Source organism: Canis lupus, chromosome 13, assembly GCF_048164855.1.
Source record: "Canis lupus baileyi chromosome 13, mCanLup2.hap1, whole genome shotgun sequence".
Taxonomy (NCBI): Eukaryota; Metazoa; Chordata; class Mammalia; order Carnivora; family Canidae; genus Canis; species Canis lupus.
This window is the reverse complement of record NC_132850.1, coordinates 65,479,019-65,588,690: the sequence shown is the minus strand read 5'-3', so window position 1 is coordinate 65,588,690 and position 109,672 is coordinate 65,479,019. Positions and strand designations below refer to the sequence as shown.

At 42.2% G+C, this 109,672-nt stretch overlaps 1 protein-coding gene and 2 long non-coding RNA genes across 6 annotated transcripts; 1 reads left to right on the top strand and 2 right to left on the bottom strand.

Moving 5' to 3' along the window:
- Nucleotides 1-32,124: 32,124 nt before the first annotated feature.
- BTC (betacellulin) lies at nucleotides 32,125-75,490 on the bottom strand. 3 transcript variants are annotated; one of them, XM_072773855.1, is made up of 9 exons: nucleotides 75,377-75,457; nucleotides 59,788-60,014; nucleotides 59,422-59,533; nucleotides 57,122-57,277; nucleotides 51,781-51,879; nucleotides 43,105-43,228; nucleotides 37,790-37,936; nucleotides 35,600-35,710; nucleotides 32,125-34,199 (listed from the first exon to the last, which is right to left on the bottom strand). In XM_072773855.1, exons 4-8 carry the CDS (start codon nucleotides 57,186-57,188, stop codon nucleotides 35,602-35,604), a joined length of 546 nt encoding a protein of 181 aa, XP_072629956.1. In that variant the 5' UTR covers nucleotides 57,189-57,277; nucleotides 59,422-59,533; nucleotides 59,788-60,014; nucleotides 75,377-75,457; the 3' UTR covers nucleotides 32,125-34,199; nucleotides 35,600-35,601. The 3 variants fall into 3 exon arrangements, with proteins under 3 accessions (XP_072629956.1, XP_072629957.1, XP_072629959.1); XM_072773856.1 differs by lacking the exon at nucleotides 59,788-60,014 and having other exon boundaries at nucleotides 75,377-75,490; XM_072773858.1 differs by lacking the exons at nucleotides 57,122-57,277; nucleotides 59,422-59,533; nucleotides 59,788-60,014 and having other exon boundaries at nucleotides 75,377-75,485.
- An 889-nt stretch (nucleotides 75,491-76,379) lies between these two features.
- Nucleotides 76,380-79,989, top strand: LOC140602280 (uncharacterized). Its single transcript, XR_012005256.1, has 3 exons — nucleotides 76,380-77,546; nucleotides 78,189-78,245; nucleotides 79,797-79,989. It is a non-coding gene; the product is annotated as an uncharacterized lncRNA (long non-coding RNA).
- Nucleotides 79,990-88,095: 8,106 nt separating this feature from the next.
- Nucleotides 88,096-100,816, bottom strand: LOC140602279 (uncharacterized). 2 transcript variants are annotated; one of them, XR_012005254.1, is made up of 4 exons: nucleotides 100,630-100,816; nucleotides 99,935-100,136; nucleotides 88,725-88,991; nucleotides 88,096-88,360 (listed from the first exon to the last, which is right to left on the bottom strand). It is a non-coding gene; the product is annotated as an uncharacterized lncRNA (long non-coding RNA). The 2 variants fall into 2 exon arrangements; XR_012005255.1 differs by lacking the exon at nucleotides 99,935-100,136.
- Between the last annotated feature and the right edge of the window lie 8,856 nt (nucleotides 100,817-109,672).

Genomic DNA, 109,672 nt, shown 5'->3' with positions numbered 1-109,672 from the left:
CTAACCCGAACCCTAACCCCGAACCCGAACCCGAACCCTAACCCGAACCCGAACCCTAACCCGAACCCGAACCCTAACCCTTAACCCGAACCCTAACCCGAACCCGACCCACCCTAACCCTAACCCCCTAACCCGAACCCGAACCCGAACCCGAACCCGAACCTACCCCGAACCCGAACCGTCCGAACCCGAACCGAACCAACCCGAACCGAACCCGAACCCGAATCCTAACCCTAACCCGAACCCGAACCCTAACCCGATCCCGAACCCTAACCCGAACCCGAACCCGAACCCTAACCCGAACCCGAACCCTAACCCGAACCCGAACCCGAACCCGAACCCGAACCCTAACCCGAACCCGAACCCGAACCCTAACCCGACCCGAACCCTAACCCGAACCCGAACCCTAACCCGAACCCGAACCCGAACCCTAACCCGAACCGAACCCCGAACCCCTAACCCGAACCCGAACCCTAACCCGAACCCTAACCCGAACCCGAACCCTAACCCTAACCCGAACCCTAACCCTAACCCCTAACCCGAACCCGATCCCGAACCCGAACCCGAACCCTAACCCGAACCCGAACCCCTAACCCGAACCCGAACCCTAACCCCTAACCCGAACCCTAACCCTAACCCGAACCCTAACCCCTAACCCGAACCCTAACCCTAACCCCTAACCCCCTAACCCTAACCCGAACCTAACCCTAACCCCTAACCTAACCCTAACCCCTAACCCTAACCTTAACCCTAACCCTAACCCTAACCCTAACCCTAACCCCTAACCCTAACCCCTAACCCTAACCCTAACCCTAACCCCTACCCTAACCCTAACCCTGCACTAACCCTATGCCCACCCCTACCATTAACCAATACCTCTATCCATATCCCTACCTTTGCCCATCCTGCTAACTCTAACCCTACAGCAACCCTATCATCTCCCTATCCCTAGTACAACACCTACCCCTAACCTTACCCCTATACTTACCCTACCCCTACCCTTAAACCTACCAGCTCCCATACCCATAGCTTTAACTCTACAACAATTTCTACCCATAACCCTGCACTTCCCTTCCCCTACCCATAATCCTAGCCATACCCCTACCCCTAAAACTACCCCTACACTTTAAACTATTCCTACTCTTACCACTACCACTGCCATACCCCTACCTGTACCCCTAAACAGTAACCCTATGACTACACTTACCACAACAGCTACCCCTAATCCTACTCCTACTCCTACCCCGAAACCTAACCCTACTCCGACACCTAACGGTATTCCAAACCCTACCTTAACTCTATACCTAACTTACCCTTACCCTACACCACACCTATGCCTACCTTATCCCTATGTCTACCCTTAACCCATAACCCTACCCTACCACTTCCATACCCATCACTCTAACTCTACAACTACTTCTACCCATAACCCTATACTATCCTCCCCTACCCCTAAACATAGCCATACCCCTACCACTAAAACTACCCCTATGCCTAACCCTAATCCTACCCCTACCACTAACCATTACCCCTACATGTATCCCTAAAACTACCCCATGCCTAACCCTAATCCTACCCCTACCACTACCATTACCCCTACATGTATCCCTACGACTACCTTTACCCTAACACCTAAACCTAACCCTTCTCCTACACCAACCCCTAATCCTAATCTTAACCCTACCCCTAACGTACTCCAAACACTACCCCTAATTCTATACCTAACTATAACCGTAGCCCTACACCTACCCTTAATCTTACTCCTACCCTTATCCCTACTAAAACCATACCATTAAACCTACCCCTACACCTAACCATATGCCTACCCCTACAACTACTCCTACCCTTACCCCTAAACATACCCCTATCCCTACCCGTATCCCACACACTAACCCTCTTCCAACCCCCACCCATAACCCTTCACAAAACCTTCCTTAACAATAACCCTATCCATAACATTACCCCTGCAACTTCCCCTACCCCTACCCCACCACCTACCCCTACTCCTACCCCAATCCATGACACTACCCACATACATTTCTCTACCCCCACCCATACCACTACAGTAATCACTATCCCTACCCCTAACCTTACTGCTACCACTACTTTATCCCTTAACCCTAACCCTACTCAGCTCATAGCTCTACCACTACAACTAATGCTAACCCTAACCCTACAACTACTCATATCCCAAATACTATCCATACCCACCACCCTATCCTTACTCCTACTTCTACATATAACCCCACCCCTATCTTAACCCTAACCCTACACCTACCCCTACACCTAACTCAACTCTCCCTAACACCTACGACTACGCCGAACCCTATCCCTAAACATACCTCTACCCCTACCCCTAAAGCTAATCCTACCCCTGCCCCTACCCTTACCCTTACTACTACACTATCCCTTACTCCTACCCTTACCTCTACTCCTACCTCAAACCAAACTGCTAGCCGTACCCCTAACCCTAACCCTACCCCAACCCTACCCCTAACCCTACCTATACCTGTACACCTACTGCTCCCCCGATCCCTACCCCTAAGCCTACACCTACACCCAACCCTACACCTACCTCTACACGTACTCCTAAAACTGCTCTTACCCCACCCTTACCCCTCCCCCTAACTCTGTAGGAGTTAGTCATATATAGTGGTTATGTGGGAAATATCCTTGTTTGTAGGAACTGCACACTAATATATTTGGGGATAATGGGATATCAGTTTGGAAACTCTCTCTAAATGAGAAGGGAAAGAAAAGAGAAGTTCTTCCAACCCTAAATGGTTTGGAGGAGGGGAGATCTTTTTACTTTTCTCCACAAGTATTTTCCTTGCAACTTTTCTATAAGTTTGTGATGATTTCAAAATATAAATTGTGTATTTTCAAATAATGATCAAGGAAATAAATACCCTAAATTTCATTTTTCACTCTTTTCCCTTTCCTCTAAGCAGCATTGCTGTGAAGAAGCATTCTGTCACTGTAGTTCTTTATAATGAACACCGTGAGAGCATCCAAATTCTACTCAGAGGCCCAAAACATTTTGTTATTTAACTATTCCCACCAATGAAAAGAATGTATACTCAAAAAATAGTAAATATTACTACATCATAACCCTTTGTATTTTCCAAGGCAATTTCACATACCTTACACCACTGGGTTCTCATCATATTGGTAGGACACTTGGACGAACTGAGAGAACAGGCCCCTGACCAGGAACGATGTTGCTGTGATTCCAGCTCCACAAATTCTGACTATGTGACCTGAGAGTATTAACTAAACTCTCTGAGCCTCTGCTTCATTATCAGAACCTCCTAAATAGCAAATTGTTACAAAAATTATGTTTTCTAGTTTGAAGACTTAATGAGGTATAAATCACTAAATCAAGGTATAAATCATAATCAAGGATCATTCATTTATTCAGCTGACAATTATGGTATACTTGATAAGTACCAGGCACTGTTCTAGGTGCAGGATCTGTGACCTAGAGATTTGATCTTGTTATTTGGTCTTGCTATTATGCAGTTCATGGTCTAGTGGGAGCAGAGAGAGAAAGAGGTCACAATTAAATGTGATGGCATAAAGTAATTGAGGGTAAGGTAGAGTGACTTTAGATAAAGGTAGTCACAAGAGGCTTCAAGAAGAGTTAAAACTTCAGTAATGTAAGCATCCATCCTAAGATCTGGGCCAGCAGGGCTTCCGTTGTTGTCCATCAAAGCCTGCCCTCAGAGGGGAAAGATTGCTTTGTGGAAACACAGCAGTGCCTACCAAGGGGAACAGACAGTAGAGAAGACAATCTACTTGGCTGAATCCACCTGTTCAAATGTTAATCTCATGTGAAAACACCCTCACAGACACACTCAGAAACAATATTTAATCTAGGCACCCCATGGCCCACTCAAGTTAACATACAAACTTAGCCGTTTTATGCCTCGATGCCTGTTCTTGTGGCGCATTCACGGAGGAGCCATATGAGAGTGAACAAAAGTACTCCAGTTTAAGTATCCCACAGTCTAACTCAAACAGAAGAGATTCTGTGAAAGCATACCCGTAGACTTCTTGGGAGTACTTTTTAAAGCTGGTTTAGTGCTAGGATAGGTTGGGGGCAAGTGGGATGTATTACTGGAATTTTTCTTTTTTAGGAGAACATTACTTCTGAAACTAGTTCTTTCCTGAAACTAGTTCTTTCCTCAATAATTATACTTCCTCTTAAAGATTATATTACAGCAATTATTCCCAAGTGTGATTAAGGAGCTAAGAAAAGAGAAAATAAAATCCTCGTGGCAACATGTAGGTAGGCTGCATTACATTTGAATTGCCATGACCCACGTAAGAAGCAAGAAGGGAAAGAAAAGAGAAGTTCTTCCAACCCTAAAGCCTCTCTCATAACAAATGTGGACTGTTGGTTCTATTGCCATCTATTTTTTCACATCAGGAAAAGTTTTATCACTTGATTAATGCTTCAATATTATTTAATTGAAAAGTTTTTGGGACTCAAAAATGCAAAACTCCCAAATTAGAAAGCCTTGTTTGCATTTATGTGCCTATTGGTGCTGTAAAGGATTTCTCAAGTCGACATTCACATTCCAAGCTAGGATTGCTTTCAAAGAATTCTGAAATGTTTTCTATATTTGGTAGAACTGTATCAGAAACCAAAATATGCACATTTAATTTTAAAAGAACATACCATGCTTTACATGTAATTATAGGTCCCAATTCCCTTTACATTTTTCTTCCCCAGGAAAAGAAAAATGCTTTCTAATTATAGCTCACACGGGCCATTTGGCCTCAGACCAAAAAACTTACAAAGTCCTATGATTTCTTAGGAAAAATGAGGTATCAGTCACAGATGGCCTGGTTCAGAGGGCTAGGTGTGCCAGAAATCCCCATGACAAGAGGGAGCTGGAGCCAAGATTCTTATCCTCTTCTTTCCTATCTAAATCACCATTCCTAAGAAGCACTCAAGCACACAGAGCAGGTATTGAATAAATATTCCAGAATTAACAAAATGTACAAAGCCTGCTAAGTGTCTCCCAATATCACCTCCTTCTTCCTTTTCATTCCTGTTAGCTGAGCAAATGACTGCCCATCTACAGACTACTTCTCCCATCTAGGTGGGGTCAGGTACCCAAGGGCTGGCAAATGGAGTATGAATGGAAGTTGTTCCTCAAAAGAGATTGCATACCCTCTCCTATTCTTTCCTTCTTCCTTTGAATTGAACAACTTTGACTATGAAGATAAAGACAAATTCTGATGGGATTGTAAAGCCACAGCATAAGGGATCTTGGCTCCTTGAATGAGATGATGGAATAAAGTCACCTGTTTCCATGGTGTTACAGGAAAGAAAAAATAAACCTCTATTTTGTTTGAGCTACTGTATTTTCATTTATTTATTTATTTATAAGATTTTAAAAATTTATTTATTCATTCATGAAAGAGAGAGAGAGAGAGAGAGAGACAGACAGACAGACAGGCAGGCAGAGACACCGGCAGAAGGAGAAGAAGGCTCCATGCCGGGAGCCTTCTGTGGGACTCGATCTCGGGTCTCCAGGATCACGCCCTGGGCCAAAGGCAGGCGCTAAACTGCTGAGCCACCCCGAGATCCCCAAGCTACTATATTTTTAAAAAATATTTTATTTATTTGACAGAAATCACAAGCAGGGAGAGTGGCAGGCAGAGACAGAGGGAGAAGCAGGCTCCCTGGTGAGCAAGGATCCTAATATGGGACTGGATCCCAGGACCCTGGGATCATAACCTTGAGCCGAAGGCAGATGCTTAACCAACTGAGACACCCAGGGGGCCCGAGCCACTGTATTTTTGAGTTCTTTCATGACATCAGTTCAATTTGTGCCTCTACTGATACGCAAAGCAATGAATTTGACATATATTCAACAATCCCCATTCTTTGTGCCACTGTGCTATGCTCCATGGGGAATAAAAAAGATGAAAAAAGTATAGTTCTTGCCATCAAAGAGCTTAAAAACTGTAGAAAAAGATTTGAACAAAAGGAACTACAAAGCAAGGGAGGACATAGTAATGCTTCTGGAAGGAAGAAAGCAGTGTCCTGCCAACCTCTCAAAGTGCCAGCCAACAGCATTTCTTGAGCACCCAACAAGTGGAATGATAAGCCATCCTCCCCCAAATAAGAACAGTGAAGTTCATTTTCACCCATCTTTCCTGCCTATTTCATAGCCTTTCTTTCCCTCACTGAGTACCTAGAGGCTTCATGCCAATATAAGCCTCACCTGAACAATCCATCAGTTTTGGATAGTAGCATCAGTTTTGGATGTCCATATTTCCATCAAAACATGTGTGCCCAGTGTCCTTGTTTGTTAGATTCTCACTACCCAGGAGACTTTTGTTTTTTAAGTAGGCTCCACACCCGACGTGGACGCCAATGTGGGGCTTAAACTCACAACCAATAGATGGAGATCTGAGCTGAAATCAAGAATCAGACACTTAACTGAGCCACCCAGGTGCCCCATGGATGACTTTTTTAAAAAGTTAATATGGGCCCAAGTAAACTGGGTTGCTTCTTCTCTAATAATAATATTTAACATTTTAAAAAACACTTCCTGTATTATAGCTCCTACTCTACGCTCTTTTTATTTTATTTTATTTTATTTATTCATGAGAGAGACAGACCCACAGAGAGAGGCAGAGATTTAGGCAGAGGGAGAAGCAGGCTCCATGCAGGGAGCCCGATGCAGGACTTGATCCTGGGACCCTGGGATCACACCCTGAGCCACAGGCAGGTGCTCAACTGCTGAGCCACCCAGGCGTCCCTCTACATTTGTTATATGTAACTTACTTAAGATGCACTGCCACCCCCTGACAAAAATTACATTAGTAAGGAAACAGGCTCAGAGAGTTTCAGCAATTTTCCTAAACTTACACAGAAAATAAGTGTTAAGTATTTGAACCCAGATAGTCTGATTCCTGAACTTCTATACCCTGGTCTTAGCCATCATATTACACAACTTTTAGCATTTTATACATCATCTTTGGAAAATAAGCACCTTTGAATGCTAATAGGAGTTAGAGTTGCCTTGGCAGGACCATCAGGAAGGAGAATTTGATGTAAAAAAGATCCCCACATCTTGCCCTTTTGGATAAGAATTTATCGATTATGTGTAAAAACCAAACCTGCCGTCCTTTTCATAAGGTTAAATGAATACCCTTAAGGAGACAAAAGACCATTTCCCTCACCTCAAGGACTTACTGCACGAAAGATACCTGCAGTGTGTCTGTCTGTTCTATGATGGCCTGATGATTCTTTAAGGAAAGGGTGGGCTCTATAATTAGGAGGAGAATACACTTGGATACTATTCTATAGGATGGTAGTGTTTCCCAAAGTGAAAGGTATTTTGATCACCTTGCAGGAGCAAGAGTGTTGAGGTGACCCCTTGTTCCTATGGAAGGATGCAATTGGCTTGTTACATCTTACAGGTAGTCAGGGATCTGGAGTCAGAGTGAGGGATAAGCAGACACTGTTCCTGGTCACTGTGATGAGGAGGGTTGTTTGGGTGGGGAAGTTATCCACAAGGTAGAGTAAGGAAGGGGAGCTTGTGGATAGGCCATTCCATTTAAGATGTCAAAGCAGCATGTAACATAAAACTTCCATTTCATACCTTAGACCACAAGAAGGGAGGGGGGTCCTGGGGGTAGTAAGATGTGTTCAGGCTGCCCACATGCATGCCCATAATCTCACTGAATCTCCTAGAAGGGAGAAAGTTACTTCCTTCTCAGGTCTCATTCAGTCCTCCAAGTCTATCAAGGAGGAAGTCTAGAGCTAGTGCCAGTGTGCACTTATTGCCTCTCTAACACTTGCTAATCTTCCTTTCTTTCTTTTCCTTTTTAAAATTTTCTTTTTCTTTCTTTCTTTCTTTCTTTCTTTCTTTCTTTCTTTCTTTCTTTCTTTCTTTCTTTCTTTCTTTCTTTCTTTCTTTCTTTCTTCTTCTTTCTTTCATGACAAGTACCCTCTAGAAGCCTATAAATGTTACCTTATCTAGAAAAAGGATCTTTGTGGATGTGATTAAGTTAATGGTTTGGAGATGAGACGATCCTGGATTATCTGAGTGGGCCTTAAATGCCTTATAAGAGAGACAGAAGGAAATTATGCACCCAGGGAACTCAGCACGGTGAAGATGGAGGGAAAGATGGAGTCATGTGGCCACAAGCCCAGGAGTACTGGCTGCCTACAGAGTGGAAAGAGGCAAAGAAAGGATTTTTCTCTAGAGTCCCCAAAAGGGAGCATGACCCTGCTAACACATTGATCTTAACCCAGTGCAACAGAGTTTGGACTTCAGGCCTCAACAATGGTGAAAGAACACATTAGTATTATTTTAAGCTGTCCACTTTGTCACGGCAGTTGTAGGAAGTGAACACATATGCCAGCTTGTCATCTGCACCTCAATTCATATAAACAATGGCAGAGTTTATATTCTAAGACCATGCATCCTTAACAGCACTCAACTTTATGAAAGACCTTTCGTGAATGTTATAACTCAAAATAATTTGTAATGTGCACAGTGGACGTATTTAAATACACTTGATATAGTAAAGAACAGGGACTTTGAAATTAAAAAAAAAAAAAGATTCCAGGATTTGTGGGTCCCTAATTCCTCAGGACTGTTCCTGTGGCATCTCCCAAGATAAGTAATTGGGATTAAAGGCTATTTGACTATTGCAGACCCAATGGCCTCTCTCTTGAATACCAAAATTAGGAGATCAAGCACATAGCTGGAGAAAAATGAATGTACTTTTTAAAAAGATTTTATTTATTTGTGAGAGACACAGAAAGTGAGGCAGAGACACAGGTAGAAGGAGAAGCTCCCTGAGGGGAGCTCCCTGAGAGGAGCCCTAGCAGGATTCGATCCCAGGACCCCGGGGTCACAGCCTTGAGCCAAAAGCAGGCACTCAACCGCTGAGCCATCCAGGCCTCCCGATGTACTTTGTAGTGAATAGCTTTTTTGGGGTCCAGCTTTACCATTAATAAGTATTTTTTTTATTTTTTAAATTTATTTATGATAGTCACAGAGAGAGAGAGAGGCAGAGACACAGGCAGAGAGAGAAGCAGACTCCATGCACCGGGAGCCTGATGTGGGATTTGATCCTGGGTCTCCAGGATCGCGCCCTGGGCCAAAGGCAGGCGCCAAACCACTGCACCACCCAGGGATCCCCCCATTAATAAGTATTTTTATAAAGACTCTGTCCTAGCTATAAAATGAATTTAGATGATCCCAGTTAGAACAGCTCAGACTTTGACTATAACTCTGAATAGGTGTTTGCTTTCTGCAAGCTGCTGTTCTCTGGGTAATCTTGAGGATTGGAAGGTCTAATGTTTTCCTTGAAATACTTATAAGTGAAATAATTGAACATGAGAGGCAGAATGGCTCTGGGCAGAACATTCTGGATGAGCAATCTGTGAAGTTGGGTGCACTTGGCTATGTGAGCTCAGGACTGGCTAACCCTCTCTATAAACAAGGGGCTGGTGCCCTAACTTTAAAGATACCTTCCAAAAAAATAAAATAAAATAAAAAAAGATACCTTCCTTTCTAAAAGTCTGTCTCAAGTGTATCCAAAAATTGTCAAAATCAGATTGCATCACCTCTGGCTGGTGGTGATGGATGATTTTTACCTTATACTTTTTTGTACATCTTGAAATTTTCAACAATAAGAGATATTTCCTCCTTTAAAACCAGAAAATAATAGGAATCAAGGGATGTCTGGAGTTGCATTCAATTTGTGTCTATATTCTAAAATAGAAGCCTGGGCTCTGGTTTTCTTGCTTCAGTGCTTATTTGTCATCAAAGTCACCTCCTTTGCATTGACTGAGCCCCAGACCTGGTCTAATAGTCACTTGAAGATGAGCCTGGTTGCACAAAAGCAGTTCCCCTCTTGACTCTGTATGACTCCTCTCCAGATTCCTTGGCGCTGCAAAAGGGCATCTTACAGTCTGGCTTATTAAGGTTTCTTTCATGGGGAAATGGAGCAAGCCAGCACTGAAACACACTCTCTAATAAAACCGGCCATTTATACAGCAACATCTTTTTACCTGAGACTAATTCTTAGTCTCCCTTTGTTAAGAGATGATCCAAGGAAACCTGTTTTGACTTGAGATGAATTCTAAATAACTGCAAACCTTTATTATTCTTATCAAGCCCTTGCATGTGGTCTCCTATTCAGACAGAGACTAATCCATGAGGTTTGAGATTTGGCAGCTTACCTATGGAGGAGGTAATTTACCTTTCTAAAGACTTTCAGGTTTATCATCAGGAGCACCTTTTAAGTTCACCTCTGAATATAATGAAGTTCAGGCTTCCCCAGCTGATAATTCAAAATCCACATATTCAGGTTTGTATCCTTTCTATTCTTTCTCTCTCACCAAGGTAGTCATGAAAAACAAACCCTCAAACATCTTCAAAAGCTGTCACAGATCACTGTTGTACCATAAACTACTCTTAAAAGTCTTGTTGCCATGGGGATAGATTCCTATCATATCTTTCTCTTCAACTAAAGCCTGACTGGAATATTTTTAGCAGTGAACAGTAAAGTCTGTTTATTAAAAGTTGTTATTAATTTGTGCAAACAAATTTCTGTAGGTTTAAAGCAACTGTAAATCACACATATCCACACTGGCTAGAAAAAAATTTTTTAACCTGAGTTTCTAGATCATTTTCATTATGTGAGTGATTTCTTTCCAAAATTAATTACTAAAGGAAGTAGGGCAATGTGACAAGAGAAACTGCCAAGCAACATGAGAAAAAAGAAACAAACAAAAAAACGCTAAGCATTTTTCTTGGGATCAGAGAAATCCTGATCATGTAACAATGTTTTTTCACCCTGCCCTGAGAAAAACCAATTCCCTGACTCAGATGCTTCAGGAGAGAACTGGGTTTCTGAGCCAGTAAATCGTGACTGCCTCTGGCACTTGGTTCCCACAGCTGTGGATGTGGCCTCAGACCAGCTTGGTGGTTTCCAGGCTGCACTTGGAGGAGTTGAAAGGGCTCTGAGTATGCACCTTAGGGGGAGCCTGGGATCCATACCCTGAGCCCTTATCTGGTAGGTACACCAACTCACATAAAACTTTGCTAGAAAGAAGTTGGATTATGTGTTTTAAGAAGAATTGAAAAATGGGACTGGCTTATCGCAGCTATATCAGTAGCTATAATAGTAAAGTGTGTTGTTTTTACATTTTACAGTGACTGGACCTAGCAAGTCTTTTTTTTAAATATTTATTTATTTATTTATCCATGATAGACATAGAGAGAGAGAGGCAGAGACACAGGAGGAGGGAGAAGCAGGCTCCATGCCGGGAGCCCGACACGGGACTCGATCCTGGGACTCCAGGATCGTGCCCTGGGCCAAAGGCAGGCACTAAACCACTGAGCCACCCAGGGATCCCCTGGACCTAGCAAGTCTTTACATCAACAGCCATCACTTCTAGTCCTCACAACGGTGCTGCAGGACAGGCGGTATTATTTCCTTTTTCAGATGAAATCGATGACCTCAAGCACATGCAGTTCCTTCCCTTTTTCTCTGTTCAGAGTAGACAAGCTATAAGTGAGTAAATTGCAAGAAACCCACTTCCGTGATCAACACCTCTACTTCCCTCACATGATTTTAATATTTTTCTCAATTCTGGACTCCTTATCTATCTTTTCAAATAACTTAGGATACATTTTCCCAGGACTTGTTCAGAGAACCATTCCCTGGATTAATGTCTCTCCCTAAGTATGAATCAGTGACCTGAAACAGACTCAGCATACACAGATTCTCCTATTTATTCAACACCCATTCATTCCAAAAAGATGTCTATTCGGCCTTCTATATGGCAGGCACAGAGACAGGCTCCGTCCCCACCGGGTTTCGATCTATGTCCCCAGAGTACTACCTGCAGTCTTTTGAACTTCATATCAGGAGCCTTAATGCTGATTTCTGAAAGCAAAACAAGCAAGTCCACAGTTCTCCTTCATACTTCCCCAGCAGACCCTTGGGTTCTCTCCACAGAGTTGAACTGTTGTGATACTTACCGAGTCATTGATTGTGTAGGTCAGTCACAAAGCAGCATTGCCATCCAAAACAAAAAGGAGCAAAAAGGATTTTGGAAGTAATTGGGTCTCACAAATTGTGGGGAGGGAATATTGAAACTGTGACAATGTTTCTTAGTGTACCTTTTCTCAGAGCCACATCTCTCCTGTTCTTGACTAAGGGACAGGAGAGTCTAGGTAGGGAGAAATAGGCAGGGGACTACAGATTCAGGCTCACGAAGATCCTAAAGATGCTGAGATGTAAGGAAACCAGAAATAAAGAAACAAACCAGACCACCCTGCCCTAGGTATGGGTAGAGAGGGTCTTTTTAGGACAGTTCTCTGTGCCCTACAAAGAATAACCAGACTCTAAAAAGAAGTAAACCATTAAAGATGTTATCACTAGTCCTTACTCAAACCAAGACATCCCAAGAATGAGAAGGCCACAAGCTCCCTGATCAGTTCTTTTTTTTTTTTAAGATTTTATTCATGAGACACACACACACACACACACACACACACACACATACACACACACACACAGAGAGAGAGAGAGAGAGAGAGGCAGAGTCACAGGCAGAGGGAGAAACAGGCTTCCCATGGGGACTCGATCCCGGGACCCCAGGATCATGACCTGAGCCAAAGGCAGATGCTTCACCACTGAGCCACCCAAGCATCCCTCCCTGATCAGTTTTAAATAAAAAACTGACAATGGAGGCCCCATGTGGGCAACCCAGCCTGGGCCCCTCCCACTCCTGAGAGCTTTCTCTGTATCCTTACTTAATAAACTCCCATCGCTTTACTCACTCTTCTTTGTCCACCAGATTCATTCTTTGACTCCGTGAGACACGAAGACCCCTGGCTTTCCACTTCATTCCTTCTGCTGCACTTCTCTTACCCAAGCTCCCTGGGAAATTACTTCATTGGCTTAATCCCATCTCACTCTCCTTATCCTGCCTCATACCCTTTGGATTCTTCACCTCAAAAGACCAATGAACCAAGAGATGCAGGGAGGGAGAGAAGACCCAGGTGAGGGGGGAAACAAAGGCCAACGAAATATAGATTAAAATTACATTTGCTTTTTTAAAAAATTAATTAATTAATTAACTAATTTATGACAGTCACAGAGAGAGAGAGAGAGAGAGGCAGAGACATAAGCAGAGGGAGAAGCAGGCTCCATGCACCGGGAGCCCAATGTGGGATTCGATCCTGGGTCTCCAGGATCGCGCCCTGGGCCAAAGGCAGGCGCTAAACTGCTGCGCCACCCAGAGATCCCTACATTTACTTTTTAAAAAAAAGATTTTGTTTATTTATTCATGAGACACAGAGAGAGAGAGAGAGAGAGAAAGAGAGAGGCAGAGACAAAGACAAAGGGAGAAGCAGGCTCCCTGCAGGAAGCCCAATGTGGGACCCCATCCCAGGACCCAGGATCATGTCCTGAGCCAAAGGCAGATGCTCAACCACTGAGCCACCCAGATGTCCCTAAAATTACATTTCCTAACAAACTTGCAGTCCATAAACAAATACTTGAAACCGACAGAGTGGGACATTCCTCAAAGAACTCACAGCTGCCTGAATATTAATGCTTTGCTAGAGGCCAAAAGCAACATTAGTTTGCTGATAGCCAGACCTCAGGATCCTGTAGGTCTTCTTTCTTTCTTTATTTTTTTTATAATATGGATTTTAAAAAAAATTTTTTTTTTTTTTTTACTTATGATAGTCACACAGAGAGAGAGAGGCAGAGACACAGGCAGAGAGAGAAACAGGCTCCATGCACCGGAAGCCTGACGTGGGATTCGATCCTGGGTCTCCAGGATCACGCCCTGGGCCAAAGGCAGGCGCCAAACCGCTGCGCCACCCAGGGATCCCCTGTAGGTCTTCTTTAATGTGTGAAAATTCTTTTGGAAACTTCTTTTATCTCTAGTGTCCCCACCCCACACACCAACTTAAAAGTTTATAACCAAGGCTCCTCATAATCCTGGTGCAACTCTTCATGCCCAGGGGTCTTGTCCCCATACTTTAATAAAAACACCTTTTTGCATGGAAAATGTCTCAAGGATTCTCTCTTGACCACTGGCTCCTGGCCCCCAGTACATCACAGGTACATCTCTGAGTTAATTGCATCAGCACATCAGGAAAGTACAGAAGGTTTTTGCCTATCTTCTTGTATGACACATTCTGGAGAGGGACATTCCCATCTGTTTGATCTGGATTTTTCTCTTCCTGGGAGATAGCTAGCTAGCTAGGTAGATGATAGAGTGATAGATCTACTGATAGATCAATCCCAGGAACATAAATAGATGTTTATTTATTTATTTATTTATTTATTTATTTATTTATTTATTTAATTTTTTTTATTTATTTATGATAGTCACACAGAGAGAGAGAGAGAGGCAGAGACACAGGCAGAGGAAGAAGCAGGCTCCATGCACCGGGAGCCCGACGTGGGATTCGATCCCGGGTCTCCAGGATCGCGCCCCGGGCCAAAGGCAGGCACTAAACCACTGCGCCACCCAGGGATCCCTAAATAGATGTTTATATAAACATATATATATAAACATAAATCTATGTTTCTGTTTAATATATTTATTATTAAATGTATTAATGATAATATAATAATTATATATAAACATAAGTATATATTTATATTTAAATGTGAAAAATAAATATTCTATATCTAATCTATAGATCCCCCTATAGAGATAGAGACAAAATGGTTAAAAATAGATGTGTGTAGAAAGAAAGAGAAATAGATATAGACCTATAAATATAGAGAGGATCTCCTTTCCAATTCTATCCAACAATCTCTCCTCATAGGCACAGGCACACGCACACACACATACTCAAGAGCCTTCTGGTATGTGGCCATGACAGGAAATAACACCCCTTGAGATGCCATCTCTTCTCCAACTTAAAGGTACCAGCCATTTCTCCAAAGAAGACCTATACAGAGTGAGCAAGAATATGAAAAAATGTTCCACCTCACTTTTCATCAGGGAGATGCAAATCAAAACCACAATGAGATCCCACCTCAAACCAGTGAGAATGGGGAACATTAACAAGACAGGAAACAACACATGTTGGAGAGGATGTGGAGAAAGGGAGAACCTCCTGCAGTGTTGGTGGGAATGTGAACTGGTGCAGCCACTCTGGAAAACTGTGTGGAGTTTCCTCAAAAAGCTAAAAATAGAGCTACCCTGTGACCCAGCAAAAGCACTACTGAGTATTTACCCCAAAGACACAGATGTAGTGAAATGACTGGACACTTGCACCCCAATGTTCACAGCAGCAATGTTAAAAGCCAAACTGTGGAAGGAGCCTTGATGTCCTTCAACAGATGAATGGATAAAGAAGATGTGGTCTATATATACAATGGATTATTATTTAGCCATCTGCAAGGATGAATACCTACCATTTTCATTGATGTGGAACTGGAGGGTATTATGCTGAATAAAATAAGCCACTTGGAGAAAGAATTATCATATGGTTTCACTCATATGTGGAATGTAAGAAACAGTGAAGAGGATCATAAGGGAAGGGAGGGAAACTGAGTGGAGAAAATTTAGAGAAGAAGATAAACTATGAGAGACTCCTAACTAGGGAAAACAAGCAAAGGATTGCGGAAGGGGAGGTGGGTGGGAGGATAGTGTAACTGGGGGACGGGCATTAAGGAGGGAATGTGATGTGATAAGCACTGGGTGTTATACTATATGTTGGCAAATTGAATTTAAATAAAAAGTTTTTAAAAATTAAAATAAAAAAAGATTTTTTTAATTAAAAAATTTAAATAAAAAAAAGGTACTGGACAGCTCAGCCATCCTCAGCACTTCATTTATGAAATGGCCTTCAGTAGATCATAAAAAAGTTATGAATGTGAATAGAAAATGACCTGAACCTCTTTCCCAGTTCAAATAAATAAGTATTCTGAAAACCAAATCAAAGTTCCAGAATGGAAAAATGCAAAAAAAGAGGGAGAGGGATAAAGGGAAATGAATTCACTTTTTGTGATATTTATTAGTGATGGTCCAATAATGATGAATCCATGATTGTGGTACATTTAAAAACAAAGAGTTAATGAACGTTATGGAAACCAATCCCCTCAACTAACAGATAAAGAAACTGAGAAGACAAGAGAAGTAATGTGCACTGCTCAGGGTCCCAAGGGTGGCAAGGGGCAAAGCCAAGACTCAATTCTCATCCAGAGTTCATTAAACAACCATAAAACGCTAACCTCACAGCATCAGGCTCATCTAGAATTAGTGTCACTTTAGCTTAATAAAACATTCACCCAAAGTCGTCTTTCTTCTGCCAGCTAGTTACATTTCATGAAGCACCCTAAAAGGGATTTGAATTAGGTCTCCATGTGCGTCATCAGAATACTGCCTGATTAATTAATTAAACAAAGGTATTCCCCAGAAACACCTCAGCCGTGAGACCTTGCCTACCCTTTCACTTTCCAAGTCTTAATCCTTCTATATCTAATTGCCTATATTGATGTAGAAGCCAACCTTACTCAGATTAAGTTTGTCCAAGCCAAGAACTAAGTGCCAGCTTTAATATTTTTAAAACTAAATTTAAAAAAAGTTAAACAGAGAACTTCAAATGGCAAACACTGATATTTACATCATCTACTCTTATAACTAACAGAAGGGGTAATCCTGAAACCTAGATGCAGTCGTACCTTTATATGAAAATATAAAAGCAGAAAGAGTAATCCAAAATTGTCTATTTCACAAAAGCCTATCTAAACTAGTTATGTTCAATGGTGTCTGTCTTGATGGAACAATGTCTAGGAAGACCTTTTTCAGACCTAGCTTCACCACCAATAAGCATGTGAACTTGGACAATCCAATCCTCCGGAACTCTCAGTTTCTTTCCTGTGTCTCAGAAGAGAGGACCAGAGCTGATGATCCCTCAGTTTCCTCTCAGACCTAAAATGCTGCCCTGGGGTCCTAAACACCCTATACTGAGCAAGAAAAGACGTGGGATCTTATATATACTCAAATGCTAAAAGACAAAACTAACTCTGAGCATAGATCTTGAGTATTTTAGGGTTCTTTCCTATGGCAATAGAAAATCCTCAAACCTATATCCCTTTTATCACAAGCAGTGGGTATATAAGTCCAAGCCACTAGAAATAATTAATGTGTGTATCAGAACAGCTATCTGCCCTCATACTCACTGCTTTTCAAAGCAAAGCCCTCAAAGAACTCCATTATTATTTTCTGAAGGTACCTGTTAACATGCAGAATCCTAACTTGCCCCTTCCTTTAACTTAAAAAAAAATTAAAATGTTGGCTGGTCATTTTAACAAGCTCTCCAGGTTATTCTTTTGCACACTAACGTTTGAGAACCACTGGCTAGGCACCAAAGAGAATTGATTTACCTTCAAATAGCAAAAATTGAAATCATATATCCTTTTCTATTTTCAGATCATAATAAATAAAGAAATGAAAAAGAGAAGAGAGAGGGAAGGAGGCAAAGATAGAGATGGGGACAGAAACAGAATGTGCCAATCAAAAATGAGATTTACATAAAGTTTGTCTTTCAAAAACTTATGAACAGACAAAAGACTCCATAATGATGGAAATATGTTAAAGGGACACAGGTGTCAACTGAAAGAGCTCCTGTGGCCAGAGCGGAGACAATATAAGCAACAAAATAAGTAGTGCTGGATTATAACCCAAAGTGTAAAATAAATATCCACGAATCTATACTAATATTAAAAATTGTAAAAGAAAGAAAGAGGGGCACCTGGGTGGCTCAGTCAGTTAAGCTTCTGCCTTGGGCTCAGATCATGATCCAGGCCCCAAGGCAGGCTCCCTGTTCAGCAGGGAACCTGCTTCTCCCTCTCCCTCTGCCCCTCCTGCTCATGCTTTTTCTCTCCTCTCTCTCTCTTTCTCTCAAATAAATAAAGAACATCTTTGAAAAAGAAAGAAAGAAAGAAAGAAAGAAAGAAAGAAAGAAAAAAAGAAAGAAAGAAAGAAGAAAGAAAGAAAGAAAGAAAGAAAGAAAGAAAGAAAGAAAGAAGAAAGAAATCTCCCATGTAGAAGAATTTCAAACAATTTGTGCAGACATTCCACTCTCAAGTTGATGGGCATAGTTTCCCACTCTTATGTGTGGAATACACATAGTAACTTCCTTCTACAAAATATATTATGAAAAAGTTAAAATAAGAATAATAAAAATAAAATAAAGAATCACTTTACTATGGAAAAAGCTGACAAACACTATGTCAGCAAGATGATCAGATCGATACCAAGACTGATAAATCATGTTGATAGTATCTATCCTTTATATGATATAATAAAAATGGCAGTATATCTCTGTATATACTCCACAAAAACAGTTCAATCATGAGATAAACGACAGACATGTCCCAACTGAGGGAAATTTTACAAAATACTCTACTTCTCAAAGTGTTCCGGTTCATCAACAACAAAGAAAGGCTGAAAAACTGTCACAATCCAGAGGAGCCTAAGAAAATATGAGGACAAATGTAATGTGATATGAGGGATGGTAACTTGGCAAAAACTAAGGAAATTTGAATAAAGTATGGTCTTTGGTTAATATGAATATTTTAATATTGCTTCATTATCTGTAATATTTGTACCATACTAATATAAGATATCAATAATAGGAGAAATTGAGTGCAAGTGCATGAGAATTCTCTGTACTATCCTCTCAATTTCCCTATAAATCTTTGTTTGGTTCTAAGAAATATGGTTTATTTTGAAAAGTGATTTAAATGAATCAGGCTCCAAGTGTGAAGACATTTTAAGAATAGTTTAATTAATTTTTGCCTTATTCTTAAAGAGTTCCTTCAATGGGAACAAAGTAAGAATTTCATATCAGGATACAGTCAACAAAACTAAAAGACAACCTATAGAATGGGAGAAGATATTTGCAAATGACATATCAGATAAAGGGCTAGTTTCCAAGATCTATAAAGAACTTATTAAACTCAACACGAAAGAAACAAACAATCCAATCATGAAATGGGCAAAAGACATGAAGAGAAATCTCACAGAGGAAGACATAGACATGGCCAACACGCATATGAGAAAATGCTCTGCATCACTTGCCATCAGGGAAATACAAATCAAAACCACAATGAGATACCACCTCACACCAGTGAGAATGGGGCAAATTAACAAGGCAGGAAACCACAAATGTTGGAGAGGATGCGGAGAAAAGGGAACCCTCTTACACTGTTGGTGGGAATGTGAACTGGTGCAGGAATGTGAACTGGTGCAGCCACTCTGGAAAACTGTGTGGAGGTTCCTCAAAGAGTTAAAAATAGACCTGCCCTACGACCCAGCAATTGCACTGTTGGGGATTTACCCCAAAGATACAGATGCAGTGAAATGCCGGGACACCTGCACCCCGATGTTTATAGCAGCAATGGCCACAATAGCCAAACTGTGGAAGGAGCCTCGGTGTCCATTGAAAGATGAGTGGATAAAGAAGATGTGGTTTATGTATACAATGGAATATTACTCAGCTATTAGAAATGACAAATACCCACCATTTGCTTCAACGTGGGTGGAACTGGAGGGTATTATGCTGAGTGAAGTAAGTCAATCGGAGAAGGACAAACATTATATGGTCTCATTCATTTGGGGAATATAAATAATAGTGAAAGGGAATATAAGGGAAGGGAGAATAAATGTGTGGGAAATATCAGTATGGGAGACAGAACGTAAAGACTGCTAACTCTGGGAAACGAACTAGGGGTGGTAGAAGGGGAGAAGGGCGGGGGGTGGGAGTGAATGGGTGACGGGCACTGGGAGTTATTCTGTATGTTAGTAAATTGAACACCAATAAAAAATAAATAAAAAAAAGAATTTTATATCAGAAGGAAAGAAAAACACTTATGAACACATATAATGCCACCTCAACCTGAAAAGCAGGAAAGGATAATAAATGGCAAAAATCAGATAAAAATGCTTCTTTTATATTAGACACCATATTGCAAGTGCATTTAAAATTAGCAATGCATAACATTTATTTCCTTGACATTTGTCTTCCAAAGAGTTCACAGTGTTTGAGTGTCAATTAAAAAATGATTCATGTGAAATTTTTATTAAACCAAATTTACTGTGAAATTACTGCCCAGATAATACTTTATTTCAATTTTATTGAGTTCCTTCCTAATCACTGAGCCTTTTAGTTAGAGCTTTCAAGTATAGCAAATGCCTTAGAAGACCAATTTTTAAGTTGCTATTACAATACCCTAATGGAATCACGTATCGTTTTCCTTCACTCAAATATGGCACACAGTAGGCACCTGATAAAATACTGAATGAATGAATGGATAAAATTGCTTTTTATCATTTCATTCAGGAATTTCATTCTTCTCTTTGTCCATTTCATGTTCTAACGTTTATCAACATCAACTCAAGAAGGTTAGGGATGCATTAATTTATTAAGTATTTGGTGCATACCTACTATGTGCAAGGTGCTAGGAATACCAAGTTAACCAGACATAGATGAAGTCCCTATCTCCCTCCAGGCCATGCTGGTGGGAGAGACAGATACTAACCAAAAAGTGACAGAAAGACAACTAAACAAGATTATAGTAGCCAATATAAAGGTAAATATACAGCTTACTACAAGTACATATATAAGAAGGCTTAGTCTACCTGGGGCCTCAGAGAAGATGACCAGAAGAAGCAACATTTATATTAAGACCTAGAGAAAGGAGAAGGTAATTGGTGGAAGGAGAATCTTATGAGGAAAAGAAAGGTTTCTGCCTCTGAATTGTAGGGCTCTGGGCAAGTCCCTTGAGCTTAGGCTCTGAACCTACTTCTTTCTCTGCAAAATGGTGACAGTAATAATGCCTGTGCCATAGAGTTCTAATGAGCAAAGAGTTGGACTTTATTTGTAAAGTAACTAGGACATTAGTAAGTACTTAATAAATATTTCTAACAGCCTGGAGCCATGCTTCCTGAGTTTGACTACTTAACTAGCTGTGTGACCTTGGACAAGATGTTTTCTTCCTATCCTTTAGTTGGCCCATCAAGATAACAGTAAGTATCTGCCCATAGGGTTGTTGGAGGATCCCATGAGTTCTTTTATGTGAAGCATGACACAATTCTTGGCACATAATATGTGCTACATGAATGTTAACTTATATTAGGAATAAAGAAATTCTACAACAGTCCAATGAGGCGTTTAGAAATTATTTTATAGCTTTTAAGGGAATTGAGATTCAAAAAGAAGCTAAGTGCCTGTCCGTGTTTACTCAGCTAACCAGTTCCATGATCTGAAACCCAAACACACAATTTCTGATTCTAACCTCACTCCATGAGGCCTCCTCAAGCCCAAGGAAAAATTGCCTTCTTGGGATCTCAGGGAAGAATCCTTAACATAATAATATGACCATTGGTAGTAACGTCTCTCAGTTCTTTTCAAATCCATAAAGATGCATTTCCAGATGAGTGACTGAGCTGTGAAGAAAGAGATGAGAAACCCTCATCCCTCTGAATTGCTTGTGTCAGAATATTTTAACCATAGTGCTACGTAAATTATCCTTATTAATAGGAAATATGTCTCAGATTGGAATCTGAGCAATCAGATGGGCAGAGAAACAATGCTTTGACTCGCTTTTCATCTTTTAAAGACAAACGAGAGCTTTTCTATGTACAAAGTCAGTTGTCAAGATAGCCTTAGGGAATAAGAGTTTGCAGGTTGAATCTGTGCTCCAGGTCTTCCTGATCCCAAATCCCTGGGCCTGTCCCCCAACACACGCTGCCGCTAGAGGTCATTTGCAATTGCTCTCTTAGGAGCTCCGGGGAAGGGGAAGGTGGAAGGAGCTAGATAGGACAGGACGGTGATGAGCACTAGAAGGCTCAGGAACAGGGTTGCGGATGGCCTTCGGATTCACTGACTGTATCTCTGAAGGGGAACCGTGTGGTTCGTGTTTTCATAGGCCCAGCAATTTCTGAGCCGGGAGGAAAAGTCACCAAGGCCAAACAAACCCTTAATATTCAGTCTCATCTGTGTACTCTCTTTTGGCTTGGTTTCCATGGCAACTCCTATTTATTGGGCGGTTCTGTGTGTACTCCCGAAGGCCGGTGATTGCTTCTGCTCAGCCCGGGGTGGGGAAAGGCCATCTGGAGAGAGGTCATTGAGGGAAAGGTATCTTGTTTTATTTTGTGGGAACTCTCAGGCTAATTCTTTAAAAATGATGGAATTAATTCCTTAAACTTTGTGGTAGGCATTATCTGAAAGAGGAACTACAGCAAAATCAATTATAAGAAGAAGAGGAAGAGGGAGTGGAGGAGACAGAGAAGGAGGGAGCGAAGACGACAGGGATGGGGGAGGGAAGGAGGAAGGGAAGAAACACCAGTGTGGCCGTGGATGTCCTCTGATCACACCATCTTGGGTCTAGCCAGTGTCCCTGCTTGCCTTCCTACTCCCTGGGCACTTTGTGTACACCCACACCTCTCTCATCTTTGTGCATTCTGATTTCTGCTCCTGCCGCTGGAGCGAAGCAGAAGAGAGAGGCTGGATGACTTAACAGGGAAGCCATGTGCCAACACCACTGCCACAGCCTGGACATCAGATCCACAGATTTAGAAACGCCACCTTCCTGCTTCCCGCGCTTCCAATTCTCTGCTTCTCTGTCTGAGGGCTTTATCCACGGGAGGGGAGGATTTCTGTACCTGCAAGCAGCATAGCTTGCATTAAATCCCCTAAAACACAGACGATTTAATGCCATTCCCAGAGGAATGGAGACTCCAGCTGGACACAAACCCTGGTGGAACGCTTCCAAGGGGCATTCTACATCATTCCCCAAATGCACCCAAGTGGGAATTAGCTCCACGTCCACAGCAGTAATCCCCTCACTGACATGACCTTCTGGAGCTTCTCTTGCTTCCTGCCTCATTTGCCCTACCTCTTCTCTTGTGTATCCTAGAGCTAGTTCCAAAATAAACAGGTGTTCCCAAGCACTCATGTCACTGTCTGCTTCTAGGTGAGTCGGACCTTTCTTGGCATCAATATAGCTGAGAAGTGATATTAGTAATCAAATCAATATGAGTCATTATTAGTATCAATAATTAAAGCAAAAGGAGGTTAATATTTCTGAAGGTTGCTGCAGCCCCAATATGCCTCTTCCTGGTTCCATCAGAGAAATAGAACCTCCCGGGTTTCCACGAGGAGAAGTTTTACTTCAGGGAGTTGGAGGCCCCTATACAACCATTGGAAGAGCCGGGGAATCAAAAGTCAGGGAAGCTACCGTCAGAAGCATGTGATTCTCGGGAACACATCTGAAAGCCACTGCACACCTTACGTCTGCCATCTGGCCAGACATCGGTTTACAACCATCACTAAAGAAAAAAAGCTTCTCTTTTCAGCTTTTAAATTTTGTGCAGGGTGGGAAGAGTCTCATCTAGAACTGTAAAAGGAAAGGGACCCTAGGAAATAGGATCCAGATTTCCACCCCACAATGCGGAGGAGAGTGTAGAAAAGGAGGCCGTAACGCTAAGATCATAGCAGATAATCCAGCACACAAAGGTCGAAGGCAAGGCCGTCTGGTGAGGTCAGAAGCCTGACCTTGGGCAGAGCTGGTTAAACACTGACAAATCCGGGATACTTTCTTCTTTCCCAGACTCCACGAGGACCACCGTGTATCACATCACTTGATAGAACCATGCAGAGAGGTTCCAGTTCAACCAGTTCAATTGGAGACATCTGCAACAATAAGCCTGTACCAAGCTTCTCTACCCAGTCTCCTCCACTTGCCAGACGCCCCTAGCTAGGCTTCAGCCTAGTATTTACAAAAAACATCTTAGCCGTTACAGGACTTCTTTTAAGCCTGCCATCGTTTTCACCACCTTACCACCTCCCTGACTGCTAATGCCTGGATCCAGCTCTTCTCCCTAGGTTCTCTATTTACGTTAAATCACCGTGTTGAGTACACACTTGGGCATAGACCTTCAGTCATCTACTAAGAGCTCACTCTTTACAAACTTTATCCTGAATGGACCACCTGCTCGTGGGTTGAAAATACAACTTTCTATATTATGTAGAGAAGAGATCCGTTGCTGTGACTGGGTGAAATCTGACTTTTTTGCACCTTCATCCTTGTGGCAGATGCTACCACCCACTCCTCCTTATTTCCTTCATCTTCCCTTTTCTTTACAATGCACTTTCTTTGTTCTCCCCCCATCTCAGGTCACCTGCCTCAGAACTCAGTCTCCAAGGCCAACAGAACCCCCAGCAGGGGTCCAGGAGGATGACCCTAGACAAGAGTGGCCACTTGCCAGAACAATCCAAGGACCCGCATGAGGCGGAAGTCTCCTTCCTCATCCCCTGTGCACCACTTAGTGAGAGAAACAGGAGGAGATGGAGGGCCTCAGGGAGCCAGAGGTTTGTATTCTGAGGGATTCAGGAAATTTCTGGTTGGAGCTCTTTATATTACTCAACTGGGCTAAATTTAAAACAGATTGGACATTTAATTAGTTTGTTTTTTCTCACTTACTAGCATATAAGCATTCAGGAGAGTAAAACTAATTAGTAATGAACCAAATTAATTTATTGGATTTTTTTTCTGCACAACCAATTTGGAGCGTGAGTTGCATTTCTCTACTAAAACACTCATATTTCCATTTCTTTTCGAAGATTTCACAGCACCTCTGAGAGCTAAGACTGCCATTCCATATTCATTGCTGCAGAAATACCAATCACTTGTGATTCTACATCTTGGCAAAATCTATATTCTCAACCTGTGTGTATAATTTATATATTGCATCCACTAGCAAGACACCATAGCTGAGATGTTCTGTAAGCGACCTGAAACTCAGTGAATGCACACGGGAACCTGTCTTCTTTCCCTAACTTCAGCACCCATCTTACCTTTCCCCTGCTGTCACGATAGGGACATTTCTACATCCCAGTCTCCCTTGCTCACAGAATCAAAGGCACCTCTCTCTCCTCCCTTTCCCATCTATCCCCAACTGCATTTAATGCCAAATCTAATGCCAAGTGGATCTAGGTTTTACCCCTCATCTCTCCATTCCCACTGTTATATTATTATTGCACATGCACATCGACATGCAAGCTTTTCTTCATGACCTCAGCATCTGTGCTCTGTGTCCATCCCCAACACTCTTGGAAGATGCTTCCTGAAGCTGTCATTTCATAATGTCTTTCTCCGGCCTGACATTCATTTTTTTTCTTGACCTGGACTTACCTTGAACTCCAGGTCTACATCCCCAGTTGCTTTCTGGCTCCTATACAAAGATGTTCCCAGAGTCCATAATCTGTATTTTTAAACCAAAGTCACCCTCTCTACTACCTCCCCCCAAGCCTCCACCCCTGCCAGCTCCTCCTCTTCGATACATATCTCAACTAATCACACCAAGAGATGCCTGGTCGTCGGTGTGGAGCTTTCAGTCCGCTCTGCCTCTTCCTTCTCACACATCCCCAAATTTGACAGATCACAAGATCATGTTGATTCTCTTAATGAAATGCCCTGAGTATATCACAGCCTTAATATTTCTACTTCCCAATTCCAGCTCCTGTCATTTCTTCTGTCCTTTTGTTCTCAACTTCCCCATTTACCCTTCACAATGCCTGCAGAATCATCTCCCTAAATGATATATCTTACCGCGTCACTTGCTTGCCCAAAGCGTTTTGTCCTCCCCGTCCAGTACAGTCCAAGAATTCTTAGCTCGACTTGGCAGTTCCAGTATTGCTTCATCCCGTCCCTCCCTGACAGCCTCCTCTTGGAGCGTATTCCCCTCAACGCCCCATGCTCCATTCTCCCACTTCAGGGCTGTCAGACTTAGCAAATAAATGCAGGATGCCCACCTAGACAGCATGTCTGGGAATATTTATACAAAACTGTCATTTTTTTGTTTGTCTGAAATTCAGATTTGACTGGGTATCTTTCATTTATCTCACAACATTGTCTGACACAGCCTTCTCGAAATGGGCCCCACACTCACCAACCTGTGTGATCTCATTCATAATGATGGTTCTCTTCAAGTGGACTTCTTTGCTCTGCTCTTACTCATTGCTCTCCCATCCTTCCTATAGATCTCTTACCTGTGGAGGACATCCAGCTCCTCTCCCTCCTGGGGCATAGACCTCATTTGAAGCCCTGCAGTGAGGTAAATCCAAGACCTCACTTTCCCTTTTCCTAAGCTACTCTTTATTTCTTTCTTTAAGATTTATTTATTTATTTGAGAGAGAAAATGTGTCTGTGTGCATGGGCACAGGACAGAGGGAGAGGGGCTGAGGGAGAGGGAGAGAAAACCTTAGGTGGATACCATGCTCAGCACAGAGACTGACTTGGGGCTCAGATCTCACCACCCTGAGATCACGATAAGGTGCTCTTTTTTAAAGAGAGAACGCTTTGCAACAAAACTCAAGGGAGGGAGGCAGGTGGAGGCAGAAATGCTTGTCTGGCATAATAATGCCAAGTTCATTCTCAAAAATAGCATAAGAATGTCATAATAAAAGGGACTCATTTCTTTGTGAGGGGCATGGTAGAGAATTAATTCTAGTTGAAAGGTCTGCTTATTTAGATACTTGATAGGGGAATAGCGGAAATCCTCCCTATTTCTGCACCTTGCCTGAGGAAGGGGTAGGAAAGAAGCCAGAAGACCCCAAGAGGAAGCCTATTCTTTCTTGTGAAAATTCACAGGCATTCTATCGCTAAACTCTTGAGACCCCAACAGGACAAGGAGACTGAGATTTAATCAAGGAGGAATAGGGTCCAGGGAGGGGAGAAGAGAGCAGAACTGAAGGACAATGCTGGGAGTGGAAGTAGAGAGGAAGGCATTAGGACATTACCTGTTCTTAGCTTGGAAAGTCTGGGGACAGTTGCTGAAATCTCTTCAGCGATGGAATGAGTACACAATATATACACATTCACTTTCAGGCAAAGTAGGCAAATGTCCCCCATCTCCTGGTTGCAGGCTGGCCAGCCACCTCTTCAAGGTGGGTTACTGAAGTTACTCAGAGCATCTCCACACAGAAAAGGGTTAGTTTGGTCTCAGCTTGAATCTTCCTACAGGACTGTCTTCTCACCCATACTTGCCTGTCACATTCCATTCATTCTTCCAGGCAGAAAGATAAGTCACCTTTGTTGAGTGTTCCCTAACCACTCCAATCCCCAGTACGAATTAGCAAGGTATTCTTTGTACATGTAAAACTCTCATCTTCTCTGCTAGAGAACACAATCTGTCGGGACATGGACGAAGTCCAACCCCTTCATCCTTTTATCCTGAGCACCTGGCGCTATATTATGCATATGGTAAATGTTGAATATTCATTGGATGAATGAATGAATTTATTCTGATTTTTCTTATAGTTATTTGTGTGTATGTTTTTTCTCCTACTTGAAAAATACACTGTCTCTTGTTCACCACTCTACTTTCCTTGGACTTAGGACACTTTCGTGTGTATGTCCGTTGTCAGCTTTTGGTAGTGTTTAATCAATTGAATTAGAATCTGAAGATAGTTACAAAAATGAAGAGTTTGATTTTAAACTTATAACTGATGTCACATGACATGATGATATTACCGTGAACAAAATACAGGTGCTGTTGTACAATATTCAATGTACTGAAAAAGCTCATGACACTGATATCTCCTCTATAGTTCCTACAAAATACTGTCTTTTAATTATCATGAAGGTAAACATCTTCCTAGTCCATGCCTGAATGATCACAAATTCTGGATTGGTGGGGTTTAAATTAATGAAGTTCCCTTGAATTCAAGAGACTTAAGCAATGTGGAATTAATTTTGGTTATCAAAAAAAATCCCTTAAATTACATGAATTTGCACAACTTTTACTAATTATAAAAGCTGTAGGAACAGCCAAATACTTTCCAGGTTGTTTACCTCTTCATATCTCCTGTGGTTTGAAAAATTATTTTGGCTCCACCAAACTGAATTATCTTGGCTCTTCCAAGAGCACGATATGCATATGTTAAGTTAGTGTGCATGCCACATTGCTCAATCAATATGTGTTTTACTCAAAGTCCTTTTCTCCTATTTTCAGATATTTTAACTTAAGAAAAAAATAGCTAAGCCTGGTAAACTTGGCTGAAAGGTTGAGTTTTTAAAAACAAAAAACTAACCAGCTGGTTGTTACAGAATCTTCTCATTTGTTTTCCTGTTCAGTTGTTCACTTTTTAAAATGTCTCAGAGATTTGTCAACTGCATAGTCTTAGTAATCATTTATTTAGCCAATTGGCAGAGTCCAGAACAATAAATTTTTGTCTCTTTCCATTTGCAAGGCAGATAATTTCAGTGTACTTTTCTTTCAAGATCTGAGATACCAAAGTTAAGAGGCAGATGACAAGGATTTACCAGTAAGGTGATTTGGCACTTCAGCTTTCTGAGCCTTGGGTTTATGGTCAAAGAAGTGGGTATAATAATTATCACCACGCAAGCACATTATGAACAGCAGTCCTGACAAATAATTTCCAGTCCCTGACTCAAGCTATTTTTAACACTTCCATTGATGTCCAGAGTGCAAGTAGTAAAGTCCAACCACATCTCCAAAATTAATGAACTTATCTCAGCATCATTTAAAAATTATTAGACCTTGAAGTATTTTCCACAGCACTGTAATGTTTCTTCTTTAATTTTTCTCATTGGGTGCTTTCTAGGAGGGAGAGGAGTAGAATATAGGGAGAGAAATGAAACAGTTTCCTAGGGCCAGTCACTGAGCTGGAATTCTTCACCTAACCATGGCTCATGGCTCCTTCAGATAAGAGTAGAAAGATATACCTTTCCAGAGGGATCACGAGTCCTGAAAAATAGAGAAGCCTTCACTGTATCAGGGCAGTGTCTTAACTTCAGAAAAGCATCCCTTGTTTTCCATAACAGTATTCTGAAAACATCATCACCATTGTCAGTATTATTATTGATCTTACTAATAATAACTAACGTTAAGTGAACCCTGACCTGGAGAGTGTTTAATATATTCCAGGTGGCTGAGCTAAGCATGTTGCTTGCATTATTTCATCTAATCCTCTCAGAGCACCCGACTTATTGTCTATTTTCACCATGTTAATGAGAACATTAGTAGGGTTAAGCAACCTGTCCAGGGCCTCACTGTAAGTGAGATACCTAGGAGTGAAGCCCAGTTCTGTCTAAACAAAGATTCTGTGCTCATAACCTTTGCATCTTAACAGCTGAGAAGCAAGTTTCCCCCATCCCTATGCCACTGAGAGAATAATCAGGAACACGGGTTTGGTTAAGAGTTCAGGTGATGGGCAGTGAGGGGGGCTCTTGACGGGATGAGCACCGGGTGTTATACTATATGTTGGCAAATCGAACTCCAATAAAGAAATATACAACAAAAAATTAAGTGAATGAGATATTTCACACACACACATACACACACACACAAAAGAGTTCAGTTACTTTGACGTGCAGTCAGAGCTAGGAGGCAGAAGGGTGGAGGTCTAGTACCTTCAAGAGTAAAATAAACAAAAGCTTACTAACAAAAAAACATTGTATACGTGGTTTTTTTTTTAAAGTATTGCTAGTTCTGGTTCATTAAGTAAACGGATGTTTTTAAGTGTTATGAAAGAATATGCTAAAACAGGTTTATTAAAATTAGTTTGCACATTGCAGTATTTCAAAAATTGTTTTAAAAGGTAAGCCAAATAAAGGTTCTTTCTCACTTATGACTAAAACCCAGCATATGAGAAACTGTTATCCAGCTTGGTTCGTAGAGTTTTGGAGTATTTTATTATTCTGCACACATCTTACAAGAATAATTACACTTGCCAGAACAAGCAATATTAAAGAGCTCTGTATTTGTGAAGAATTTTGTTTGACTTCTTTTAAAAATAAACCGAAGAAGAAGAAAAAAGAAAACTTCTCTCAAGGTACCTCTTTCACACATTTACTTTTTTTGTAACTTAAACTTGAGTAAACAAAGTAAAAATGGAGGAAAAAGTCTTAAAAACATGTTTGATTACAATTGCTCTTATAATACGAGTACTGACTATAATTGTTGGCTAAACATACCTAGAGATCCACGTTCTGAAATTTTCAATAGCAGAAACATTCCTCATAATTTATCTTCTAAAAATAATTGCTGATACAGTTTTTGAAGTTATACTGTTTATTTAGTTTCCGAATAAAGAATTTCAGATGACATCAAACACCAATAGCTGAAAGGTCCTGGGGAAGAATTAGTTTACAGAAGTGCCAACTAGATGTTATTATAAGATACACATTCCCAGGAGCCAGTAACTCTAGCAAACAGGCAAGAATAAAGTATTTGCACATTATGTTCTGGCATTAACACTCAGCTGCCAAAGATGATCACATGGGGACAGGTTCCTTTTCAGAAAAATTCTTTGAGGCATAGAGGATTCTTTGAAGAAGAACAGATGCCCAGATGTAGCACCCCATTCATTAACCGTGGCAAAAAAAAAAAAAAAAAGCATAAACCAAGATTTTTACACTAAAGAAACATGGTCATATTTTTAAAAAAATATTTTATTATTTATCCATTTATCCATGACACACACACACACACACACACATACACACACACAGAGGCAGAGGCACAGGCAGAGGGAGAAGTAGGCTCCATGCAGGAAGCCCGACGTGACTCGATCCCAGGTCTCCAGGATCAGGTCCTGGGCCGAAGGCAGCGCTAAACCGCTGAGCCACCCGGGCTGTCCTGGTCATATTTTTTTGCTCTTGATAGTCACTATGAAAATAGGTAAATTATTTGGAGATCAAGGGAAATCTGCTAATCTTTCCATATAATGGGTTCTTTTCTAAGTGCTCATTTTGAGTTTTATGCTCCAAGTCAGTGGCACAGATTAAAGGTCTAATGATAATGTCCTCTGGATAACATAATTTCTTGGGTAAGCCTTGCTTTAAATTCCATGCTGTGAAAGATTATACCCACTGGAATATAAGCTCCATTAGGTCACAGAATTTTTTTAATCATTTTTCTTCACTGATATAACCCCAGTACCTAAGATACTTGGCACTTAGCAGGTATTTACTAAATATTTTTAATGAATTAATAATAGCAATGCCCCAATATGTTTAGGCTCTTGTAACAAAATATATGCAGAACATACTAAAATGAAGGTCTCACCAAGACATCAACTTGGTCTTAAAGCACTGAAAAATGTCCTGGACTTCCTTCACAAAATTTTGCACAAACCAGACCTTTGTCCAAATAGCAAGTTATATGACTCAGAACATTTTACTCCATTGTCTAACTTGCCTACTCTGTAGGCAATGATACGAAATATAAAATGTCCACAATCTCATGATCACCAGTCTTGGTCAGGACCTTGGCTCCAGGTTCCAGCAACCCAAATAGAACTAGTTTAAGTCAGATGGAGTATTTATAATAATGCTAATATATCTCATAGAGCCCACAGACAGGAACAAAATGAGGCTAAGCTTTGAGAATACACGTACTAGGGACTCAGGCTGTTAGGAAGTTCAAGTCTTGTCTCCGTTCCTCTCTGACCAGCTTCTTTTGCTCTTCTGGGCCATGTGGAACAAAAATATGGCCACAATACCTTCAAAATGCACATTTTTATGTCCCAAGAACCCAGAAAGACTAACTTCTGTTCAGATTCACAGTCCCCCTGGGAATGACTCCAATTCCCCCAACTTTATGAAGTGCTCACCTTAGACCAACCAAATGCAGCTATTGGTGGGGTTCAACAGTATGGCCAGACTGTGGGGCAGACAATATCTCATACGTGTCCACCACACTTCCAAATTCATTAGTTTCTAAGAAAAAACTATAATCAAAATGGACTATTTCAAATGTACTAATGGTAGTCTCTATAAAATATAACGTTTTTTAAAGCAATAACCTGCAAATTTATTTCTCTTAAGAATTCATGGTACTGGGGGATCCCTGGGTGGCTCAGCGGTTTAGCGCCTGCCTTTGGCCCAGGGCACGATCCTGGAGTCCCGGGATCGAGTCCCGCATTGGGCTCCTGGCATGGAGCCTGCTTCTCCCTCTGCCTGTGTCTCTGCCTCTCTCTCCTCTTTCTATGCCTATCATGAATAAAAAAAAAAAAAAGAATTCATGGTACTGATAAAAAATTTCCAAATAAATATGCTTGCTTTGTTTTAAAAATAAATTTATTTTATTATATGATAATGTTGACAGTTTACATAAACAACATCATTTAGATCATGCAAGGCAATTATAAAATACATTTTTAAAAGACATGAAAATCTTTGAAGTTCTTTCTTGATATCAGACCCATCAAATTTTAAGAGACATGATTTACATTTTAGGATCAAAACAAAATCCCCAAGCCTGAATTGGCTTGAGAGATTCCATTGGTCAACCAACATCAGTTCAGGGAAGACGAAACATTTATAGCATTGTGTTTTGTTTTTAAATGCTGTAACAAGCATTTGTTTCAAGCACTTTGGTATCAAAGGGCACTGAGAAAAAGCAAGGGCATAAATGAGCCCAGAAGAAGACTTTTGAAAATAAAGCATATGCAGCATGACTCCACTGGATATAATCCTGTTTCAAGGATGGCTATTAAGTCAGAAGGAAAAATGGGTTTGGGAGATGATTAGTTGTTTGGCTTAGCTCTTAATATATTTGAGCTATTTCTGCGAACACAGCCTCATTCTTACTCAAAACAGGATGTATGATAGAAGGTGACGTCCAACCTTCCCTTTGGTGTGAATTCTCCCCTTCACTTCATGTGTGAAGTCTACACTGCAAAGTAAAATCTGCTAGGATTCTGGAAAGAAAAACTGCTTGGCTAACATCACACAATAAAAGTTCAGCAATTTGGGGACATCGCCCATCAGTTTTTGTAAATTAGTCATTGTAGAAAGTTTCATATTCTGTGGAATATTGGCTAACTGTAGATTTAGCTCTTTCAGTTTTAAAAGGGTCTTTATTAAATATGCAATGGAGTTGAAGGAACATTTGGCAGGCTGGTCCCAAGTGATAGATGCTTATGGTCATGATTTCCTTGCAACAACATCCACTTCAGAGCAATCACAGGTAATGCTTTTTGGAAGAACAGAAATAAGGATATGGTCACAAACAGTGTGACTGGGCTCTGCTGTCACTGACCATTGCCCTGGAACAAACAACCGGTCCCAGTGGTATCATTAGTGAGTACAAACACGTGGACCCTAAAGACTGTCAGGCATGTATCCCATCTTTATTCATTACCCTAGCTAGGGGGCAAATCTGTTTGATTTACTAATGTAGGAATTTATTCATGCCATGGAAACTTTATAAAGGAGCAAAGAAGCATAATAGAAGTCAATGCTCCAGAAAATGTGATGGTAACAGTAACGCAGAGTGAGGACTCTCCATTCTAAGTTTCTGCAGGAAAATAGCCCCAGAATCTCAGAGTCATGGCAAAATATAGTTTAGTATAAAGTCTTGGGTTATATTAGTGAGTTAGGTTGCACCCAATCTGATCAACAAAAGTGATAGCTGAGAACACAAACTGAAATTGGGTAAATCTTGGTTCCAATCTTGGCCCCACCAATTGATAACTCTGTAAACCTGGGCTATGTTATTTAATTTCTTTGTGTCTGTTCCCATATATGGGAAATGAGGATCACAATAGATACCTCATAGGTTCTTTTTTTTAAAGATTTTATTTATTTATTTATTCATGAGAGACACAGAGAGTGAGAGAGAAAGAGGCAGAGGGAGAAGCAGGCTCCATGCAGAGAGCCCCATGTGGGACTCGATCCCGGGGTCTCCAGGATCACGCCCTGGACTGAAGGTGGAGCTAAACCGCTGGCCACTGGGGCTGCCCACCTCATAGGTTCTTAAAAGAATTAAAGGAAATGATATACTTTAAGCTCTCAGTCCATGGAAAGTGCTGGATAAAAAGTAGCTTTACTAGTAATTCCATTCCTAAAACCTAAACTCCTCATCTTCCTTTTTTGTTTGACTGGTGACAGAAGTTTTAGTGGAAGTTTATTAAAATTTCTGAACTGAGTGGTTTTTCCCAATTACTAAACAATAATAAAGTTAAGTATCATTACAAAAATAGTAAAAAATGCAAACTAACATTACAAACAAAAAGTAAATACATTATTTAAAATTCATTTCTCCTGGCTATTTTCCTGAGACACATTCTGTCCATTTTCAAACAAGCCAGGCATCTTGCAGCTTGCCACTAGCCTGGAGGTAACTTCATAGTCTGTAGGAATAAGGAAAGAGACAGCAAACTAGTAAAAAGAAATGTACTATGCAAATTAAAAATAATAATAATAAAACCTAGAGCCAACATTTTTGTTTTCAATTCATTCATGATTAGTATCATCCTGTAGTAAGTTAGAAAAATATAATTTCTCGATAAATATGTACTGCACAGCATGCATCCGCTGGATGTTTCTGGGAAAGGAGACCCTTTGTTCTGCTGGCAGAGCTACGGAAAGTCCCGCTCTCTCTTGCTGGGTGTGAACAGGGAAGCCTGTGGCTGGGGTTGCTACTGCTACGACTAAGAGGAACTCGCCAAGGATGAAGCCGAGTCCTTGATACCTGAGCAGAAATAGACAACGAATGTTTCCCTGTGTGGGAGTCTGGCTCACCCAAGGGTAGTGACCACCTTCCTTCTGGAGGCCAGTTCATGCCCATCAAAACATTCCCTGCATTTTAAATCGGTCTGATTGGGTTTGACGCTGTCACAGCCAAACTACCGTAGCCAGCTGATCTACTCGCCATGCTCCGTTTGCCCCCTCGGAGCCTTTCTGTGCAGAGTGCCTTGCTCTGCACTCCAGGTGGCTGATACATCTGAAGGGCTCCCTTGCCCCCCTACCCCAGGTTCTGGTTGGGTTTGGCTAACAGGAGGCATCTGCCGAAGATCTGAAGGCAGGAGATGAGCTAGTTTGGAGTACTTTTTCCTGCATTTCCTCCTCCTCCTTGTTTTGTTTCCAGCAGTAGCTACTTCCATCCATCGATACAGCTCCTACAGTCTGGCCCCTCTTGCGGCCAGCCTCTCAGTGCCCAAGTAATCTTCTTGGCCCTTTTAGGCATGGAAGGGGAAGAGCCTCCTGCCAGTGTAGGCTCCAGGAGTCTCCAAGTTCCTGTGGGTTCCTCAACTCTGCCCTCCCAGACTCTCGTCAAAATCTCCTTGTTGGATATTGCTGGGATCCTAATTGATGTGACATTTAAAGAGTTTGGCATAGGGTAAATGCTCAGCAAATGTGGTTATTATTAAAACATGGTTATTGCTATTTTTTTTCAATGTGAGATGTGGAAACTAAAATATCTCCTCTTTGTATCCAAAAGCGAGGAAGAAAAAGCATAAAAGAATCGCCACAACCATGTAGCATTAGAAAGCAGGTTGACCTCAGCACACTAGAAAAAGTATATAAAAGTCCTCTTTCCACATGCCTCTCAATGGGCAACACACAAAAGAGAGATATGAGAAAGTCTTTTATTTGGCTTTGGATTGCATGAAAAAAATCGATTTACTTTTAGATGTTTCTAAGCATAATCAAAATCTACTCATTGATTTCCTAGACAAAGTTAAGGCCCATTTCATCAGGTTAACTATCACCTGAATAGTATCCCTTCTACCAAATTCATCACACTTACCATTAAGCAATACTAGTCTCTTGAATATCTTCATTTATTGGAGTTATATCTTTACCCAGAGTTTCCATTTCTTCTTCTTTCTTCCTTCTTTTACGACGCCTCCTCAGTGGACTTGGAAAATAAAGTGTCAGACATTAGTACAGACCTGTTAGCTCATGTGAACACAAAGTCAATCATCAAGAGGGCCTATGATCTTATTTCTAGATGGCTAAAAATACGTAGGTTCCTTTTTTTTTCTTAAAATCTTAGGTTCTCTCTTAACTTACCTTTTTATAGGTTCAAAGGATAGCTACAGTAGGCCAAAGTGTGAATCGAGTAGAGCTACCTAACTAGGAAGACTACGGCACCTAGTTGTTGACGAAGCTTGGTTAGCACAAGAAGAATTTTCAGGACAAGTTATTTTACAAAACTGATTAATAAGCATTATTTAGTGTGTGAATAAGAAAGAGTACAAATTGGAAACAGACGTAAGAAAACCAAGAGAATGAAGGTAGCCTCTGGATATGTTAATTAAGGTCAGAAAAGTTAAAAAATGTTAGATACTCTGGACTGCAGTACAGTTTCTTAAAGCGTAATTCAAAGTTGACATAATAAAATAGGCCATTTCTCAGCTCTGCCCCAAAACTCATGTTACAAAAACTCCTTTTGTCATAAGGCAAATAAAAAAAATTAATATCTTTTCCTTTTATAGCTACAAGGAATCTTACAAGATTATCTGATTTAATCATCCTGTTTTACAGAAAATAAAGTGCAAGTTTAAAGATGTTGAGAAGTTTGTCCAGGGTCCAGGGTCTCAAAGATATTTAAAGGCAGAGCTGGGGTAAAAAATTAAAGATTCTAGACTTCTGGTAGCTACACTAAAGTTTTTTTGTTTTTTTTTTTTTTGTTTGTTTTTTTTGTTTTTTTTTTTTGTTTTTTTTGTGAAGAAAGGGGTCATGAAGACATCCTAGTTGGGTGTGTACAGTAGCCCAAAAGTAAATGCAGTGGGTTAGGAGGCTAGACTAGGTTCTCAAGACAAGAACATAGCACTTTAAAAATGTCCTTCTGGGACACCTGGGTGGCTCAGTGGTTGAACATCTGCCTCCGATCAGGCCTGATCCTGGGATATGGGATCGAGTCCCACATCGGCTCCAGTCCTGCATCGGGTTCCCCGCAGGGAGCCTGCTTCTCCCTCTGTCTGTGTCTCTGCCTCTCTCTCTGTGTCTTCCATGAATAAATAAATACATTTAAAAAAATGTCCTTTTACCATATTCTGCTGGAGTCCTGGTCTGATACAAATTTTGTTAGCTTTACAAAAGAAACTAACTTAAGCATTGTACCAAAACACTCTGCTGCAGAGAAAAAAAAAATCAAGATGTTTCTTGATTCCCAAAGTTGTGGTACATAATGAAAAGGAAAAACAGTGTAATCATCTTTTGTAAATAAAATCCATTATTTTACTGTGGCCTGGCCGGGGGGGGGGGTGGGGGGGTGGTGAGGGGGATGTTTTTGGGTGTTTGTGTCTACCTTCCTAAGTTACTATGTCTAGGTAAAATTTAAGATAACAAAGTCTTATTTAGTACTAACAAACCCACATAAAATATGACTGACTTTAAGACTCCATAATTGGATTTTTTTAAAGATATAATTGACATAGAACATTGTATTAGTTTCAGGCATACAACATAATGATTTGATATATGTATATGCTGCAAAATGATCATCAGGGTAAGTTTAGTTGACACTGGCAGCATACATAGTTACAAAATTGTTCTTTCTTGTGAAGAGGACCTTTCAGATCTTCTCCCTTAGCAACTTTCAAACATACAATACAGTATTGTTGACTACAGTTGCCACGCCGTACATGATTGACTTATTGCTGGGATTTACTTATCTTACAATTGGAAGTCTGTATCTTTGATCGCCTTTGCCTTTTTTGCCCACCATTCTTCTGGGTTTTGTTTTGTTTTTTTTAAATCAAGAGATTTATACACATTTTATTTTCAAGTATAATAATTATGCTCAGTAAAATGACAAAAACTATGCATCATGTGTTTTATTATAAGTAGATACTTCCATATAAGTGATGGTAAACCTCAAAAAGTGATGTATTTTAATCATAGCAAAAAGGGAGGAAGGAAGAGAAGAAAAAAGAAACAGCAAAATACAATTTCTAAGATTTACTTGAAATTAAATTTAAGAAATACTTACTGACAGCATGTGCAGACACCGACCACCAAAATGATAAAAATGACCATAACTGCTATCAAACAGATCACCAAAATCTGCCCTCTATCTCCTCTGAGGTAAAACAAGTCAACTCTCTCACATCTTGCCCCCGTATAGCCTTCATCACAGCTGGAAAAATAAAACAACAAGGTAAACAATGCAAGACTTTTTTTTAAAAGATTATTTATTTATTTATTCATAGAGACACACAGAACAAGAGAGAGAGAGAAAGAGAGAGAGAGAGAGGCAGAGACACAGGCAGAGCGAGAAGCAGGCTCCATGCAGGGAGCCGGACAGGGGACTCGATCCTGGGTCTCCAGGACCAGGCCCCGGGCTGCAGGCGGCGCTAAACCACTGTACCACCCAGGCTGCCCAACAATGCAAGACTTTTAAGAATCTACCATTTCTTGTTTGAAGAAACAAGCACTGTTGTCATTACTGCAATTAATAAAGGATGCAGTTCCTTTAAACACAAAAACAAAACTTTCTCAAATAAAGCAGTACAACACTGTGTTCATGAATAAATTCACTTTCTTTGCTTTGCTGAAAACCTGTCATCACTTGAACATTAGCAATATGGCTAATATAAATACACAGCGATGATGGCAATTTATTAAAACTTATTTTACAATTTTAGATTTTGAGCTTGAAAGAGAGGGGATGGTAAAGATTCCTCTGCAGCATTCCCAAGCACTGAAATATCACCATGACATGGAGTTCAAGATCCCCAGGACTTCCCATTCATCGTAGGGCACTCAACATGCCCAAGTTCTCTGGCTAAAAATTATTTAAAAATTATACTGTTTTATATGATCCAACATGGTAATGTATGTGAAAGTTCGTAGACCAATGCCTAACACCTAGAAAGCTCCATAATTGTGATTTAACAGGATTCCTTTCTCTCTTTCTTTTAACTTCCACCCACCAGTTCTACTCTCAGTGGCCACAGATTAGGTGATACTCTTCTATTTACCACCTCTCCAACCACATCTCCCCAAAACACAATTGGTCTTGTCCTCTCCAGCTCCTTAATCTGATGCTCAGAGGGCCATTTTCAGATGGGTATACCATGCCCTCTACTGCCCTTGTAAAGAGACCCCTTTCTCCATGGCCCCCATGAAGTGCAGCTCCTGGAAATCAACAAATCTCCAAGAGGGACTTTCACTTTCCTTAATCTCTCACCTCTTTATCAGTACAGCCTTAGGATTTACCCCACGACAGCAGATTCCCTTTGACCAAGCCAAGTCTTGTCTGAGCAATGTTCAACAAGTTAAAGGCTCAGTGATTTGGGGACTATCCATAGTATTCTCTGAATCATGGTAGATGCTTAAAAGTCACATAAGAAGTTGTCTGAAGACATTTCAAAATTGAAAACGTATGTTGTAATATCAGTACCTTTGCTTAACAAATATTTGCCCTTTTGACCCCTTAGACTCATTCAGAACAAAATAGTTACTGGTTATATAATTACTTAAATCTCAAAAAGATGAAATTATGCTCCTTAAAAAGATTTCTATGTAACCTTGGTTATTTATATTTTGTTGTTTTATTTTGTTCTGCTTTTATTTTTTAAAGAAAGGATCTATTGCCAGGCCATTCTATGGGTTATATTCGACAGAAGCAAGGCAGTTACTTCCCACAAAGTCTAGCTTGCCCAAGGAAGAAGATCCCTTAAAGCCAACATTATAGCTGAAATAAAGCCTGAAACAACAATAACAAAAACTATCTCAGTCACAATCATCAATTGAAAGGCGATACTCAATGCAAGAAAAAGAGAAAAGATATCTAATGGCATATATTGCAAAAGGACCCTAAGGATATAAATAGGGAAAATTGCTTCCTGCAAGATAGCTAAGCATCTTGGTTGCAAGGTCAAAATCACAGGAAGAGAACTTAGAAATATCTTGAAATATCAAAAGTCTCTTGCACATAGGATGGAACTGGGAGGGGTGGTGGAGCAGAATCACCTTTAATTGCATATGTGGGAGGGAGATTTTTAACGAGTTTTTTTTTTTTTAAGGCCATAATTAAAATCTTACAAATATAGTCTTTTTCAATTAGCTTGTTTTCCTAACGAATTTACTAAATATGGCGTTTTTAAACAATAACGCTGCCCATAAAATACACAGCAATTACCTGTTGCTCTTTTAGAATGTTTTTCTAATTATAGGTTCTGGGTTCTGTGGCTTAAGCATGCTTTAATTGAATTTCTCAGCAAGCAGTATTTCTCGCAAGTTGAAACGTAATGGAGCTGTGCTGGAAGGTCGAACCTTTACATAGCCAGTTATAGTGGCTCTCATGCTATTTCCCTTCTCAGCAAACCAAATATATCAGCTAATGGTCATTTCCATGAGAGAGGCAGAGGTCAAGAGTGCCAGATCCTAGTAGATGTTTATTAAATGCTGAATAACTGAGTAAATGAGTTTTTATTTAATAAGCATCTTATAAAATATAAAATAATCTTTAAAGATGCCCATGACCCTTGAGGACTGTGATAAATCAAATTTGGGATCACTGTTCTGAAATAATCACCAGACACCATTATAACTATTAACTATTTGTAACTATTTGTAAGATTTATAACTATTAACTCAATTGATCCTCACAACAACCTTTGAGGTAGGTACCATTATTAACCCATTCTACGGTTGGAAAAACTGAAGTATAGAGAAATTAAGTGAGTGTGGATGGAATTCAAGCACAGGAAGTTTGGCTCTCAGGGTTATGACCTAAGCTCACGTAACACTGCTTAAATGAACTGTGTTGCATAAATAATAAAAGGTATGTATCCAGAAACAAATCATCCCCACTCCAAGAAAATACTGAGAAGACTAAGGGGATTTGAGTTATTGGAAACACACCTTTTTTTTTTTTTCAATTATAAAAGCAGACAACTATTTTTACATAACCACAACTCCTGGTAATTCTAAGCAGAAAGGAGATACTTCTAATTTTCGAAGGTAGCAGAGTCACCAATGGCAAGGCAGTTTTGCTTGAATCTGTGCTATGCCAAGTCACCTAAAACGTCAGGCCCAGGTCAAATATGTCCCACTCATCTCAGCAGTACACTTAATGGAACACCTACTCTGTGCTGGGTACTATAATAGGTATTTTTGCTTAACATATTGCTTTATTTCCAACACTTGAAAGGGAGATAGTATTATCCCCTTTTACAGATGATAAAACTGAGGCTCAGGAAAGGTAATTGAACCATTGTTAGCAGTGCGTATAATTGGTGCAAGTGAAATCTTAGCGTAGGTCTATCTGACTCCAAAATCTGTGTCCTGACTCCTCTATTCTTCTGCTTACTATTGATTCTGCACCAATCTACCACTAGGAAGCTGTTTCTGACCCAGAGTAAGGCCTTGATTTTGACAGTTAGCATAGCAGTCAATGGACTGTGCTAGAGGGACTTACGTACTTATTCACTAGTCATTTCCTGAGCACCTATTAAACTCTGGCGCTGTACCTGGCACCGGAACACAAAGAATGAATAGGCCATGAGACCCACCATTAGGTGCTCATAGTCACGGGCAGGACACTCAGCGAAGCCAACAGCTATGCTCCAGAGGAAAAGAGTTTTCATAGAAGGGTGACTGGATCTCAGAGAAAGGCCATCTAACACACCTGTGCGTGTGTCCGAGAAGAGGGAAATCAATGCAGGGGTCCGGAGGAGCTGATGTCTGAGCTGCATCTTAAAACATCAGTAAGAATAAGCTTTCTGGACTGTGGGAGTGTATGTGATAAAGCGTGGAAAGGAAGTAGGACCTCAGAGGAGCACTTGGGAATAGTGAGGGGTATGGCTAGAAAGGTGAGCCAGGATCAGAGGAGGTACGGAGGCCATGGAAATGAATTTTAGCCTCATGCTGAAGGGGGCGAGCTGTGTATTGATCTGAATGGATTACATATTGTGGTTTTCATTTTAGAAGGCAGCAATATTAGAGAACAATAAATCTGCAGACACACACACGGACAAGCTAGAAAAATGTACTGGGTTAAATAGTATTAATATTTTTAAAATTTGGGACATCTGGGTGGCTCAGTTAAGTGACTTCTGATTTCGGCTCAGGTCATGATCTCAGGATCAGGAGATGGAGCCCCAGGTGGGGCTCTGTGCTGGGTGTGGAGACTGCCTAAGATTCTTGATTTTACCCCCCACCCCAGTGCCATACATTTGCACGAGTATGCGCGCCCTCTCTCACTAAAAGAAAAAAAGTGAGATAAAAAATAAAAATATTTTAAAAACTCAATATATTCTCCTAAGCCAGTGAGCAAGTAAAGGAAATAAAAATAAATATCAGCTCTCTTCTTTCCCAACAAACACACACAAACACACACATATTTTTATTTCCTTAGATTTGCAACTCTTAATCCCCCTCTAAGTATTACCCAGTATATTTATTTTTAAATTAGATTTAATTATAATTAAATTTTGATGAAGTCCATGACCCTTAGATGTGCCATTAAATTAGGGATTGGAATTGTTCTGAGACACTTATGAAAAAAAAAGTATAACGGGAGAACTGCACATAAAAACAGAAACATTCTATGAACTTTAGGTCACAATTATACTTTTTTTTTTTTTTCAAAATTATACTTAAAAAAATCACCTTGCCTATCCATCAGGAAAGGTCTCAGGGAGTACTTAGAGGAACATTTCTTTAGAAGAAAATAAATATTTTTTAAAATGCAAAAAAAAAAAAAAAAGCTGTTTGTGCTTGAATAAAATTAAAAGGACTCAGTCTTCTAAGATGTGGAAAGAACACTTTTCTTCCAATTCCCTTTTATAATAAACAGGCTTTGCACATCTCTATTTACAAACTGGACTCATTTCCGTGCACTTAGCTGACACCTGCAGAAGTAGCTCTGAATTTGGAAAAGACTCCTTCATAGTCACATGAATTATGCGGCCCCTGGCACAGGTCAGAAGAAGCCGCTTTCATTTGAGCCATCCGGGGTATTAAGGGAGCCCGAGAGCGTCCCTAACACGGACAGAAGGTCGGTTGGCCTGAGGCTGCAGAGGGCGTGGCCCGGGGCAGATGGGGCGCACAGCGGCTCAGGGGACTGTGCCCCTCGGTGCAGCTCCAGGCCCGGAGCCGCCCCCGCTCCCCTCCCAGGCCCACCACGCGGTGCAGAGCTCCAGGCCCGGGAGTCCCCCCCAGTCCCCCCTCCCAGGCCCACCACCCGGTGCAGCGCATCAGGCCCGGGACCCCGTCCCCCCGCCCACCTCCTGGGTCCCAGGCCCAGCACGTGGCAACACCGCCCCCCCCCCCCCCCGCCCCGGCCGCTCCACTTACACGCAGGACGGTGTCTGCTCGGCCACCACGAAGCGACACCTCCCCTTGAGGCAGTAGTGCTCGTAGCGCTGGGGGCAGCGCGCGAAGTGGCCCCTCCGCCTCCACCGCGCGGTGGTCGCGGCCCCTGCGAGTGAGAAGAGCCTGTGAGCCACTCGCTGCAGGGCCATGCATGCGCCTCGCATCACCCTCCCCCCTCCTGCCAGTTCATCTCTAGAACATACTCCAGGGGCTGGTCTCTGCTTCTCTCCGCACCGGGGGGAAAAGCGGGACTTCTGTGCTCTCCGAGTATCTGGGTAGCTCCAGACACGGAGTCCCGGGGATCCCCGTGGGAATGTCACACATGTCAGCTAAGTGTGTGTCCAGCCTGCCTCTCGGGACCCTCGGTGCCGCTTAAAGGGCGTAGCTGTGGGGACAGAGGGCCTCTCTCTGCGAGACATTCATCAGAGCCGGAGAAGGGCCGCCCTTCCCGTCCCTTCCTCTTCCTCTTTCACTTTCTCTTTCTCTCTTTCTCTCTTTCTCCCTTCCTTCCTTCCTTCCTCCCTCCTTCTTTCCTTCCTTCCTTCCTTTCTTCCTTCCTTCCTTCCTTCCTTCCTTCCTCCCTCCCTCCCTCCCTCCCTGCCTCCCTCCCTTCCTCCCTCTCTCCTTCTTCCTTCCTTCCTTCTTTCCTTCCTTCCTTCCTTCCTTCCTTCCTTCCTTCCTTCCTTCCTTCCTTCCTCCTTCCTTCCTTCCTTCCTTCCTTCCTTCCTTCCTTCCTTCCTTCCTTCCTTTTCCCTCTTCCTTCCTTCCTTCCTTCCTTCCTTCCTTCCTTCCTTCCTTCTCTTCCCTTCAACATGCACATAGTATTTGCTGAGTCCCAGATGCTGGGGTGCTAACTATATGCATGGTTAATGTAGTGCCTTGGCGCTTATAGCGGCCTTGTGAGGTGAGCATCATTCTGGTCTCAGGTATGTGGATACACAAAGAACAAACACGGAAGCTGAGTCCCCTTCCAAGATGACATAGCTGGTAAGTGGCAGGAATGAGATTCAGACCCAGGAGGTCCATGCTCCACCCTGATCCCTGCCGAGCCAGCAGGGGCTGTCATCTGCCTCCAGCCTGACACACCGGGCAGTCACCAGTCACGCTGGCCTGAATGAGAGCTTCCCCCTCTCGCTTAACCCCCCGAATGATTTCCCTTGCCCTGAAGAAAAAGGAGAATACAGGAAGCTTCATATCCAGGATTCCGATCCTGTTCTGACTTCCGTGTCTTACCTTTAGAGTTTTCATTGCCTAACTTTGAAACTGAACAGTAGCATGCACGGTCTCTCCCTTGCTCGCATGCAGAAGGCAAAGAGAAACAGCACGCAGATGCCAACGGGCTGTTTCCCGTGTGGATCTGCATCAGCTGTGCCCACGCCCAGAGACAACAGCTAGCGAGCCAGCTCCAACCCAGGGTTGGACTTTTCCACAGTCGTGACCAAGGGCTCACACCCTCAGACAGCCCGCGATGTTCACTTCCGAGGGGCATTTCACACGGGCCTGGTATGCATCGGCCATCCCAGTGACATTAATAGTAACGACTACTAACACTTCTTAATTAATATTATAAAACGAGTACAGACGATTGCCCAGCGCTGCCAGAGAGGGGGATTGCCAAGGACTTTGGATGATCCATACACAGAAAATCCCTGCGGTGCAGGTCATGAAGTTTCAGGGGGTAGCAGAAGGTTGCCGAGGACTGGCCGACCTGGTTAGGGTTGGTGACTTGGCTGCCAGCTATGCCGACCGCTTGTGCGTGCCAGGCATTTGCTCTCATGCGTGCCAGTCAGTGGGCTCTTACCGAGATTTTTTCCAGAAATAACTACGAAGTGTCTCAAAAACAAAGATCTGTATGTTTTGGCAAATTCATTTATAATCAACTTTCATTCGTGCTTTCAATTTCCAGAGCCCTAGAGTAAGCACTGGAAAACATCAAAAGAATAAAGCATATTTTGGCTATCTTAATGGGTACAATAGAGCATTTTAAAGGCAATAATAAGCAACCCATCGGTAAGGACAGCCCTAGTAACCACATAAACAGTTGTGGCACCCTGGAAACAGTGGAAAGAAAGAAGACCAGATTAGGACGAAGGAAGTCAGTATTTTATTTTCAGCTCTGCCTTTTCTTTGCTGCATGGGTCTGGGCAAGCTCACGAAGCTGTCTGAGCCTCAGTTTCCCCACCTGTACACTGAAGATGATAACATCCACCTTAGAGGGCTGTTTTGGAGCTCAAGTAAGAACTGCACTCAGAAGTTCCTAGCTGAGGACCCTGGACAATCAGGTCCTCAGTGACTGAGTTGATACTAGAATCTTGAAAATCTTGGCAATTCTAAGAGAGACCTAGTATCATTACGAGGAGTGCTTATCTAATCAAAGAAAAAGTTCTGGAAAATATGGATTGTTTTCTAGGAGGAGGTAAGCAAGCTATTCAGTTATAGAGGATGTTAGGAGCAAAAGCTCAGGATCAGGTCAAGCTTGCTCATGCGGCGGTAGGTGGCAGATTTCATGGGGATGTAGGCTGAGAATGGAAGTTAGAGGCATCAAATGTCAGTAGGCTGAGGTGCTTATACTTGAAATACAAGGCAGAGGAGAGCTGCAGAAGGTTCTTAAGAATTAAATGGTGTGTGTAAGAACTACACTTTTTGGGTTAGCATTTTATCAAAGTGTATTAGATGGGAATCTGCAGATAGTAAGATGCTGGGGGCAAGGAGAAAGCCATTGCCTGAGCCATGCGAACATACGTGACATGGGCCTGTGGCCGGGGAACTGGGGTCAGAGATGAATTTAAGAAGGAATAAGACTTAGTGACAGATCTGCTGTGCTCCAGAAAGGCCCCTTCCTATGATGCTGAGAATACCCAACTTTAGGTATGAGCCGTATGGCTCTGTATCCTGAGCTTTACTAATTCCTCTGGTTGTTGTATCCCTTTAAATGTAGCCGGCCTTTCAATAAACACCATACAGAGCAAGATACCAAAAAGTGCCTTGCCCAGCAGCTGCTGGATGCAGTGATTTGACTGGCCTCAGCCCATCCAAGCAGCACAGGCCCGTGCCAGGGAAATGGTTGCCAGGCACTGTTTGGATCATTCACAGAGCTCCCTCCTTTGCCAAATAAACATGATCTTAAATATTCCCAGCATTATTTGGATTTAAAAACCCTTCTATGGCACCAAGCAGAAAATGTCCAGTGATTTCTCTACGAAACTTTAAAAACTGGAGAAAAATACCTCACACATACTGTGCTACCTCCCTGCCCCCCCCCCCCAAACAGATGAGATCATCTCTTCTCTCTGATGGAAATGAGAAGGCTTATCGCATACTCCCTTTCAATATGCATCTTCTATTCCAGTAGCTTTCATCTATTACTCATCAAGGTCGCATTATCTGAAAATTGAACAACTGTGAAATCTAACATTTTCTGCCTACCATGAGACCTGATGACATAGGGCAGGGGGGATGGCAAGATCTACCCTTCCATTCCAGACAAATTTATCAAGAAGGAAAAGTTAATTCTATGACAAAAGAATGGTTAGTCCCATGTATTGTGTTTCTTTGTTGAGAAGAAAATGACTTGGTCTTGAAAACCTCACATGAAAATTCCCCTGATACCGGGGGTGGTGGAACTAAATTGTTCTTTTTTCCCTCCCACCTCACTCTTTTCCAACACGTTCCCAAAAGCAAAACATCCTCTGGGATGGAGTCAGTCCCACAGAATTGCACTGGAAAACTAAATCCACTAGCGGGCACTAGCGGGCCAGGTTGCAACACAATCTCCTAAGTGGATTGGCACCACAAGTATCCTATCTCTGTCTCCTCTCGAGATGCCATATTCCAAGGATTCTAAAGCCAATTAGATAAGAAACTATGAGGGTTACTGTAGTTAGGTGTATGACAACATCTAACTCTGAGTAAGAACATCTTTCTTTGATCAGTTAGACAAAAAGTAGTCCTCTTCCTCGGATCACATAAATAGTTAATTGAGATGCAATAGATTCTCTTGGATCACACTAAAGTAGAGGAAGATAGCACACATTCGGATGATTTAGTGTAAGTATGGAATTTTATCTCAGTTTGATGGATGCTTTGATTAAATGGTACAGTTCCCTGGTCTTTCTCGTACATGATTTTTTAAAAAAAATTTATTTATTTATTCATGAGAGACAGAGAAAGAGAGAGAGAGAGAGAGAGAGAGGCAGAGACACAGGCAGAGGGAGAAGCAGGCTCCATGCAGGGAGCCCGATGTGGGACTCGATCCCGGGTCTCCAGGATCACACCCTGGGCCGAAGGCAGGCACTAAACCGCTGATCCACCCAGGGATCCCTTGTACATGGTTCTTATTCTCAAACCAGAACAGGCCTTGTGATGCTTTTGTGTTTAAAACTCCTCGGAATTGATACACTAGTTTTATTTTTTTGTAAAACATTCACTTAGTTATTCCAGTTGTGCTCATTACTAACCTATTTAATGTTTTTATAAATGATGTCAATGCCAGCAGCTCTTCTAAAATCAACTCGAAGGGTAATATATTTTATGTAATTCCCATTACAATGTGATAACCTAATCCCCTCGTTAAATACATAGGTAAATCTCTGTGCAGGAGATTTAAAGGGAGGGGCTAAATTTTGAGATAAAAGTCTCATAAGTCTTAACAGGGAGAGAGAGGAAGTAAAACAAATACCTATACATTTATCTTCCCACATAGATATCTGATCTTAAAAAGGGAATAGCTGGGGCACAGAAAAGCTTGAGTGGTCACAGCAGTTTGCAAAGAAGTTTCTTCCTGTGGAGAAGAGGTTGAGCCTTTAATCTTCCAATCCTTGGCTTCCCGGCAACTTCCCAATAGGGATTTCCTCCTTTTATAGCCTTCTTGAGCCAGGAGGTGAGGAAGGGAGTGTAGTATTTTCTAAGTTAATTTTCCTTCTTATCTTGCCAACTATCACCCTAAGACAGGGGAATGTAAACGCACACTGCCCTTGACGAAGTGCAAAATTTGAAAATTCCTCTCGTCTGAAGATTCCCATTTGTTTTACATCCAGTGCCATTTCCTACAGAAATGTAAAACAGCTGATGACTCCAGGAAAAGAAAAATAGATCTCAGATGTACTTGTTAACCCCGCTGAGTTCCTAGGAAATGTTTATGTGGAGGTCTAATCAGAACAGCCCCTCACAGCTCTGGACCAGGAGGGCTAGCCACTGGCTTCTCGGCTTGTCGGAGTGGAAGGAGTGGGCCTGCACTTAGAGCTGCCCTCCTTCATTCTATCCCTTTAAAGGAAGAAAAAAGAATTTAGTGTTGGTGTGTGAGTGTATTTGCATGTTTAAAATTATTCACAGCTGGGGGCAGACAAAGAAAAATGAACAGGAAGAAAAGTTGTATCTCCTGTTTCTCAAGAGTGCCTGCTGCGGAATTCTTGTGTGTACGAGGCCTCCTTTGCTTGTTCTTCCTCATATTCCCCAGCCTCTAACTTTTGCAACGCACTGGGACTCCGTGTTTTCTCGTCTCTTCTCTCGACACTCCCTTTTGGGACATTTCCTGGTTTTAAACATCTTTATGGTAACAATCCCAAATTGATATTTCCATCCCAGATCTCTTCCTTCAGTGTCCAACAGTCCAACTAACATCTCCACTTGGTGGTCTAACTGAGAGTTTAAATTAACGCTACCCAAACGGAACACCCGATTTCCACCCTAAAGTCTGGTCTTTCCTCATCTTAGTAAATGATACCTGCATTCTTTCTGTTATTCAGGCCAAATGTCTTAGAGTCACTTTGACTTCTTTCTCTTTTACTCTACATCCAATTCATCAAAACATTCTATTGGTTGTAGTCAAAATATACACAGAATCATCCCTCCATCTCTACCACGTTGGTCTAAGCCTGACATTTATCTCTAGACTGGAAGTAGTCTCCATGGCAACAACTCCTAACTAGTCTCACTGCTGCCACTTGTCCCCTTAACCGTCTCCTCTGCACACAGACACCAGAGTGATGCTGTTAAAACTCAAAGCTGAAGGCTTTATAGTCCCCGGCAAGGTTCTACTCAGCATCCCCCATCACCTCTCTCTCCCCACTAACTCTTCGACCTCCTCTTCGACTATGTTGTTCACTGATGCATCCTGGGTACCTGGAACAGGGCCTGCTGCACTGCAGGTACACGGAAGTATTGGTAGGAACGAGTAAGTTTCTTACTCAAGACAGAAAAGGAAAAACTAAAAGTGAAATGCTTAGAGATTGGGGCCACTTGAAAATAAAATTATAAAGTCATTTAAAATGGGGACACCTGCATGGCTCAGCAGTTTGGTGCCTGCCTTCAGCTGAGGGCGTGATCCTGGAGACCCAGGATCGAGTCCTGCGTCGGGCTCCCTGCGGGGAGCCTGCTTCTCCCTCTGCCTGTGCTTCTGCCTGTCTCTGTGTCTTTCATGAATAAATAAATGAAATATTTTTTTTAAAAAAAGAAATCAGGACGACTCCTAAAGATCATCTGATTCATTTCTTCCTTTTACAAGTGACAAACTGATGTTCGAAAGTTTAAGTGACTTGACCAAAGTCACACAGTCAATAAAGACAAGATGCCCTGTTCCTTGTTAAGTCCTTTTCAAGAACATGTTGTCTTTTCTGGGTTTACTTTCAAGGATTAATTTTCAGAATTTTCTTCACATACTCAGCATTGTGACCTTCCCTCATGACTCTAGCAGTTCAGCATGGTGATTAACAATACACATCCTGGAACCAGCCTCTCCAAATTCGTTTCAGGCTACTCCATGTACTGTGTGACCTTAAACAAGCTAAAAAAATAGTATAGAGTTTTCTTAAAAAAACAAAACAGAACAGAATTACCATAAGATCCAGCTATCCTACCTCTGGGTATTTATCCAAAAGAATTGAAATCAGAATCTCAAAGAGATTCTGCACTCCCAATAAACACTTTCATGTTTATTGCAGCACTATTCACAATAGCTAAGATGTGGAAACAATCGAAATATCCATCAACTCATGAATGGATGAAGAAAATGTGGTTTATACAAACAATGGAATATTATTCAGCCTAAGAAAACCAGGCACTCTTGCCATCTGAAACAACACAGATGGACCCTGGGAGCATTATGCTAAGCAAAGTAATCCAGTTATAGAAGAACAAATACCACATGATTCTACTTATAAAGGTATCTAAATACCCAAATCCACAGAAGCTGAGAGTAGAATGGTGGTTGCGGGGCTGGGGGTGGGGGTGGGGGGGCAAGAGGAGTTGTTTAATGGGCATGAAGTTTGGATTATGCAAGATGAATAATTTTTAGAGATTTACTATACAACATCTGGCATATAGTTAACAATCTTGTACTATATACTTAACATTTTGTTAAATATTCTTTTTAAAATTTAAAAAATAGGCAATACATTTAGCATAATGATGACATAGCTTTTTTAACACTGTCAATCATTGGATCATTGGATAACCCCCAAAGGAAATGTGAAAATGCCATCATTGCAGATATTTAAAACTCAACTGAAGAAAAGTACACAAGCACATAAAATTGGCCTTGTTTTTCTCTCTACATGAGTGACAAGACCCACACAAGCATGACCTAAGACACCAATGGATTCCACCCCCTGTGGGCACTTTCCAGACCACCCACTAGTGTGAGGGAAGAAAGAGGAAGACTGGGCTGGAACTGATGACTCACATCAGGAGGACTTGCTCAGCATGGTCCTGGCTCAGTTAGGACTTCTCCAGGATGCTTGGAAAGGAGTACTTAACACCAGGTCACTACCCTCTCAGCTCCAAAAAGTTTCCAGGGAATATAGGAAGCCTCTCCAACCTACTTTTAGAATTGGCCTGTGTTTTGTTTTGCTTTGTTTTAAATCAGAAGCAATCCCTGTAGAAGATCAGACCATTCACTCTATAAAGGGTAGACAGAACCTTAGACCAGGGGTCAGCAAACTATGGCCCTAGAGCCAGAGCTGGCCCACAGCCTGTTTTTCTAAATACATTTTTCTTGAAATACATCGTTTGCAATGTGTCTATGGCTGCTTGCACAGTACAATGGGCAACTTGAGTAGCTGCAAAAGGCTGCGTGGCCCACAAAACCTAAAATACCTATTATGTGACCCCTTACCAAGCCTCATCCCCACATTGGACTAATAGCTTTGACAATACTGAATCAAGGATCCTTAAGGTAAAAATCTGTCAAAGTTACTGCCTTTGTCCCTTCTTTTAAGTTGTGGAATAGAAAAAAATATTTTGAATAGAATATGCCAACTTTTTATGAATCTCATCCAAGGTATTTCATGCTAGAGTCTGAAGCACATGCCTGTGACACCTAAAATAGTGTATTTATTAAAAATGGAAGCACTAGAGTCAGAAAGAACTGAGTGTGAATCTCAGATTTGCAATTTTCCTGTTCTGTAACCTCTGGCAAGTTACTTAATCTTTCTGGGTTTCATCTTGAAATAAATACTATCCAGCTCAGAGGGGCCTTGTGGGGAGTGAAGGCATTACTATACATAAAGCACTTAGCAGAGAGCCTGGTACATCAGCACGTGCTCAAAAAACTACGTAGCTTTATGATTACTATAATATTAAAAGTTAAAATTAGGGAACTCCACTTTCCAATATTGAACATGAGGCTGATAAAATACAAATGCATCACTTGTTAAGCATTACCTGCGCAGTTTCCCCCAGGATCTCCACAGAGAAGGCCATCCTTTTCAGGACCTCTGGTTGAATTCCCATCTGCCACAATACAGTGGAGGATCGCTAGACCTTCAAGTTTAAAACAGAACCAAAACAAGCATGAAAACTTGAAAATTTCCTCAATGCAAAGTACTTTACCAAAGTCATGACCCATTTATGAAAATAACAAACCTCTGACTTCCACTGCCAAGGCACTCTCCCACAACAAAGAAGTGGCGGTACACAGGCCAGCATGTCTAATTTTTTAACCTCAATGCCAAAGACAGAATTTTCAAGCCAGTTTCACAAACATCTAACTATATATCTTAGTCTCTGAAGAGACTTGGCCATAGCTTGTGATGGAGACATCCAGAAGCAGAAAGATGGAGTTCTCAGCCACTGTACAAATACTGATGAATTTCCAGAGAAAATGGATGAATTTCCAGAGAAAATGGATGACAAGACCACGTGGCAACCTACTCTCTCCATTCCAAAAAGACTCAATATTTCTCAGGCATTAACTATTGTTTGGACTTTCTTCTTGGGATATGTGAACTGGATATTCAATTTATGGGAATTCTTTAAAAATTGTAGCTTCCAAAAAAAAAAAATTGTAGCTTCCCTCAGCTAAGTATTCCTGTCGTTGAGAAGGACAGACCTCATGGAAAGGTATAGGGGAGAAAGGAATGCTGTGTTACGGTTAGGACGGTTTAGAATACAATGTGTAGTCCTTATGTGGACCTGATTCAAACAAATCAACTGTAAAAAATCACTAATGAGCTAATCTGGAAAATCTGACCCAGACCAGACATTAGATAATATTAAGGAATTGTTGCAGATAATTTAAAGTGTGATAATCATATTGTGGTTCAGTTTAAAAAAGAGTCCATATCTCTTAAATATATAAATTTAAATACTTATTAATGAAGGTAATGCAACTGAGATTTACTTTACAATAATCCAACAAGGGAAGGTGGGTACGAGGTGCTGAGAGAAACTTACAGATGAAACAGATCGGGCACATACTGCTCATTGTTGACGTTGAGCAGTGGCTATAAGAAGGTTTATTATACTCTTCTCTCCACTTTCATATATATATATATATATATATATATGAAAATGTCTCTATATATAATATATAATGTCTATAATAATATATAATTGTCTATAATAATAAGTTGGAGATGGCAGGAGAAGTAGAGGAGGGAAGATGGGGAGGGATGACATGGCTTGGGAGCTAGCTAGTCCTGAATTCATGACCTATTTTTGCTACTTTACAGTCAGGCACCTGAACAAATTTCATAACCTCTCAATTTCCTCATTGGCAAAGTGGAGATAATTATTATCTCTTCTTCAGAACAATGCTGCGAGGATTCAATCAGGTAAGTATGCAAGGCACTTAACACAGTGCTGGCCTGTAATCGATGCTCACTTAAATTACTCATTATATGTAACTGGCAGGAATTGAATAACTTGCCCACTGGGTATACTGATGCTTATCCATCTGGCCAATGGTTGCTAAGCTGTGCATGCTCTCTTAATTCAACTCAGTTCAACAAACATCCATGAACATCCAGAAACACAAAGGTGGATAGGACAGATTCTACTCTCAAAGTGCTCCAAAGCTATAAAGGCAAGTAATCGGCTAATCAATTAATCATAACAACACAAAGTGAGACTATTGTGTCAGAGGACAATAGTATCTAGCAAGTTCAAAGGCCAAAATAGTTTCCAAAAAGATTCTTTCAATACAGAGACTCTTTTCTAGCTATCTAATTAGAAAAGGTTAAAAAAAAAAATGTGATAACTAGCATTGAAAAAAGCAAATAGAAAAAGAAATTCAAATCTATTTCCACACCTGGGTGGCTCAGTGGTTCAGTATCTGCCTTCGGCTCAGGTTGTGATCCAGTCCCGGGATCAAGTCGCACATCCCTTCCTGCATGGAGCCTGCTTCTCCCTCTGCCTGTGTCTCTACCTCTCTCTCTGTGTCTCTCATGAATAAATAAATAAAATGTTTAAAAAAAATAAATTCAAATCCACTGGTGAAAGGTAAATTAGCATTACTTTACTAGAGGACAGTTTAGTGCCGTACATGCTAAAAGCAAAAAAACAAAAAAAAAAACAAAAAACTAAAAAAATGTACAAATGCTTAAATGCAGTCATTTCATTTTTGTAATTTCCCCTAAGGAAATAATCCAAGTTACATAAAAAGACTTAGCTGCACAAATTCTCTATGTAACATGGGTTAAAAATAATTGGAAATTCCTAAATATCTAACAAGGCTCAGATGATTAAATACATGAAATACTATTCAGGCATAATTCAAACATTAATAGAACATTTTGATATATTCCTTAGCAAGAGAGATAGGCTATAGAATAATAACGTTCCGTGATCTGTGGTTTGTCTGCATCTGTTTGTGGTAAGTGTAAAAAAATATAGATATAAAGAGATATAAAGGTGGGTAAGTAAGTAGTGTTACTCACATTGGTCAGAAGAATTTTTTTTTTAATTTTCCTTATTTGTACTTTCTAATTTTCTAGTAGCATATTTTATTTGTAGCAACAACAAAAAAAGGAGTGTCTCCCCAATTATAAATCACACACGCAATTTGGCCACCAAATTTTTAGATTTTTCAGGACTTTTATACCTGCCACCCTCATTTCACACTTTCAACAAGCCAGAAACATATAATCATTTAGGACTTTCCAAGCACACCGATTGTATACTTAATCATCTTTGTAATCCTGGTAACTAACACAGAATACAATAAATATCCAACAAATGTTGAAAGAAGAATAAATCAATGTATAAAAGAACAAAACAACATTCAGATTTTAAAAATCCCAGTATCCATTTCTACTGGATAGAAAATTTCAATGGAAAATTTCAGTGGGAAATTTCAATCAATTTATTTTATTATTATAAAATAGGTTTAATTCATGCTTAAAATCTCATACGTGAGCTTTCTCTATGGGCAGAATTAGGAACCCTTAATTCTGGAGTTAATCTGTTCTAATGGTGGGACTTTTACAAAAACTCTAAATCTTATAGAGATTCAGCATCTACAAACTAGGGATGACAATATCTCCTTCTCGAAGTTCTTGTAAAAATAAAATTAAGTAACATAAGAAAAGGCACATGGCTTGGGACCTAGTATATAATTGTTGGTCTACGCACACTCATTTCTACTATCACTTATAATTTAACCCACCATTCTCCACTTCCACCTAACAGAGGGACCCCTGATTTCAAAACCCGCCCAGGGCCCTCCAACCTTCCAGCAGGCGGGGGCCCGTGCCCAGACTCTCTGCTACGACTTACTCCACATGCTGGCATCAGCTGGTGAAAGGATGCCCTGGGAAGAGCCCTAGGCAGGACTCCTAGGGAGGAGGCATGCTCCGGCGAAGCATGCGCCCTGCACGAGGCCCTGGGCTAGCACACGCTATCTGCTCGCCCACAGTCTTCAGGTTATAGTCACGAGCTGGCAGCCACGAACTGGATCCAGATGAAGAACCATTTTCTTGATCTGCACAGTTTTAAAAAATTGAATCGTGACAGCTCATATTTCACCTGGATTTTTCTGCTTCTACTGAAAAAGCAGAAGGTCTGGCAACACAGGTCTGAAATACCTTCCTGGAAACAACTGGAGACCACTAAGCTGCAGGTGACCCCTTTAATTCTACAGATCCTATCAGGCTGGCTGGGCTCAATTATTTTAACTGCCTAGACCTGACAAGCATTTCAGTTTGTGAACTCTACAAATTGACTCAGAAATCACAGAAATGCACACAAAACCATTTACTCAGTATTCAGTATTGATACTGAAGGCTGCTTCCAGGAAAAGAGACATTCTTGTTCCACCCATAATTCAACAAATTGAGTACTGTGATACAAGACACTGAAGGCTCAAAGATAACAGATAATATCACTAATCTTAAGGAGCTCACGTTCTGGTAAGTAAGGTAGACACACAAATATTTAAGGCGTGGTGTAGTAGGGACAACAACCGAGGAGACACAGGAGTAACCCAGGGTGGAGAATCAACTCTATCTAGCCACAAAGACTTGATGGAGAAGGTGAGGATTGTGGTGAGTTTTTAACAGGAAAGAAATGATTTTTAAAAACATCAATCAATAACTTCTGGATAACATAATCATTGATATTATTTGTTTCATCAGTAGACAATGTTTATATGGTAGTAATAATGTAAATACTGATAATGCACATTATTATATCAAAAATTATCATAAAATGAGAGTCTGTAATTAGCCTACTTATGCCATGTGGGGAAACTGTGGTGATTTATCAGTATCTTTGCTGTGCCAGTTCTTAAATATTTTGAGTATCACCTTTATAGTAATATACTGAAGTTATGAGAGAAAAGAAACTCAATAGGTAGAATCCAAGTTTGGCAAGTCAACAAATAGCATTTCAAGCAAGTTATTTAGCAAGATGGAGGTAAATACAAAAGAAAACACTTAAAATAGTTAAAAGTGGTTGCTTCTAGGAGGTAAAGAGGAAGGAAGCCATGGTGCCAAGATCTATTATTTGTTGTTGTAAACCTTTTAGTACTATTAGATTTTTTAAAATATGTGTATATTTATTACCTTATTAAAATATTAATTATTAAGGAACAAATAAAGTTGTAATTAACCAAGGGATTCTAAAAAAAAAGAGAGACAACTTGTAAAAGGACACGGTACAAGTAATACAACTTGTCGTTTGGGGGGTAGGTGGGGAACGTGAGGGGGATCAGGCTGGGGCACAAGTAGATAACATAACATATGACCATATTAATTTACTAATTACTGACAGATCAGGCACCTAAATTGGGGTCATTGAAAAGCTTTAAGTGAAAACAACATAATCTTTTTGTTCGTTTGTTGTGTGTTTGTTTGAAAAGGTTACTTTGATACCAGTATAGGTGATTCGGACACCTAAGCCAAGGTGGTGGGACCGGGTACAGAGAAGAAGAAATGAAGATGCGAGATATTCATAAAGTAAACTATAAAAGACTTGGTGGCTTTAGAAAATAAGAGCTTTTTAAAGGTATTTTACATTGTATACATCTCATCTCATTGTTCACAGGAATCCAAGTTCTGGCTTAAAATGAATGTAAGACATTCAAAGGTTCCTCAACTTTCACACTATTGACATTTGGGGCTGGATAATTCTGTTATGGGAGGCTGTGCATCATAGGATGATTACCCCTGGCTTTTATCCTCCAAATGCCGGTAGCATCCTCCCCCCATCCTGCTTTCTACTTCTGAGTTGTTATAATCAAAAACATCTCCCACCATTGCCAAATATACCTGGGAGGAAAACTGACCTGCTTGAGAACCATTGCAATTCTCTCCAACCTGTTTTAATGCTTTTTGTCCAAATATAGCTTTCATTTTGAATGTGTAGCTTTAATATAAATCACAGAGCTTCAAAGGTTCAAATTTTGACTCTCAAAAAATTTCTTAGGGAAAGTTTCATTATCCTGTGGAAAGATCATTGAATTTTGTCATTAATTCACTATGTGACCTTGAGCTAATTAACAATCTATCCTGATCTTTTTCCTCAAGAAAAAATAAAATTATAGGTTCCCTGCTCATCCCATAATCTGGTTTATGAAAACCAAATGAGATAATATAGTAAAAGAACTTATTTTAAAAATATGTTATTAAAATAATCATCTTTATCAGAGAAAGTATGGATTGTACTTTAGAGAAAATAAAAGACAATATGGTACTTAGATGTGGAAAATATGATTTTCATTCAGAAGAGTCACAAGTTTTATTAAATTTCAGAATTAGTAAGACTCTTAGAGATATTAAAATATCCTACCAACCAGCATTCAACTCCTCTGAAATTATTCTCTGGGAAAGTTCACCAAGCCTGCCTCTAAAATTTCAGTACAGGGTCTTCACTCTCTTCTAAAGCATTCCATTTCAATGAGACCATCCATCCATTCTTTCAATTGCAGCCATTCATTCATTCAAAAGATTATTAAGCACCTATTTCTAAAGCTCTATAAATGCTTCTTTATGTTAAGCTGGTTTTTGCCATTCTGTAATTTTACTCTGTTCATTGGAATCACCTGGAATATGTCTAATCTCTCTTCCCCATGACAGATTCTCACCTATTTGAAGCCAGCTATCAGATCTTCCTGAAAGGATTTCTCTTCTTCAGGCTGAACATCCTGATTTCTTTAACCACATTTTACCTCTGCTCATCAAGACCCTCATAAGCCTTGCGATGGTCCCCTAAATGTAAGGTCAAACCGAGGTGCCGTTTCACATGGTCTGGCAAAGACAGAATAGAATGGGGCTCTTGTCCTCCACATTGTGGGTACTATATTCTGGTAATGCACCCCCACGGCATATCAGCCATTTTTGGTTGTTTGGTTAAATACTGGGGTTTTAGTCTGCTTACAACAAAAGGAAACTCCTATATCTCTTATTCTACTGAGAAGCGGTATATTGATGGGTTTGTTCTTTTTGTTTTGTTTTTACTTTTTACGTAAAAAAATGATTTTAGACTTTTTAAATATCTCCTTTAAAATTGTATTAGATTTCACCTATCTGGCAAATATTTCACAATCTTTTTGTTTTCTTATTCCTTCATTCAACCTACCTCACGTGACCTACAGAATTTCTGAAAGATTCATTAAGGCAAAAAAAACAAAATAAAACAAAATAATGTTAAATTAGTTGTGTTTGCTAAGCAGTGGGAAATTGAGACTCTATTTCTGGTGCTAGTTTTTAAATATCAACTGTACTCAAAAAATTAAAGACAAAAAGAAAAGAAACCCAATTCTATTTTCATGAGTCAAAGCTCCATTTATGAAATGTTCAAATTAAAAATCGCAGAATTTATTAAAAGTATTATCCCTGTCAGCCAGCATGGAGAATGAAGTCATTGGGAACAATATAAGCATTGAAAGAGAACCAGCCTGACAAGGAGCATGACCCACTGTCTCATAGTTAACTGCTAAATTCTGAGGTAAGTTGTACACCAGCTGGGTCAACTATTTAAGAAGATCAAATGTGACCAACATAAATAGTCATGTATGTTGTATTTGCCTCATCTCTGAGCTGCATTTTCCATTTTTTAGAGCCAAGTATATTTTATATTTTTAAAAATAAATATAACATTATCAAAAATGGCCATTCATCTGTATTCTGATGAGTTAGGACTTCTTCTTTGATATTTTAACTTCTACTTATATCTACCAAATCCAATGACTTCTTATGATATTGTATCAATCTCATTTTAGGATTTGAACCACACTCTATGTCTCATTAAAAAATCCAACCCTAAATCAAAGGAGAATATTTTTTAAAGATTTTATTCATTTATTCATGAAAGACACAGAGAGAGAGGCAGAGGCAGAGGCAGAGGGAGAAGCAAGTTCCTGCAGTGAGCCCGATGCAGAACTTGATCCCAGGATGCTCAATCACTGAGCCACCCAGGCGTCCCTCAAAGGAGAATTTATTTATCTTTGAATATAAGCAGAAATTAGAAGAATATCTCATAGTCAAATCTCTAAAATTCTATTTATATTAGAAGGAGGCAGTATAGATTAATGGGAAAAGGGGAAGTTGGCAGTCAAATGGCACCAGATTTGAATCCTGGACATACCTGCTAGTCACTAGCTTTGTTATTATGATTAAGTCACTCAACATTGAACTTCAGGGTGCCCATCTGTAAACTGAGGTCATAGTAAGTTACATGGTAGGGATCCAGCTGTGTGCTTTAAAAAAGAGAAAAAATAAATTATGAATTACTAACGTTGGTAATGCCTGGCACAGGATAGGTACTCAACACAATAGCAGCTATAAAAGATCTGAAATTAAAAAAGAGTTCTAATTACTCTGGTAAATCAGAGATTATCATTCTCTTAGGTGGACATTCACAAATTTCAACATTTTTGCTGTGATTTGATCTGTGTGTAAAATATGGTTATGAAATAAAGAACAAAAGACAAATACATATACATATACATACCACATTCCTACAGTGTGCTTATAGGCATGTATTTAGTGAGGCAAAATGGTTTGTTGACCTTGCACATGCTGTTTCTCTCCAGTTTTTTTTAAAAGATATTTGAAGTGAAGGCGCCTCAGGTGATGAAGAGAAATATGGCATCTCGTATGGTTCCTTGTATTCTCAGGACAGTTCTTCCAGTGACTCAGTATACTCAGTATGTCTGACAGGGTTACTGATTCAGTTGGCTGGTTAAGCGATTCAGTGATACAAACACAGTAGATAAAGTCAGATCATGGATGTTGCTGTCTAACCACCAAGGGATTATAAATCATATCTCTCACTTTGGAAAAATAAGGTTTTTATAGTTTTAATCAACATTCAGAGTAAAAACTATAAGGATCTGGGGAATTTTTTTTCATTGTGTCTTCATTGTCAAAAAGAAAAACAGAATCCTGAGTATGCACACTATCCAAAGAACATTTTCTAAGTCTAAAAAGAGATTACATCTAACATGCAGTTGAAGGGATGCCTGGGTTGCTCAGTTGGTTAGGCATCTGGCTCTTGCTTTTGGCTCAGCTCAAGATCTCAGGGTCATGAGATCGAGCTCCATGTTAGCTCTGCACACAGCATGGAGTCTGCTTAAGATTCTGTTTCCCTCTCCAAAAAAAAAAAAAAAAAAAAAAAAGAAGAAGAAAAGAAAAAACATACAGTTGAAAAAAATATTAGAGAATGGAATGATGTTTATCATTGTGGGTTTGTAGTGGACTGTGACAAAAACTAAAATTAGGGTGAAGTTGGACATTAGCATTCTCTTCCATCTATTTTTGTTAACTCCTTTTCCATCTTTTTTCATTGTTGTTTTGCCTTTGACATTCTCCCAAATAGAAGATAACTTTTAAATATAATTTCCTTTCCAAATGCATTTACTTTCAAAGCAGATGTGCAAGGAGAAAAATTGCTCACCTCAAATATTCTAAAATCAAGTGCTTCAACTTGGGTCTTCTAGGAAGCAGACCCTGAGATATATATGAAGGGATTATCACTTTATTTGGGAGGTACAAGTTCTGAGGTTATGAGAATAAGGAAAAAAGAAGAGACGAAGTGAAAAGGAAGGCAAAGCAATGCAAAGTATGTACCCATCATGCAGATGCATCTCCAAAGTGCACCACAGAGACACTAAACTTTACTCATACAACATATTCACTCCTACATAAGCTATTTAAAGCATTTTAGAAACAAACAAACAAAAAAACTGCATCTTGAAGTAGTTCATGGAAGAAAGAATGAAAGAGAAATATGTCTGCCCCAATCACTTTCATCACCTATTTCTTGGACAAAATTCCATGCAGTGGGTGCTAATAGCCTCAATCTCTGGCCCTTTGCTGAATGAGGGGTCAGAATTCATACCGTGGACGTGGTGTTATCCAAGTCCAAAACAAGGGGCAACCTGGTATGGGTAGGGAGCTGAGAAGAGACAAAGGAAATAGTCAAAGGGCTCTTAAGACAGGCATATTGTTCGTGTCCCAACCCAATGAGCATTTGGGGCATCAAGACATCTTGTGGGCAGCCATATTCTAAGACAAGGAAGGAGTTTTCCAAAGTCTCTCAAATCATATCACCTGGGAAACTGTCTATACTATAAAACTTAAAGACAGGCTTCTAGATTTTTAGGGCTAGGAAGGGAAGTAGAGACTGGACAGAAAAAAGAAAAGAGGTCTTCACAAATAGTTTATGTTCATTCGAAATTAGGAAAGTAAAATATGAACTCTTTCCTCTTCTCATGTAAAATTTTATCCCAAACAGTAGAAACAGTACCTTGGTGTTTAAGAAAGGCTAAGGATGATGAATAACAGTTTTGTACCTCATAAAAGTACTTCACAATCTTATATTTTTAAGATAGGGAAGTAATTTAACCACCTGTCATACATAAACTAACTCATATATCTGAAAACTGTCAACACTACAATAATGCCTTTGCCAGTAAATCCACCTTTTTTCCCCCACTGTGACTGTTATTAAATCTGTGACAACAATGACTAAATTGATGGGAACCCCATAATAACCTAGAACTGGTTTCTTAGAAATCATCAGTTGTCAAAACTTGACTTTTTGATTCCCATTCCTTTAAGATAAGACCATTCTAGACAGCCAGACATTATAATACTTTAAATGAAAAGCTCTGGGCTCACTGAATTTCCATAATAGTTCATAGAGAGGAGGCGAAAGGAACCAAGAAAAAGAACAACTTGTTATCAGGGAGGATTATCCGATTGCAAAATGAGGAGAAAAATGTGGAGTTGGCCTCTGGATTTGGTGATAACACAGTCTCTGACCCATGAGCAAGCAGTCATCAAACTTTAATAATGGTAAGGAGAAGAACATAGAATTTTAGAGTAGATGCTTATCCAACGTGAAAAAGCCCCAGAATTTAGGCTCTTGAAATGAGCTAGGGAAAGCCAATCCAACTTAACATTAATCCATTATTATCTTTATCAACAAAACTATTTGCCAAGACCAGAAGTAGAAGGAAAGAAATATTAGGCAGTGTATTTTAAGTGTCGGGTATATAGAAAATGGATTCTATTGGAATCCCAAAAAGAGGCAATGTGTTGAGCTGCAAAAACCACAGGGAAAAGTTTCACAGAGTTTGGGAACTAAACTGGATCAAAGGCTCATAAAAATGAGCCCAGTGTGTTTGGAAGATACTGAGGAAAACTGTCCAGCTGGAGTGAAGAATTCTACAAAGAGTATTCAGAACAAGAGCCTTCTTGATGTGTGTGGTGTGACTGTGCAATAATTCAATTGATTTTCTTGGGTGACCTATGAAAATAAGACACATTGAGGCATGGTCACACCACATATTTCCAGTTGAAGCTCGGCAATGTCTGTTTACCACATCCTGAAAGACAGATTCCCGATAAAGAATCTGAGTAGTCTAGAAAACCACTTCAGAGGCATTTAACAGTGTTAACGCTGTTGGGTAGAAATCGGTAGGAGAGAACGGGGTGCGTTTCCTTTGTCATGGTAGAAGCAAGTGGGAAGTGTTGCCTATTATTCTTGGGTGGAGTTTCATCTCACATCTAAATCACACATTCAGTCATTCTTCTTACTCTCCATTTCAGGACAATTGTCATGTATCTAAAGTGATTAGAGAATTTTCTCATAGAAATTTTCTATCAAAGGATGGCAACATTAGAAATGTGTCTCCTAAAATAATCACATTTGAAACTTCTGTCAACATGATTTATCAATTATAGTTATGCCATGGTTCTTTGCATTCATAATATAATCCCCACTGATAACTTATTACTCTAATAAGTGGTAAAATATAAGGTTGAACCAGAGCCTGTGGCAGGGATTGGTACTAAATCCCACGATATCCTCTTACCCCATTGTGTGAGGAATATGTGATATTCCCATGACATCGCTGGTGATGTGAACCTTGATATCTCATTCATGAGCAGACAAGGTCACTGAATATAGTTTAGGGAGGGAAAACTCAATTTCCTTTTCAAAATCCTTCACCAGTGGTTCCTAAGGTCTCAAGTGTCCTGTCTCTTCCTTTCTTCCCAGGGAAGTCAGCTGACGGTGTCTTAATTTGAAACCCTGTCTTCCGAGCAACAAAGCACCCCCGAACTGCAGTAACATTATGCCGTGCTCGTGCTGAGACCCAAGAACCTTAGGGGGTCATTTGACACACCTCCTGTCTAACTCCAGAGTCACCTTACACAACTTCCAAAAGTGCCACCAGACCATAAACATATCCAGGCAGGGGAAGCTCACCACGTCCCAAGCTGCTGATCCCATTTCTTCCAAATCTCTACTTGAAAGAAAATTAAGGCGAGAGCTGCCCTCCTGGAATTTTAGTTCATTAATCCAAGTTGTGCCCTCTGAACTACACAGAGGAAACCTTTGCTGAGAAACTGGTCTGTGATTTGAAGTTGGCTCTCATAAACCCAAAATTTCTCTTTTCTACTCACTGCTTCAATGTCTATCTTTTCGGTCACGTGTGTGTGTGTGTGTGTCTGTGTGTGTGTGTGTGTGTCTTCAGTTACCACCAATGTTTTGTCCCTGGCTTTTGAAGAGCACCAGTGATTTCCTCACTGCTCACCCACCAGTGGCCTCTTCCTGAGCCTCAGCCGCCTCCCTCCACAGTATTTGATACGGTTGCCCTTCCCAAATCTTCCATCTAAAATCCACCCCCATTCTCGGCTTCCTGACTGGTCCTCCCCTCTTCACTCAACTCTGACAGCTCTTTTCCCGACTCCCACGCCACTTGTATGGGCGCCACCAACACTCTACTCTCCGTCTTCTTCTTCTTTTTCTTTTTTAAATGTTTTTATTGTGGTAAAACACACATGGCACAAAATTTCCTATCTTAACCATCTTTAAATGCTCAGTTCAGTGCTATTAAGCACATTCACACTGTTGTACGACCGTCGTCACCATCCATCTCTAGAACGCTTTTCATCTTGCAAAACTGAAATGCTATACCCACTATACCGTGATTTCCCAGTCCCTCCTCTCCCAGCCCCCGGCAACCACCATTCTACTTTCTATCCTTATGATTTTGCCTTCGTATTCTTTTTCATAATTCCATTAATTGTCACAAAATATCCATGGTCTCAGCATTAAGATAAATATTTACTTAGAATTTATCACTAGGCACTGTGGTAGATTCTGAAATTACAATCAGCTAACTGATTACTTTCTATTTTCAGCCCTATTTTCTAACCAGGTGATTGTCCAAACTGGTTGGCCATTAGGATCTCCTGGAGAGCCTTTTTTGTACTAAACTGTTTATTTTGTAATAATTTTAGATTTATAGAACAGTCGCAAAATACAGAGCATTCCTGTACCCCTATCACCCACTTTTCTTTCCTCTAATGTCATCATCTTGCAGTACCATGGTGCAGTTTCCAAAACAAAGAACCAACATTGGCCCATTAATATTGACTAAATGCAAGAGTTCATTCTAACTCCACTAATTTTCTGTCAGTGTGTTTCTCTGGGTCAAGATTACTAGTCTCCCCTGGTCTGTGATGGGTTCTCAGGTCTTTCCGTGTTGGCTTTAGTTTTTTTTTTTTTTTTTTTTAATGATTTCATTGACAAATTTGATGTGTACTGTTCAGGTATTTTGTAGAACGTCCTTCAATTTGGGATTTGTCTGATATTTTTATAATGATTAGACTAGGGTTATGGGTTTTAGGAGAAACACTATGGGAGAGAAGTGTTCTCCTCATGACACTACATGAGGGATGCATGATATCTACACGGCATCATTTGTGATGTTGACCTTGACCACTTAGTTGAGGTAGTGTGTGCCAGATTTTTGCACTGTAAAGTTACCATTTTCTTTTTCTTGTTCATACTCTATTCTTTTGAAAGAAGTCACCAAATCTAGCCTACACTCAAAAGGACCTCCTACATGGGGCAGTATCTACTTATAATTGCAATTACTCTGCAAGGAAATTTTTTTTCTCCTGGAAAAAAAGTCTTTAAAATTTTAGATTTGTGGAAACATCTCAATCAAATTTTAGTAGGTCTAGGGAGAGGCCTGATGATTTGTACTTTTTACATTTCTTGAACGAGTAATCAGTTTTGGGGTCCGCTGCTGTAATTCGAAGTCAATTTCCACATTTCCAAACGTTCATTAAGACATTTGAATGTCTCAAAAGTATTTTATATCCCCCATCCCAAAAAAAGGGGCAGCTTTCTTTCAATATGGCACCATAAATTTTTCTTCTCTCTCAGGTTAGCAGTCTTGGAGACAGCCCTAATTCCTCACTCCCTTTTCTTACCTACACATGGCCTGTCATTATATCCCATACATTCTTACTTAGAAGCATGTATTGAATTCATTCCTTTCTCTCCATTGCCTGGTCCAGGTTTTCTAGGCTATTTTCTAGCCTAGAGCACCAGCTTCCTCTTTACTTGCTCTTATTAGTCCCTCTCATCTGATCCATTCTGCGCATGAAAACTCAATCTTAAAACCACTGCATTCCCTGGGGTGCCTGAGTGGTTCATTCAATTCAATGTCCGACTCTAGATTTGGCTCTGGTCTTGATCTCAGGGTTGTGAGACTGTGAGATGGAGCCCCCTCCCCTGTCAGGCTCTCTGCTAGGTGTGGAGTCTGCTTGAGATTGTCTCTCCCTCTCCCTCTGCCTTTCAACCTTCCCACCCCCTGCTCTCTCAAAAACAAAACAAAACAACAAAACAAAACCCTAAAAAACCAAAATCCACTGTGTTCCATGTACTAATCTCCTACTGGAATTACTATAATAGCTAGTCATTATCCATTATTATTACACACTCAAGAAGGAGGTCCCCTGATATGACTTAGGGACAAAAATGACATCTTTAACGTTAGAGAATGGAGCTGTCATAGAAAAGGGGTGAGGGGAGTCAGTGAGAAGAACAAAGCTCATAAAATTTGTTCCCTTATGTTTTACTCTGTAGTCAGGAGTTAATTCTCTTGAATTGGTCCTCTTAGATTAGCCTCTTTCTCCAAATGCAATTACTACTCTAAGATGGGCCTGGAGTCACTGAGAGGGGCACTTGATGGGATGAGCACTGGGTGTTATGCTATATGTTGGCATATGGAACTCCAATAAAAATATATATATACAAAAATATATTAAAAATGAAAAAAGAGATGGCACTGGAGCTACCTCGTGGTTATGAGCCGCCCTTAGCCTTGGAAAGCCTACCAGTACATGGTTATGAGCTATGAAGCAAACCACTCGAGTCAGCCTGTAATCTGTATTTAAGTAAGATGAGGCCAGCCCTTTACCAAGCTATGGGGCATGCAGTTCATCTTTTTCTGGTGGTGGCAGCCAATACCTAAATTTCATGAGCAAATCTCATTCTATCAGGTCATTCTACTCAGTAAAACTGGGCACAGCTACCATCTAAGTGAAGAACTGCCTAAAATAAGTCATTGTCTGCAAATTCAGAGATATTAAAGATGGAATATAGAGAGCCATTGAGAAACATGAGGGCTCTTTGTTTTTGATTATGGAAGCGTGTGCATACGTGTGTGTGTGTGTATGAAGTTTACAGCATGATCTTTGTGACTGATTATGAGAAGCTGCTGGTCTAGGAGGACTCCTGTGCTATGTGCACTCAGATTCATTTATTGAACAAATGTTTTTTGAACACTTACTATGTACAAGCACTGTTCTGGACCCTGGGAATATAGCTGCAGATAAATCAGACAAAAATCTCTGCCATCAAGGAACTTACATTGCAATGGAACTGTTTAAAGCACTCTCAAAAGCATGGTTATGATGGAGTAGATTTCTGATTTTTCCCTTTGCTTCTAGTGGTGAATATTACAGCAATTTCCTTTGATGAAAGCACAAACACCAACACTCCCACTGGCATAAGGAATGCAATAATTCTGCTTCTCCTTTTCAGTCAATACCTATGAAATAATTTTAAATTATCTGCATATTCACAAATGTGAGAATATTAATAATATACTGAACATGTAGTAGTCAATTATTCTGCTAAAATCTTTTCCTGAATTATCTCATTTTATCCTCAAAACAATTCTGTTTCAGATGTCCCCAGATGATAGACATTATTATCATTGATACCATTCTCTAGATGAGACAATGCAGCATAAGAAGATTAAATAACTTTCTTGGTGTTACAAGGTAATATTACAGAACAACTTTTATACATGGCTATCTACTCTTTATAATCTGAAAAAAACATTTTCTTATTTTGTCATAAGAAAACTCTCTAAAATAATTTATTTTTCCAGTTTTCTGATTTTTAGGAATAAATTTTGACAGTGTATCATCACTCATTTTTCCATTATGACAGTTTTATTTCTTTTTAATTAAGATAACTATTTGTTTAATTAAAAAAATGTGATAACTCCATTTTGATGAGATTGCCTAAAATATTAAAACTATCTCCTAAATATTTTATTTTTTTCTTTGCTAGTACAGGCTGACTTTTGTGTCTGGTCCAACCTTAAGATACTGGGTTTGGGTGTCAAAGCTAGGCAAGTGCTGTAAAGGTTTTTACTGCATAAAACTAGGATCAAAATTGGCAGATGAAGAAGAATCTATAGAGACATTTTTAGAAAGCAGATATGCATTTTGCTTTTGCAGGATTGTTTTTTGCATGTGTTCCTTTCTAACAAAAGCAGTCAAATAGAACTCTTTTGAGAATTTTTATCTGTTTCCTCTTTCATAACTAGTGGGAGCAGGAATTTGAGAAATAAAGGCAAGAGAAAGTTTTTCTATCAATTAGTAGACCCTGGTTACATTAAGGAAGTATCCAGAATCAAAATATCCATAATTTAAAAAAATGTTGATCATAATTAATGATTTCTTCTGCACTTTCCTGTTATCTATCATAATAGTTCATCTTTATCCAGAACTTACTATGTTCCAGGCACATTTTAAGTGCTTTATACAGTAATTAATTCAATCCATATAATAGCCTTGGTTCTACTACTACTGGCTTTTATAGATGAAAAAACTGAGGCCACAGGGGTTTAAAAGATTTGCCCAAGATCAAAGTGTTGGGAAGTCATAGCACCAGGGGGGTCATGCATAGACACAGCCTCACTCAGAGTCTACGCTCTTGACCACAACATCAGACTGCCTCAGGATATGCTCCTTTTAGCCATTCTCAGTCTGTGAGGTCCTGTGGGTCCTCTCAGGAGCATCATCCCCATGAACTGGTCACTATTGGCTAGGGTAGTCTGGGCCTAGGATATAGGTAGGCAGGTTTCGTGGCTGGGAAAAAGAAAAAGAACCAGGAATCCGGAGTTCAGCGCCGCCTTCAGCCCAGGGCCTGATCCTGGAGACTCGGGATCGAGTCCCATGTCGGGCTCCCTACATGGAGCCTGCTTCTCCCTCTGCCTGGGTCTCTGCCTCTCTCTCTCTGTATCTCTCATGAATAAATAAAATCTTTTAAAAAAAAAAAGAAGAACCAGGAATCCAAGAACCTGAGGCATATCCAGAATCGGGGATGCCACAAAGATATGAGTAAACATCAGGGAAAGCAAAGCTGGTAGGAAACAAGTAGGATGAACTTCAATGCTCTTCAATGAGTCGGGAGACCCAGATCCCTCTTCAGTGCAGTGATATGTCATTGCATTGCACCTGAGTGTCCCATCTCCCCCTTCTACCTCATTCGGCAACAAATATTTGTCTACTATGATCTAGGCTCTATACCTCATCTTTATAGTTCATGTTCATAAAGCCAGAACCTCAGACAAGTTACTTAATGCCTTTGTGTTCCATATCCTCCCATATAAATGAGAATGAGAATGATGCGTAACTTGTGCATTAGATGGATAGTGTTATATGGATACAATGAGTTATTAGGTTCTTAGAAGAGTGCCTGGCATGCATACGACATAACTGCTCTCTTATTATTTGCGGTTTGAGGACCAAATGAGATGATATGAAAATGCTCTTTCAACTGTAGAGGTCCCCAAAATATAAAGGGTTATGTTGGGATTCCATAGCAAAGCTCAAGTAGGTATCTGCTTGTGTCATCAGCAACATCTTGCATCAGTCACCCTAGGAGATGGGACCAGTCAAGTGTCAGAAACTCAAAATGACATCTCAGTGGGGAAGTGGTCATGAAAAAGTCAAGTCTGGATCTCCTGAAAGTGTTTCATTCAGTTCCGATGACAATTTTTTGGCCTTCGTACTAGGCTTCCAGGAGTAGGGGGCAAAGGCAAGCTGACCACTCCTGCTCTGAAAGGCTTGGGCCAGGTGACTCACCCCAAGGGAGGGGGCATGGATCTGTGCATCATCACATGCTTCAGTCTAACCAGCAAGAAATCCAGACCATTGATGCCTATGAAATATTTATATATAACGTTAGATCACTTAGGGATTCTTCAACATTAGCAAGTCAGACTGCAGTGCCCCTGGGGGGCTCAGCGGTTGAGCATCTGCCTTTGGCTCAGGGCGTGACCCCAGGGTCCCGGGATCGAGTCCCCCATCAGGCTCTCTGCAGGGAGCCTGCATGCATCTCCCTCTACTTGTGTCTCTGCCTCTCTCTGTGTCTCTCATGAATAAATGAATAAAATCTTAAAAAAAAAAGTCACACTTTAGTCCGCCTCCACAGCAAATCTGTCTCCACATCTATAGGATCCGCTACAGGCTTTTATTCCATTCAATACTAAACAGAACCTATGAATATAGCAACTTGGTTACTCCCAGCTAAGGAAACGTGTGTCTCAAAAAGTTATAATCAAACAAGAGAGCAAATTACCTCACACCTCCTAGAATCCAAAGGGCGTTTTTAAACAACCCATTGGAGAATGCCCTGAATTCCACGCCCTTCCTGCCCCTCTTGAAACACTTATTTTAAAAGTCCTGATTTTGCCTGAGATCTGCCTTTGAAGCAAACACATGAGAGGCACGAAGCAGCTTGAATCCTCAGTAGGAACAGAAGAAACAGAAGTAAACATAGTACGTGCAAAACAGAAGTCCTCTTGTGAAAGGGTCTCTAGCATTGCTAGAAGCAAGTCCCAAGTAAAAAAGATGAGGAAATAAGTCTTTCTACTTCTCTGAATTGTGTGCATGTTTTGCCAACAAGAAATAGAACTGTTTTCTTTACCGAATCTATTTTTTTTAATGACTGGACATTATCACAAACCTGCATTCATCCAGTCAATTAACTAATAGGTTTTGAGGCCCTACTATGTGCCAGGCACGCTTTCTGCCTCCCCTTCTAAAAATAAATAAGGCTAAGTGAATAAATACACCCATGATTTTGCAAAGAGGGAAACGTTATATTCCTAACTCATCCTCTTCTACTACCAACTCAGGCACTTTTAAATAAAAAAGGCTGAACACAAACATCATTATACTTTGGTTGGACTTTTCGTCACTACTCTACTCTCTGGGGTACATACTACACATCTTTTTTTTTTTTCATACTACCTACACATCTTTAAAAAAATGTAAGGAATGGAATAAAAGTAGTTTGTGGCTATTTGAATTGATCTTGCTGATAATCAAAGTAGGTTATTGCCTAAGTTATCTGAGCTAAGATGAAATACCCCCTCTCTCTCCAACCATCTAAAAAAATACTCCTCTCATTTCTTTAAATTTTAGCAGAGATTCATTTGAATTACTCAACTTCCTTCTGTAAGGCACCAATATGCCCAGGACAGCGAGCTGTTACAGGCGTTACACAGCAAACCCACCTTAATTTAAGCTGGCTCTCTTCTTAAATTTTACTTTGGAACCCTCCCGACCCCGGCCCACTGGTCTACAGATTTTTTTGTGGAGCCGGGGGATTGTCGTGGCAACTTGGGAAGCGTATCAGGATCACTGCTTGGGCCTAGCTGCCTGCGGCCTGGATTCTGGATTGCCTGAGCATCCTGGAAGCTGCTAACCCTAACAGAGAGCTGGCAAGCCTGGCCCATGATTCAGAGAGCTGATCCAAGGTACAGCTGGGAGCCTGGCCCTCCCCCTGTCCCCTTGACTGTCCTCCTAGTGACACTCGTGTCTATGTCCAGGCATGACCTGACTACAATAAAAGGGTGAGAAAAACCAAGATGGGGTTCTTGTGCTGGGCTCTGAAGACTTGAGGCGCACTAGGGTAAGGGGGTGAGCAGTGTCAGCAGAGATCCTGGGACAGACACGGCACTCTCTGTCCTCAGGGCCTTTGCCATCGGCACTGCCTCAGGCAGCCCAAAGCATCAACAAGGACACCTTCAGTGGGAATAAGCAAAGCAGGCCTGCAGTGGTGGGGCCTTCCAGAATTATTTGGGAATTTCCACCCAACAACTGAGAATGGAGCAACAGCAAAAATCAATTTGTGACAGCTGTTTATGTGCAAAACCTGGGGTTTTGAGGAGGAAAAAACATTTGTGATGCTCTTCTAAGCCAGAAGTGTAGCCTAAGAGGCAAAGCCCAAAAATTTTCAGCATTTAGGGCTTCACTTATGTCATTTGTACAATGGGAATTTTACTTGCTGCCCCCTACCTTCTTTGTAACTTGGAAACTAGATATACAGCATGAGGACAGGCATATTCTCAAGCAGAACTTCCATCAACTCACAGATATCAATGTTTTCAATTTTAATGAGGAGGGGAACCTATTTTTAATCTTAAAATGATTCATTTTTTAAAAGGTAACTTTTTCTTACACCTTTTTCACTGGTTATGATTTCAGTTTTAGTTTTATACAGCAAGTGAATGAGAGGGAGAAATTAAACAATTTAAAAAGGAGATAATCTGATTTCTTTGAGATAAAAAAGATACTTTAAGCAAAGTTATTACCTCTTTTTAAAGATTTATTTACTTATTTTAGAATGAGAGAGAGTGTGTAGGCCCACTAGTGTGAGCTGGTGGAGAGGGAGAGGGAGAGAGAGTCTTCAATCAAGAGTTGGATGCCTAGCCCTCTGAGCCAGCACGTGCCCCAAAGTTATTGCCTCTTTACCTGTTTCTCAAAGAAATAAGCATCCGTGGTTCTCCGTTATTATAAAGTTTGTATGAAATAAAGATCCCATTACAAAGTAAATCAAAGCTCTATAGTGTTGGACAAAAATCTCTCTTAAACTTCCCAATGGAAACGTTAGTTAAAGATGAGTACAGGGGCATCCGGGTGGCTCAGTCGTGAAGCGTCGGGCCTTCGGCTCAGGGCGTCCCGGGGCCCCAGGGTGGAGCCCTGTGGGGATCCCCTGCTCAGTGGGGAGCCTGCTTCTCCCTCTCCCTCCATCACCTCCCCTGCTTGTGCTCTCTTACTGTCTCACTGTCAAATAAATAAAATCTTTATAAAAATAGATGAATACAATGTCAAGTTGCTAAGGACCTTTGGCTCATCTAAAGCAACTCCTTCATTTTACAAATGAGAAAAACAATGTCCAAAAAGTTGGCATTTATAGACGTCTCAGAGCCCCAGAATGGCAGAGCCGGAACTAGGTCTCATGAGTGCTCCATGCCCGTTCCCAGGGCACTTCTCCACCCGCCCCTCCTCCCTGGTCACACTCACACCCACGTGCATTACACAGTGCATTGCTCACCTTTTCTTCAAAAAGTAAATAACATTGAACGTATGATTTAAATTAGGAATGAGACTGAAAAGTCAAGCATATGTGAGAAAAATAGAACCACTTCACAGGAGCATTGATGCCAACAAATCACATCTTTTGGGATTTTGCAAGCCCTGGAATTTTAGGTGACCTGGAGACGGAATTCAGTTCCCTAAGCCAAACATTCAACAGGGCAGTTCCATCACCGATTACCTTGAGTGTAAGAAGGCACTGGATTAGAGTTTGTTTTCTTTTCGTTTCTGCCTTGTGACAAGTTTTGAGGCAACAATAAAGCGTTCTGTGATAGGGAAGGGGGAAGAATGTCTATCAACCTGGAATAATCACTTCTATCATGACATTTGTGCTGGCACAGAGCCCTAATCTAGGCCTTAACTAGTTTGTCTGGACTATACCTGAGACACTCAGGTGCTCTGGCCCCCAGCTCCCTCCCCTAACCCCACACTGCCCCCTCAGTCATTGGCCTCTCCTGCTTATTCCAAATCCTACCCAAGAATCTAGTCACCCGTTGGGTTCTTTTCCCAGCTTGTCCTGCTGCTCCATCCTTCACTGGCAAGCTACTGTTCTCTGGTTTTATGAAAGTCTCTCTTATAGTTTCATATTGATTAGTCTTGCATTCCCAAATTCAGAACAACATCTTTAAAAAAACTTTCTCTTTTATTTGAGAGTGTGTGCATGTACAAGGGGGGGGGAATGGGGAGGAGCAGAGGCAGAGGGAGAAGCAGACTCCCCACTGAGCAGGGAGCTTGATGTGAGGCTGCATCCCAGACCCCTCAGATAAAGACCTGAGCCAGAGGGAGCCACCCAGGTGCCCCTCAGCATAACACCTCTAGGCAGGACTCATGGCTTAGGAGTCTCCTGAGCCCTATTCCCACCCCTATCCCCACATCCTCTAACATCTTGATGACTGTCCAGATTTTCAGTCAATACTTTGTTGGACAGTCCAGACAGAGTGAGGAAGAGAACACCTGCTGCATCCAAGCAACGCTGCCCAGAGCATCAGCAGTGGTCCTGGGCCCAGCTCTGTCTGCCCCTTGCCCTTCTGCAGACTCCACGGGATGCCCCTACTACAGTGTCACTGACTTCTTTCTCTGCTGGGTTTCTTTCTTTTCTTTTCTTTCTTTCTCTCTTTTCTTCTTTTCTTTTCTTTTTTCTTTTATTTCTTTTCTTTTCTTCTTTTTCTTTCTTTTTCATTTATTCATGAGAGATACAGAGAGAGAGAGGCAGAGACCCAGGCAGAGGGAGAAGCAGGCTCCATTCAGGGAGCCCAACATGGGGCTGGATCCTGGGTCTCCAGGATCACGCCCTGGGCGGAAGGCAGGCGCCCAACCCCTGAGGCACCCAGGGATCCCTGTGGGGTTTCTTAAATCCGTCTGTTCTCCCTAACCACGGCCCGAAGTCAGATCCACTTCCAACCAAGGTCGTCATACATGTTTAGCCACCTCTCTTCCTCCCAGGACCATGGCCAAATGAAAGTGTCTGTGTAGACCCCACCTGTCTCCCCACCACATGAGAAACCCGGCCTCCCCCAGGCTTGCAGGTAGAGGGGAGGTGGCGGAGACAGGTAAGCCATAAGCTGCAGCGACTCCCCTCCTCCCACACTCATGCCTCCAGCCCAGGTGTCCCCGCCGCTCAGTTCAGCCAGGACCCCACATCCCGCTGCTCCCTCCCCCTGCCTCCCGCGACGGGACCGGGATGCCGAGGCCTGTCCTGCTGCGAGGCTGGCCCAGGTGCGCCCTCCCGGTCCCCTCGCACATGCAGCTGCGGGAGCCTCCCCAGCACCTGAGTCCCAGCTCCGGGCAGGTGAGGAGGGCCTCTGGCCGACCGGCCCCCTAACCTCGGGCCCCAGCAGTGTCCCCCCGCCCCCCAGTGCTCCTGAGCCCAACCGCCCAAATTGAATTTTTCTCAATGAAGAAAAGTTTTCCGTGCCCCGTTTTGCCTTAAAATAGGAAATGATATATTCCTAGTAAACGCGTCTGCGTTGCGCAGCTGCTGCCCCGGCCAAGCCCGCCTCCGCTCCGCGCTCAGTCCCTGCCCCGGGCTGTCGCGCAGCCCCGACCCGCCCCGACCCGCCGCGGCCTCGGTGCTCCCGGCCCCCCGCCCCCGCAGGTGCCCTCCCCCGGCCCCGCACCCGGCGCTCCAGGGCAGGGGGGCGCCCCCTCCGAGCAGTCCCCCCCCGGGGCCCGCCCTCTTCCGGGGACTCCGCCGCGCCCCTCCCAGGCCGGGCACCTGCGCCAGCGCCGGGCCTCGGGACCCCTTCCGCCGGCGTCGGGCAGCCGCGCAGGTGCGGTCCTGGCAGGTGCGGCCCCGCAGGTGCGGTCCTGGCATCGCGGCAGCCCCGCCAGGTGCGGCCTCGCAAGTACAGCCCCGGCAGGTGCGGCCCCGCAGGTGCGGTCGGTGCGACCCCGGCAGGTGCGGCCCCGCAGGTGCGGTCGTGGCAGGGGCGGTCGTGGCAGGGGCGGTCCTGGCATCGCGCAGCCCCCGCAGGTGCGGCCAGGTCGCCAGACGCAGAGCCCGCCCCCCGCGCCCCCGCCCCGGGCCCCGCGCCCCCGCCGCCACTTACCGAGGCCGAGGGCCAGGAGCAGGCGCGGGGCGGCCCGGTCCATCGGCCCCACGAGCCCCGCCCCCCGCGCCGTCGCGGCCCCGCGGATCCCGAGCCCCTTCCCGCCGGGCTGGGCGGCGACTGCGGCGGGGACCGAGCCGGTTTAAGGCCGCCCGCTCCGCACACGCCCCGCGGGAGGCGCCGACGCCGCCGGCAGCCCCCACGCGCCTCCCCCCCGGCGGCCGCTCCCCTGCCCCGGCCGGGTCCCGCCTGCCTCCCTGCGCCGGGGACGGAGTGGGCGGGGGGGAGGGAGGAGGTAGGGGAGTGGGGGGGCGGGGAGAGGGGAGGGGGGCGGGGGGGAGGAGGTAGGGGAGTGGGGGAGTGGTAAGGGGGGCGGGGGGTGGGGGGAGGTAGGAGAGTGGGGGGAGGAGGTACGGGAGTGGGGGGGAGGTAAGGGGGCGGGGGGTGGGGGGAGGTAGGGGAGTGGGGGGCGGAGGGGGGTAGGGGGCGGCGGGTGGGGGGAGGTAGGGGAGTGGGAGGGGCCGGGGGAGGGGGGGGAGGTAGGGGTGGGGCGAGGGGTGGGAGGAGGTACGGGAGTGGGGGGGCGGGGGTGGACGCGGAATGGGGTGGGGGCAGGCAGGGGGCGGGGGGTGGGGGGCGGGCAGGGGTGCAGCCGGTCCACGCGGCCCTCCCCCCCGCGGACCTCCGGGCTGCACCTCGGGAAGCCTCTCTCAGCTCAAGTGTGCCGAGCTCCGGGGTGGGGTTCGCTCCCGCGAGGCGCCCTGGACGCCCCCGCCCTCGCGCCGCCCCGCGCCTTCAGCCCTCGTGGCCTCTTTCACCCTAGAGACCCGCTCCCTGCGCCGCGCCTGTGGAGGGGGACGCCGGGGCTGGCGGCTTCCCGCGCCCGCACTCGGTCCCGCACCCGCGCCCGCGCCCGCTCCCGCCCCCGCACCCGCCCCTGCTCCGGTCCGCCCCAGCGTCCCCGCGCACCGAGGCGCCCGCTCGGCCTCCAGCGGCCCGAGGTCAGGCTCCCTCCGGGCCGGCGCCCTCCCGTGGCGCCCGGAACCCAGGAAACACTCCCCAGCCCGCGGGCCGCACTCCGGCCGTCTGCGCCTGCTTCCTCCCCGTTGTTTAAATTAAACCAGTTGCTATGAGCCCTTCTCCACATGGGACGTTTCATTTCAAAACCAATTCTTACTACTTCAGTGCCCCAGGTAACTGATGTATGCGGGGGAATAAAAGTCAACCGTTAATGCTCAGAATCCCCTGCTAGCCCCGTATGAGAGGCCGTAAAGCACTGATAGGGCCGGCGTGGGTTTAGAGAAATCCAAGGCTGTGGGATAGAAGGTTACTGCACCCCAAGTGAAAAGGGCAGGTGCACAGAGGACAAGGGACTCGGCCCTCGTCATCTGCCTCCCCCTCTCCTTCCCTCTTCTTTTCTGATATTCCCTCTTCCCTCCAGGCCTCCGTTAAAGCATCTTTGGCTCTGAGATCTAGAAGCCGTCCTGCTATCCCCAGCAGAACACCGCTATTTTCTTTTCTTTTTCCATAGATAAAAAATAAAGCACATCTAAGCCAAAAAAAAAAAAAAAAAAAGGCTGATTGTTCAATATTATAAAATGCCCAGACTTGATGTAAGTATTCATCATTCATGCCATTCAAATGGTAAATTAACTTTTTCAGGCCACTAGAGTATGAAACAGTGTGATTTAACATAGAGATAAATTAATGGCCGGCCCCGAGGGCTTTATTTAATGCCAGAAATAAAATGAGTGCTCTGGGGAATGGGACTTCCAGATTTCCTGGCACTGGAGGCCCGGTCTCTCCAAGGTCAAGCCACTGTGCTTTTCCTTCCTTTCTCCTTCCTTCTTTTCTACCTACCCCCTTCCTTTTTTTCTTTCTTCTTCCTCCTCCTCTTCCCCTTCTTTCTCTCTCTCCTCAATTCCTTCACTCATGGAGGAAGGGGACTCTGGGATCCAGCCACACAACTCTGCAAGAGTCTGAGCTTTCTGTGGCCTCCTTCGGGTCACTGGGGTGTGTCTCAGTGCTTCAGATTTTAAGCTGAGCTGCTACTAAGAAAAGCCTGGGTCGAAACCGCCAGAGTCACAAGTTAGGACTCGTGTCCCCAGGAGTCCCAGCCAAGGGATCGCTCGGCAGTGTCTTGCCCGTGCCAGTGCCGGGCAGGTGGCAGGTGAGACCAGCCCTCCAGGTCGGTATGAGGCTGGGGCGGGTTCCTCGGGAGGGCCTTCCCGCCCGCAGAGCGGCCTCAGCTGGAACACTCCTCCCCGCCTCGGACAGGACAACAGAAGCTTGTGGTTGCTTGTGGGACACAAACACACACGGGTGGTGGTAGAAAGGAAAATTTCAGAATGTGTCCTTTCGAGGTCAGCCTGTATTCTCCAGATTGTCGCTTTGGGGCACTCGGTATAAGGAAGGCTCCCTAGTGGTCATTAACTTTATTTAATTCAGCAAGAGTGAGTGAATAAAAACAAGTATGAGTGCTGAAAAATTAAAAAAATAATATTTTGTAGTAATGATAAACATTTTGCATTGTAGATTATTAAAAGTTAGTAGCACAATTTATGTCAAGAACTTTCAAATATTCCACTTGAAATCACTGACTAGTCTCTAAGGAAAACCAGCGAAAAATCACTAAGCAAAAGCTGTATTCAAGTGATTTTGTTTAATCTAGTTTTTCTGGAAGAGGGGATTATTTTTTTTTCCTTATCTCACTGTACTTTCTTTTTTCAGACTTTCAGGGATCCTTTTTTAAAAATCAAGTTAGTTATTTTAATTCCAGCAAAGGCAGCACACACTGTTGTGTTGGTTTCAGGTGTGCAGTGTGGCGATGCGATGCGATGCGTGCGGGCGTTACTCTGCGCTCATCGCGGTAAGTACCTATTACACCTATTATCTATTTCATCCATCCCCCTACGCACCTGTCCTAAGGATCCTTCTTTTTATATGTATACCTCACTCTGTTTGACTTGCCGTATTTTTAAAATAGTAGCTTGATACAAATTTAATGAATCTAAGATATAATTTTCTCTATGATATTATACATATTGGTTTTAGCTCATCATAGTGATCTTTATCTTTACTCATATTAATATATACACCAAAAAGACAACTTCTGGTCTTTTTAAAAAAAATCTGGGCTTTTTGTGCTGGCCCTAGTATAGACTAAGTAGGCAAACACCTCGTTGGCATAATTTTAATACCAAAATATGCTACAATATAGCAAGGCCTTAGATATCCCAACCTAATAAGCCTGCCATAGTGGCTCCATCCCCTCCTACGTGGTCCCTGAGTACGACACTCCTCTGGGTAGGATAACAGAAGTGACATATATAACCAACCATACAAGTGATTTTGGAGTCTGTTCCTTCGGTTCAAATTGGAGCTGCGTCACTGAATCCCACAAATCACTCACCTTTCTGAGCCCAGTGTCCTCCTCTCTAAAATCTGATGATTTAGATGATTTAGATCTGATGATTTGCAGTTTTTATGAGCCCCAATAATAAATACCTCTAAGGCAAAAATCTTGCATATTAGATGTTATTCAGTGAATTACAGTTATCATATTACTATTAAAACCTATTTATAGGTACAGAGAAAGTGGGAGCTGGCTTCGTTCACTAGCCCTTTCTTACTAATAGTTGTGGGGGGAAGGAAAGAGCACCCAGCAAAGCCCCGATGGGAAAGACATGCTGAGCCTAAAATTCTGTGGATTTGGGCCCCATCTGCCTCTTCACCCTCCTTTAGACCCTTCTGACCTTCTCCGCCCTCCTTTTTTATCCCTCACCTCTCTTTCAACTCTCTTTTAAAGGACCAGGATGACACATAACTCAAGGTGTGATAATTTATTAAGTATTATGCTTTGAAGGTCTAAATAAACGAGCTATCTAGTTTTCCGAAGTCCAAAGAAATAAATTAATCTTTTAAGTCAAAGAAATTAATATTCAATGAGCTTATAATAAAGTAAGTAGAATATAAATCCTCTAGGCTCTAGATGCTCGTGCCCTCTCCTCCTTCAACTTTTTAGGAAGTAAAAAGGAGTAGGATGTGAGCAGCAAAACAGGGAAGGAGAGAAGACTTAAGTTTGAAATAATTCTTTAAAAAGATCTTTCATGGAAGCAGAATGGTATTTTCAAGAGGTGGATTAGTAAGAAAGTGATATCTATCCTTGTATCATGAACATTTCTCACCCTTCATTTTAGGGTAGAAACATTAGTATATTGGTTCTAATCTCAGTATAATTTAGTGGCCTTTATGAGTCCCACAAACAATTCAGTTATGTCCTAACTTCATAATCCTTGGAGTTCAAGGTTTTTGTTTTTTTTTTCTTTTTCAGAGATAACCATGTGTGTTCATTTAATGATAGCTTTAAATAGCTTTTATGTTTCTCATAGTATAATTTTTTTCTAAAATATTTCTTTAGGGACGCCTGGGTGGCTCAGCGGTTGAGCATCTGCCTTCAGCCCAGGGTGTCTCCCAGGGTCCTGAGATCGAGTCTCACGTCGGGCTCCCCACAGGGAGCCTACTTTTCCTTCTGCCTGGGTCTCTGCTTCTCTTTCTGTGTCTCTCATGAATAAATAAATAAAATCTTAAAAAAATAAAAATAAAAAGTTTCTTTAGCCCTGTAATATATACCTACCATCTGTTTGTAAATACAGATTTTTTTTTAAATGTCAAAACTGGGAGGGGACACTTGGGTGACTCTGTCAGGTAAGTATCTGACTTCTACTTGACCTCAGGGTCCTGGGGTGGAGCTGTGTCTGGCTCTGCGCTCAGCGGGGAGTCTGTTTGTCCTTCTCCTTTGCCGGCCCCCCCTTCCCCTCCCCTACCCACTCATGGTTTCCTTTTTCTCCCTCTCTTTCAAATAAATAAATAAATAAAAATCTAAAAAAAATAAACAACAACAACAAAAAACCTAAAATGTTCAAACTGATATACAATGTTCACAAATGATTTAGCAAGAAGTAGGATATCATGCCTGCAGAATTTTCTGCTATTTTTGTCTTCAGTTCCTGATATATTGGAAGTCTCTATTGTCTCTACTAATGACTACTAGAGGCCTTTAATGCTTTTGTCTTCAGTATTACCACCTAATGCTGGTCCATATAGATAGTTATTTTTGAGACTCAAAAAGTTGTAACCCACAAATGCAAAGAAAACCAAGTGAACATCTCTCTTTAAATTTGCTGTGTTTAGATTTTGTGCCCTGGGGAAAGAGAAGAATAGATTTGGGTGAGCATATAGTCTCTTCTACAGCTACCAAATGAAATGAGAAAGAATACATGTGTGAATACACATATGCAGGATAATCACATTGATTCATTGTTTGATAAGACATTGTCTGCCCCAGAGAAAGTGATACTCTTGCTAACCTTGGTTCTAGGCTGAAATTTTAACCAGATATTACGGATATTATGTATGAAACTACTTTGGCAACTAAAAAGTTATACACAAGTGTGAAGTACTATGATTATTTCTCATTTTAGCTTCATGCTCTGAAAAAATACATAATGAAAATGTAAACATTTACCCCTAACAATCATAGCTAATTTACAATTTATCAGTCCCAAGCTACATATTTTTTGATACTTTAACATCTTTGACATCCAGATGTATTTCTGCTGCTGCCAAGCAGTAGTTATAATGAAGTTGCCATGGCTTGTGCAGAGTTTCAAAGGCTTAGAAGAAAATCCTGCAGACCAACGGGGAACACCCTTTTAAGTAATGCTACATCACCAACACTTAAAGGCATGAAGGAAAATAATGTGTGGAAAGACAAAAATACCAATGATTCAAAGTTGAAAATGTTTAGGAAAAGTAGAACTTGGAATTGAAAAAAGTCTTAGAAATATATTAAACTTATTTCACTTAATATTTGTTCCTTCTTATGCATACATGATATTAATATATATGTATACTAATACTGATGTGTATATGCATAACATATTCTAAGAATTGATGTATAAATAAGTCTAAAATATCTCTTTCAACTAGAGTAAAATTAAAATCCTAAGTAATAAGAAAGCATTGGTTATAATTTAAATTTTTTAATTAAAAAATTCTTCTTGTCATAAAATAATGGTGCATCTTATCAATGGCCTTTCAATATTAGATAAAATATGGCATTTTGGACTCAAATTATCTTTTAAGGAAATTTTTATTTTGTTTTATTTTAAGATTTATTTATTTATCTGAGAGACAGAGAGAGAGCAGGAGGAGGGACAGAGAAAATCTGAAGCCGACTCCCCACTGAGTGCAGGGCCTAATGTGGGGCTTGATCCCTTGACCCCCAGATATTAACCTGAGCTAAAACCAAGAGTCAGATACTCAATCAAGTATACCACCCAGGCACCCCTGGACTCAAAATGATAAACTCCTAGGATCCTCTAGTCTGGGACAGCTCTCCTACAGATATGCTGGTGACTCAGTTTATGACTTCAGGGCTCCCTGCATAACACTCAAATGGTTTTGCTAAAATTTTCATTCACTAAAATTATATTTTCCAGTGAACAAAATTGCCAGAGAGGCTTATAAGAAGTTCAAAGTTGTCATCTGAGAAAGCTAACGCATTGAGACATTAATACCATTTACCATCATCTTAGTTTCAGTGAACTAGTTTAGTATAAAAGGTGAGATGTGACAAGTAATTTCCAATTGCTACATAAAGCATCATAAATGACAACTGGCTGGGGTGTTAGTCTCAAAATTAGGTCAGCTTTCTGTGGCAAATGAATAAGAGAAGGAAGTAAGATCCAGTAAAAGGTCCACAGAGGGAGAGCCATGATGATCTTTGCTTACCCTCCGCTTTTTCCAGGGTCCACTTTGACCTGCAGGGTAAACTTTCACCCAGTCCTCCACTACCAGAAAGATCTACAGAATTTCACCAGAAATACAAATGTAGGCAACTCCACACTCTAGTTGGGGTTGAGCTGAATGAACCGGGAGAGCAGGCCTTTCTCCTCTGCCTAGGTAAAATCTGATTAAGATGAGCATTGTAATGGTGTGAATATCTACTTCTAATTTTATAAAGACTCCTTATGGAGATAAATATACAAATAATCTATTGTTATATTTTCTCAATCTTCATCATAACCTTGCAAGGCCTTACTTCTCCCATCTTAAAACAAAACAAAACAAAACAAAAACAAAAAAAAACTAAGCCTAAAGTAAATTAAATGACTTGCTTACAGACACAGAGATGGGATGTGATATAAATAGGCCTCACTCTCAAAGCCTATGGTTTAGAGCTGCAGACTTTTCTAACGTAAGATCGGGCCTCTCTTTCCATCTGCAAGCTCTGGAGGTAAAACAAAATCATAGGGGACATAACGCAGTTAATGACGTACTTACATTCTGGGGATGGTGCCATATATCCTGACAATGGAATCCTACAGGCCCTTGATACACTTTCCTTCTTCGTCTGAGCCTGAATGCGGGAGGTTTGCGTTGGTGGTACAACATCCTACCACTGCAACCACAATGAAAAATTATTTAATCTTCTTAGAAATCTTAGACCAACTTTATAGACTATAGCAAAAAGGTAGGACTCTATAAAGCTGGAGGAATCTTGGTTTGAGATGTTCTAAATTCAGACACCTAAAATTCAGAGGACATTCCAGGAATGATCTTAATGACTAATTCTTCCTTCACTAAGATGCAAAGCTTCTGAAATACCTGTAAGAAAAGTCTGCAAAGTTTATTATGCCTTCCAGCTTCAGGATTAGTTCTCAAAAAAAAAAAAAAAAGTACTAAAAATATTTAAATGTGGGAACAAAGGAAAGTATATTAAGTGTCAACAAACTCGTGGTCGACTAAATTATTACAATAATTAATTCATCTTTTGAGGGGTGCCTGGGTGGCTCAGCAGTTGAGTGCCTGCCTTCAGCCCAGGGCATGATCCTGGGGTCCTGGAATCGAGTCTTTAAAAAAATAATTCATCATTTGATTACTCTATTAATAAATTTTCCTGCGGAGCTTACAATGAACCAAGCAGAGTGAAACTCAAAGATGATAGCTATAACTGTTTCTTTCTCTTTTTAAAGATTTTACTTATTTATTCATGAGACAGAGAGAGAGGCAGAGACATAAGCAGAGGGAGAAGCAGCTCCCTGTGGGGACCCTGATGTGGGACTCGATCCCAGGACTGGGAACCCGCTCTGAGCCAAAGGCAGATGCTCAACCGCTGGGCCACCCAGGAGTCCCTATAACTGTTTGTCTCGTGCCTTTTCTCTAGGTCACATCCTGATTCGTCCTCTGAATTTTATCAGTTTTCAAGAAGAAGTAGGGAGACCAAGCCTGGGATCAGGAAAGACATTTCCCCTAGATATAGGGCAAAGCTGGCCTAGCCTGTCTGCCTCCTTTACCCTGTACCATATCTTGTTCTTTCATTAACTTGAAGTCTCCTCCAAGCTAGCACATAGTACCATGAGAGAAGCAACGCCATTGATCCCCTGCTCCTCCGTCTAAAACCTTCACCTCTTAGCATGGCAGCTCACGTGTGAATGTTGGGAGGATCCCATTATATCTTTACCCACGTCAACATTCCTCCTTTGGGATGGAGTACAGGGGGATGTGTAGAGCACATCTAGGGGGGCCTAGAGATGAATGTGAGTGACCAACACTTAACCCATCAGAATCATAATAAATTCAGTGAGAAAAATAATTTGGAAGAGCTTTTAGACAATACTGTCTTATATGTACTGATGTTATAAGCACAAAAAGAAAGTTAAAGTGAGGAATACTGCAGTCTTGAAATTTCTTAGTTAAAAATCTTAACACTGTCCCTCGTCAGCTATGTAACTCTCGGTTAGTAATTTAACTTTTCCAAACCCAAAGTTTTGCATCTTTAAATTGAAAATTATAGCAGAACCTATTCGTAGGGTTCCTATGAGGCTTAAATGGGACATTTCATATAAGACATGCAGCATGGTGGCTGGCACATAGTAAGTATCAACTATTAATGTTCACCATGATGGTCAGACTCAAGATTGCTTCCACGTTATCCCAAGATTTGGTGCAATTATAGCAATCATTGGTGCGGGATATTAAAAAGAAGCAGATGTGTTAGAAGAGGAGGTAGATATTTATACCTCCATGGGAATCTCAGGGTTTGAAAGCAGAGCTTCTGAAGCATGGTAAAAAGCATTAATGGCAAGAAAAGAGGAATAGAGCTTAACATTATTGTGGGAATATCTTGCAATCAATTGGCCAGATAGAGAAATTTTTCCTAATCCATATAATGGCAAAATTGTCCAAATTTTTTTTTTCTGCTCTTATCCCTATATTGCAGTTTGTCATTGAATGCTTACCTCGTACCAGGCATTGTGTTGGAAAGTGCTGGGATTACCCAAACAAACACATCAGATATTAGGGAGATCTGCCCGTAGCATCTCTTACCCCGCCGTGGGCACGCTCATTCTGGCCAAAGTGAATGTTCCTGTCCGCTCTAGTTGTTCCATAGATCCTCTTCACAGGTAGGGGAGAATTTGTGTTTTCAGTTAAGGGTACGTAGGTGCCTCGCCCTCTGTGGAATAACAGTATCAAGGAGCATTTAGTGATCCTCACTGTGAGCCAGGCACGATTCTAAGCATTTTATGCACACTGACTTTTCAAATGCCCACCAAATATATTGTGAAGTGTGCATGATTGCCACCCTCATAAGGAAATGAAAAGACAGAAGGTAAGTAAGTTGCCCCTAGTCACACAGCGGACTGTGGCAGAACTATGCTATCATACGTTCAAGCTGATCCTGGGCACGCTCTTCGGCTCCAATGACCCAGAGCAGCAAATCACGGCCCAGGACTTTAAGCAGCTCAAATAGTCGTGGTGGGTGAAGTCAATCCCTCTAGCCACCTGCTGAAGTCTCATTAGGGAACAACAGCGCATCTAATGAGTTCTTCACTTGACTTCCCGAAAAAATTGTATCTCTTCAAAATCTAGAGGAAGAGATGGGGTGGGGATTGCTGCTTCGTATGTAATTCTAACTCACAAGGTCAAATTGGTTATAAAGTTAAAACAAAACAGAGGAGAAAAATGACTGTGCAGCCCTAGAATTAGTTATGCCCACAGGGAGAAAGACTAGTGTCAGCCGTGTAGCCTCAGTTGGAAGAAGACAGGATTGCAAAGGCGTATGGGAGACAAACAGGCATTATCTGTAGGGCTTGAGAAGCTAAAAAGAGTGAGGACTTTAAAAGAGTTAAAAGCTCTCAAAAAACACTCCAATGTTGTAATTATTAACAATTGCAGTGAAGAATTCTGTAAGAGCTGGAGGGGAAGTCACATGGTCAAGTGCAGATAAGAATGACAGTCACAGGCCTGTGACCGCAGCATTTGGAGAGGCTGAGATGTATGGAAACGACTTGGGAGCACGGCAAGTTTGTCCTATTTACGTCCATGATGAAAATAGCAAATGAGAGCATGACCACTTGCTCTGTGCCAGGGCACAACATACATCACACACACACACGCACACACACGCATCCTTTTTTAGCTTTTTTTTTTTTCTCTTTTTTTTTTTTTTTAAGATTTGTTGTTTATTTATTCATAGAGACACACAGAGAGAGAGAGAGAGAGGCAGAGACACAGGCAGAGGGAGAAGCAGGCTCCACGCAACAAGCCTGATGCGGGACTCGATCCCGGGTCTCCAGGATCACACCCCGGGCTGCAGGCTGTGCTAAACCGCTGCGCCACCCGGGCTGCCCTCTTTTTTAGCTTTTAAAAAATTTTGTATCGAAGCACATTAGTTCAGGTGTCCGACGTGCTGATTCAGCATGTCTTTACCTCATGCCATGTTCACCACCAGCTCACGCACATCTTTTAAAGTTGTACTTTTGTTACGATTTATTTTTTCTGCCAAGGAAAACAAAAGAGGCAGAAAAGGTACTTGAAGAGCTACCACGATCCGAGATGAGTGCAGAATGTCCTTCTTTTTAAAGGCTGAACGGTATCCCATTGATATGTACGTTCCACATTTCCTTTGCCCATTTGTCCATCGATGGGCATTCAGGTTCTTTCCACATCCTGGCTATTGTGAATAGAGACACAGTGACTATAGACAGGACTGCTACTATCTCTTTGACATTCTGATTTCAGCTGTCTTGGAGTAACACCCAGAAGTGGGATCGCAGGATCACACAGTAGTTCTACCTCTAGTTTTTTGAGCAACTCCCATATTTTTTTCCATACTGCCTGCACCACGTTACATTCCACCGACAGTGTGCAAAGGTTCCTACTCTTCCACATCCTCACTAACAATAATTGTCTTTTGCTTTTCAGATAATAGCCATCCTGACAGGTGTGACAGGTGTGAGTCTCTGTACAAGGCAACCACATGGATGCACCTTGAAGACATTACACTTAGTGAAATAAGCCAGTCACAGAAAAACAAATACTGCATGATTCCATTTATATGAGGTATCTAGAACAGTCAAATTCATAGAATTGAGGAGTGGAGTGGTGATTGCCAGGAGCCGCCAGGCTGGGGGAGACGTGAGGAGTTACTAATCAACCGGCACAAAGCTTCAGTTAATCGTGATAAATAAACTCTAGAGGTCAGTTGTACGACATTGTACCTACAGCCAATGATAATATATTGTATGCTTGAAAGTTTGTTAAGAGGGTAAATCTCACGTTGTGTTCACAATAAAATAAAACGTGAAAAGAATAAAAACACCAAAGTCAATATAGAGATTTTAAAAATTTATTCGTTCATGAGAGACAGAGAGAGAGAGAGAGAGAGAGAGAGAGAGGCAGAGACCCAGGCAGAGGGAGAAGCAGGCTCTCCACAAGGAGCCCGACGCAGGACTTGATCCCGGGCCTCAGGATCACGCCCTGAGCCGAAGGCAGATGTTCAGCCACTGAGCCACCCCAGGTGTCCCACCAATATAAAGATTTTAAAAGAGTTCCCCAATCTTTGATTAATTCAAGTGTTTTGATTCATATGAATTATATTCCAAGACACAGGGATCAGAGAGAGGAGAGGACGGGCTATTAGCAATCTATGTGAAATCAGTTCCAAAAGACCGAAGATAAGGAAATATTTTTATGGTGATCCCAAAAGGGGAGAATGTTTATCACCTAGATGATAGGTTGCTAAACTTAACCAGACTGGTGAGGGTCCTTGCCTCCATTTCATAAACAGCAGTTCTTTCTGGGTTGTTTAGCCTGAAGCAGGGAGGACAGAGGCAAGGAGGGAGGTGGGGAAGGTAGCTTGCATGATAGATTTCTTCGAATATTTGAAGAGTTGTCACATAGAAAATAAATTCTATTCGAACTGCTCAGTCCCGATGGCTGCAACAAGGACCCGAGGGTTAGAGGCAGATGAATTTGGATTCAATAGAAAGAAGATCTGTCTAAAATTCTAATGAGAGAATAGATTCCTCTGGGAAATAATGAGTTCCCTGGCACTGGAAATGCTCGTGCTGGGTATTGAGAAGGAAATTCAAATAATTCCATGTCACTCCTAACCTAGAGATTCTGACATTCCAAGATGAGATGACCTTAAACAGCCTTTTTCAGCCATAAAACGTGAGTACAACATGTCAAGATTTCTTCTTTGAACACGGTTTAAAATGACCAGATGGCCACTAAGAAACCATTTCTGCTTAAACTGCCATGAAATGAGACATTTAAAAAAATAATTTAAAAAGCAAGTTAGCATATAAATGGCTTAAGAATTCCCCATATTCTAGACTATCTTCAAATTGCAATTTAATTTAGGACGAGCACTTCTGGTTTATGGTAATATCTTTATGCTTACCTGCTCCCATAGAAATACAAATAAATAAATACTTAAATGTATTTATTGCAAATCACGGTCTATTTGGTCCCATCAGTGATGCAACTGGACAATCTCTGCATCCTTAGTCTATCAACGAGTCCAGGGGAATGTCGATGATCCAGTCATTTCGGTGTAGGTTATGTAGGTTACTTTTCAACATGGCCCAGGTCACCGTCTTTGAGCTATCTGGAATATATTTCCAAGCATGCCTGAGGGCATGAAATGGAGATTTAATGCAGCACTAGGAACACGGATCGCACTAAAACACAGTCAACATTCCCAGGAACAAAGAAATCTTAAGGAAGGAGTCTTTGAAACTACAGCTGATGCCCAGAGAAGATGAGGGCAAACCTTAAAGCGCAGCCCAGACTGAGAGGCTGTTATTGAGTCTCCAGCTGTGATGACAAATGACGTTTGTAAATCTTAATAACTTCTAACTGCCGTATCCCTTTCTTTGGGCAAACTGTCAAGATGGTAAATGCAGCAGAAAAATCCCCTTGAGTTCAAGTAAATAACTTTAACTCTCTCCCTTCAAAGGTTCCTAATATGAGATTTTCGTTTTTCATTATGTACCTTTCATTTATTTAGCATCTTCCTCATCCTAAAAAAGCCTTGGAAGCATCCGTCCTTATTGCTGTCTCTTATGGTCTTTGTTTTATAAATGAGGCATAAGGTCTTTGTTTTATAAGGCGAGCCTCGGCATTGGAGTTAGAATCTAGGTCTCTTCCTTCTGAATCCAAAACGTCACCTGGCACACGATCTCCTTCTGCCACCTTCGTGCTGACAACTTCATTAATAAGACTCATTTCCAGTCAATCCAGACTTGCAAATTGTCATTGCCTATGGTTCCAGGGACAAGAAAGAAATTAGACCCCTCCTTTAGAAACTCACTTAGCAGAAAGTGGGAAGGGAAAGAAATTAAAACACGTTATAAAAACCTCCCCTCAGCCCTCTCAACGTTTACGTTTCCATCGTCTCTCTCAGTGGAAAGATATATTTACGCTGCAGTTATTTCCAACTATCTGCCCCCCATGAATCAACATGATGGCTCTGCAAACAATAAACCTCTTTCCCAGCTTTACAGAGAAAATGTGGCCAAAAGTCTTTTGTCCAGAGAAGAGACTCAAGCTGTCTGCACCTTCTTAATGGTCACTTCTACGATGCCCTGCTCAGGAAGAAAGAAATAAAATAACTAAGGATGGAAAATATTATCTTCTCCCTCCCACGCCCACTTCATAGCCTGATTTCCCCCTTCATTTCCAATGTGATAGCATTCACTCAGACCCTTATTGTCTCATGCCTGGAATGATCTGATTTTCCCAATCCCACCATTATTTCTCTGCTTCATTCCCCTCATACGTAGAGGGGAGAATAATAACGATTCCTCTCTCACTGGATGGCTGTGGGAAAGAAATGAGTAAACACGTGGGAAGCGTTTCGATGGGTACCTGGCATACAACAAGCACTCAATAAATGTTAGCCCCAAGTAAAATCTTATCCTCTACACTATAAAACTGATAATTCTACAATGAAAATCTGGGTATATCCAGAATCCACCACGTCCCATCTCTTTCATGGTTACCCCCTCTGGTCCAAACCCCATCATCACTTGTCTAGAGTATCCCAACAGCCTCTTTACTGGCCTTGCTGATTCTGCTCTGGACCTTACACTGCAGACTGTGCCTAGCTCAGGAGCCCAAGGATCCCTCTGAATTTTAAGTTGGCTCTTACCACCCTCTGTTCACTCTTTCTCATGCTCGTGTGCACTTGCTCCCTCTCTCTGTCTGTCTCTCTGTCTTCCCATTCCCTCCCTCTCTCTCCCTAATGGCTGCTCATCTCACTTCAATATAAACCTAAGTCCCTATAGTGGTCGATAAGGCCTTGCAGAGCCCATGACCCCCCTCCAGTTACGCCCCTGATCTCATCTTCACCTACGCGGCTCTTAGTTTACTTAACTCCAGCCCCCCCAGGCCTCCAGGATTCTTCACACAGGCCTGGCTTGCTCCCAGATTGAGGCCGGTGAACCCCGATTTCCTCCGCCCGCCACACCTTCTCCTCCCACCCCTCCCACCCCATCTGCATCACTTCCTCCAGTTTCTTCAAATCTTGAAGGACCACCCGATTTTGAACTGCAGCTCTTCCTTGTCCACCCCAGCACGACCGATCCCCTTAATCTGCTCTTTATTTTTCCATGGCACACACCAGCCTTTAAATGATAATATTGATGGTTTCCCACCAGTAGAAAGTCAACCCCACAGGGACAGAGATTTTTATCACATAGTTTATTGATGTTCCCCTAATGCCTGGAAAAATGCCCAGCACATAACATGTTCCAAACACATGTATCCTATAAAACAGTGAATAAATAAATGAGTCGAAGTGTTCCCATTCTGCTGCATCCCCTTCAGGCTTTCCCGGCTGCCAGAGGTCAGGCCAGACTTCTTAGCCACAAAAACCTGTAACCCTCTGCCCTTCCCCATTCCTTCAGCCCCGCTCTCTGCCAGCACACTGCACTTGGTATGTTGTTGCAGCTTCTTGGTCCTACAGCCTTCTGCTGACCTGAGTGCCTCATCTACCCGGCAAATATCTCCCACCCTCCAGGACGTCACCTGGACTGCGAAGCTTCTCTTGATTCTCCAGTTCCCGGCAGTGTATTCCTCTTCCCTTTGTGCTTCTGGTCTAACCCGAGAACTCTTATCTCAGCACCAGTCACTGCAGTGGTTTCATTTGCTTTCATTGGTTTCCACGGCTATCCGCTTGGACCACATGAGGGCAGGGAACCTACTCATTTGCCCGGCCCGGTGCAACCAGGGCAAACCAGGTCTTATGGGTCATAGTACTCAAGATAGACTGTTGTGCATGCTTAGGAAAGAGTAAAAAATGTCCACTGGACCCTGCTGGTTCTAACACATCTAATAGCAGAGGGCGGGTTAGACAGGAAAGCACCTCCCGGTCAGCTATCCTGCCTCGGTGCTTGGAACTCCAGCCCAGTGCTGATGCTCTCAAGGAAGATAAAGGAGTTGAGGCAGAGAGTACTGCATGTGGATGGATGGAAGGCGGGGGTCCCACCAGAAGTGCACGGAGCCCTGGGCTACAGGCTTCATACCCGCTGACGGAGGCAGGGTGGTCAAGGAGAGGTCCCACTGGGCCACCTGAATCTCTAGATCTTTCCTGAATTGCACTAACTCCAGGCTGTTCCTCTTGAAGCACGGGGGCCAGGGGATAGACAATCACACAGGAGGGGATTGCTCCAAGGAGCTTCCAGTAGTGGAAGCTAAATAAGATGCTAGGCAGGAAGAGATGAGGAGTCAGAGAGAGAGAGAGAGAGAGTAAAGGAGAAAGAGAAAAGAAAAAAACAAAACAAAACAAGAAGTGCTACTTTTCCTCCATCAAAACCGCCCTTGCAATGCCCTGCATGCCATTAGCCCAAATTTCAACCCACAACCTTTCAGTGGGGGCGATCCCTGAGCACTAGCCCCATAGAGCTTCTTATGGTGCTGCCCTTTCACTATGGCTTTTAAGTATCCTCCCCTTTTCCCACTGATCATAAACTCTCCTTCGGTTCAGGCATTTTCCCTGGTTTTATTATCTGTTCCTTGGGCCAGGGTCACATAACATGCTGACTAAGGTTAATTACTTCATTAATTCCCCTACTTTCCCGATGCACAGTATTACTTTTATCACCTTCTGTTCAAAGATGAGTTGAATTCATTAGTAGGATTTTGTGCGTGAAGGTCAGTTAAACATCAAATTGCAGGCCAAGAGAGAGGAAATAAGAAAAGCCCATAGGGCTGCCCCTGAAAGTCCTCTCCCAAATGTGGTCTGCGCTCAGTTTATCTTGCTGAGCATATTATAACCCACCCCGGGCACAGCTCTGCTTCTTCCACCCCACATTTTCCAGCAAAACACATACCCACAGCATAAACAGACCAGGAGAACCGTCTGCCATCTTCCCAGGGTACTTCCTTCACCCTCACATCCGCCCAAGCCATTCATTCAACAATCAGGAGGACGGTACCTGCTATATGCCGGGAGCACTGCAAGGCTTTGGGCAGGTAGCATATTACGTACAACTCTGCTCTCAGAACATAGGGTGCGATTAAAGAGCAGAAAAATAAATCAATGGTTTTGTAAAGTGTGATGAATATATAGTGACAATAACACGAGTAGCAATGGTGGCTGAGATTAATTAAATGTGTACTGTGCTCCAGCCACTCTTACTCTTCACATATTATTAACTCATTTATCTATTAAGTCAACAGCCCTATAAAGGCAATTACTATTATTCTTCTCTGTTTTGCAGATGAGGAAAATTGAAGCACAAAGAGTTAAGTAATTTGTCCAACCAGTTGATAAAAGTCTGAGTCCTGATTCAGACCCAGACACATATCCTGAGCACATAAAACAAATTGAGGGGCCAGGACTCCATTCTTCAACTCCACCTGGGAACACTTCTACACCTGCGGTCTCTGTTCCTGACTCGTTGGCCAGCACTTCTGTGGCACGCAGAGCACTTGCGTGTGCCATGCGCTGCTGGTTATACAGAAAGCCTGCAAAGTTGAGAGCACAAAGCCATGTAAGGTGCAATAGTAAAATGGTACACTTAGCACAGTACAGGAAAGCTATGAATAAGGTACAGAAGAAGCACTGGGCAGGGAGTGGGCCTGCTCTCCATGGTAAAGATTAGGGAAGTTTTATCATGGAAGGACTTTGCACAACCAGAAGTAGGAAAGCATTCTTGAAAGGGGGGCTCCTGGGTGGCTCGTGGTTGAGCATCTGCCTGTGGTTAGGTCGTGATTCTGGGGTCCCGGGATTCAGTCCCATGTTGGGCTCCCTGCATGGAACCTGCTTCTCCCTCTGCCTGTGTCTCTGCCTCTCTCTCTGTGTCTCTCATGAATAGATAAATAAAATCTTAAAAAAAAATAAAGAATTGTTGAAAGACATTAAAGGTGGAGGGAATCCCCCATCGCTTTTCTTTAGGAAAGTCTCTCCTCTTTCAAAACCATCCTTGAAACTTTCTTCAAGGAGCCTCCACCTCAATATTTGTGCTGCTTAATTTCAGGTATCAACCTGACTGGGACACGGGGCATGGGGCAGGGTGGGTGCTCAGATACTGGGTTAAATGCTTTCTGGGTGTGTCTGATGGGTGTTTCTGGATGAGATTGACATGTGAATCTGTAGACTAAGGAAAGCAGACTGCCCTCCCGAATGTGGGTGGACCTCATCCAACCCGCGGCTGAGGCCGAAGCAGAACAGAAGGAGTGGGTTAGGGGGGATTTGCTCTCTGCCTGACTGTTTTTGAGCCGGGACACCAGTCTTTTGCACTCAGACTGGAACTACGCCAGTGGCCTTCCCAGTTCTCCAGCTTGCAGGTGGTGGGACTTCACGGCTTCCACAACTGCGTGTGCCACCAAAGTCCTTGAAATAAAGGACTGTTTATTAGTTCACCACCGGGTCTGTTTCTCTGGAGAGCTCAGACTAGAACAATCCTATTCTGGTCACCTTTTTCATGTGTTTCCTTGGCACGCATATGTCGTTGGTTAGGGCATCATAGTGCAGCTGCTATGATATGGGAGTGTCTCCACATAAGCATAGGGGGTCCTCACAGTGAGAAATCACAGAATTCAATATTCTTCCTCGTTGCTCCACCCAGTAGCCACTCAATAGATGTGGTTCCCTTGCTGCCTGTGCTAGGATTTCCCAGCACCTGGAAGCAGCAGGAAGGCTTGTCCTTTGGGGGTTGCACGCTCTTTCTAGCAACATCACACATGGCCAATTATCATAAGGCAAGTTCAGAAAGATGTAAGCAAAGCAGTCGTCTATTTAGGGCATCCTTTAGATCTGAATGACCACTAACTTATACTCTGGCCGGAGGCACCAGACAAACCCTAGCCCTCAAGTAAGTCTGGTCCCCATCATGGGGACTTGGACTTTTTGGAAGGACAATCCATGCCTATTTAGAATATAAACTGTAAAAAGAAAAAAAAAAAAAAAAGAAGCTGAGCTTCACTCATCTTTGAATATTTATGGATGGAACACCATGTTTCATGCTTTCTCCACACTAAACTCTGATCGCCTCTAATTTAAGAAGGAAGAACTAGAGGAAGCTCTCATTGCAGTGAAATCTCCCCAGAAGAGATTATTGGAAATGAATTCGTCTGCATCCATGGAAAGTCTCCATCTCAGAATGCATTTAGGACTGGTACTCATTAGCTCCCCATGTATATTCGAGCATTCTCCATGTGCTGAAACAGCACCTTAGTCAAGCCTGGACGCAGCATTAGATGAGATAAAGTCTTTGCCTCATAGGGGAGTAAGAGAGATCTACAATGAACTTGAAGTAATTAAAGCCTCGTGAACCATGTTAAGTCTGTGAAGAAATTAAAGCAGCATTAGGAAGTAGAGACTGAAATCGGTTTGTAGTGTGTGCATGCATGTATGATGTATGAGTGCGTGCGCGTGTTTGGGCTCCTTTAGATATGTTGCTCAGGGGTGGCTTCTCTAAGGAGGTGAAATCTGAAATGCAAACTATAAGATAAAATAAAAAAAGGATATTTCAGGCAAAGGAAACAGCAAATTCAAAGGCCCTGGAGTGAAAATGGCTTGGTGTGATGAGGAACAAGAATGGCACTATGGCAGGGGGCGCCTGGGTGGTTCCTTCTGCTGAGCATCTGACTCCTCATCTCAGCCCAGGTCTTAATCTCAGGGTCGTGAGTTCAAGTCCCATGTTGGGCTCCACACTGGAGCCTACTTTAAAAAAAAAAAAAAAAAAAAGAAAAAGTTAAAGAATGCCGCCCTGGCAGGAGCATCACAGGTAGCAGGGAGAATGACAGAGATGAAGCAGAAAACAGTCATGGGCCAGATCTTGGAGTGTCCCATAAGGCATGGGAACCACACAGGACTTAGGGTTTCCCCCAAAATTTGATAGGAATTCATCGTAGAAGAGAAATAATGTGAGAATCTAATTTATCTTTTCACAAGATGACTTTAACTATTGAGTGTGCAAGGGGTAGAAAGGTGGACTCCCAAAGACAAGTTACAAGTGAGAAGTTAGTCCAGGTGAGAAAGGGTGGTGTGTCGGCCTAGGATTAGTGACATATTGTCATGTAATGGGATTTGGGGTATATTTTAAAAGTGGAGCTGACAGGATTTGCTGATAGTTTGGATGATAGGACAAGAGAGAGAAAAGCTGACTTCTAGAGAGAGCTCGATACTCCGCGAAGATAAAGAAGCTGGAGCTCAAGGCCACTCACCTGGAAGGACATTTTTCCAGGCATTTGCGATGAGCACTAGAAATGTCATACTTGTGATTTTATAATCCTTTTCTTTAACAGGACCCCTAGGATGTCAGGGCCCACAGAGCCTGAATCTTCCTTAGTTCCAAGGTTTTAGCCCGAGTAACCAAGCAAAAAGGATCACATTAAGAAAGCGTAAAAAGTTGTTCAAATCACATATCGAAGGCATGTAACGTCTAGAGCCACGCTAACCAACCGTCACTGGTACATTGACCAAGAACGCCTCATGGGATACGATTATAAAGCAACTCTATTTTTTGTCTCCTCCAGTCCTTATTTTGCTGTTGTTTTATTATCATTTTTCCCTGTTCCTAAATGACAACTCAGAAGATCCTTCTTTTATATTTTTAAATACCTTTAAATATGTCGCAGTGCGAATAATAAAAGTTGACAAGTCTCGTTCAGAATCAGGATGCCTGATTCTCATTCAAAGGCGAGACCTCTCCCTTGCTCCCAGGGCGCTGCTGCCAGGAGCAAGGCTGAAGCCGGGAAGGAGTGTGGTTGGCTGCTCCTCCCCTTCTCTCTGCTCCCCGTCATAGGCACCTGCTGCCTCTGACATGGCCAACGCGGGCGTGGGAGAGTGAGAGGAGAGAAGGGCAAGGGAAGCAGGACAGTCCTTACTGGACTGGCACGATCGTAACTGGGCTAAACTCTCAGAGCCTGGCAGATGGTTGGAACTGGCCTCTCCTTTGATGAGCACATTCACTTATTGCTCAGGAAACTTCCGCCACCAGGGGGGTCTTTCTGAGGTTCCCTTGATTCTTTTGGGCACATCCCTATTTCGCCTTGGTGCCTAGATCCTGGGAACTTGACTGTATCCTTAGCTTCCCTTTGCTGAGCCCTGTGTGTCCACCCAGGGGGTTTCTTGGCGCCGAGACTGCTGTAGCCCAACACTTCCCCTGTGTGGAATATGCTGCCTGCAGTCCACCGCTGACAAGTGGAAGCATCCTTCTCCCTCTGCCCCTCCCCTGCTCGCTCTCTCTCTCTCTTAAAAAAGGAGAGAGGTATTTTTCCACTACAGCCCCAAGGGTATAGACCAATCCTAGGACACTTATCCTTCAGCCCATCCATCAGCACCTAGAGCTGTGCTCTTCGTGTCTTCAGGTAGGGTTCCCACATAGCCGCTGTGAGCTCACAATGACCTCAGGAAGCTCTCAGTGACCTCCTTATAGGGCATCCTTTTCAGTCGAGATGAGGGGGAAGCCCCACTTATCCTTTCCCTTTAGAAGGTAAGACATAGCACACAAACAGCTGTCTCCAAAAAGTCCTCTTCTTCCCCAAATCCTCCTTTTACTTGTCATAGCCAACTAATTTTTGGACACCTGTAGTTTTCAATTTCAGATCAGTGTTCTCTCTCACAATAGCTGCCGCCTCTATCTTAATATCCTTAAGCTTCCCCCTCTGCTGTGTCCTCTGCCTCTCTCTCTGTGTCTCTCATGAATAAATAAATAGAATCTTAAAAAAAAATTCTGATTTTAATATTAGTAGTTCTCAAAATGAGCTTCCGATGACTGCTTAATATCCTTAATATCCTGCTTAGCCCAGTCCAGCTTCAATGAACAGTTACGAATAACCGTTCTTACCTTACCCAAACATTGCAGATTCAGATCTTGTTACATCATTTTAACCAGGTGCTTCATCACATCTTACTTACATTCATTCTTCTTCTATACTTGTGAGCTTAATAAATTTCTGTAACTTGTAATTCTTCAAATTCCAAAATAGGTAAGGTCATGTGGTCATACCAAGTGAGGATGTTCAACCCTTCCTCCACACTGGCGGTTGGCTCATTTGATGACACACTAAGAAAGCAAGCTTCGGTTTACAGAGATTTTGTGAGTTGTCCCTGGAAACTTTCAGTATTGCTTCATTTCTTCACCAGTCAAAACACAGGGACAGCTGGGTGGCCCAGTGGTTTAGCGCCTCCTTCAGCCCAGAGCCTGATCCTGGAGACCCGGGATCAAGTCCCATATTGGGCTCCCTGCAGGGAGCCTGCTTCTCCCTCTGCCTGTGTTTTTGTCTCTCTCTGTGTGTCTCATAAATAAATAAATAAAATCTTTTAAAAAATTCTGATTTTTAATATCTGTAGTTCTCAAAATGAGCTTCTGATGACTACTGATGAAGACATGGCTTGCACTGCCACTTTGTTATTACCCTCAGAACACTATGCTCATTATTGGTTTTCTTTTCTTTTTAAGATTTTATTTATTTATTCATGATAGAGAGAGAGAGAGAGAGAGAGAGAGGCAGAGACACAGGCAGAGGGAGAAGCAGACTCCATGCCGGGAGCCCAATGCAGGACTCGATCCCAGGACTCCAGGATCATGCCCTGGGCCAAGGCAGGCACTGAACTGCTGAGCCACCCAGGGATCCCCTCATTATTGGTTTTCTTTTTGAAATTTCAATACAAACAAATATCCATAATTATCATTTTGTACATCTTATTTCCACTTTTTCCTCTTCATTGTCCTTTCTTCATTTGTACCTTTATGCCATGCACATCCCCATCCCAACAGACACACACACACAGACACACATGCAGGCATGCACATACAGCCCCACCGTGATTATCTTGGGCTTGGCCCTCCAATATGAGGCCTCAAAACTCTGCAGCAAGCAGCAGTGGTCAGAAGGCCAGCATCACCTGACCAAGGAGTCTGGAAGCTACCAGAGGCGGTAGGAGTGGATCCAGTGTTAGACTTTCTGGAATGGATGGCTTCCTGCTGGTTGAAAACCAGAAGTGCTAGTAGGAATAGATGGTGATGGAAAGAGAAGAAATGACACATAATTGGAGAAAAATTCAAGACTGGAGCTAGGAGTTTTCTGAAGACAAGAATGAGGTCCAGCTATCCTGCCCCAAATAATGGTTAGGCCCAGGGCAAGAATAAAAGTAGAGACCCCCATATCGTGTATCTAAATATTGTAAAAATATAATGTGAGCTAAGGACTGTTCAAAAATATATGTTCTATTCCCCCATCTTAACAAATATGTACTATTAAGAACAAAATAAACAGTTGTGTGAAGCTATGCTCTGTATCTGAGTAAGGATGAATGAACTTAATTATTATTGCATAAATCTGGGTGTTCTGTTATCAGCGGCCCAGTCCGGGAGGCCTAGTGATGTGTGGATGAGTAATAAAATAGACATTTGTGACCTGTAAATGATAAATAGGTATATTTATATTTTTAATAGTTTATATCACTATAAGTTATATACTTAATTGTTTATAAATGATTAATGTCCATTCTTTAAGACCATTTTTCTTTGTTTACCTTTATTTCAGCAAAATCACTAATTATCTTATTATAATAAAAATTATCCACATAATTTAATGGGAAACAATATGGAGCTTCCTCAAAACTTAAAAACTGATCTACCATATGACCCAGCAATCCCACTTCTGGGTGTATACCCAAAGGAAATGAAAACAGGATCTCAAAGACACGTGCATTCCCCTGTTTATTGCAGCGCTAGTCACAAGACCCAACATATGGAAACAGGCTGAGTGCTCATCAACAGATGAATGGATATAGAAGGTATGATATATATTTACGATGGAATATTATTCGGTCATGAAAAGGAGGACATCCTGCCATGTGCAACAACATAGATAAACCTTGAAAACATTAGGTTAAGTGAAATAAGTTAGAGAAAAGACAAGTAGTATATGATATCACTTATATGTGGAATCTAAAAAAATCATAAAAAGAGAGTAGAATGATGGTATTTAATTTTTTTTTTAATTTAAAAAATAAAAAAAGAAAATCTAAACTAGGTTTAATTTGAGATTTTTGACTAGGAGTTACAGGGTTTAAAGAGAATGTGGTTTGGCCAGAATAATTGTGTTATTTATAAGAGGTATTTGAGAGGCTCAGCTTTCTTCTGCCTTTACTTCACCTTTGCCTTCTATCTCGTGCTGGAACCTGCCCTGATTCCATGAATAAAGCAGCAACCGCGTTACACGGTAATGCCACAAGCCCGGGTCCAACACGCCACCCATGGCAGTGTGAAGGCTTGTGAAGTGTTCACAAAAGGCCCATACTCACGCCTTCAGAGTGTGTGGAGTGTGTGGAATGTGTGGAGTGTGCATTGCTTTGGATCTAAGGGTTAGAAACAGGAAAGCTCAAAGTGCATTCTCTGCTGCAGACTTGTTAAAACGCCCTCCCCCCACCCCACTGTGTGGGTAAAACATACAGTCGACAACTTCAGATGCATCATCAGAGGTGGGACTCCGTGTTAGGGACTCAGTGTTTGTGTCCCCCCTACATTCCTATGTTGAAGCCCTACCCCACCAATGTGATGTTATCTGGAGGTGCAGCCTCCTCCAGGAGGTGATTAGGGTCAGATGAGATCAGGAGGATGGGCTCCACATGATGGGATTAATGCTCTTAGAGAGGAGACACGAGCTCATGCTCCCTCACGCTCGTGCTCGCCCTCCCTCTTATTCTCGGCCACGTGAGGACATAACCACAAAGACAGCACTTACTAGAAATTCAATCAGCTGCATCTGGATCTCGGGCTTCCCAGCCTCCATAACTGTGAGAAAATAAGTGTGTTGTATAGGGTCTCGGTCTGTGGTGCTGGGTATGGCAGCCTGGGCTGACCGGTGTGCTACGGAATCATTGTCATTAACTCCACGGAAAGGGGATGAGTGGCGACAACAGGTTGGAGCACATGACTTCTTAGTCCTGAACACACATAAATCCTCTTTGAATAAGAAAGAGAGTTTTGGGCATCATTTTTGTTATATTCTACATGTGGCCAATCTTTTTAGGGTGAAATGAGGCAGTTATGTGCACAGCACGTCTCCTGGGAGCTCCACCTCTCACCTCTACCGTGGTGTGGAAATACCCTCCCTCGGGGTCACTCTTTAAGGCACCTTCTGGAAAAACAGGCATTTTTAACTGGGTCATTCTAAAGGAATGCCAAAAAAACCTTGTAACCTCTCGGGGGGATGACCTGGACTCCGATGAAGCTGTTTCAGGTTTCTAATCTGATTCTCTCAGCAGCTCCCGAAGGAGGCAGGGCAAGTACTACTGCTCTTGCTGTAGGAAGGAGTATCACAGGGAACGGATGAGTGACTCGCCTTAATCTACACAGATGTCAGATCCCAAATCCTAGAAATGCAAAACCATCCTGCAGCTTCCTTGGAGTCAGGGAACAAGCTGGGAGGTTACTTACTGAGCTGGGATCAGTGCGAGGGGGTGGGAGCCACAAGAGAACCGGCTATGAAGAGCTTATCCTCTCTGCAGCATGGGGCTCAGTTCACCAGGGAAAGTGGCTCCGCCTGAGTGATGCAGAATCAACGCTGACACATTCATCCCTGGTTCTGACCTCCTTATTGGCCAAGTCCCTCCTCTTTGCTTTTATTACACTTCTTTCTGTGTTCAAGAGATTTTCATGACGCAGTGTACTTTAAGAATGCACATGGTTAATAATAAGGCTCAAAGTGATTATTTCCCAACTTCTAGCATCTTTGCCTGTCCTTGCACCCGTTGCTCCCTCCGTCTGGATGCTCTTCCTTTCTGTCCCTCCACCACTACCACACCCACACCCATAGCTGGCCCGGCAACTGTCTTCCCCCAGAGTTAGGCTGATAAGACACAAGCTTACATATTGATCAGAGCAATACATACTAATTATGCAAATGCAGAAGACCAGAAGTTAATTTACAAAGATACTAACAGGTTTTGTGTCAGGACATCTAAGTGGTCTTTCTGTGAGATCATGATAGTGACTTTATCATTTTAAGATGCAATAAAATACCACTCAAAATACTTTTCTCTGGGAATTCCTCTCAAACTAGTAGTTACTAGCTGGTAACTTTACTCCTGTTACAGCAGGTAAACCTTCTGTTCTGTAACCTGCTAGAGAGAGAGAAAGAGCACATGGACTTTGGAGCTATGTAAATCCCGCTTCTGCCTCTTTCTAACAGTGTTTATTTAACCTTTGAGCCTGAGTTTTCTCATCTGTAGGACTGAAATAACCCTTACCTAGGAAGGTAAGGACCAGAGGTCACCTGTGTAAGGCAGCTGGTGCAGTGGCTGACCTATGACGTGTATGTAATACAGGTAGTTCTCATCTTGCCGAGACCGCTTCCACGGACAGCAGCGTGTAATCCATCTCACGTCCCCCAATGTGCAGCAGAGGCTCCAGCACAAAGCCGGCGCTCTAAAAACGTGCATAGAATAAATACACAAATGTATGAACAAATGAATGGATGCAGGGGACACAGTAATCCCATTGGTAGGTCATCTACTAGAACACCGAAGCCCCCCAGCCAAAGACCAGTGACAACACTTGTGTGGTTGGACCAGTTGGGTTCACCTCCACAGCCAGGGAGACTGTGCACCATGGACATCTCCGTCGGGTTAGGAAGGGTTCATGACAGGAGCCGGACTTTGTGTCAAGACTCGTTTGGAGAAGGCTCAAGGAAATGGGGCTTTGCTTTGGATCGAGTGCTGTCAGGAAGCGGGTACGAATTATGACTGGATCTTATCTAGAGAGAAGGAGAGTAGAGCAAGGCTGGTGCTGTGCTTCCTAAATATCTAGCAGCCACTTGTCTTAGGCAGGATAGGAGGGATGCTGGGGCGTCTTTGCGGTTTGGATGATGTTCATGGTTTTGTAGTGTTCAGACCTGATTACGGGGTGGTCTTGTTGTCTCGATCCATGACAGTCACAGACTGACCTTGTCCTGTTGTGCCCAAGATTGCGAATCCGAGAAACCACTGAGAAGCCGACAACGATGCAAGTGCACGAGGGTTTATGTACAAGCTGGAGCTTGGGTCCAAGTATACTCCACACCACGGAGCAGAGACTTGGACCCCGAAGTGGGTTACAGCTGGGTTTTTTATAGGCTGGTCTAGGGGACCTCCAGAAGGGGTGGAGGAATTTCTCAGGTTCTGTTAACATTCTGATATGGGGCTTTCAAGGGCATTGAGCTCTGTTCTCATTCTAATATGGGGCTTTCTACCACGGGGGTGGGCTCTGTTGTCTTTCTGATATGGGATTCCCTACGAGGACATTGAGGACATTCTGCAGTTTTTCCTATAAAGTTCAGCTCTTATTCACAGGGGCCTAAGATGGCTGTACTTGTGCTAATGCTAAACTTGAGGTGGGATGGCCTTGATTTTTCTTGGCCTCCACAGTCCGATGCTGCTGTTCTATGAAATTTTTCAACAGGAAGGCACCCAACCCTAGGGATGGGTGCCAGGCCTGCTCTCAATGCTGGGGCAGTGTTTCTTTCCCTCACTCTGGAAGAGCTTTCTGGTTAGCAAGATTTCATTATTATTATTTTTCACGCATAAGTTTAATTGACATACAATGTTGCATTGGTTTCAGGCATACAATATGGTGATTCAATAAGTCTAACAAGATTTAATTCTTAAAGATCTGTCTCTAAGGACTTGGGTCTATCCCTCTGTGGGACATTTACCTATTTTTCATTGACTATTAACCAAATTCCTGTATTTAAGCATGTGAATGTTTAACTTTTACCAAGAAATCTCCATTTGATGACTCCACTTGTTCAGGTTAAGGTTGGAAAAATAAATGAGAATGATACTATAGCACAAAAGAAATCAAATCAGGGCTTTTTCATTTTCTTCTCTTATGTGAAGTTATTTGGTCACAGGTCCAAAAATGAGATAGGCCCCAAAATTTAGAGGAAGAAATATAATAGCCAAAATTTAAAAAAACTTCTAGTACACCTTAACCATAGAAAAGGCCAGAGTTGAATATTATCAAAACCAGCTCATCCTAGATGACAGCAGCACGGCACTGAAACCTTCCCAGAGAAATAGTATTAGTAGCGTGCCAGTCACTGTACATAGCTTTTAGATCTTGCCAACAACATTTTAATTTAAATTATATTACCCTCGGTTTACAGCAGATGGAATCCGAGGCTCGAGAATGTCAAGTAACCCTTTCAAGGTCTCACCCGGTGGGTGATAAGGCTGGGATCGGAACTCAAGCCTGGGGGCACCTGGGTGGCTCAGTCGGTTAAAGGTCAAACCCTAGATCTCAGCTCAGGTCTTGATCTCAGGGTTGTGAGTTCAAGCCTTGCACTGGGCTCCGTGCTGGCGTGTGGAGGCTACTTAAAAAAGCAAACAAAACCCCCAAAATCCTCAAGGCTGCATGACTGCGTGGACCACAGCACCTCCTCATTCTGCTCCTTCCCAGAGCCACTGCCGACACGCCTTTAATGATGTTAGCATGAGAGTGAGGCCAACCAGAAACACTCGAAAATTACAAGTCTAAAACTTAGGGTTTTGAGAATTGTCACCTGTAATGAGAATGTATTAAAATGAAGACGGATAAAGTTACCAAGACAACTGCAAAAATAAGGTGATGAACCAGATGGGATCGAATGGGGAAAAAGCATTTTATTCTGGGTTTTGTTTGTTGGCAGGGTTTGTGTGTGTGTGTTTGGTGATGACACAGATCCCCACGGAGAAACACAGGACACCCAATCAATGTACTGGTTGGTCGCTGGAAAGAAATGTCAGTTTAGGTTGTCCAGACAGCAGACGCTAAGACAATAGAGATGCAGAGATTTAGAAATGCAGAGGCGTGTTGGAAAGGCGAGAGGGGGAATGCCCTTGAAGGGTGTCTTCGTCCAGGCAGGCTGCGAGAGTAGAACACCATGAAGCGCCTGGCTTCGAAGCAACGGAGATTTCGTTCTCACCGTCGTGGGTGCTGGTGTGAGCAAGAGCATCCTCCCTCCAGGCCTCCTGCCCCTTCCTTAGCCAGCACGGGAGACAAAGGGAAGAGGCAGGGGTGGGCACAGAGCCTCTCAAGCACAGGGTGCCTGTCACCCATGACGGAGGGGCCGAGGAAGCTGACTTGGCGCAGGCCTCCACCCCCAGCGCCCATCCTGAGCCACGGGCGGAGGCGCCGGGGCCTGCAGGCCCGCTCTGGCCACTGGGTGACGGGGGCTGCTGTGGAGCGGGGCCTCAGCCCCCCGGCCCGGGTGGTCCTGAGGGCCCGGAGCTGGAGGCGGCTGTGGCCTGGCCTCCCCGAGTGGAGGGCACACTCCTCCCTGCAGGGACAGAGCCAAGGGGCCCCTGCCCGTGGCCGTCGGGGAGCACGTTCTACCAAGGAGTGGGGTGTCCTCCTCAACACCCACTGCGGACCAGCTGCAATTCCTTCGGGGCGGCCCCTTCCTTGTCCTGGGCTTAGGGGCGTCAAGCGGCATCACATGCTCAGGGGGCTGAGGAGCTGCCAGTCCTGGGAAAGAGTGAGGAAGCCGCCTTGAAGTCAAACAGCCCTGAGCAAAGAGGTTGCCGGTGGAAACGAGCAGACCATCAGGGCAGCATTGCCACTGACCCCCCCCCGCCCCCCCCAAGGCGAGGGCACCGTCCACAGGAAGGCGAATGCACTTGCCCACGGGCCCAGAATGATAGAACCTGCTAGAAGCCCGTCCATCCTACACACTCACTCTCCTTAAGGAGCTTCGGCACACAGTAGGCCGATCCTGCAGAACTAGATAGAAATTCTGTTTCTAAACACGAAAAGTTAAGTACCTGTTTTGGAGGCTATTAATCGTACCGTGCTTAAGACCCATGAGATCTCTCCGGAAAAGACGGTTAAGTATTGCGTACACATACCACACTGCGTAGCACCAGTCCTGTGAAATGGCTTTGATTTTGAGTTCATTGATGTTGTTGCACCTAAAACAGACCCACAGATGCCAAGATAAAATTCTTCCAAAGGCCCTATTTTAATGGAATCTCCTAGCTTTCATAGTCTTTGTATTGTCAAAACTTAGTTTAAAAAAATTCTGTTTTCCTAGGGGAAATGTGGCTGTGTGGTACGTCTTCGTGTCTGACTCAGTTTTGAGATCATGGCCACAGGTCGTGTATGTTTTGTAGCAGAAGTCTATACGGTATACGCAGAGGAGATAAAAAAATACACTTAACTTTGAAATCAGTCCTTACGTCTAATATTTCCTAGAGACTTCTAATTCAGTTGCTTTTAGAAGACTAGTAATTTGTATCATAATGCATAGTTTGAAAATGTATTAGAAAATACTGACAATTTCTGATGATGTGTCCCCTTAACAATATTTAAACAGTTTACTATGTTTATCGGACTCAGGAGTCAAACGAAGGAGAGAAGGCTCTACTGACATGAGATGGCATCTCTACTCCGCCTCTCCTAACCCGCTCCCACTCTCGAGTACAAATCAGGTGACTTTGCCATATTGTCTGTTGGGGAAACCAACAGGCGCACATCTAAATGTCGTATGAAATGAGGGGCAGGAAATCCCATTTGGTGGAGGATGCCTTGAGTTTCGATATTCTGTGATCATATAACTTCCCCTGCTTTGTCTATGAGGCTCCTGGGAGTTAGGGAGAGTGCGAGTAGAGATGCCGTCTCATTTAAATGGAAATGATCTCTGTCTTGTTTGACTACTGAGAACGGGTTCCTAACTCACTCCCTCTCTCAAATACAAATCAGGTCATTTTGCCATATTGGGAAGGGACAGCCTAGCCCCATCTCCCTGTCACCTTATTCTCCCATTCTGTGGCATTAGCCCCTCCAGGTCTACCGAAGAAGGAAACCTTGTTTTACAGTTTCTGTCCTCCCCATTCCTTTCTTTTCTTTTCTTTTCCTTTTTTTTTTTTTGTTTTGTGTAGCATTTACCAGAATTTTAAGTCATTATTAGTTGGTATTTGTTAAATGTCTATCCTCCAACGAGATTCTTGGGTCTTGAAGGGCAGGAGCTCTGTTTTCCTTGCTTCCTGCTGTGTTCCAGGGCCTGAAACTAGTAGGCTTATGCCTACTTCCATTTTTCTCACAACGTTAGTGTATTTTTGTTGTTGTTTGTTTGTTTTTTAAGATTTATTTTTATTTATTTATTTATGATAGACATAGAGAGAGAGATTGAGAGAGAGGCAGAGACACAGAGGAGGGAAAAGCAGGCTCCATGCCGGGAGCCTGATGCGGGACTCGATCTCGGGACTCCAGGATTGTGCCCTGGCCCGAAGGCAGGCGCCAAACCGCTGTGCCACTCAGGGATCCCACATTAGTGTATTTTGTATATAATTTTTAACTCCAACATCATTGGAAATTATCAGTATTTTTAAACTAATTTTTAAACTATGCAATGGCTACCTAGACCGATTTGTATACTTGAAAATTATAAGATGTTGTTTTGTGCATGTATCTATTATTTCTTTTTTACGTATCTATTTTTTAACACAAATTTTATCCAAGTGCAACACACTTACTGACAAATACATACATCATAGGTGTACAGCTCATGATTTCTCTGAAATGAGCACACCTACATCCAGGGTCCAGATAAAAAAATGGGACATTTCAGGCACCCCCAGAAGCCCTGCCTATGACTCCTTCCAGGCGCTGCTCTCCTTACGCAAGAGTAGTCACTATGCTGATCTTTAATAACAGATTAATTTTGTCTGGTCTTGGACCTTTTCAAATCAAATCATGTTGTACATAGTCTTATGATTCTTCCTTCTTTCCCTCAATTGATGTTTAAGGATGAGATCATCCTTACTATCGTCCGTAGTTGTGCTTATTCTTATTATTGTACAGTATTCTATTGCATGAATATATCATAATTTGTTTTATCTTGCCGTATTTATTTATCTATATTGTCATCAGACGTATATTATTTTGGTTATTATGTATAGTGCAAACATTCTTTTTAACAATTTTAAGAGATTTTATTTATTTGAGAGAAAGAGAAAGAGCATGAGTGGGAGGAGAGGGAGAGGGGGAAGCAGACTCTGAAAAGCAGGGGTCCTGACCTGGGGCTCAATCCCAGGACCCTGGGGTCATGACCTGAGTCGAAGGCAGACGCTTACCCGTCTAAGCCACCCAGGCGCCCTTATGTGAACCTTCCTGTGCAGAGCTCTTGGTGAACATATGTACATGTTTTGGGTTTCTACATAGCTAGGAGTGGAATTATAGATCCCTGGAGGGAGTTCTTTGGGGTATATGCCCAGATGTGAGATTGCCGGGTCAGGGGGTATTTTCACACGAAGTTTGCCCACGCACAGGTAGATTGCTCTCCAGACGCCTGCGCCAGCTGTCACTCCCACCACAGCGCATGAGGGTTGTATTTTCTCCACATTTTTGTCAGCACTTCATGCTACCTAATTTTCTAATTCTTGACAAAACCATGGGGTGAACAGTGCTATTTCTTTGCTATCCAATTACCGTTTTCTTAACTAATAGTGAGGTGGAGCACTTCTTGATGTATTTATCAGCTGAATGAATCACCTCTTCATTACCTCTGTCATTTTTCTTTTAATTTTTCTGCCTTTTTGTTGACTTCCAAATCAGAACCATAATGAGATATCACCTTACACCTGCATAAGTTTCTTTATATGTACCAAATATATATCAGTATTGGAAATATTCCCTGCCAGTCTGTTGTCCAAATATTGCCTACGGTGTTCCGCATTGTACAAAAATATTTAAAATTGCTTTATGTAGTCAAATCCACTGGCTTTTTTTCTCATTGTTTTGTGGGTTTTGAGGGGGGATTGTTTTGCTTTGCTTTGTTTTGTCTTGATTGCTTTTAGCATCTGAATTTCTAAGGTCTTATTTAAGAACACTTAACCTGTAATGAGGTCAACAAGAATTTTGTAGCTCTCTCTCTCTCTTTTAAAATAATTATACCCAATGTGGGGCTCTAACTTACAACCTACAAGCAAGAGTTGCATGGTTTATGGACTGAGCCGGCCAGGTGTCCCTGTAGCTTTTTCTCTCATAATTAAATCTTGAATCCATTTCTCTAATGCTTTGTGAGGAAGCCAACTTTATTTCTCTCCATAAAGGTAGCCAATTTGTCCTGATTTGTGATACCATCCCTGTTACATAATAAATATCCACATAAAAGATGGATCTGTTTTTCGATTCTATTCCAGCATTAGCATCACACTGGCTATAAAATACAATTAGGAAAGTAAATCTGTGCTCTTTAATTTTTCTTAGTTATTTGTAAACCTTTATTCATCTACATAAATTTTAGAATTGCTCAACTTCCTTTAAAATAGATGCTACTTGGGGTGCCTGGGTAGCTCAGTCAGTTAAGCATCTGCCTTCAGCTCAGGTTGTGATCCCAGGGTTTTGGGATGGAGCCCACATGAGGCTCCCTGCACAGTGGGGAGTCTGCTTCTCCCTCTCCCCTTGCCCGTTCTCTCTCTCTCTCTTTCTCTCATTCACTCTTTCAAATAAATAAATAAAATATTGACAAAATAAGAAGTAAAATAAAACAGATACTACTAGTATTACGACTGGAATTGCATTGAATTTATAGATGAATTTTGGGCAAATTGATATATTTACAATATAGATCGACTAATCTATGAACAGTCTTTCTCTACAGTATGTATTCTAAGTTTTCTAAGGATACTCTGCAATAGTTATGTTAAACTCTTATAGTACCTACTTCTACACTACAGGGAAATATACTAATATAAATAAAATGTTTCATGTAAGAGATATAAACATATATTGGTCTTGTATATTATAAATAGAATTGTGCTTGTTTGTGGCTTACAGAATATAGAGGTGGTAGAAAAAAAAAAAAAGCGACATAGACTAAAAAGTTACGATGTCAGGCAGACCATGAATTGGATTCCAGATTCTTTACTCACTGGCTGTAAGAATTTGAGAAAACTATTTAATCTGTGCCTCAACTCCCAATCTCCCAAACAGAAACAATACCCGTGCATAAATGAGATGACATGAAAGATGCCTGGTACATGGTGGGTATTCCATAAATGATAACTTCTCTCTATCTCTCTCTCTCTCTTTTTTTTTTTTTGACCTAGGAATCAGTCCCACAAAAGAACACTAACTCTGATTCTCCAGCATCTTTGATAAAGCTAGACTCACTTTCAACACCATCCCCATCACCCCCATAGTTTTCTCTCACTTCCAGGACGAGAAAATGAAATTCATTTCGGTCTTAGAAGAAGCCACGGATTGATTCCCCTCCCCCTTTATCTTCCTATGTCGTTCAAAGGCCTGAGTACTGTTGACCATCATCTTAGGCAGGCATGTGTCACTGATATACAAATATAAAATTCTCCTTTTTCTCTCCCCAGAAAGAAGTCCCTGCGTGTGCTGTATCCTTAATCATACACGCGATCGCAGTCAATATTTCGTGTCTGTAACCTTCCAGCTGTTCCTTATCACGTTGTCCTATTTAATTCTTGCATGTATTTTTCAAGTTCCAATTATA

Excerpts from the sequence above, each read along its gene's own strand:
- BTC (XM_072773856.1), bottom strand. The coding sequence starts at position 57,188 with ATGAAAGCTATATTTGGACAAAAAGCATTAAAACAGGTTGGAGAGAAT. Across the intron at positions 51,880-57,121 it reads TTGCAATGGTTCTCAAGCAG|GTCTAGCGATCCTCCACTGT; the intron begins GTCAGTTTTCCT and ends TTAAACTTGAAG. Across the intron at positions 37,937-43,104 it reads GAGCAGACACCGTCCTGCGT|CTGTGATGAAGGCTATACGG; the intron begins GTAAGTGGAGCG and ends TTATTTTTCCAG.